General features: G+C 46.1%; 2 protein-coding genes across 2 annotated transcripts in view; both read left to right on the top strand.

Moving 5' to 3' along the window:
- Positions 1-49,913, top strand: part of LOC132574366 (cytochrome P450 2C3-like) — a 54,999-nt gene extending 5,086 nt beyond the window's left edge. Inside the window, exons 2-9 of the mRNA XM_060242729.1 lie at positions 4,892-5,054; positions 24,160-24,309; positions 36,254-36,414; positions 39,396-39,572; positions 43,826-43,967; positions 47,631-47,818; positions 49,437-49,578; positions 49,729-49,913. Of these exons, the coding sequence (XP_060098712.1) occupies positions 4,892-5,054; positions 24,160-24,309; positions 36,254-36,414; positions 39,396-39,572; positions 43,826-43,967; positions 47,631-47,818; positions 49,437-49,578; positions 49,729-49,913 (1,308 nt within the window). The remainder of the gene's footprint in view (positions 1-4,891; positions 5,055-24,159; positions 24,310-36,253; positions 36,415-39,395; positions 39,573-43,825; positions 43,968-47,630; positions 47,819-49,436; positions 49,579-49,728) is intronic.
- A 31,545-nt stretch (positions 49,914-81,458) lies between these two features.
- On the top strand, positions 81,459-143,708 carry LOC132574365 (cytochrome P450 2J5-like). The gene is made up of 10 exons (XM_060242728.1): positions 81,459-81,681; positions 101,092-101,254; positions 106,887-107,036; positions 112,088-112,248; positions 115,599-115,775; positions 115,999-116,001; positions 135,521-135,662; positions 141,346-141,533; positions 143,233-143,374; positions 143,524-143,708. Exons 1-10 carry the CDS (start codon positions 81,514-81,516, stop codon positions 143,706-143,708), a joined length of 1,479 nt encoding a protein of 492 aa, XP_060098711.1. The 5' UTR covers positions 81,459-81,513.
- The last annotated feature ends 471 nt before the right edge of the window (positions 143,709-144,179 follow it).

Below are 144,179 nucleotides of genomic sequence, written 5' to 3'. Positions count from 1 at the left end.
TTATTACACCAATTTTTTTAGTTATTACAATTGCTGAAGCCAGACAATGTCACTTTACAAACCGTGTCTGGATAGCCAAGCTCCTTAATCTCCAGATCAATAGAACATGCTGCACATGAATGACAATTGGAATGTCCTCTGGGTTCAGATGCTTTACATGATACACAGCTGAAATCTGATCTCAGCATGTTCTGAGTTGACTTACACCACTGCTGTGATGCAACTCTACAGATGAACTCAGCAGAGATTTAAAGTTTAAATGCTTGCTGAGTTCAGTTGCAGAGTCACACAGTTGGCATGATGCGACTAAGCAACTGAATCTGTGCCTGAATAACAGCTGGATTTTATTGGCTTTTATTTGAGTGGAGCTATTTTGGTAGCCAAATATAGATCTTCAATCTGTATACTGCTGAATGAATACCTGAAAAATGCTGACAAGGCACACACCCCTACTATCAGGCAAGTTAGTCAATCTAACTACAAAGAAGAATTGTGCAGACTAAGGCTGTTTTTGTTGGTGCTGTCTGCTCTTTTTCTTGCTGTGGGGCAAAGAACCCAAATTCCCAGCAAGGTTAACATGAATGTTAGCAGCCTTGTTTCGGCTCTCAAGTATCCATAATTGGGACTCCCTGCCCGGATTCAAGAATGTGGTAACTGGCCAATCAAGAGAACATGTGTTCCATTCTGTAACTTGATGGGAGTGATGAAGCAGGAGTGGATGTCATCATCTTCTGGGGGTTCCATCAAGTTGAGCTCCCTGATTGAGTTTGAAAAACCACCTAAGAACATAAGAAAATAGGAGAAGCCATGATGGATAAGTCCAATGGCCCATCCTGTCCAACACTCTGTGTCAAACAGTAGCCAAAAAACTCAGGTGCCATCAGGAGGTCCATTAGTGGAGCCAGAACACTTGAAGCCCTCACACCGTTGCCCCTCCCAAGCGCCAAGAATACAGAGCATCACTTGACCCAGACAGAGGGTTCTAACAATATGCTGTACTAATAAACACTGATGGACCTTTGCTCCATATGTTTATCCAATCCACTCTTGAAGCTGACTATGCTTGTAGCTGCCACCACCTCCTGTGGCAATGAATTCCATGTGTTAATCACCCTTTGGGCGAAGAAGTACTTCCTTTTATCCATTCTAACCCGACTGCTCAGCAATTTCATTGAGTGCCCACAAGTTCTCGTATTGTGAGAAAGGAAGAAAAGTACTTCTTTCTCTACCTTCTGTATCCCATGCATAATATTGCAAATTTCTATCATGTCAGCCTTCAGTCAACGTTTCTCCAAGCTAAAGAGCCCCAAGTGCTTTAACCCTTTTTCGTTAGGAAACTGTTCCAACCGTATAATCATTCTAGTTGCTCTTTTCTGCACTTTTTTGCAGTGCTATATCTTTTTTGAGGTGTGGTGAACAGAATTGTACACAGTACTCCAAATGAGGCGCACCATCGATTTATACAGGGGCATTATGATACTGGCTGATTTGTTTTCAATTCCCTTCCTAATAATTCCCAGCATACTGTTGGCCTTTTTTATTGCAGTCGCACACTATCTTAACATGTTCAGTGAGTTATCTACCATGACCCAAGATCTCGCTCTTGGTCAGTCTCCGCCAGTTCTCATCCCATCAATTTGTATTTATAGTTAGGATTTTTGGACGCAAGGTTTATTACCTTGTATTTGGCCCCGTTGAACCTCATTTGCCATGTTTAAGCCCACTCACCCAGCCTCAACAGATCCCTTTGGAGTGCCTCACAATCTTCTCGGGTTCTCACCACCCTGAACAATTTAGTGTCACCCGCAAACTTAGCCATTTCACTGTTTATTCCCAACTCCAAATCATTAATGAACAAGTTAAAAAGCATCGGACCCAGTATAGAGCACCCCTCTGGCACCCCACTGCTTACCACCCTCCACTCCAAAAATTGCCCATTTATACTCACTCTCTGTTTTCTATTAATTACCCAGTTTTTGATCCACAAGAGGGGTTGTCCATTTACCCCATGACTCTTCAGCTTACTTAAGAGCCTTTGATTAGGAGCTTTATCAAAAGTTTTGTGAAAGTCAAGGTAAACATCTGTTGAGTCCCCTTTGTCCACATGTTTCTTCACCCCCTCAAAGAACTCTTAACAGGTTAATGAGACAAGATCGTCTCTTACAGAACCCATGCTCAGTCTTCCTCAACAATTTTTGTTCATAAATGTGCCTACTAATTCTCTCTGTAACTTTCTTGGTATTTTGGCCCCCGAACTGCATGTTTGACACCCGTGGCTTAAAGGAATCCTTCTTACCTTTTACAGTTTCCATTACTTCGTTTGTTAAGCATGCAGGTCTTTTTCCTATACCTATCTGTGCCTTTCCTGACTTGCAGTATATATTTTATCTGAACTTCTAGGATCGTAGTTTTAAATAACCTCCAAGCTTCCCCAAGGGTTTTACCTTTCCTTTCAGTTTCCTCCTCACATGCATCCTCATTTCAGAGAAGTTACCACTTTTAAAGTTAAAAGTGGTTGTGTTGATCTTTTTGGGCAACTCTCTATTTATACAAATGGTGAATACAACCCAAATGGGCAAAGACTATAATGGCCAAAGACTATAATTAAGCTTCTAATATATTAAAATTATAGTATAGTATAGTATAGTATAGTATAGTATAGTATAGTATAGTATAGTATAGTATAGTATAGTATAGTATAGTACAGTACAGTACAGTATAGTATAGTATATAATTATAATATAGTATAATTATAGTAGAAGTATAATTAACTTCTAATATATATTTCTTCAAATATATTAGAAGTAGGAAACCAGCCAGGGAGGCAGTGGGGCCCTTGGATGACCATGGGGTAAAAGGATTACTGAAGGAGGATAGGGAAACGGCTGAGAAGCTGAATGCATTTTTTGCCTCCACTGTGGAAGATGAGAACTTTTTGCCCGCCCCAAATCCACTAATTTTGGAAGGGGTGTTGAAAGACCTGAGTCAGATTGAGGTGACAAAAGAGGAGGTCCTACAACTGATAGACAAATTAAAAACTAATAAGTCACCGGGTCCGGATGGCATACATCCGAGAGTTCTGAAAGAACTCAAAGTTTGCGGATGACACTAAATTGTTCAGGGTGGTGAGAACCAAAGAGGATTGTGAGGAACTCCAAAGGGATCTTTTGAGGCTGGGTGAGTGGGCGTCAACGTGGCAGATGCGGTTCAATGTGGCCAAGTGCAAAGTAATGCACATTGGGGCCAAGAATCCCAGCTACAAATACAAGTTGATGGGGTGTGAACTGGCAGAGACTGACCAAGAGAGAGATTTTGGGGTCATGGTAGATAACTCACTGAAAATGTCAAGACAGTGTGCGTTTGCAATAAAAAAGGCCAACGTCATGCTTGGAATTATTAGGAAGGGAATTGAAAACAAATCAGCCAGTATCATAATGCCCCTGTATAAATCGATGGTGCAGTCTCATTTGGAGTACTGTGTGCAGTTCTGGTCGCCGCACCTCAAAAAGGATATTATAGCATTGGAGAAAGTCCAGAAAAGGGCAACTAGAATGATTAAAGGGCTGGAACACTTTCCCTATGAAGAAAGGTTGAAACGCTTGGGGCTCTTTAGCTTGGAGAAACATCGACTGCGGGGTGACATGATAGAGGTTTACAAGATAATGCATGGGATGGAAAAAGTAGAGAAAGAAGTACTTTTCTCCCTTTCTCACAATACAAGAACTCGTGGGCATTCGATGAAATTGCTGAGCAGACAGGTTAAAACGGATAAAAGGAAGTACTTCTTCACTCAAAGGGTGATTAACATGTGGTATTCACTGCCACAGGAGGTGGTGGTGACCACAAGAATAGCCACCTTCAAGAGGGTTTTAGATAAAAATATGGAGCAGAGGTCCATCAGTGGCTATTAGCCACAGTGTGTGTGTGTGTGTGTGTGTGTGTGTGTGTATGTATAATTTTTTTTGGCCACTGTGTGACACAGAGTGTTGGACTGGATGGGCCATTGGCCTGATCTAACATGGCTTCTCTTATGTTCTTATGTAAGCCATAGGCAAAAGGAAAGTTATGCTAACTTCGTGATTTGACCGGGCTGTGGCTCTGTCTATGTCCTGCTTCATCGAGTTGGACTGCTGCATAGTGAATGCTTAATCCTCTAGCTTGGATTGTTATATTCTATTCTATGTGCCATCTAATGAAGTATTAGATAGGTTAGCTTTTGTTGTTTTCTTTCTACCAGACTGCAGAGACTGTGTTGCCTAAAGTTACCTTTTTTTTTAAAGTAATGCATAAAACTGTTATACATTTTACAAACCTCTAGTTCCTTTTGTGCACATAATCTTGAGGATCCATGAGTCTGAGCATGGCTCACTTGCCGAAGAGGTAGTGACTCAAGGGAACCAAGGCTTGGGGTCTTGACATTTGTGCAGTTTTTTAAACTCAGTAATAGATTAATTGTTAAGGTGCTAGCTCAACAATGACCACTGTGGGTTAATGAGAGGCATGTGGGGAAAATAAGGAGGAAATGGCACTGCACTTGGGGGGGGGAGGGAATAAAAATCCATGCCTTCCCATGCTCAATAGAATCAAACCTACTCTGAGAATGAGCAAGGATCAAGCCAAAGTGGGTTTGAGAAGGTATGGAGACGAGCCAAGGAAAACAAAGAAGGTTGACAACTACATGACTATGTTGGGCAAAATCCCAAGCACTGCAGTTTGTTTGTGGGTGTGTGGGTGTGGTTTTTTTGGGGAAGAGGGGGAGGTGCAGTGTAAAAACTCCATGTGGAAGCAACCTAAGCCATGTAGGTCAGCCAAGGTGCAGAACACTGACTTCCATATGTTAAATCTGAAGAAGAAAAAATGCAACATTTATCTGTTTCTACCCAAACTGCAGTTAGCAAAGGAATATGGAGCCATTTACACGCTATCGGAAGGTACTATGCCTGCAATAGTAGTGTCTGGATATGAAGGTATAAAAGAAGCACTAATAAAGTATTCAAAAGAATTCTCTGGGAGACCCATCACCCCGTTCTTTAGAGCTGTGGCAGGAGAAAGGGGTAAGTTTCCATTAAAAAACTTTTCAATTTCATTCCAGAAAAATAATAAAGTAACATTAAAGAAGAGCTGGGGGTGGGGAGGCGGGGTTTAAGAAAAACAATAGAAGTTTCAGATAGTTGGAAGTTTCTCTATCCAGCAGCAGATAGTATCTCCTCACTCAGTATGTGGAAGGTACAGTTCTATTGCATTCCTCTGCATCAGTCTAGGTTTTTTGTTTTACCCCTGTGAGATCAGTCTGGAGGCCCCAGGACCAGTGTGTAGACAAATAGCCACATGAGGTGGGCAGGGGGCTCAAGTGAGGAGGGACAAGGAGCTAAAAGCCATCCTCCTTTCTATTCCACATGGAGGAGCCATTTTCAGACCAGTGGTCCATCCAGTCCAGCATCCTGTCTCACACAGCAGTCAGCCAGTTCCCCTGGAGGGCCAACAACAGGGCATAGAGCCTGAGGCCTTCCCCTGAGGCTGCCTCCTGGCTCTGGGATTCACAGGTTCAGTGCCTCTGAATGTGGAAGTTGGTCACCATGGAAAGTAGCCATTGATAGACCTGTCCTCCATGAATCTCTCTAAGCTCCTTTTAAAGCTCTTTATTTCTGTAGAGATCATTGCATCCTCTGGCAGTGAATTCCACATTTTATTCACTTACTGGGTAAATAAGTATTGCTTTTGTCCATCCTGAATCTACTGCCCATCAGCTTGATTACATGGTCTCAAGTTCTAGCATTTTTGGAGAGGAAGAAATTATTGTCAACTCTCTCCTCCCCATGCATAAGTTTATAAACCTCTATCATGTCCCACCCTCTTAGTCAACTCTTTTCTGAACCAAAAAATCCCAAACTCTTCAGCCTTTCTTCATAGGGAAGGTGCTCCAATTCCCAAATCATCTGGGTTGCCCTCTGTACTTTTTCCAGCTCTGCAATATCCTTTATGGGATACAGTGACCAGAACTGTATACAGTGTTCCAAATGAGGCCACACCATAGATCCATATAGGGACATTATAGTATCGTCCATTTCATTTTCAATCCCTTTCCTAACAATCCCTAACATAGCATTTGCCTTTTTCACTGGGTTGATGCTTTCATTGAACTATCTACTGTGACCCCAAGATCTTCTTCACTCTCAGTCTCAGCAAAATCAGACCTGATTTGCCTATTCCTGAAGTTGGGATTTTTTGGCCCAAGGTGCATCACCTTGCATTTACCAAGACTGAGCTTCATTTGCCACATTGTCACCCGCTCACCCTGGAGCTCTTCACAACCAGCTTCGGTTTTCACCATCCTGAATAATTCTGTGACATTTTGCCAACTTGGCCACTTCACTATTCACCTCTAGTTCCAGGTCACTTATGAACCCCCTTGCCCCTCCTTGCTCCAGCCTGTCGACCCTCACAGCTATTAAATACCGGAGCTAGAGCATCGTGAAGCTAGTCAATGGCTGCTAGCCGTGGTGACTGAAGGGAGCCAATATCTGCAAAGGCAGCAGCTTCTGAATCCCAGTGCCGGGAGAGAGCAGTGTTACCCAAAGGGCTGGTCTCCTGATATTTGGAGAAAATATTATGAACATATATATGAACATATGAAGCTGCCTTATACTGAATCAGACCTCCGGTCCATCAAAGTCAGTATTGTCTTCTCAGACTGGCAGCGGCTCTCCAGGGTCTCAAGCTGAGGATTTTCACACCTACTTGCCTGGACCCTTTTTGGAGATGCCAGGGATTGAACCTGGGACCTTCTGCTTCCCAAGCAGATGCTCTACCACTGAGCCACCGTCCCTCCCCTCTTAAACGAGACCTTAGGCCTAGCAAGGGCGGGCAACCGTGGGATCTTTCCACAAATTGTATACCAGGATTTTCCCCTAGAGAACTCTCAGAATGAAACAAACTGTTGCTTAAACAAGAAAGGTTGTTTTGTTGAAAGAAGAAATGCTACACTACCGATACAGAGAATAAGCACACATTAGAGACAAACATACAACTTACAGAAATGCCAAGGTGAGAGGGTGTGTAGTGGGGACTGGGGGTGGGGGGATCATAGCTGTCTGTACAAGAGAAGGTCAAGATTTCCAGCATCCTGGGTGTTGTGTCCTAGGTTCAAATGGAGAACTGTTACTTTTGGAGGGAACTGTTACTTTTGGAGGGAAGCTGAACAAGCCAAGCTTGTACTCCACACCAGGGTTCCAGAGAAGGCCTAAGCGTGCCCAATCAGGGGAAGGATTGAAACATAAGTAGCCAATCAACATCTAGGCTCATACTGTACCCTGATAGGCCCTTAGGCCTCTGTAAATAGCCAATCCATGTACATAGTTAAGGTCCAATCAGAAGGGGGCAAGAATTGTATAAAAGGAGCGGGAGGTCTGAATAGAGCTCAGTCTGTGTTGGTGTTCCTGAAGTAAAGCTTGCTGAAATCACTCTCCGACTCTGGTCTCTTACTGCGCCGACCCCAGTACTTTACACTGGGTATGCAGTTTGGATCTGGGAAAACACACATAGACTAAGCTCCGAGTGCTGCTTTTATAACTTTGGGGGAAGGTGTCCTGAGGCAGGGGTAGGAGTCAAAGGAGTTGCTGCATACGCGACCTAAGATGGATTGAGGACTGTTAGGTTCAGTTTATTGGTTTAGTTTTTCTGCATGACAATATGGGGAGAGGTTTCTGAGTTGCATGCAGCGACTGTAAGCGATCATCCTGTTGGCTGATCAATGCCAACTGCATTGTGGCAGCATATAGCAACAGCTCCAGAGGAGATTAAAACAGTGGTAACGTATGGGTCTCGAAAAAGATATTTGGAAACAGCTTGGAGAACTAGCCCGCTGTCAGACCGAAGGGAAATTTTTGCATCTGTATAGATGAAGAGAAACGTAAAGAGTTTTTTTTTTTTTTAAGGCAGGTTTTATTAAGCATTTCGTAAATCCATATACAATTAAACGTTCCATAGTTCCATAAGTATTGTGTTGTAATACATAAGGAAAAGAGAAAAGACAAAACCTGACCCCACCAAACACCATAACACCCCCCCTCCACCCCCCTCCACCAAGGAGCATCTAGGAAAATTCCTAAAGAAGTACTTTTTTCCTTAACTATCTAAATTATTTATCCATTGATATAACTTATTCCAAGTCTTTCTACATTCTTCCAGATTGCCTCCTCTTAATCTAACAGTGAGAGTATCCATCTCTGCAGCCTCTAGCAGTCTCTGTACAAATTCATTTCTGGTTGGCATTTGGGAGTTTTTCCAGTATTTAGCATAAAGGATTCTCGCAGTGGTAATTACATGTAACAGTAGTTTTTTGTCATATTTAGATAAATTTTCTTTACATACATTTAATAATACATTTCAGGGGTGTGACAAATGCTAATTTTTAATATTTCCTGAGTCCATATATTAACTAAAGCCCAATATTTTTTTTGCTATCTCACAATTCCACCAAATATGATAAAGAGATCCTTTCACCTTTTTACATTTCCAGCAAGCGTTAGAATAATTGGGATAGATCTTACTTAATCTTTCTGGTGTTAAATACCACCTATATATCATCTTATAGATGTTTTCTTTAAAGAGTGCAGATTTTGTTAGCTTTAAATTTTGACTCCAGATCTTCTCCCAGTATTCCATTTCAACGGTATACCCAAAGTCTCGCAGCCACTTGATCCAGCTTTCTTTGACCACTTCGCCCATTAATTTGATTTCTAATAGCCATTTGTATAGTTTAGAAATAAGCTTCTGTTTCCCCTCGATTATGTTGTCAAATTCATGATATGTTTTAATGAACCTATTTCTTTATCTCGCCAAAATTTCGATTTAATTTGGTTTTTCAGCCACCAGTCTAGTTTAACGTTCTCATCCAAAGTCAAATTACAGTCCGAATCTAATAGGTTTCTATAATTAAAACTGGCATCCCAGTCGTATAGGTTTGGGTGACAGGAGGCTTCCATTGGGGATAGCCAAAGAGGTGTTCTAGAATAAGTTGTACTTTTAAGCTCTATCCAGACTTTATATAGTGATTTCCTGATTTCGTGTCTATGAAATATATTATCTCTGGTGGGAGGGGAATACCACAGATAATGATGCCAGCCTCTGCTTAGTCCGGTACCTTCTAGTATTAATAATCTCTTGTTTTCCAATGAAAACCAATCTGCCATCCATACCAAGCAACAGGCCTTATAATATAGAATCCAGTCGGGCAAAGCGAATCCTCCCCTGGAAACGCTATCTTGCAATATTTTCAATTTTATTCTGGGCTTTTTGTTTTGCCATATGAAAGTGGTGATGAGCTTATTCAACTGGACAAAGAAAGATCGAGAAAGGATAATCGGTATTGTTTGGAACAAATATAGAACTTTAGGCAAGATATTCATTTTAATAGTGGCTATTCTCCCAATCAATGAAATCTGTAAATCTTTCCATTTACTTAGGTCTGTTCTGATTTCTGTAAGGATCTTATCGTAATTATCCCTTTGGAGAGTTTTTAAGTCATTGGAGAAGAGGACACCCAAATATTTGATTTTTTTCTCATAGTTAAATCCAGATTTCTTTTCCAATAATTCTATCTCTTCTTTAGTCATGTTCTGCGCCAAGAATTTCGTCTTCTGTAGATTGACCTTAAAGCCAGAAATTTTCCCATATTCTTCCAATACTTTCTTCAGATAGTCTATTGAGGTCACTGGGTCTTCAAGTGTAAGGAGTAGATCGTCTGCATATGCCCGAACCTTATATTTTTCTCCCTTGATGTTGGCCCCTTGTATTCCATCTTCCTCTCTTATTTTTGTTAATAATGATTCAAGAGTGAGGATGAATAGTAAGGGGGACAGTGGGCACCCCTGTCTGGTCCCCTGTACAATTTTAATCAAGTCTGAGAGATTTCCATTGATGTTGATCCTAGCACTTTGGTTGGAGTAGATAGCTCGGACTAATTTCGTAAAATTCGGGCCACATCCCATGGCCTGGACTGACTTTACAATGAAGTTCCAATTGACGTTATCAAACGCTTTTTCGGCGTCAAGCACAATTCCGGCGAACTGCTTCCCTGGGTGTAACCGGTAGTATTCTAGGATGTCTATAAGAAATCTTGTATTTTGCCGTATTGCTCTATCAGGGACAAACCCTGTTTGGTCTTCATTGATAACTGTATGGACAATCTTTTTCAGTCTATTAGACAAGATTGTTGCAAAGATCTTGTAGTCCGCATTCAGGAGCGAGATCGACCTATAATTACGTATGTCCATAGGGTCCAAATCTTTCTTGTGGATTAATGATATCAGAGCCTCACTCCATGAAGGGGGAAGATTGGCAGTTTTCTGGATCTCCTCTATCAAATACTTATAAGGGGCAAGTAAGTTTTCCTCGAAAGCCTTGAAGACTTCAATGGGCAAACCATCTGGTCCGGGAGCCTTATTGGGTTTCTGTTTTTCCAATGCCTCAGTTATCTCATGCATTGTGATGTTACTTTCCAGGTCTTTACGGTGATCTTCTGATATGCCCTTGGCCCCAAGCTTACTAATAAACTCTTCCTGGATTTGCAGTGTAATCTCTTGTCTTTTATAGAGATTCTGGTAAAACCTTGGTAAAAACCTCTGGTAAAAACACGAAGACCAGCGAGGCCAAGTCAGACACTGCAACGACCTCTCGGACCCTTCCCAATAGGCACAGGTGTAAAGCAAGGCTGCGTTCTCGCGCCAACTCTCTTTACGATCTTCTTTAGCGTGATGCTTCAAAGAGCCGCAGTAGATCTAGATGATGACGATGGTGTCTACATCCGCTATCGCACCGATGGCAGCCTGTTCAACCTGAGGCGACTAAAGGCCCACTCCAAGACAATGGAAAAATTCATCCGAGAGCTACTGTTTGCTGATAATGCTGCACTCGTCTCCCACTCGGTATCAGCTCTGCAGCATATGACGTCCTGCTTTGCAGAGGCTGCCAAGCTATTCGGCCGAGAAATTAGTCTGAAGAAGACAGAAGTTCTCCACCAGCCTGCACCCCAGGAAGATTATCACTCTCCCTGCATCACTGTGGGTGAATCAGTTCTGAAGACAGTCCAGCAGTTCAGCTACCTGGGGTGCATCATCTCCTCAGATGCTAAGATCGACAAGGAGATTGACAACAGGCTGGCAAAGGCAAACCGTGCATTTGGCCAACTGCACAAAAGAGTGTGGAGCAACAAGCATCTGAAAAAAGGCACAAAGATCAATGTTTACAAAGCGGTTGTGATGACAACCCTCATCTACAGCTCCGAATCTGTTGGAGAAAGAATCTATCTTAACCCAGCTTTGACAGCTCTGCAATGACAGCTGGTGATCTAGCTGGCAAGCTAGGTCACAGTGACCTTATCAGCAGGCTGGTTTGAGCCGGCTGAGGACAGGTGAAGGAACCTGCTGAGTCAGCATGACAATGCACTGCCAGGATTGGCTGACTGGACTATAAATGAACTGTGTATGCAATGCACAGGTCTCTTTCTGAGAATTGAATTGCTGGCGGAGCGTTTTGTTCCTGTGATAAATATATTGGACTGCACTAGAGAGCACGTATTGTATATAATGTAAATACACTACTTTGGCACTAGTTGCAGGTGTCTGGCTGATTTCTTTCCTGGAGCTCAGTGTCGGGCTCATCACACCGCTCACTCTGCTAGCATCCGCACCGACAGGGTTATGGGCCCAGCACGCTTCCGCTGCGCGGAGGAGCACCGTGAGAGTTGAGCTGACCGAGAGTTCGGAAGGAGCCGGAGGCGAGGAACGCCAGTTGAAGGACAAAAAAGCACCAGCTATCTCATTTTGAGAGCCAGAGGGAGGACGGCAGCCAGCTGTGTGGAGTAGTCGGCATCATGGTTCAGCAGCAGCTTGCAGTGGTCGTCGAGAAGCTTAACTCAGCCAACTACGCGGTGTGGAGCCTGAGAATGGAACACTACCTTAAGCGTGAGGGGCAATGACTGTTTGTAAGTAATCCCCCTGCCGTGTTATCTCCTGCCCAGACTGTGTTAGCCGATAAGGCGCTGGCAAACATCGTGCTAGCAGTAGGAGATGACCAACTAGTATATGTGCGTGGGAAGGACACTCCCAAGGCTGCCTGGGACGCGCTCAGTGGGGTTTATGTTAGTGCCACTGCTGGTTCCCTTATGGCCTTGACCAGGAAGATGTTCCGCACTGTAATGCCAGCTGGAGGATGTGTAAGGCAGAACATCAAGAAGCTAACGGACTGCTTCGTTGATCTTGAAGCCAGGGGCAAAACTGTAGCTCCTGACGACAGGGTTTATGTTTTGCTGTCGTCGTTGCCGCCTGAGTTCACTCCCCTGATAACATCCCTGGAGACGGTTGATGTGGCGACTCTGACAATGGAGTACGTGTGTGCCCACCTGCTTGACTTCCAAGAGAGGATTGCGGCAGTGAGCTGTCTGGGGGTGTCGACTGAGGAGCGTGGGGCTATCGGCTCGTCTGGGAAGGCGTCCAAAAGCGAGCCGGCTTCTGCTGCTGGCAGGCAACCAAAAGCTAAAGAGGAGCCGACTGCACTGGCTGTCCGACGTTGCTATGGTTGTGGATCGTCCCTGCACCTGCTACGCGTGTGCCCAGAGAAGGGGAAGCGGCGTGCGCAGAGACCAACTCTGAGCGCATGCACAGCCTTCCGGACTTCGCTGAGGGCTTCCAAGGCTTAGGAGACTTTTGCAAACTCAGGGGGCATGGTAGCGAGCATGCTCAGAGCCCGGCATTTTCCCTTGGAGAAAATGGCTGCTTTGGAGGGTGGACTCTATGGCAATGTATCCCACTGAGGTCTCTGACTTCTCCAGGTGCCATCCCCAAATTTTTAGGACTTTCTCAGCCTGGATCTCATAACCCTTCCTCCCATCACCCATTTGCGGCCGGGGGGACCTGGCAAACTTAGCCTTGCTGGGTCATCCCGGGGATCCATGTAGTGCAGCATACTGGTTCACACAGTGGCCAACCAGTTACCTTGGAGGGGGCCAAGCAAAGAAGACCCAGAGGTTAATGGTCCATCTGGTTAATGAAACACGAAATTCAGTTCAGGTGGCTTATTCCGCAAGGCCTTTTTTTTACATTTCAAGCCAAGAGATACAATATCACTACTGAGGAAAAGATGGAAGAATTTTGGGATGAGTTTCGGATTTTTCCATTTCAAGTCTGGCGACCCTGTTTTCTAGCTCAATCACACTGGCCTTATTTTCCCATGTGTCTGCAGAGGTAGTTTCTTCTTGATCTTGGAGCTCTCTGACTTTAACCGAGAGTTCATGCACTTGTTGGGTATTGACTAGTAACTGTTTCTGAAATTCTGTGACCTGATCGTTAGTTTTCTTAATTTCGCCTAACAGTTGTGTCTTAACTTCTTCCAACGCTTCCTGATTCTGCTTGAATCCAGCTATCATTATATTTTGAAGCTTTTCCATTGCATCCTGATTGCCTACAGGTGGACCGGGTTTGCCCCCTCCGGGGGGGTGGCTTGACCCAATTTTTTAATTTTAGTTTCCATTTCTAGTTTCTCCCTGCTTACTTGCTTTAGGATTAATTCCCTGATAGCTTAGTATCCACTATCAGCTTTTCTGATATCCTACTCAGGGGGGCAGACTTTAGACAGGGGCCCACAATACCCCCACGTTCTCTAATTTAATCTCCAGATTACTCTGTGTTTATATAAATTCTACACACCTGAGCTTATCCAAGGACTAAAGGCGGTTTACTGTTCCTCAAAATTCATTTTCAATCAAATTAAGTCAATATCAGTGATATCAATATCAATAATCAATAGTCAATAATCAGTAACTATTTCAAATCTGTTAATAACTCCAAGAATTAAACCGTCTCTCAATCACCCCTTATAATCAATCCCTTGTTCCCTTATTCAGTCAAGCAATGAATCAATAAATCAATTAAACAAATTAATTGGTTCAGTAAATCAAATTAATTAGTTCAGTAAATCAAATTAGTCCAGTTAGTCAGTTCATAATTCGTTAGTCATTCAATCAATCAGTCCTGGCAACATAATGAAATAACACGCAATAATATATGAGTTCCCTTTTTTTTTTTTTAGTTCCTTATGTGAACAGTTATTAAGTTATTAAGTCTGCTATATATGACTTAGTGTAGTTACCAATAGTTTGATTTTACAGTCCCTTTTCTTCTTTCTCCCTTGCCTTTTTTCTTCTTTCTTCAAATCTTCTGTTCTTCTAATCTTCTTAAGTCCTTCTGTTGTGAGGGTTGGGTCTTCTTAAGTCCTTCTGTTGATCAGTCCCAATATACCTTTCCATGTTATCTTTTACCACTCTTCAGGAAAGAAGCAGCCGCTGAGTACAGCTAAAAACTGCCTCTCCCCCCTTTACACCTTCTGAATACTCCAGCCACAGGATTTATAAATCCAACAAGCGCTCCTTTCACGCAAGCTCTCACCGGTCCTCTCAGCCACTTTCACAAACTTTAACAAACTTTCCACTGTCCGTTGTCTGCTATGCCCATCCAGGTTCCTTCTTACTCAGTTCACTTTCTCACGTCCGTCGCCATCTTAACTCTATGTAGATGCCAGGGGGGGGAGGATTCTTCTCTACCACTCAGGTTTACCGCTCCAGCTGTCCAGCTATCCTGCTTACAGTTTCCTATTGTGAAATTTCTAACAGGCTTAATAATATTGTAGCCTAAATTCTGGTCTGGAGCTTTTCTTGTTGTTCCCCCCCTCTCTTCTTTAAGCCGCTGCCAAGCCACACGGTTTTCACAGGAGATGGCAAGTCTGCAAACTTTCCCCCTGTCTTTCTCTTTCTCTTCTCACATGTCCTCACACGTCCTCACTGTCCTCCGCCTCCGCTTTTAACCCCCACTCTTATCTCGCTTGAACTTCTCTCCCAGAAGACTATAAAGAAAATAAAATAAAGGGAATCCAAACCTAAATTCTCCCCGTTCTTCTACTAAACAAACCCGGTCTCTCTGCCTCAGCCGCGCCGGCCGGCTGCCGCCCCCGCTGCTGCTGTTCGGCTCTCCAGCACCTGCGGCTGCGTCTCGCGGCTCGGTTTTTCGCCCACACTCACCGCTGCATTTGGGGGTTTGAGAGTTTAGAAGTCCAGTTCCACAAATGAGGCTTCTGCTTCTACTTCTCCGGTATCTGTATTCGTTGTATCCCAGGTAGGCAAAATAATAGGAGTCTGTTGTCCTGTCTGCTCCTTCCCGGCGGCCCAGTTATACGCACCAGCTTTGGAAGGCTCTTGTCAGAGGGTAAGGCTGAGCTCTCGGGGAAAGCCTCCACTTCCCCCAGATTCTCTGCCAGCCCCTCAGACTGAGAAGCGTCCCCAGACGCTTCTGTTAGGGGGTATACAGCGAAGTATCCCCCAGGGAGCCTGCCAAACCAGAGTGTTCATCAGAGCCCCGTGAACAGACTCTGCTTCACAGCGCCATCTTGCCTCCTCCGAGAAACGTAAAGAGTTGTTGTGACTTTATTTGTTAATAATCAATGACATTTTTGAGAATACATTTTATATCTCTGTTACCTCATTAATACACCCTTATTTTGTATATCTGGGATTTGGCAGTCATATTTCCATGGTGCTTTTGTTGTTTTAAGCAGCCCCGTGATGCAGAGTGGTAAAGCAGCAGTACTGCAGTACTGGGATCTGAACTCTCCACTCACGACCTGAGTTCGATTCCGGCGGAAGCTGAGTTCAGGTAACCGGCCCAAGGTTGACTCAGCCTTCCATCCTTCTGAGGTCGGTAAAATCATTACCCAGCTTGCTGGGGGGAAAGTGTAAAAAGACTGGGGAAGGCAATGGCAAACCACCCCATAAAAAGTCTGCCGTGAAAACATGAAAGCAATGTCACCCCAGAGTCGGAAACAACAGGGGACCTTTCCTTTCCTTTGTTGTTTTGCTTCTGGATTGCATTTGTAGCACAGTGTCCCTTTAATTGTATTCTCAGTCACAGTCTTTTTCCACAGTGTCAGGGCCTGTGCTTTTGGGCAGCCTCCAGCCTGTATCCCTTTCAGGATTTTATCACAGACAAAAGAGGTGCCCCTTAAGGGTACCCTGAGATGTTCTGAAGAAGAGAGTGCCTGTGTGCCAGACTTATTTAAACATAGGGGATATAGAAGTTGTCACAGCAGCAGGGGAGGGCCTCGGCCTCTGGGTCTTCTTTGCTTGGCCCCCTCCAAGGTAACTGGTTGGCCACTGTGTGAACCAGTATGCTGCACTACATGGATCCCCGGGATGACCCAGCAAGGCTAAGTTTGCCAGGTCCCCCCGGCCGCAAATGGGTGATGGGAGGAAGGGTTATGAGATCCAGGCTGAGAAAGTCCTAAAAATTTGGGGATGGCACCTGGAGAAGTCAGGGACCTCAGTGGGATACAATGCCATAGAGTCCACCCTCCAAAGCAGCCATTTTCTCCAAGGGAACAGATTGATATCTGGAGTCTGGAGTTGAACTATTTTTCTAAGGGATCCCCAGGTCCCTCCTGGAGGCTGGCATCCCTTCTTCTTATGTTCCTCTAGGTCGATCCTGAAACCCCAGAAGACAGATTTATAGGGTTCTAAAAGAGTTACATCTCTCACCCAGGCCCGACGCTAGGGTTTCCTGCGCCCCAGGCCGAAACCCACTCCTCCACCCCACCCACCCTAGGATATATTCATGCACACTTTGCACGTGTGCCCCGATGACATCACCAATGACGTCAGTGTCACACACACACACCCAAAATTTGCCTAGGTCTCCCGAGCCTCAGGAAGCCTTGGTGAAGTCCGGAAGGCAGCATGCGCGCTCAGAACTGGCTCTTTGAGTGCACGCTGCCATACCTCCTGACTTCAATGAGGTCTTCCAAGCCTCAGGAAGCCTCAGCAAAGTCCGGAAGACAGCGCATGTGCTCAGAGCCGGGCTCTGAGCATGCTCGCTACCATGCCCCCTGAGTTTGCAAAAGTCTCCTAAGCCTTGGAAGCCCTCAGCGAAGTCCGGAAGGCTGTGCATGCGCTCAGAGTCGGTCTCTGCGCACTTGCTGCCACACCCCACACCCCACTTAGCTAAAGTCTCCCGAGCCTCAGGAGTCCTTTTGAACTCAGGAAAGCAGCGCACATGCTCTGAGCCCGGCTCTGAGCGTGCTCACTACCACACACCCTGACTCTGGCAAGGTCTCCCAAGCCTCGGGAGGCCTCGGCAAAGTCCAGAAGGCAGTGTGTGTGCTCAGGGCTGGGCTCAGAGTACACTCGCTGCCATGCCCCCAACTTCACCGAGGTCTCCCGAGCCTTGGGAGCCCTCTCGAAGTCCAGAAGGCAGCACGCACTCTCTGAGCCGGGCTCGGAGCATGGTTGCTGCCATGCCCCCCAACTTAGCCGAGGTCTCCTGAGCCTCAGGAGGCCTCAGTGAAGTCCAGAAGGCAGTGGGCGTGGGAAAGGTGGCACCCTAGGTGGCTGTCTACTTGGCCTACTCCCATGCGCCAGCCCTCCTCTCAGCAGATCTTGGGCAGTACTTAGAACCAAGTCCAGGATTGCCTCTCCCCTGATAGGTTCTGTGACCATTTGTTCCATAGCACAGTCATAGCACAGTCCTGGCCCCACTGATGGACCTCTTGATGGCACCTGGGGTTTTTTGGCCACTGTGTGCCACAGAGTGTTCGACTAGATGGCCCATTGGCCAGATCCAACATGGCTTCTCTTATGTTCTTATGAGTTGCAGCAATGGATTGGACTGTCAGAAAATGGTGCGCCTTCTGGACAGGGATGGTATCGTTCTGCCCAATGAGCTTTTGAATTTGAATTTTAAAAATGAGACTTTAGATTTCTGTGATCCAAGGATAGTCCATGGGGAACTAGTGGGTTTTGAGAAGCACTCAAAGGACCAAAAGTTGCTGCAGGCCTGAAATAGCTGTTCTGTTAATGGAGGTGAAGCTGCTATTTACTGGGTCTGATCATTGATCTATCAAGCTCAGTAATGAATACTCTGACTGGCAGCAACTGTCCAGGATCTCAAGTAGTAGTCTTTCACATCCGTTAAGAGATCCCAGGGTTAGAAAGATGGTGTACAAAAGAGGATGGCAGAAGAAAATATGCCTCCAACCATATTTCGGCCACTGTCCTCTTCTGCAAATACTGCTTCCATCCCTGGCATCTTCAGATCAAATCATAGAATCTCTGAGTTGCAAGGAACCATACAGGCCATCTAGTCCTACCCCCTACTCAATAGATGATCACCCTAGGGTAGAGGTGTTGAGCTCATTTGTTACAAGGACTGGATCTGACATTTTTCATTTTCTTGGGCCATGCCATGAAGGCCATAAAGTATAACATGAGATACCAGAGATATAAACTGTATAAACCCAATTTCAGTTGTCGAATGGCAATAGCAGTCTTGATTGGATTAGGCGGGATATGCAGAGGGGTAGTAGGTGTAAAGATACTAGCATTGGTAATGAGAGGATTCAGTCCAGGAGGATGCAAAGAATAAATGGACATATAACATTCGAAATCACAACATTCAGTTGCTGACCTAAGAGTAGTAGTGCTCTTACAAAGGAATTTCAAAGGTAGATTAGAAAGAAAGACTGATTAATTGCATTTGATAATGAAGCTCAAGACAATGCATCCTCCAGGACTAAACTGAGAGCTAGTTTCCCTGTCTCATTACCAATGAGTTCTGTTATTATTTGGCATCTGAAATCACTCTCCAAGGAATAAGGACCAATCCAGATAGGAACAGAGAAATCCAATCTTCTTTAGAGACAACTTTTCAAACTAAGCCCACAAAAGGAGTACATTGTGCTTGTCAAAAGAATCCGTTTACGCTCCCACCCTCTCTCAGAAGAAGTCTGCTTGCATATAAAAGCTTATACCTGGAATACAACATTGTTTATCTTAAATCTGCCATGTGACTCCAACTAAGGTTTCTCTTTCTCTCTTCCTTCACTCAGTCTTCCTCCGCAAAAGAGGAGGAGCAACCCCAAGGAAGACGCAGAAGTCCTGCGTATGTCTGTGAGGGGAGGGGGGAGCTTGACTTCATATCTCTCCTGCATGAAACAGGAAGTAGCCATGGACCTCTGTGTATGTGTGTGTGTGTGAAGGGGGGGAGGAAAAGAGAGACAGAGGGGGGGAGAGAGAGAGAGAGAGAGAGAGGGAGGGAGGGAGGCAAGAGGCAAAAAACTGGAAACAAAAAGACACTAAGGAAGCTGGGGAAAATGTGAGTGATTGTGAGCTGCAACAACAGCCCTGGAAAGTAAGCAGGAGAAGGAAGTTGCTTGAGGGCCAGATTTGAGTCCTGTGCAGACTGGATTCATCCCACGGGCCACATGTTTTGCACCCCTGGTCTAGAGCATCCCTGACAAGTGTTTGTCCAGCCACTGCTTCAAGACTGCCAGTGAGGGGGAGCTCACCACCTCCCTGGATAGCTGATTCCACTCTTGTACAACTCTGACTGTAACAAAGTTTTTCCTTATATCCATCCATACCTTCCTGCCCTTAATTTAAACCCCATTATTGGGAGTCCTCTCCTGTGCTGCCAACAGGAACAGCTCCCTGCTTTCCTCTAAATGACAGCCCTACAAATACTTCAAAAGAACAATCATGTCCCTCCCGCCTCAACCTCTTCTCCAGACTGAACATTCCCAAGTCCCTCAGCCTTTCTTCATAGGGCTTCATCTCCAGGCCCCTGATCATCCTCCTCGCTCTCCTCTGTACCCACTCCATTCTGCCAACATCCTTCTTGAAGTGAGGCCTCCAGGACTGCACACAATATTCCAGGTGCAGCCTGACCAATACAGAGTACAGTGGAACTATGAAATCTTACCAGGGCTTTTTTGGAGCGGGAACAGCTGCCTTGGCATCAGAGTGTGTGGCCTAATATGCAAATAAGTTCCTGCTGGGCTTTTTCTACAAAAAAAGCCCTGTACAAAAACAATGTTAATGTCAGGGGTGTCGCCTAATATGCAAATGAGTTCCTGCTGGGTTTTTCTAAAAAAAAAAAGCTCTGCCTCTTATGATTTGGATGTTACACCAGGTGGTACGAGAATAAATGAAGGAGAGGCAAGAACAGTAGAGGTGTTATGAGAAAAGGGCACTGGATATGACAACAGAGAGTCATCTAGCTGGCTGTATGAGTCCAGTGTTTGTTTTCAGGATTTAACTTGACAGCATAGAGGAGTACACAATAAGAACATAAGAGAAGCCATGTTAGATCAGCCCAATGGCCCATCCAGTCCAACTCTCTGTATCACACAGTGGCCAAAAAAAATTATATATATATATATATATATATATATATATATATATATATATATATATATATATATATATATACACACACACACACACACACATACATATATACATATACATATATACACACACATATATACACACACACTGTGGCTAATAGCCACTGATGGACCCCTGCTCCATATTTTTATCTCAACCCCTCTTGAAGGTGGCTATGCTTGTGGCCGCCACCACCTCCTTTGGCAGTGAATTCCACATGTTTATCACCCTTTGGGTGAAGAAGTACTTCCTTTTATCCGTTTTAACCTGTCTGCTCAGCAATTTCATCGAATGCCCATGAGTTCTTGTATTGTGAGAAAGGGAGAAAAGGACTTCTTTCTCTACTTTCTCCATACCATGCATTATCTTGTAAACCTCTCTCATGTCACCCCGCAGTCGACATTTCTCCAAGCTAAAGAGTCCCAAGAGTTTCAACCTTTCTTCATAGGGAAATTGTTCCAGCCCTTTAATCATTCTAGTTGCCCTTTTCTGGACTTTCTCCAATGCTATAATATCCTTTTTGAGGTGCGGCGACCAGAACTGCACACAGTACTCCAAATGAGACTGCACCATCGATTTATACAGGGGCATTATGATACCGGCTGATTTGTTTTCAATTCCCTTCCTAATAATTCCCAGCATGGCATTGGCCTTTTTTATTGCAAACACACACTGTCTTGACATTTTCAGTGAGTTATCTACGACCCCAGGATCTTTCTCTTGGTCAGTCTCTGCCAGTTCACACCCCATCAACTTGTATTTGTAGCTCGGATTCTTGGCCCCAATGTGCATTACTTTGCACTTGGCCACATTGAACCGCATCTGCCACGTTGACGCCCACTCACCCAGCCTCAACAGATCCCTTTGGAGTTCCTCACAATCCTCTCTGGTTCTCACCACCCTGAACAATTTAGTGTCATCCGCAAACTTGGCCACTTCACTGCTCACTCCCAACTCTAAATCATTTATGAACAAGTTAAAGAGCATGGGACCCCGTACCAAGCCCTGCAGCACCTCACTCCTTACCGTCCTCCACTGCGAAGACTGCCCATTTATACTCACTCTCTGCTTCCTATTACTCAGCCAGTTTTTGATCCACAAGGGGACTTGTCCTTTTACTCCATGACTCTCAAGCTTTCTAAGGAGTCTTTGATGAGGAACTTTATCAAAAGCTTTCTGGAAGTCAAGGTAAACAACATCTATCGGGTCTCCTTTGTCTACGTTTGTTCATCCCCTCAAAGAAATGAAACAGGTTAGTGAGGCAAGATCTTCCCTTACAGAACCCATGCTGAGTCTTCCTTAATAACCCGTGTTCATCAATGTGCCTACTCATTCTGTCCTTGATAATGCTTTCTACAAACTTTCCCGGTATTGAAGTCAGACTGACTGGCCTGTAATTTCCCGGATCTCCTCTGGAACCCTTTCTAAAGATGGGGGTGACATTTTCTACCTTTCAGTCCTCAGGAACGGAGGCAGATTTCAATGAAAGATTACAGATTTTTGTTAGGAGATCCACAAGTTCAACTTTGAGTTCTTTCAGAACTCTCGGATGTATGCCATCCGGACCCGGTGACTTATTAGTTTTTAATTTGTCTATCAGTTGTAGGACTTCCTCTTTTGTCACCTCAATCTGACTCAGGTCTTTCAACACCCCTTCCAAAATTAGTGGTTCTGGGGCGGGCAAAAAGTTCTCATCTTCCACAGTGGAGGCAAAAAATGCATTCAGCTTCTCAGCCATTTCCTTATCCTCCTTCAGTAATCCTTTTACCCCATGGTCATCCAAGGGCCCCACTGCCTCCCTGGCTGGTTTCCTGCTTCTAATATATTTGAAGAAATTTTTATTATTGGTCTTTATATTTTTTTGCAATATGCTCCTCATAGTCCCTTTTTGCCTGCCTGATCACAGTCTTGCATTTGATTTGCCACAGCCTGTGTTCCCTTTTACTAATCTACTAGGACTGGTTTTCCACTGCTTAAAGGAGTCCTTCTTACCTTTTACAGCTTCCATTACTTTGTTTGTTAACCATGCAGGCCTTTTCTTATGCCTGTTTGTGCCCTTCCTAACTTGTGGTATGTATTTTATCTGAGCTTCTAGGATTATAGTTTTAAATAGTCTCCAAGCTTCCCCAAGGGTTTTGACCGTATTTACCTTTCCTTTCAGTTTCCTCCTCACATGCCTCCTCATCTCAGAGAATTTACCCCTTTTAAAGTTAAACGTGGTTGTGGCAGTCTTTTTGGGCAACTCCCTATTTATACAAACGGTGAAATCAATAACATTATGGTCACTGCTCCCAAGTGGCGCAATTACTTTTACATCTCTCACCAAGTCTTGGGCATTACTTAGGACCAAATCCAGGATCGCCCCACCCCTGGTAGGCTCTGAGACCATCTGCTCCATAGCACAGTCATTGAGAGCATCAAGAAACTCAATCTCTTTCTCTCGACCAGAACACATATTGACCCAATCAATCTGCGGGTAGTTAAAATCCCCTATTACAACACAGTTTTTATGTTTAGCCGCTATCTTTAAGCCTTCCATCATATTATCATCGTCGTCTCTCTTTTGATTTGGCGGGCGATAACAAACTCCCATAGTTAAATTTCTTTTTGGGCCATCTATTTCAACCCAAAGCATTTCTAGAAGGGAATCTAATTCTCTGACCTCAGTCTTACTGGACCGTATATCCTCTCTGACATACAGAGCCACCCCACCTCCAACCCTTCCCTCCCTATCCTTCCGATATAACTTATATCCAGGAATCACCGTGTCCCACTGAATCTCCTCATTCCACCAAGTTTCTGAAATTCCCACAATGTCTATGTTTTCTCCCAACACTAAATATTTCAATGCACCAATTTTACTTTGAACACTTCTAGCATTTGCATGCAAACATCTATAATTTCCCAGGCAAGCTAGGCCCGCCAACTTCCTCCTGCCACCTCGAGACTCTGGCAGACGGTCCATACTGTTTGTCACCATCACAGTGGACAACTCTGATCTGTTACCCGGTAGAAAAATAGCAGCCAACCCTTCATCTCTTTGAGACGAGTCCTTCCAAACCAGAGACATTTCATCTTCTGTCGGCTTTCCCCCAAGATTTAGTTTAAAAACTGCTCTGCCACCTTTTTGATTTTAAGCGCCAGCAGCCTGGTTCCATCCAGGGACAAGTGGAGACAGTCTCTTTTGTACAGCTCCCGCTTGTTCCAGAAAGCATCCCAGTGCCTAACAAACTTAAACCCTTCCTCCTTACACCATCGTCTCATCCACACATTGAGACTTCTAATTTGTGCCTGTCTCTCCTGCCCTGCACGTGGAACAGGTAGCACTTCTGAGAAGGCTACCTTGGAGGTCCTGGCCTTAAGTCTCCCGCCTAGCAGCCTAAATTTTTCCTCCAGGACCTCACGACTGCATTTCCCCACATCGTTGGGGCCAACATGCACCATGACCACAGGCTCCTCCCCAGCACTGTCTATCAGCCTATCTACTACACGCGTAATGTTCGCTACCTTCGCACCAGGCAGGCAAGTCACCATATGGTCAGTAAGCGGTTTCGCCACCCAGCTGTCTACTTGCCTAAGGATCGAAGGAGGGGAGGGACGGTGGCTCAGTGGTAGAGCATCTGCTTGGTAAGCAGAAGGTCTCAGGTTCAATCCCCGGCATCTCCAAAAAAGGGTCCAGGCAAAAAGGTGTGAAAAACCTCATCTTGAGGCCCTGGAGAGCCGCTGCCAGTCTGAGTAGACAATACTGACTTTGATGGACCAAGGGTCTGATTCAGTATAAGGCAGCTTCATATGTTCATGTGTTCATGAGAGTTCACGGTTTCTAGGCTGATGACTTAAATCATTGTTAACATGAATTTCTACAAGGTATAATGTCTCATTTTTGATGGCCTCAGGTCTCTCATCACCTAATGTTCACATATGGGAGCCGCAGAGGAAGTTTGGATTAGTTACATTGCGGAAGCTAGGGCTGGGACAGAAGGTTCTGCAGAGACAAATAGAAGATCTGGCCCTTCAACTTGCGGAGACTTTTGCACGTGAAAACGGTATGTTTTACTGGTACTGGGATAACATGTCCTGCTCTGCAGAAATCTTTTATGAATACTGTCTTCTGCTACATTTCTTCTTGGATGTGTAAACTAGTTTAGTGCTGCCTTTTCAAGGTGCTCCAAACTGTTTGAACATGAGAACATAAGAGAAGCCATGTTAGATCAGGTAATGGCCCATCCAGTCCTACACTCTATGCTACACAGTGGCCAAAACCCAGGATCCATCAGGAGGCCCACCAGCAGGGCCAGAACTCCAGTAGCCATCTTACTGTTGCCTGCCCCCCAACACAAGTTTTTAAAGTTAGTTTTTAAGGTATGTTAGGACAGTTTCTTTTTGCTGTGCTACGACCACTGTTCTGGAATTCTTCTTTAGATACCCTGAGTATTTAGTATGGCCTGACTCTCTCAAGCCACAAAACAGCTTGTCTATTTCTTACCATGTCTGACTCAGGAGATATCTTTGGGGGTGGAGCCTGGAGGCTTTTCCATTGCCTAAATAAATATACAGCAGTGCAGTTCCCCTGAATACAGACTTCATTTCCTCATCCTCTTTTTTGCCTACCCTGGCAGCTGCACTTCCACAAAATGAAAGTGAAATTTGTCATATCCCCGCAAGTTCTCTTGTCAGACTTTGGAAGCAATTTCAAGAATGGCTTTATTAAGGGACACACACACAAAGCAGCCAAAATAAACATAGTTTGCAAGCCCACACTTTTGTGAACTTACTGAGGCAAATGGTATAGATCGTTTTACTCACAGCAGTTGCTGAACATAACTATCTGCTGTATTTCAACAAGCTTCTTCAGTCTAACACAGGAATATGAAAGGAGAGCATCCTGGGGGATGGAGTTTTTCTCCATCTCATAATCTGGTTCTAGTTAAATCTGTACTATCCATTTTACTATACACACAACTTCTGAAATGAATGCAAAACAAGCTTGCTTCTTTTTGTTTCTCACATGCTTCACGCAGTCACCAAAAAGAGCCATCTGGATATGCCTGCTCACACCACCCATGCAGCTTTTGTCCTGCTGACATTTAAAGGCACACACACAGTTCAGAACACAAGCAGTTTGCAAGCTTCTTCTACACTTGCTGAGATTTTAAGGCACATGGTGACTGTTGGGGTAGGGCTTTCTCCCACTGGCCGGCTGGCTCACAGTGAGGAGAAGCCTGCAAAACTGGAGGATCCTAGAGGACTGGCAAGCTTCCTGCTTCTTCCATTGATTACTGTGGGTCAAAAGAACAAATCACAGTCTGTCAAGGTAACCCTGCTAGTACCATCCAAAACTAGGACTATGGGACAACAATATGGGACTTTTTAATAATGTAAGGAATCTAAATTGGATCATCCTTTATATGCAGCGTTAACATATAAATGGGAGTCTTGTTTCAAAGAAAGTAAGTCATTGTTCACCTGACCATAAGTGTTACATGAGTGCCCCAAAAGATGAATGATTCCTGCTAGGAAAATATCAGATTTTGACACTATTGGGAAATGGCTGTCCAAGATGTGACTGTGGAATTGTATCCTGGCAGCAGAACAAACCAAACAACCTATGTTCTTAACTAATTTCTGTATTGCAAGCATGAGAGGAGTGGATTCAAGGAAAGAATGGAAGTCCTATAAGCCAAGAGTGATTTGTAGTCAACTACATTCATCAGGAACCCTCAGGGAGAAACCTGAAATCAAAGAGATGCAATTTCTAGGGGCTGATTTTTATGTCATAAAGCATCACATGCTGCCTTTCTCCCCTGAAACAGTAACTTAAGACAGCTTACAAAAGCCACAGATACCAACAGGACATTAACATCAAAAGGAACATAATAATCAGCAATTAGCCCCTGTATCTACCACCAAGTCTTGTGCTTGTCAAAGGCATATGTGAAAAGTCTTACACTGCATGCAGAACTGGACAAAGAAAGGCCTTCTTCAAATCCCCCCACCACCACCAAATTGTCACAAAGCGCAGGAAGCCATTGTTATAAAAAAGCACATCTGGATGATGGTTGGAAAAATGGATCTAAATGAAAGCTTCAATAGGAGAAGAGGACCAGAGACATTGCACAAGGTCATATTGGTAAATGGGAGTTGTGGTCCCTCAAGTAATAATAATAAGTAGGTAGCTCGAAAGCTGAATAAGCCTTCTAAAGCCAATACCAACCTCTTAAATGAAGCTGCTTCATAATGGGAGCATTATGCTCCCACTTCTGGGTTTGCACCAATAAACAAGCAGTCATATTCTGTACCAAATGAAGCCTCCAGATAATTTTCAGGGCATTCCCCCTGCAATAACCCAGCCTTGAAGTCACAGAAGCATGGGTCAGTCAGTGTGGTCAGACTGATGGAATCCAGGAGGGGATCCAGACTTTGCACCAAGAGCAAGTGAACACACATATACCTTATCTATTGTGATCATTTCACAACGCTGTCAGATTCAGTAAAAACCCCTAAGCTCTTAACTATGGGTCAGTTTCAGGGCTACACGATCTCATGTGGACAAAGCAATCCCTTCCCTGACCTCCACATTTCCAACCAGTGCTATCTCCATCTTGCCTGGATTCAATTTTTGCCTGTTCTCCCACAGCCACTTGACCGTAGTATCCAGGCACTGCCCCAGCACAACCGATCACAGCTGCTGAACCTCTGAGCCATACCCCGAGCGGTCAAGGGAATTAGAACTGTAGGAACATAAGAACATAAGAGAAGCCATGTTGGATCAGGCCAACGGCCCATCAAGTCCAACACTCTGTGTCACACAGTGGCAAAAAATGTTATATACACACATACACTGTGGCTAATAGCCACTGATGGACCTGTGCTCCATATTTTTATCTAAACCCCTCTTGAAGGTGGCTATACTTGTGGCCGCCACCACCTCCTGTGGCAGTGAATTCCACATGTTAATCACCCTTTGGGTGAAGAAGTACTTCCTTTTATCCGTCTTAACCTGTCTGCTCAGCAATTTCATCGAATGCCCACGAGTTCTTGTATTGTGAGAAAGGGAGAAAAGGACTTCTTTCTCTACTTTCTCCATTCCATGCATTATCTTGTAAACCTCTATCATGTCACCCCGCAGTCGACGTTTCTCCAAGCTAAAGAGTCCTAAGCGATTCAACCTTTCTTCATAGGGAAAGTGCTCCAGCCCTTTAATCATTCTAGTTGCCCTTCTCTGCACCTTCTCTAAAGCTATAATATCCTTTTTGAGGTGCGGCGACCAGAACTGCACACAGTACTCCAAATGAGACCGCACCATCGATTTATACAGGGGCATTATGATACTGGCTGATTTGTTTTCAATTCCCTTCCTAATAATTCCCAGCATGGCATTGGCCTTTTTTATTGCAAACGCACACTGTCTTGACACTGTACTAGAGAAGCCACCAACATGGTAAGCAGACCCTCTGAGGCACCATTCCCTTCCCTGTGCACAGTCTCTCCATCTGTCTACACTGTAGAAGATGGGTCTTCCAAGGGACTTGCTGCTTTAAGACTTCTTAAAGCAAAGAGAGCCCTTGAAGCAATTTCTCCCTACAGAGGATCCCAAAGTGTAAAATTCTTTGGTGTGATCTGTAACTAGGGCTTTTTTTTAGTGAGAACGCACAGGAACGCAGTTCAGGCTGGCTTGATGGCCTAATATGCAGGTAAGCTCCTGTTGGGCTTTTTCTACAAAAAGTCCTCTGTGAAACAGTGGTGACATTAGGGTGTGGTCTAATATGCAAATGAGTTCTTGCTGTCTGGAACTAAGATGAACTGCATTCATTTATTTAATCATTTATACCTTGCTTTTGTCTCACATTGGGGACTAAAAGACAGCGTACAAAATACATAACTAAACTATAAAAATATACAAAGCCTCAACTGCCAAGAGGCCATAAGGACACTCTTCCAACCTCAGGTGGGATATAGTGATGTCCCAGGCTAATGCTCATTTGGATAACATTGATCCCTAGGGTTGTAGGCTGCAAGCCGCACAGGCTAAAAAACCAAGGGCCAAAAGGTATTTGTCTCTTGCCCTTTGGAGAAACTGAGGCTCACTTACAAAAACAAAATCTTCCTATTATTACAGTTACCTCAAAGCTCAGATCCCAGTAACAAAGTTGTGCAGGTACTTTCCTCACATTAATTTTAAGGGTAGGATCTACTGGCTGACCTCCTTTGGGAATTTTTTAAAAAATCTCATAATGTGCTGAATAGTCTATGAAATTGTAATGAATTCTCCAACTCAGTTTTTAATTAAATGTATCCCAAGGGGGGGGTGGAGCGTCGCGAGGTAATGGCAGACGCGAAATAAGCGAGGTCCATATACCTCCTTCCCCTTTCAACAAATTGAAAGACTCTACAAACTCCAATGACAACTAAATCAAAAGGGAAAACGGTGCGTCAAAGAAAGAAGCAAACTTTGGGGGAAAAAGTTGCGGTTTCCGACTACTTTCCGCCAGAAAACTCAAACAAGGTCAGTGGCCCAGACTTCTGCTCCCCGACCGCGTGCAAAATGGCGCTTAGCCCTGCTCCCGCTCCTTCTAATCAACCTATTTCCCCAGTGGCTCCCGTTTGTAAAGAAGATGGCCCAATTAGTCGTAGAGACCTAGATCTCCTACGACTTGACATCCATAAATACTTCAAAGACACTATAGCTGAGCATATCAGCCCTCTAAAAGCTCAGATGGAAGAACTAACTGAAGACCTGGCCACTACCGCCAAAATAGCAGAACAATCAGCGGAGCTGGGTTTGTCCATCAAAACGGAGCTTGTCAATATCAAGAGTAATGAAAACAAGCTTCAGGACAGAATATTAATCTTGGAGAATAAATGGAGAGCTTTGAACCTGAAGCTACGTGGGATTGATGAGGGGGCTGAAGAAAAAAGTGATCTGTTACTTCTCATAGCGGGCTGGCTGCAAGAAAAGCTCTCGTTCCAAGGAAATATGGCGAATAACATTGTAAGAGTGCAGAGGCTGGGATCTAGGAAATCGTTGCGAAGCAACTTTAATAGAGACATCCTGGTACAATGTTCAAATCCCAGAATCAAAGAAATGATCTTACAAAAGGCAAGACAGAGTGATGACTTAATGTACAATGGGAAAAAAGTGCTATTTCTTTTGGACTTATCTCCTGAAGCGCTGGAAAAAAGACGCAATCTGAGGATTATTACGCATAAACTACATATAAACAACTTAAGATTCCGGTGGAGTCCAACATCTGAGATTTTGCTCTATAAAAATGGCGTCCTACATAGAGCACACGATGCGCAGTCAGGGATCGAATTAATGGCCGCCTTATCGCTCACACTCACTCCGGAAGAGAAGGCAGACCTGTGGAAGCTGTTTCCGGCGCCGAGAGACCAGACGCCTGATACAGATGGAGATGCATGAATACTTCTTCTCTTAACTTTTTACTGTTTGATATCACCGTTCCTGGTTTGTGGATCCTTCAATGACTCCAACTGACGGGAGCTTGGTCGGGAGCACCTTCGCGTCTACAATTAGCCAGTACACCAACGCGCATGGGGATCGGAAGAGGCTTTGGCGACAGAGAGCCGACATCAGCTTTGACAGCAGCAAGGCTTCTTCCCCGTCCCTATTTTTCTCTCTCGTTATGTGAATACTCTAGCTGATTGGAGGCCGTGGCAACACCGCTCGCAACGCTTTCCATCAACCTTAGCCTGGAAACTTTATCATTCTCTCTCTTCCCCCCTCCCCCCCCCCCCGTATCCTGGCGGTCACTTGAGGATCCTACAACATTAATTGGGTATGGGACCTGGTGGGGCGGGGAACATCTCTGCCTGCTAATCGGATTTCAAAGTCAAAAGAGCCCCCATTCAAAATGCTGAGGAACTTGGAGTGCGGGAATGCGGCTGTTGAACCACTGAAAACTGTAAGAATCCTGGTTTCAAAACGGGGCTTCTTATGCCGAGACTTTTTTGTGCTTTAAAAAAAAAAAAAAGAGGGTTTGACTACAGGTGTTGTAATGAAGAGTGTGTGTTTTTAACTCTGTTGTCATCTGTGCAAGCGAGGTTCTTCCTCTGCCTTTCTTGATTTCAATTTTCACAATAATTCCTATACAGTCCCACCCAGGGAGAAGTTCAGAAACGGCATTTGCCAACCAGTAGTCTAGCTATAGGATCATAAAGCTTGTAGCTCTTTGAGGCTAAAGGGCAGGGCCAAAAGCAGAGACTCCACCTCTTCAGTTCCCAAATTGGGAAGGGGAGGCCATTTGATCTTGATGCCAGGAGGAAATCTACATCAGATTGGAGATTCCAGGCAGAACAGCGTGCTGCAAAGGGAGAGGGTGGGCTAACTACCAACTTGATCAATGTTCTGCCTATACAATAGTTAATCAACTTGTTACAAAAGATATTTGTGGGTGCATATGTGTGTGTATATATAGGTGCTTGCATGTATATATATATTTATAACTTCTTGAATGCCTAAATATATGTAAGTCTCCACTTGCTCCTCTTTTGGTTGCAATATCTCACATGTGGCGGGAGGATAAGTAGATACTACTTGTTGAGAATGTTCCACAGTTCTTTACGTTTAAAATAAATTTTTATTATTATTTTTTTAAAAGCACATCTTTGTGTTGCAAGACTTGCATACCAAAGCCCAGTTACAAGTTTAAGTTAGACTTCTTGTGGTTACAGGCTAGTTTTCATATAGAGTAAACTGTGCAGACACTGTATATTTATAACAAGTGTTGGAGCTTTAACTGATATTGTGGCCTTAAACTTCTAGCCTATACGGCTTTATTTAAAGGCTCCATGGACCTGAAGTAACCAATCACGGTTAAACAAGAGTTGGCTTAACAATGAATCTGTATTTGTGTATGTGATTTATATTTACTTATTAATGCCCTTGAAAGGCATCTATGCTACAAAAGTGTGAATACTGATGGATACCATTATTGTAGTTAATATCTGTTGGAGTTTGTTCATCAATACTTATAATGGGGAAGGAGGGGGAGTTAGGATCTTAATTATCTATTGGAGGTTATTTGCGCCCTCCTGGAAGGAGTGTGGAAGTTTCAAGATAGGGAAAATTAATAGTGTTTTCCCTGACCTCTTTGTCTAAAAGAAGTTTCGAAACGTTACCCGTATTAGGGTTTTTTTTGTTTCTTTTCTCTAAGTCAAACTAACCATAGTTTACCTTCCTACAAGGTAGTTAAGAAAGGTAAAGGTTGTTTTGTTTTTGTTTCGTGTTGTGTGTGTGTGTGTGTGTGTGCTTTTTTCTCTTTACAATCATTTCCCCTTTCCATTTGTGTCCCTCCTTTTTTTCCCCCTTCTTCTCTTGAGTGTTATTGCCGCAAGTCGCTCCGGGTCACCACAGTCAAATCTGCGATAGCTAGCACATCTTAACAAATTTTTCTATTTAATTTTTTACTTATTTATTTGTTAGCCTCACCATGTCTAGGGATATCAAAATTCTCACCTGGAACTGCAGAGGGTTTAAAAACCCTATTAAAAGAGCTCGCATTTCTAATCTTCTGGCCAAAGAACAACCTCAGATAGTCTGCCTCCAAGAAACCCATGCAAAAAAGCAAACCTCTTCCTTGTTGCGTTCCAGATGGTTTGACCAGATCTTCCAAGCTGCAGGCACTTCAAAAGCGAGGGGAGTAGCAATTCTAATTTCTAAATCTGTGTCTTTCAGTGTGCAAGATACGAAAGCTGATCCCAAAGGCAGATATGTATTTGTTAAAGGTATTCTAAATGGCAGACCAATAACAATTGCATCTATTTATTCACCAAACAGTGGCCAGTTGGAATTCCTGGAGGAAACCTTTTCTGATCTGATGGGATTCAGGCAGGGAGAGCTTATCATCGGAGGTGACCTTAATTACATTGTTGATTCAGCCCTGGATAAATCAGGTCGTTCAGGATCTCAGCATACTCCTCCCAAGAAGTCAGGTTTATATGATCTTTTACTTTCTTTTAACTTGATAGACATCTGGAGGACACTAAACCAAGGAGCAAGAGACTACACCTTTTTTTTCTCATATACACAATTCCTATTCTAGAATTGATTATATCTTAATATCCCCTAATCTTTTAAAATTTGTTGACAATGCAAACATAGGCTCTAGAACAATCTCTGACCATTCTTGGGTATCTGGGGTGTTGTCTTTTGTTGACCCTGATAATAAAGGCCCAACTTGGTCATTAAACAAACTCCTCTTGTCTAAGGAGAGCGTTTGTGAGAAAGTTAGAAAATCAATACAAGACTATTTTCTACACAATGGCAATTGTGGAGTGTTGCAACATCTGATATGGGACGCATTTAAAGCTGTCCTCAGAGGGAATTTAATTTCTATTGCAGCAGCATGCCATAAGAACAGAGGTAAAGCTATTTCAGAGCAACAACTTAAAATTGCTGAATTGGAAAAGAAACACATGAAATACGGGGGAAAGAAATACTTAAAAAAACTCTCACTTGAAAGAAACAAATTAGAACTACTGGAAACGTCAGACATACAAAAAAAATTGCTATATTTGAAGCAGAAGTTTGTTACCAAAACTTCAAAATCCCTCAGACTCTTGAGGTCTAGGTTGCATCAACAGAGGGAAACAACAATAATTCATTCTATACGTGCATCTACAGGAGAGGTTTACGTCACTCCTAAGGAAATCACTGGCGTGTTTCAGGAATACTATTCTACTCTCTACTCATCCACTGTTGATAGCGGCTTAGATTTTAAAACGTTCTTAAAAAATACTAATTTTGACAGAAAATTAACCAAAGAGGATGCTGACTTCATGGACAGACCGATTTCGGAATCTGAAATTATGGAGGCATTATCCTCTATAAAAAACAATAAGGCAACAGGGAAAGACGGATTCCCAGTGGAATTTTATAAAACGTTTAGTTCTGACGTTTTACAGTCTTTCCTAAAAACTTGCAATCTTGCTATGAAAACTGGTGTACTTCCAGATTCGTGGAAGGATTCCAAGATGATTGTGATACACAAAGAAGGCAAGGATAAGCAAAACCCCAAATCCTACAGACCGATTTCAATTCTGAATCATGATTTCAAAAATTTTTCAACTATATTGGCTCGCAGACTAAATAAAATTATCTGTTCTTATGTGCATTCTGACCAAGCAGGATTCATTCCAGGACGCTCCATTTCAGACAATATTAGGAGAACCCTCAATCTAATACATTTTGGCAAGATGTCTAAAATACCTTCTCTAATTCTTTCTCTGGACGCAGAAAAAGCGTTCGATATGTTAGAAATTAGTTATTTAAAGGCTGTTTTAAATTACATGGGATATGGCCTAAATTTTCTAAATTCCATTTCGGCTATCTACAAAAACCCTAAAGCACAACTAACTATTAACAATCACAGATCGGACGAAATTCATTTATCAAGAGGCACACAACAAGGATGTCCGCTTTCTCCAATTTTGTTTGCCATCTCGTTGGAACCTCTGGCCCACTCAATACGGTCGGATCCTGATATTGAAGGTATTATGGTGAGAGGTATCTCCCACAAAATCAGCCTTTTTGCGGACGACACTGTTTTTTATTTGAGCAACCCTTTACATTCGTTAACCAAATTAATGCAAACTTTAACATCATTTAAGGAGTTCTCAGGCTTTACCATCAACTTGTCTAAATCGGAGATTTTCCCAATTCACCTACCTCCAGATGTCTACCAATGTTTAGAATCTTCTTTTCCCTTTAAATGGGTGACCAAATCATGGCGACATCTGGGCATTTACATACCTTTGGACCAATCTAAACTATTCGAAGCAAATTATAAACAACTTTTTACAACCACCAAAACCAATCTGAATAAATGGACTAAGCTCCAGCTTAATTTGGTAGAGAAAATTGACTTATTAAAATCTTTTGTTCTACCTAAGTTTCTTTTCTTATTCCAAAATCTTCCTATTCCTATAAAAAGCAACGATATGAAACCTTGGCAAAAATGTTTCTCCCTTTTTATATGGAATAATAAGAAAACAAGGATATCATATCAGGTCCTGTCTAAACCTACGACTAAGGGTGGTTTGGCTGCACAAATCTTGAACAGTTATTACGTGGCAGCCCAGCTTCGTAATGTTTTACTTTATGCCAGAAAAAAGTACCAGCTGCCATGGATTTAAATCGAATCTGCAAGTGTGCACCCTGTACGTCTTAATGAATTCCTTTGGAATACTAGAGCTGAACGAAGTAAAATAGTGTTAAACAACCCTTTTCTGAGATGTACCTTGGAGATTTGGGATAAATTTAGAAATCTCACAGTCCAGCCCTCCACTTCAGTAATGGCCTTTTTGGGTCAACCTTGGTTTCCTCCAGGAATGTCTAAGGGGGGATTTGAAATCTGGCGACAACACAACATCCTTAGAATTTCAGATGTCAGCTCCAAAGGCCATCTGCTTACACAGGAAAAATTGGAATCCAAATATAGGCTCAAAATTCCCTGGTATGAGTATCATCAACTTTATGACGTGCTAAATAAAGTTGTTCCTGTTATGATACCCGAAAGCCAGTTAAATGTTTTTGAAAAACTAATTATTAAAGAAAACACAATAATGAGAGGTGTGATTTCAAAACTATACCATTTATTGAACCAAAAAAATTGGGCGTCGGCTTCAGCACAACAAAACGCTTGGACCAAAGACTGCTCTATTAATCTATCAGAAGACCAATGGTCCACGATCTGGATGTCTTCAATCTGCAAATCCCGTTGCACAAACTTTAAACTGCAACAATTCAAATTAACTTCAAGGTGGTATTTGACTCCTCTTTCCCTCAGCCATGCAAGTAAAAGCTATAATCCTCTTTGTTGGAAAGGTTGTGGGGAAGTTGGATCATTTCTCCACTGCTGGTGGTCCTGCCAGAAAGTTCAAGTTTTTTGGAATACCTTGATTAGCAAAATTGAGATCGTTGTTAATGAAACCATTCCTCGGACTCCGGAATCCATTTTGCTTAACTACTGGCCATCTAATAAATACTCCAAGCAAAAAAAGGAACTTATTTCCCTTCTGATATTGGCAGGCAAAATCTTGCTCGCAAAGTCTTGGAAAGTGGCAAAGGTCCCTTCAATTACTCGGTGGTTTCAAAAGGTATGGGAAATGATTATACAGGACAAAATAGCCTCTCAACTTACACTTAGTGATAACCCTAAGGCTGGAGTTTTTTTTGTTGAAAAATGGTTTAAATTTTTTGAACATGTGAATGCTAATCCGTCAAAAAAGAACAAAATGCCAACGAAATACCTAAATTTTGTTTTGTATTGAGGTACATTTGCCATCACTAATGATCATTCTAAGAATTTTGGCTGTGGTGCTTGGGGTAGCTGAAGTTAATACAATTAACCTTCCCCCCCCCCCTTTGTGCTTGTGTGTGTGGATGGATGAGTGTGTTCTGGATTACTGTTTTTTTGATGTTCAAAATATTGTAATATTGTATTTCTTATATGGAAACTTTTTCTTGTTAATAAAAATAAAAAACTTTGAGTTTAAAAAAAAATGTATCTCATATTTCACAGATACCTTTACAAAAACCACTACCTTTTCCCTCTGAGTAATTAATGGTAACTTCTTCCTCTTACAGAAAGCATCAAAATTAGCCTACATCTGTCTCACCAAAGGGGGGGGGGGTGGAATCAAAAGAGATAATCTCATATTCAGCTGTTTCCTGTCTTAACAAATTTCATTCCCTATATTAACATATAATTCACTGCCACAGGAGGTGGTGGCGGCCACGTATAGCCACCTTCAAGAGGGGTTTAGATAAAAATATGGAGCACAGGTCCATCAGTGGCTATTAGCCACAGTGTATGTGTGTATATAAAATTTTTTGCCACTGTGTGACACAGAGTGTTGGACTTGATGGGCCGTTGGCTGATCCAACATGGCTTCTCTTATGTTCTTATGTTCTTAACAAGAGAATTAAAACAATTGTCAATGTTTTGCATATCTCTTGGTTTTCAGGGCAGCCTTTTGACCCTTCAGCACACTTCTTTTCTTCAATCGCCAATGTGATCAGTGCTCTGGTTTTTGGACATCAGTTTTCTCCTGATGATGAAGAATTTCTCAAGCTGATGTATGCCCTGGATTATAGTGTACATTTTGGAGGTACCTTCTTTCATCTTGTGAGTAGTCTTTTGCTTTGCAATTGTCTTGGGGAGAGATTAGGGCATCTCACTGCATGGATGGTAAACTAATGCTGGGAGAACGGTATTATACATGAACCAGCCTTTTGTTCAATCAGGCCGTTGGTCTCTCCAAGTCAGTACTGTTTACTCTGACTGGCATCAGCTCTCCAGGGTCACAGGCGGAGAGGTCTTTCTTACTTGCTTTTCTTTTCAGAACTCCTTTGAGCAGATGATCTTGAGCAATGACTAAAAGAATCATACAGTATTTACTGAAGAGAAACATGCTAGACAGAGATTTGGTGACCAGTTTGGTGTTCCTGTCACCGTCTAGCAACTGACAGGGAATATTACCTTCTGGTGTGAGATAGCAGAGGTCTTTCCTTCATATCACCTACTACTTGACAAGAGCAGAAGGAACTGTTGGTTCATAAACACTTGAGCAGGGTGATCATTCCACTCGGTTTCCAGCGTGTTCTTTTTTTCCCTACAACCCCGCTCCAAGGTGCACTTCAGAGCCCGCATAGAACTGGGCCAGGAGCGCTTGTGCGCTTGTCTGCCCCTGTGCATACACAGTGGGAATTTGGGAAAAAAACACCAAACCCAGACACAGGGCCATGGTTGCAGCAGATGAGTGATGTGCATGACCAACCACGGGCCCATGCGGCTTTGATGCTGGCTTAGAGGCTGCCAAGTGATCGACACAAAGCAGTGCAAAAAGGCGAGATCCTGCCATGACAACCTGCCCATCTGATCGCACCCAGTCTGTCCTTAAGAGATGCTGCAGTAAATGCTTGGGGAAATATTGGTCAAATCTGAGGGAGCAAGTTGCAATACCGAACCTAGCAAACAAAGGCAAGAATATTTGTGATCAAATCACTAAAGTGCAATGAAGAACTTTCATTCAAAATATCAAAAGTCTAATATAAACCTATATAGATTGCATGCATACACTATACCAAAGGTTCACAGCCTTTTTTGAGTATAAGGAATCTTTTACAACATAACACACGGACACACACACTCTCCCAATGTGATAGTAGTTGTACATAACCAATGATCAAAAGTTCAAAATGACAATGCTTAGAACACGTGTGAATTCCTGACCCCTTGCAATAACTGCATCCCCCTCCTGGATCCTCAGTCTTGTGAAGCTGGATAGCTTCGCTCTTCTCTGCTGGCTGTGCAGGGATTGGGTTCTTGCCACTTTTGACCTCTGGATGGCTGAACTGTGCAGGATTCTTGAGCCTCTTCAGTGGATAGATGGCTGGCTGGCTGGCTGGCTGGCTGGCTGGATGGATGGATGGATGGATGGATGGATGGATGGATGGATGGTCTGTCTTATGGTATTTTTCCTCTCTAGATCAGGGGTGTTGAACTCATTTGTTATGAGGGTCAGATATGACATAAATGAGACTTTGTTGGGCAGGGCCATGTCGGGTTGGGTCGAGCAATGTCGAGCTGGGTCATGTGTGTACCTAATTAAAATTAGGTAGCAGAGATTTAAACTTTATAAGGACACAGACGAGCTCAAGGATTTTTTAAAAAAAACTTAAAACATTACCACTTTTTGGTTTTAAAGGTACTTTCTTTGTATCTCTTCCATGGGATCCAGGGGACTGGACAAAGGAAACTCTGGCTCTTTCCTTCCTTCCCTAGGGAACCAGGAGGGGGAGGAGCCTCAGCCAATAGAAGGAAGAAAGGCTTGGCTCAGTACCACTGCTGTGCAATTGAGCAAGCCTTGCAAAGCAAGCTATTATGCAAAGGAAGCAAGATACAGGGAGAAGGAAGCAGTTGACAGCCAGTTGCTAGGGGGTCTGACAGGAGCCCTCCGGGGCCTGAAATGGCCCCCGGACTGCATATCTGACACCCCTGATCTAGACAATTGCAGTGACTTCAGTGGCCAGATTTTGGGCCACAGTCTCCATCAAAATTCCCAAGCCTAAGGATACAGGGGGTCTCACAATTGAGTGGGGGAATGACTCACTCTGCTATCCTGTGCCAATGGCAGTTGTCCTACATTGGATTAAGTTGATTGTTGGCATGGTCCAGTGCTTTCTCATGTTTCCATGGACTTGGTGACAAAACTGCATACTGGCAAACCTCAGAGCTGGAAGCAAGAACCCTGTGGTTTCACATTCTGGTGCAGAATAATTTACTTAAATCACCCTTCCTAATAGCCAGGCTCAGGGCAGTTAACAACAAAATTATAATTTACAAACAAATAAAACTAGAATAAATAACAAATAAACAACTTGAGAGAGGATTTTTGCCCCCAGAACAATCTTCAACAAGGTGAGTGAAGGAAAGAGAGCACTGCAAAAAGTAGGAAGCTGAGGGGAAGGCTGCCCTACAAGCACTGCAAAGTTTCCAAATATCACCTCACTCTCCACAGAAGGCAGGAAAGGAACTGCCAATGGCAGAGGAGAGCGCCTCCCACCAGTGCTCAAAGGAAGCTGTGATTTGTCCCTGCCTCCTGTTTTGATGTGAGAAATCACCCATCAGTCAAGGATACCTTCTTCCTCCAACTGAGAACTAAGCAATGCAGTCCTGCTAATTAGCTACTAAAACCAACGACTTCCTCTAGCTGTGTTTTGGAAACTGAGAACTATCAAAGATTTAGGATACCATTCACTCGTCTCCTCCCTGTCATCCAGATCTTGACCCAGGGACAGTCCTTCATTCACTAAGAATTACTGTGCTTCCTCTCAAGATCCTGACACTGAAGGGCAGGGCTTTTTTTTTTTGAGCAGGAACACACACGAAAGCAAATTCCAGCTGGTTTGCAATTAGGAGGTGTGGCCTAATATGCAAGTGAGTTCCTGCTGGGTTTTCCTACAAAAACAATGATTATGTCAGGGGGTGTGGCTTAATATGCAAATGAGTTCCTGCAGGGCTTTGTTAACCAAAAAAAGCCCAGCTGAAGGGGTTGCTCAGCCTGTTGACTAAAGTGCAGAATTTACTCCCCCCACCCCCTACAGCTCTATGAAGCGGCCCCATGGCTCATGAAACATATCAAATGGCCATACAAGGAGTTCTTTGACGCAAGAGATCTCCTGGCTTCACGAGCAAGGAAAGAGATAGAAATGCATAAGACGAAACTTGCAGGGAATGATCCACGGGATTTCATCGACTACTATCTACTGCGGATAGAGGAAGTAAGTATCCACTTTCTGAACTCAGCACCTCTGAACCATTGTTATATCCCCTCTTATATAAGAAGTTTATTTATGATTGAACTCATTTACAAGGTAATTAAAATCATTAAAATAACATAAAGTACAGGTGGGACATAAGCATTTGTGCATAATAGTAACCGGTTGATCTAAACAAACGAATATGCTATACAAATACAATTTCCTGTGAAGAATTGTCCTGTAGCAAGTAAAGTGTTGTGATTTGAATAATTCTTGCCAGTGTTCATAACCTACAGATGAATAAGGCATACAGCTTGGCACCGTCCCAAGCCTAAAACAAGAAAAAAATAAACAAATAAAGAGGAGGAGAACAATCAAGAAGATCAGAAGAAGGTTGATGAGCGGTGTGACAACCTCCATTGCATTGCTCTGGAAATCTGATACCGTTCCATCAATATCTCTCTGGTTTGAAAAAGTATGGGATCAGCTCATTATGAAAAAGATCACGGGTTGACGCTATCAGAAATATATCCCAGAACTACTTCTTTTACTGAAAAATGGTTTCCATTTTTAGAATACACTACAACCAATGGCATCTTACCAATCTCCATGACTTACCGACAACTCAATTCTGTACTCATCAACTTTCTTCTGACCTTCTTGATTTTTCTCCTCTTTTCCTCAGAAGTGATAAGAACATAAGAGAAGCCATGTTAGATCAGGCCAATGGCCCATCCAGTCCAACACTCTGTGTCACACAGTGGCAAAAAAATTTTTATATATACACACACATTGTGGCTAATAGCCACTGATGGACCTCTGCTCCATATTTTTATCTAAACCCCTCTTGAAGCTGGCTATGCTTGTAGCCGCCACCACCTCCTGTGGCAGTGAATTCCACATGTTAATCACCTTTTGGGTGAAGAAGTACTTCCTTTTATCCGTTTTAACCAGTCTGCTCAGCAATTTCATCGAATGCCCACGAGTTCTTGTATTGTGAGAAAGGGAGAAAAGTACTTCTTTCTCTACTTTCTCCATCGCATGCATTATCTTGTAAACCTCTATCATGTCACCCCGCAGTCGACGTTTCTCCAAGCTAAAGAGTCCCAAGCGTTTCAACCTTTCTTCATAGGGAAAGTGTTCCAGCCCTTTAATCATTCAAGTTGCCCTTTTCTGGACTTTCTCCAATGCTATAATATCCTTTTTGAGGTGCGGCGACCAGAATTGCACACAGTACTCCAAATGAGACCGCACCATCAATTTATACAGGGGCATTATGATACTGGCTGATTTGTTTTCAATTCCCTTCCTAATAATTCCCAGCATGGCATTGGCCTTTTTTATTGCAAATGCACACTGTCTTGACATTTTCAGTGAGTTATCTACCATGACCCCAAGATCTCTTTCTTGGTCAGTCTCTGCCAGTTCACACCCCATCAACTTGTATTTGTAGCTGGGATTCTTGGCCCCAATGTGCATTACTTTGCACTTGGCCACATTGAACCGCATCTGCCACGTTGACGCCCACTCATCCAGCCTCAACAGATCCCTTTGGAGTTCCTCACAATCCTCTCTGGTTCTCACCACCCTGAACAATTTAGTGTCATCCGCAAACTTGGCCACTTCACTGCTCACTCCCAACTCTAAATCATTTATGAACACGTTAAAGAGCATGGGACCCAGTACCGAGCCCTGCGGCACCCCACTGCTTTGATGAGGAACTTTATCAATCTCTGATTTCTATCTAGCTCTTGAGGTGTCTCAAGCAGTTCCCTTTCACCACAGACCAGGAATCCCTTCCTCCCTCCAGAGATAACTCTCCCTGTTTAACTGGGCAGGGATTCTTCATATTTCCCTAGAAAATACAGCTCCTTTCCTTTGGCCTGAATGGCAATCTTGTCTCACTACCCAACAACCTGGCCAAATCGCATTCCCAGTTCTTGTGTCTGTGTAAAACTGCTTTCAGCATAAGCTGAGACTAAGTTCTCAGAGCCACTTTGGTGTAGTGGTTATGTGAGCGGACTCTCATCTGGGAGAAGAAGACTGCAGATTTATACCCTGCCCTTCTCTCAGAATCAGAGAGCGGTTTACAATCTCCTATATCTTCTTTCCCCACAACAGACACCCTGTGAAGTGGGTGGGGCTGATAGAGCTCTCCCAGAAGCTGCCCTTTCAAGGACAACTCCTACGAGAGCTATGGCTGACCCAAGGCCATTCCAGAAGCTGCAAGTGCAGGAGTGGGGAATTAAACCTGGTTCTCCCAGATAAGAGTCCACTCACTTAACCACTACACTAAACTGGGTTTGCTTTGAACCTGGTTTGACACTTCTTTGTTGAACCTGCTTGTGTGAATAAAAGGATAAAGTCAAAGGGACGATACAATCCAGGCCAGAGGACCATGGAATGGGTACTAATATCACGTTTCCTAACTTGTAATCACACAGGCATTACAATTTTCCTGCTTATGCTGTCCATTAACTACTACTTATTCCTGGGTTCTATACCCACAGTGACAAATGCCGATCAGAGCCAACTCATCCCATGCAGGAGCACAGGCAATACCCTTAAAAGCAGTTTGATTTTCCCTGATGCCACTGAACCACTGTGTCACACTGTTAATTAGACCAGTTAATTTGTTATAAGGACTGAATATCCAGAACATGGAACATGTGCAATTATGCTAAACTAAACCACAGGAAGAAGGGACACTGGAACTTATGTAGTTCTCCACACTGTACAACATGTGACACTGCAGACACAACTCCCTTCTTTCACACCCCATAGCGGAACATTTAGAACTTTTGATACCCTCAGGTTCCATACTTCCAATCAAAATGTGAATTCAGAATTCCACCCCACTAATATACATGAATTCAAATCATCCCCTTTGCCATCCCTGAACATTTCTGACTTTGGCTACAACCACAGTGATACTGTACTTAACAGGAATTCATAAGAAATATTTTAAAATCACACATAATTGCTAAGGCCACATAATCTAATTCTCTTTTCAAAATAGAACACAATAGATCTCTGTTGTTGTTATTTATTAAATGTAATTAATCACGTATCCCAGCTTACACCAGACTCTGGGCGATCGAAAACATAAATAGTTGTACAATAAAACACAGCATAATAGAATAAAACAAAGTTAGAATTATGAAACTCAGAGGGCTCCCTGCTATAGGTTTTTTTGCCCCATCCCTATCCCAGATTACCAGAGCATCCTGCCAGAGGGGAAAGGAGGCTTACAAAGATTTTTTTAAGGGGGGTGGGATGGAAAGGAGATGCCAGCTAGGTAATAAATAGGGTTGCCAATCCCCAGGTGGGGGCAGGGGATCCCCCGGTTTTGAGGCCCTCCCCCCGCTTCAGGGTTGTCAGAAAGCGGGGGGAGGGGAGGGAAATGTCTGCTGGGAACTCTGTTATTCCCTAGGGAGATTTATTCCCATAGAAAATCATGGAGAATTGATCTGCGGGTATCTGGGGCTCTGGGGGGGGGGCTGTTTTTTGGGGTAGAGGCATCAAATTTTCAGTATAGAATCTAGTGCCTCTCCCCAAGATACCCCACCAAGTTTCAAAAGGATTGGACTGGGGGGTCCAATTCTATGAGCCCCAAAAGAAGGTGCCCCTATCCTTCATGATTTCCTATGGAAGGAAGGAATTGAAAAGGTGTGCAGACCCTTTAAATGTGATGGCCAGAACTCTCTTTGGAGTTCAATTATGCTTGTCACGGCCTTGATCTTGGCTCCACCCCTGTCTCCTGGCTTCACCCCCAAAGTCCCCAGATATTTCTTGAATTGGACTTGGCAACCCTAGTAATAAACCATTACTCAGCTAAAAAACCTGGCAGAACGTCTCTGCCTTTCAGGCCCTGCAGAACTGCAAAAGATCTCACAGGGCCCTGATGTCATCTGGCACAGTGTTCCACACGTTCAGGGCCAGGACCAAGAAGGCCCTGGCCCTGATTCTAAGACTACCAGACCACCCTGGGGCCAGGGATCCCTAGAATGTTGTTAACAGTGGAGTTCCTCTTTCCTCTTGGACCTTTTAACTGCCCCAGTAGGCTGAACTGGTCTGAAGCTTCTCTGTACTTTTTACACATCCGTATATCCATGAATGGAAAAACAGTCAAAAGCTCTTTCATTATTCATTTATTATTTATTTATCTGATTTATATTCAGATTGTAGAGTCCATCCTATTATATCCTTGTCCACTCTTTCTAGAAACAATTTGTAGACGTCATTGTAATTTCATTTCCTGTTGCCCATAACAGAGCAAGAATGACCCCACTTCAACATTTGACGACGACACCTTAATTCATTATATTGGCAATTTCATCTTTGGTGGGACAGAAACAGTCATTGCCACTCTGCAATGGGCACTGCTTCTCATGGTGCATCTTCCAGATATCCAGGGTGAGTAAGAACTGTGTACTATAGATGAGCGCCACTCTATTCTCGGCAGTTTGTTGAAGAGTTCGTAATTTGGGGCTGATTAATATATCAACACAAGGTGGGAGTCTGTGAAGAACTGGTAGAAGGATAAATAATTGGGAATTTTCTCTGTATAGAAATAGATTTCTCCCCACTCCAGGTTTCTAGAATGTCTTAATGGATTGAAGTATATTGAAACAGAAGTCACCATCCACTACATATAGGTAGAGGGCGTTGCCGAGAAGGGCTAATTGAGTCAAGATCCATAACTAACTGAGTCATAAATAACAGCTGTATCTGAAGAAGTGAGCAGTGACTCTAGAAAGCTCATCCTCTACTTCAAATTTTGTTAGTCTTTAAGGTGCTCTTGGACTCTTACACCTTTCTGCTGATGCGTAGTCAGGGTCTGCATCTGGGAAGAGAACCATGATCTGTTGAACAGACTGATTTCACACTGCCTGCTCACTCCCCCCATTTTTACTGACTCTCAACTGCTCTCAGAATTCTGTGCCTCTTGCAGTAGGAGGCTGTGGCATCATCAGCCCATTCTTTAAGGAAAAGATTATTTTCTTTTGGGTTTATTTACAAAGGCATTTTGGAAGATCTTCTAAGTACACAGAAACCTAAACCTTGTGTGCTGGCAATAGGGTTTTTGGGTCTGTAATGTACTGAGTGACGAGACATGTTGAAGGCAACATGCTTTATTAGCGAGTACATTCCAAAGCAAGGCCACGCGGGCCGGGTCCCGATTATATACATACCCCGGAACAACCCTCCGTCTGGCCAGGTCCAATCCTGGCCAGTTAAACTTCCCGCCACAGATCTTGATTGGTGGAGCGTATTTGTGGAGCTACATCCGGGGACCAGTGGACTTCCACTGGTCACCTCCGTAGCGTCCGCTGTGTTGTAATTTCGGGACTGAAATGCAAGACACAACACTCCTCCCCCCCTAGTTCAAGACACAAAGTCTTTCAAGTAGGTTGGCGCCCTGCTTTCCCGGGTCAACCTCCTTGGGGTTATTTGGGGAGTTGGAGCAGCCGCTGTGGCTGGTGGGGCAGCTGGTGCCAGCCGGAAAAGGGCTGCCCGTCACCTATTGCTGTTCCAGAATCTCCTCTCTGGGGGGGGGGGGGGTGCTCCCTCTGCTGTGGTGCTCTTCAGCCCGCATAGTAGGTGCAGCCGGCATAAGCTGGGCAGCTTCCCGGGGTGCTGCTGTTAGTACTCCCCTGCTTCCCTGATAGCTGTCTGTTCTTCCTGCAATGTGCGATGGCGCAGCTGGTCAATATGACTCCTTAGGATCTGGCCCCCCTCCAACGAGACCTCGTAGGAGTGGGACCCGGTGACCCACAGCACCCGGGCGGCTAACCACTCCGGCCCGCTTGCAAAGTTCTTTGCGTATACCGGATCCCCTGGAAAGAATTCCCTAGTGGCTTCCCTGGTTTCGGGGGAACTGCGGAGGTCCGAAGCCTGGTCAGGATGCAACCTTTCTAGCCTCGTGATCAACTTCCTCCCCATTAGTAACTCGGCAGGGCTTAACCCGGTGACGGGGTTGGGGGTGATTATGTTATCAAATAGGAAGGCTGCCAGGCAGTGATCCCAATCTCCCTGTACAATGCAACCCAGGGCCTCTTTAGTGCTGTGCACCATGCGCTCTGCTTGGCCATTGGTGGCTGGATGGAAAAAGGCGGACCGAATGTGCTGGACGAGGTACCGATTCCAGAACTCCTGGAATTCCTGGGAGGTGAAAGCTGTCCCATTGTCCGTGAAGAGGGTCTCAGGAATCCCATGAGTGCAAAAGACCCTTCGCAAGGCTCTGACCGCCGCCGCGGTGGAGGTTGAAGCTACGGGAATCACTTCCAACCACTTGGTGTATGCATCAACTAAGATAAAGAATATTTGGCCCTGGTATGGCCCCGCAAAGTCTAGGTGTAACCGGGACCACGGCCTCCTGTTGGACTCCCAGCGGTGGACAGGGGCACTGGGCGGATCAGGTCGGGACTCTTGGCAGGGTTGACACCTTCGAACCCACCCTTCTATCTCCTCGTCCATCCCTCTTATAAATATAAAGCTTTTGCAGATGATATAGTGTTCATACTGGAGAATCCGATTCAAGTGTCACCATTGTTGCTAGCTAAGATAAAAGAGTACAGAGAATTAGCAGGATTATATATAAACAAGGAGAAATCGAAATTCTTATGTAAAAACATGCAACTAAATAAAATAAAAGAACTACAAAAGGTGACGGTTGTGAAGTCACAACCAAAGTTAAGTACCTTGGAATAGAGATAACAATGAAGAACATTGATCTATTTAAAAACAATTATGAAAAACTGTGGTGTAAGATGGACAAAGATTTGATGAAATGGAAGCTTAACTTGTCCTTACTGGGCAGGATAGCTGCAATTAAAATGAATATTTTGCCAAGGATAATGTATTTGTTTCAAACCATCCCGATTGTAAAAGATGCAAAACAATTTAACAAATGGCAAAGGAAAATTTCTGATTTTATTTGGGCCGGAAAGAAACCAAGGATAAAGATGAAGATTTTAACGGATGCCAAAGAGAGAGGAGGTTTTCAACTTCCTGATCTAAGATTGTATCATGATGCAGTTTGTTTGACATGGATAAAAGATTGGATAATGCTGTTAGACAAAAAAACCTTTATGGCTAGAAGCTCACGGAAATAAATTCGGCTGCCACGCGTACATGTACTATGGGAAGAATAAAATGGGTGATTAACATGTGGAATTCACTGCCATAGGTGGTGGCAGCTACATGTATAGACAGCTTCAAGAGGGGGACTGGATCAACATATGGAGCAGAGGTCCATCAGTGGCTATTAGCCACAGCATATTGATAGAACTCTGGGGCAGTGATGCTTTCTATTCTTGGTGCTTGGGAGGCAACAGTGGGAGGGCTTCTAGTGTCCTGGCCCCACTGGTGGACCTCCTGATGGCCCCTATGGGGGTTTTTGCCACAGTGTGACACAGAGTATTGGACTGGATGGGCCATTGGCCTGATCCAACATGGCTTCTCTTATGTTCTCTTAAGTTGTCATAGTGGGCGATCTCCAACCATTACCTGGGGACTGGCAAACCTAATATCAGTCCTTTTCCTTGAGGCCACTTAGTACAATCCTTTAACACCCAACTGAGGAAATCAAGTGTACCACTGAGTGTTTGTGCCCACAGTTCTTGTAAGTACAGCTCTTTCACAATATATACCTTGTGTTTATGCCCTTTATAACATTTAGTTCCTCGTGGTGTATTCAGTGATATTCTGCTTGGCAGGCCTTACTGGATTAAAGGTTAAAATCCACTATGTTGGACAATGCACTGGATTTTAAAAAATGCAGAATCAGGAATTAACAAGAAGTGAGTCATTAAAATGGACAAGGGAGGGACCAATCAGCTCTGCTATGAGTTTAGGAAACATCAGTTCCTTTATCTCTAAATTCTTTTCTTCCTTCTGGCATGGAGAAAATTTCTCTTCCTTAAGGGGTCAGGATCTTCTATCTATTACTACCACTCAGTGTGTATTTTTTAATGTGGCCACAGACTAATTTCAAATGGAATAAATATCTCTTAATGATTGCTCAACTTCCCACAGACAAATAAGAAATGTTACGTTTTCCAACATTTTCTTCAGAGAAAGTCCAGAAGGAGATGGAAGATGCTTTTGGTTTCTCACAATCAATTAGCTATGAAGATCGGAAGAAAGTGCCTTATACCTTAGCAGTGATTCAAGAGATCCAGCGTTTCAAATGTGTCATATTAGCTTTGACACCAAGACAATGTGTGGAGGATGTGACCATTCTTGGTTTTCCCATTCCAAAGGTATACCTTTGTTATAGTTGCGGTCCTGTATTACAAAAACAATCATTATCCAAGGGGCATTTTAAGAAATGTATCCACCTTGGAACTCACAGTGAGGAATTCCAAGAATACCACAGAAACCAATAAAATACAGGAGTCCAATGGTGCCTCTTCCCCTGCCACCCCATCTCTTATTGATACAGCTTTAAAGTCTTCTATAAGAGGCAGATATCCCATGTGGAAAGCTTTTAGGGAAGCAGTTGATCTCAATTCTTGAGTAAAGATACAACAGCTAAAAAAGCTTCCCACTGAGTTTCCACCAACAGTCTCTGGGTAGGTTAGTACCAGAAGAACATCACAGGGTTGCCAACCTCCAGGTGCGACCTGGAGGTTTCACAGGATTAGAACTTTTTTCCAGACTACAGAGATCAATTCCTCTGGAGAAAATGGCTGCTTTAGAGGGTACAATCTATGGTATCATACCTGTGGCAATCCTCCTCCCCGGTCTCTTATTTGGTTTGTGGTCAAAAGCAAAACGATATTACAATAATCCAATGTGGAAAGAGAAAAGCACAATAAGTTATAGTCCCAAAATTTCAATAGTCTCACAATAGTATCACAATTTCTAATGTCCAACTTGACGTGCACTCCTGAAGTGGAGTGGACTCATGCAGAGTATTGAAAATCCATAAGAAATAGGATGCCTTCTCTGGATGAGAAGTGCCGCATTTCGAGTAGCTCTTTTTCAAGCCCAATAGGCTAATAATGGGACCTGATCTCAGCAATACGTTCATGTAGGTAACAATTCATTTAGTCATGGTGGATCATGATCCATCATGACTGAATGAATTGGTTCCTACAACAGCATTTATTAAGTTGGCTGATATGTGAGGCTACCCACTCTGGGTGGAAGACACCTGCAGATTTTTGAGGTGGAGCTTGGTGAGTTTTGAAACAAAGCCAGGTGTAATATCTTTTCAGTCTGTTGTGGTCAAGAACAATGTATTGCCAAAGAAATCTCCCAGGATTGCATAAAATAAGATTGCTCCAGTTTCACCTTCATCCCCATGTGAAGGATACAGAATCTCCTTTTGATTTTTCAAACTGTAAAGGCTTTTTGAAGGTGTTTTGATGGTTTCAAAGGCATAGCTTCAGACTTCATTCAGGAAATACTTCTTTACACAGCAAGTGATTAAGTGAAATGCCAGTGGATGTAATGATGGTCATAAGCACAGATGGCATTAAAATTGGGTTAGACAGATTAATAGGGAAAACATTCATCAAGGGCCATTAGCCATAGTGAGTAAAAGGAACCTCCATAAACAGAGGTAGTGAATCTCTGAATTTCAATGCCAGGAGGCAACATGCCCTCTTTGCCCTCCAGGGCAACTAGCTGGCACTGTGTGAAACAAGATCATACGTGAAACAGGAAACACAGCTGAACACTATGTGAAACAGATGGACCTCTGGCTTAATACAGTAGGGCTCTTATGTACATTTGGTACATTTTTGAAGAAGCAAGTTCAGAGTTCCAAGAGGATCCTTGGAACTCCAAGAGGACCAGCCCTGAGACAGTGAGGGATGAAAACATTAGGTGCTGGTGTGGATGCACTCTAACTCAACTGATTTTTCCTTGCAGGGTGCCCTCATTATTCCAGATGTACACTCAGTTATTTATGATTCCAAGATATGGGAGACCCCTCATAAGTTCAACCCCAAACATTTTTTAGACAAAGATGGAAAATTTGTGAATAGAGAAGAACTTCTGATCTTTGGTGCAGGTAAATGCAAAAGTCCAAGCTATGGATCTGGGCTGTCTTCAAGGAGACTCAATTCCTTGCTCACAATAACTGCTGAATTAAGTGGACGAATACTGGAGAATATGTAGAGCTGTTACTCACTTGCTGGCTTTGTTATATTTGCTTTCACAGGAGCCCGTGATTGTATGGGGAAAAATTTGGCAAAGATGGAGCTCTTCTACTTTTTCACCACCCTGCTGAAAGCATTCACCTTCAAGCTGCCAGAAGGAGTGACAGAAGTCAACTTAGAGCCTGTCAGTGGTGTGGTATTCTATCCACAACATTATAAGATCTGTGCTCTTCCCAGGGTTTACTGAATCAGGGACCTTAAACATTAATGCAGCTTATTGCTTCATATCCATTTCTTCATCGTTAATTTTATATTTCATCTAATATTCTGCTCTGATTATTCAGTTCACTGTTCCAGAGTTTCTGTGTCTCATCAATGCTGATCTGAGCATCACAGTATATGTCATTCTTCTCACATTCTCATGTGCTCCTCACATATTCCTCACAGCCATAGAGCAGCTTCAGGGATACTCGAGACCTCAAATGAGCTCCAAATGGCACCACATGGAGAAGGATAGGGTTGCCAGCTCTGGGCTGGGAAATACTTGGAGACTTTGGGGACAGGGCCTGAGGAAGGCAGGGTTTCAGGAGGGCAGGGACTTCAGTCAGGTATAACACCATAGAGTCCACCTTCCAAGGCAGTAATTTTCTCCAGGGGGACAGATCTTTATCACTTGGAGATGAGTTGTACTCATGGGAGATCTCCAGCCACCATCTGGAGGTTGGCAACCATAGGGAGGAAGGAGTCCTGCCTCTACCTGAGCAGTCTTTTCGTGAGACCGCCTCTACCTGAGCAGTCTTTTTCACCAATTTTGTCACTTCACATGGAGTTATCTGTGCACATGGAGCAGCAAAAATGGTGGAATAACTCCTCCCCCAGCACAGTTTTCTCATGAGAAAATTGGTCAGGGGGCAGCAGGAGCCCCTTCTCCCCCAGTCCTGTTCTGACCCTGTTTGGCCTCTATGATGGCTCCGTCCATTTCCCTCCCTCAGAGGCAAGATTTTCCATCCGATTTTCCTAATCTATACTGCCTGAGCCACCCTAGTAATATGTTTTTTTTATTTGCTGATGAGCTCTGGCGGTCCCGCCCTGTGATATTTTGGCTGCTGGCTGAGCCCAGGAACCTGAGGGAAGAACTGTGAGCCCCCTTTCACTTAAACAAACATCCCTTAAGGTATTTTGACATTTCAAACTAACACAATATTTCATTTAACACAGAAGGCAAAGGTCAGGTGAAATCAGGGGTCAAACATTTCAGAGGTACGGTAACCCAATATAGATAACTCTGAGGTAAAATCACTACATGTACAGACTTTAATTCTTATATTTCAGTCTAATGAGAGCTTAAGTTATCTAGTTACCGTATTTTTCAAACCATAAGACGCACTTTCCCCCCCCCAAAAAAAAGTGGGGGGGAAGTGTCTGCGTCTTATGGTCTGAAAGTACGTACCTTCAGGGGGGGATCTGCTGCCTCTTCCTCCGATCCGGCGCTTCCCCCGTGCCTGCCTGCCTGCCTCCATCTTCTTCAGGCAAGCGCTGGGATCGCTCCACGTGGCCCCAGTGCTTCGCAAGCGCCGGCTGCGGAGGGGGCAGCATGCTTCCTCCTTGCCTGTGTGCCTGGCTTCAGCTGTGATGTTTAAAGCAAGCGCTGGGATCGGAGGGGGGAGGGAGCGATCCCAGCGTTTGCTTTAAACATCACAGCTGAAGGCAGGCACACAGGCAAGGAGAAAGCACGCTGCCCTCTCCACAGCAGGCGCTCGCAAAGCGCTGCGTTTGTGGAGGGGGCGGGTGCTTCCTACTTGCCTGTGTGCCTGCCTTCAGCTGTGATGTTTAAAGCAAGCGCTGGGATCGGAGTGGGGAGGGAGCAACACCGGAACAGGGAACTCTTAACTCTTCAGAGCTAACTCCCTAATCTGACTGGGTAGGGAAATTCTTCTCCCACTAGAAGATTTATCTGCTTTCATTCTCCCAAATGGGAGTCTTTGCCTACTTCCCAAACTTCCTTGCCAGTCTCCCCCACTTCTCCTGTCTGTGTTAAACTTCTCTCAGTCAGGGCTAAATTCTGAAATTGTCAGTATTCTGCTTTTGTCGGCATCCAGTTCAGAAGCCTTTCTCTGCTCAACTGATGCTAACTAAGCAGATCTCTTGGAACAGCCTGCCACTCAAGGTTCTCTGGTTCTGTGAAGAATTAATCCTTTACGGTCTTTTATCTGTTTACACCGCACTTCTAAGTTTTTAAAAGAGTAGTACATCACAGCATCTCCAGTTTCTTTAAAAAGTTGTTGTGTGGCTGTGGGGAACACATGAAAATGTGAAAAAGTACTGGAGATTTTGGCTCTGATATCATAGTCAGAGAATGAATTCATACAGATTTTATACTGAATCAGTGACTATCACCTAAGAAACCCCATTTTTCCCCATCTGCAGTGAATGCACAAGCGCTCTGTATTGCACATGAATCTAGAAGTCAAAGGCAAAGGGAAGCCTGCTTGCTGAATAAACCCTTGGGAAACATTTACCTTCTCAGTTTGTGGCATATTGTTCAAAATGGTGAAGTGGAGGTCAAAAATAATCAATTTGTGCTGAAAAGGAAATTTTCCTGCTGAGAGGAATCAGTCATGGCGGGTTTTTTGGAAAATATTTCATACTTCCTGGGGAAGTAAACAGCATGGTTAACAAAACATGCAAATGACACCTGTGTAAAGGACTTATGAATGAAAATTAAAGGTGTTTCAAACGTGAGCATTAAATAGGGTTGCCAAGTCCAATTCAAGAAATATCTGGGGACTTTGGGGGTGGAGCCAGGAGACTTTGGGAGTGGGGCCAGGAGACATGGGGGTGGGGCCAGGAGCAAGGGTGTGACAAGCATAATTGAACTCCAAGGGAGTTCTGGCCATCACATTTAAAGAGACAGCACACCTTTTAAAAGGCCTTCCTTCCATAGAAAATAATGAAGGATAAGGGCACCTTCTTTTGGGGCTCATAGAATTGGACCCCCGAGTCCAAACTTTTTGAAACTTGGGAGGTATTTTGGGGAGAGGCACTAGATGCTATACTGAAAATTTGGCGCCTCTACCTCAAAAAACAGCCCCCCCAGAGCCCCCAATACCCGCAGATCAATTCCCCATCATTCCCTATGGGAATCGTTCCTGGAGGTGCATAATGGCTGTGGGGGTGGGGCTTCCCCCGCCGGCCAGCTGGCTGGGGGAGGGGGGAAGGCTGTAAAACCGGGGGATCCCCCGCTGGGACCTGGGGATTGGGAAGCCTAGCATTAAATCAACTGTGAGCCTTGCCAGTACTGATGTTCCAGGACTCCTCCATAAAGGAAAGTGGATGGTGGGCATTTGCACTGTGGAAAAGAATTGTAACCTGTAATGTAATAATAATAATAATAATAATAATAATAATAATAATAATAATAATAATAATAATAATAATAATAATAATAATAAGTTTTTATTTATACCCCGCCCTCCCCGCCAAGGCAGGTTCAGGGAGGCTAAGTGACGAGACGTGTTGAAGGCAACATGCTTTATTAGCGAGTACATCACAAGGCGCAGCAACGGGGGCCGAGTCCCAATTATATACATACCCCGGAACAACCCTCAGTCTGGCCAGGTCCAATCCTGGCCAGTTAAACTTCCCGCCACAGATCTTGATTGGCGGAGCGTATTTGCGGAGCTACATCCAGGGACCAGTGGACTTCCACTGGTCACCTCTGTAGCATCCACTGTGTTGTAATTTCGGGACTGAAATGCAAGACACAACTTAACCAATATGTTTTACATTCACACAACACACCTGACTGAAACAAGAGCTTATGTAAACCTCACACATGACTCATGAAAAGCTCATACCATGCCACAGATTGCGTTAGTCTTTAAGGTGCTACTGAACTCTTGCTCTTTTCTGCGACCGACATATGAAAACACACTTACGTGACTGTGAACTGAAGCAACAGGATTTAAAAGCTGTTGGTCAGAGTGGGCTTCCACAGTAAAAGGGAAAGGCTGCTTTTAGAATAAAGTCCACATGAAGCTTGTTGCTTTAGAAAAGAAAGAAATGGATGTTGTATACTGTGAAAGAAATCCACATTGTAAGACAAAAGCTAGACCAGGGCTTCCAGCTAGCTTTCCAAGTTGGGGATGGAGAGGGAGGCTGGGAACACCCCTTTAGGCGATCAGGGCCTAAATCATTAAGGAACAGGCATGACTGCTCTGAGTTGAAAAGAGGGTTTCCAGGTCCCCTCAGGGGGATGGGGAGATAGACTTGCCAGATCCAGGCTGGTAAACCCCTGGAGCAGGTTTGGCCAAACATGTGGCTCTTTCACACATATCATATGGCTCTTGAAGCTCTCACTGCACTGTCAGCTGGCTTGGAGAAGACATTCGTCTTTTTAAATCACTCCTCCAAGCCACGCCAGCCAGTTTGGCCATCCCTGTCCTGGAGATTTGGGGATGGGGCCTGGAGAAGACAAAGATCTCAGTGAGGTACAATGCTGCAGAATTCACCCTCTCGAGCATCCATTTTTCCACAGAACTGATTTTCGTAGTTTGGAAATGAGCTGTAATTCCAGAGGATCCCCAGGTCCCACCTGGAGGCTGGCATCCCTAGAACTTGGAATATACCTGGAGATTGGAGGGGAGGTGGAGGTTGGAGTGGGCAGGGTTTTGGAGTACTTCACCATGGTGCAATGCCATATAGCCTCCAAAAACAGCCATTTTCTCCAGGGGAATTGAGCTCTATAGTTGTAGACCTACCATATTTTTCGCACCACAAGACGCACTTTTTCCTCCCCAAAAAGTGGGGGGGGGGAAGTGTGTGCGTCTTATGGAGTGAAGGTACCATACATACCTTCCTCGGGGGGGGGGGGGTGATCCGCTGCCTCCGTCCCGGCGCTTCCCGCCCCTGCCTGCCTGGCTCCAGCTCTGGCGCTTACAGCAAGCGCCAGGATCACTCCCTCCGCCCTCCAATCCCAGCGCTTGCTTTAAGCATCAGCGCTGAAGCCAGGCAGGCAAGCAGGGAGAAAGCACGCCGCCCCCTCCACAGCCAGCGCTTGCAAAGCGCTGGGTTTGCGGAGGTGGCAGGTGCTTCCTCTGTCCCTGTCTGCGTGGTTTCTGTTGATAGCTTCTGCTGCTATCAGCTTCTGCTGATAGCAAGGGCTGGGTTCGGAGGCAGCCAAGCGCTGGGTTTGCGGAGTGGGGGGGCTTCCTCTGTGCCTGTCTGCCAGGCTTCAGCTGCTGCTTCTAGCAAGGGCTGGGATTGGAGGCAGGATTGAGAGGGGGAAGGTGCCCAGATCTGGGTGCACAGCTTCAAAAAATTTTTTCCTGTTTTCCTCCTCTAAAAACTAGATGCGTCTAATGGTCCGAAAAATGCGGTAATTAATGTCACATTTTCCTGCAACCGAAGTTTCATTATAGTAATTCACCAACAACAACAATCATTTGTTAGGTTTAAAAGCTCATAAGCAATACACCCATAGAATTTACGAGTTTAAAATTACAGTAAATGTAATGTATAGTAATGTAAATCAACATTTAATGACATGCTTGGATCTTTGTAGCTGGTTCATAAATCAAAAAGAAAAGCCCACCTCACTATAAAAGTCCACCGCAAAAAATGCATTATGAATATGAAGAGCATAATTCCACACAGGACTGTGAAAGGAAATTTCCACGGCCACTATCACGGCAGGGATCTATCATTTGCAAAGGAGAAGGGGAAATTGTGAGGCAGAAGACAGAAAGATGGATTCTGGGGACCTTGATTGGGAGGAAGGTGGCATTAAAATGTTTTAAATGAAATAAAATGAATAAAAAACAGAGAGAGCAAGGAAGCGAGCCAAAATCATGCACTTTCCCCGTTGGGTTTTTGCTTTTCCCTGAGAGTGACTGCAGAGATGTTCCAAAGAAGATCCTAATTTTCTACCGACTCATCACAAGCAAAGGGGTTCCTCTGTCTCCAGAGACACTGCAGTGAAATTCCCTCAGGTGTTCAGTGGATGGAGTGGGGGTAAGGAGAAGAAGCACCAACTGACATTTCAACTATCACCCAGTTTAAAAATTCCACCCTCTCAGCCCCTCCCACATACAAATTGGCCTACTGGCTTTTAAAACAGAGCCAGACCAGCATTAGATTCAAAACTTTTTTTTTCTTTTTCTTAAACCCAAATATGATCTGAACCATTAATGGCCATCTTTGTTGAACCCTGGAAGGATTGTCAACTCCTGCTTCAGAAATACCTGGAGATTTTGGGGGTAGAGCCTGGGGAGAGTGGCATTTGGAACAGGGTGTAATGCCACTGATTCCCCCCCCCCCAAAAAAAAAAAACATTTTCTCCAAGGGAACTAATCTCAGTCATCTGAAGAACAGTTGTCATTCAGGCAGAACTCCAGGCGCTATCTGGAGGTTGTGCAACCACAAAAAAGAATCACGGCACCAAGGTGAAATAGACAAATGCAAAAGCTACCGTGAAGTCCAGCCTCTGTCCAAAAATTGTATCTGGAGGTTGGCAGCCCTACTCACTGGGTACATCCATGAGGAATCCTTAACACATAAACCCTTGAAGGGATGAGATATTCTAGGCTTCCCAACTTCCAGGTGGAGCCTGGAGAATTCCTGCAATTACAACTGATTTACAGATGACAGAGATCAATGCCCTGGAGAAAATGGCCACTTTGGAGGATAGACTCCATGGCATTATGCCCTGATGAGTGCCCTGCCCTCCCTAAACCTCTTCTTCTCCAGGCTCCACACCCAAAACCTCCAGGAATTTCCCAACCCAGACCTGGCAATCTATTTTTTTTTGTGACCAAACTTTTTATTTTGCAATATATTGAGATAGATTCATCTCTACAAATTCAAATATATTTCTCCAATACATTACATATTTTCCTCCCCCCCCCCCCACTCTTATTCATGACCTCCGCCGGTACTTAAAACAAATTAAAAGCATATTAAAGGTAAATTCACACTTGTAAAATCTTTAAAAAGAAAAAAAATTATCATTCACTAACCTATTCTCTAATAATCACTTAGCACTTATTAAACACAACGCTCATAGTTATTGATTCAGTTCCAGAGTTCCCCCTATCTTAGTCTTATCTTAACTCTCATATATATATATGTTTACCAAATAACCATGTTCTACTAATGCTTTTATCACAATATCACAATTCCTCTTTATCATAAAAGTTCAATTAATGTTATCAAACACTACTAAATATCTTTTCACCATTATAAAATTTTTATACAAAAAGTAATTTTTCAATAACCTTTTCTCTATAATTCGCTTGGTATTCATTATGCACAAAACTCATAGTTATAAAATCAACTCTGGAATTCCAGCTATCTTATTCTTATCTTAACTCATATATGTATAATTACCATGTAACTATATCTTACTAACTAGATAATCACAATTCCTCTTTATCATTTAAAGTTCAGTTAATGTTGTCATAAAAGACTAAATGACTCTTCACCCTCCATTATATTTCCACGTAACTTTGGAATTTACTCCAGTCTTCTTTAAACTTCTCCAAATTATGTAATTAGAGATTCTAGTAAGTTTGTCCATTTCACTCCAGTTAAGAACCTTTAAGGCCCAGTCCCATTTTTCAGGTATTCTATCTTGCTTCCACATTTGCGCATACAATGTTCTCGCAGCTGAAAGCAAATACCACAACAATGTTCTGTCTTGCTTCGGAAAGCTTTCCATTTGTAATCCCACCAGAAAGACATCTGGTAATCTCCTAATATTATAACCCAAGATTTTCGAGATCTCCTGTTGAATCATTATCCAAAATTGTTTCACAACATTCCTGGGTAGTTTACGCTTTCTGGCAAGCTCTGAATTGACTCTGTATGCATCATCGCATAAACACTCCATCTCCTCCGGATCTTCTTCCAAAAATTCAGCTGTAATTGTGACAATATGAGTCTTCACATCCTCTTGTTCATTCTCAGGCACTCCCCTTAGCCGAATCATATTCTCCATCAACTTACAGTCTTGTAGTATTGCTTTTTCTTGCATTTTCTTAATGGTGGCATCTTGATCTCTAATTTTCACTTCTGTGTCAACAGTCTTTTTAGCTATTGCTTGAGGCTCTTTCCTTAGGTCATCAATTTCCTTCTTAAATTCTTTCTTTACCTCTTCAGCACTGGAGTTTATTTCCTTAGTTAATTTCTTCTCACTTCCAGTTATTAAATCACTCATTGCCTTCAATATTCTTCCTTCCATAGCGTACAGTTGATCATAAACTTGTTTAGACATTTTACCCTCTCTCACTAAGGCAGCTCTTAACCTTGTAATTCTTGATTCCAACTTTTACTCAGACATTACTGATTGCCCATTACAAATAATGGGTTTTTAATTGGTATCTTCACTCCCCAATCTGATAGTTGCATTTAACAGAACAGAGCATGCCCTTTTCAACAAGCCTAAAAACGCCATCCTCAAAGCTTCCTAGCTCAAGATATTAATTTTTAAAGTTCCAAGCCTCTCTTTTAAAAAAGTTTTCCTTTTACCTTCTAGGGCTTATTTTCCAATTTCAAGCACATAGTCCATGTTATTTAGCCCTTAGGGGATTGTTTATATAAATTCTGAATCCTTTTATAGTCCACTTTCAAGTTATTTAGTGAAAATATTTTGGCCTTTCTGTAATTAGCCTCCAATGTTTCTCTATGGTTACTGACTCTTGCAAGTATCCGGATACTTGGATGCTCCTCTTCACTCCACACTTACTTCCTGACTCTCTAGCATTGAAGTCTCATAATGATTGCAGAAAACATCACTTCCTGTTTTGAGGAGAGAGACTGCAGCTTTGTTATGACAGGGGTTTTTTTCCGAAGCCACAGGAATTCATAACAGCAAGTATTTTTCTGCACTTTTCTGCTTTCTTTTGAGTCCAAAAAACCCACTTCTACCCCCTTCCACTTCTCCTTGATTTTCCACTTTGAAAAATAGTTCTGGGTCCCAGATCTTCCCTTTTAACAAGTTTAAATTGAACCCGGAGTAGCAGATAAGGATCGTTACCTTATTAACGACGTCTATTCTCTCATTATCCTGTCCACTTTATCTCAGATGTTGTTATAGTCCATAGGAAGTTGAAGCCTTAGTGAGTTTATGTCAATTTAATGACTCCAAGGATTCTTTGTAGGCGATAGAATGCAATTCTTCATCGGGGGAATCTTCAAAGCCGGAAAAAAAAACCCTCCTGGGATCTTTCGTCAGCCAAAGTGAATCCCCCTCGAAATAAACATGCATGCCGTAGACAATTTCCTTTACTGGAAAAAGTAGACAGTAGGCTTTATAAAGCCTTTTCTGTCCAAAAACAAAGATCCTGGTCTGCTCCACACAGGGAAACAGGTCAGCTCACCAAGTTTCAACCCCGGAAGTCCCTCCCAGACCTGGCAATCTAGAATCAGCAAGAAGGCCTGCTGAGATGAAGAATTCAGGGCATAGCAACAGACCTCTAGGTAGTGCCTAGATGTTGTTATAGTCCATAGGAAGTTGAAGCCTTAGTGAGTTTATGTCAATTTAATGACTCCAAGGATTCTTTGTAGGCGATAGAATGCAATTCTTCATCGGGGGAATCTTCAAAGCCGGAAAAAAAAACCCTCCTGGGATCTTTCGTCAGCCAAAGTGAATCCCCCTCGAAATAAACATGCATGCCGTAGACAATTTCCTTTACTGGAAAAAGTAGACAGTAGGCTTTATAAAGCCTTTTCTGTCCAAAAACAAAGATCCTGGTCTGCTCCACACAGGGAAACAGGTCAGCTCACCAAGTTTCAACCCCGGAAGTCCCTCCCAGACCTGGCAATCTAGAATCAGCAAGAAGGCCTGCTGAGATGAAGAATTCAGGGCATAGCAACAGACCTCTAGGTAGTGCCTGGAGATCTTCCACTATCACAACTGACCTCCAGGTATAGGAGAACAGTTCACCTGGGGAAAATGGCTGCTTTGAAGAGTGGACTATAGTCTATGGCAATATACCCAGCTGATTTTATGGTTAAAGTGGGCACAGCCAAGCCTGAGGTCTATAAGGATTCAGAGCAATATTTCCAGAACTGTCAAGAACTGCAGGCTCAGCCATCCCTGACAGGAGGCCACTTCAGGAGGAGAGAGAATGCCAAGACAAGTGCATTCAATAGGGCTGCCAGAATGCAGCCAGCAACCCCTAAGGGAAATTACACGGCTCAGCCTGGAGAACCTGCATTAAGCCAGCCACTTTTGCCATTTCCAGTTAAAACCAGAAGTAACACAAGGGACATTTTTGGGAAAACTCTATGGTTTTACCATAGAGCTTAATAGAGCATACCCAATGATGCTTTCGGTTTCAACTAGAAACAAGGGATTGCTGGCATCCCTGGCATTTGAAGAGGCACCACAGCACCAGAACCCCCTGGGGCCTGCAGCTGGATGAGGTGCAGCTTTTAGAAATGATCATCTTTGATGGCCAGAGAACTCCCAACCTATCACAAGAGCATGCCTTCCCTCAGTCCATCTTTCACCATCATGGAGCCCTTCCTCGAGGTGAGGCTCATGGAAAGAGTGAGGTCTGTGGAAAGAGGTCCACGGGAAAGGAGAGCGTGATGTGTGCCTGTGCAAAACACCAGCCAATGAAAAACAGGTACATCTCCTTCCCTTTGTGGTGTCAGTTTAATGCCCTTCTTGATGAATCTCTCCAGATTTCTGCCAAACACATTCTTTCCTGACCTTGACAGGTGAAGTCCATTGCATGCTAGTAAGTTATTGTCTAAAACCTAGATGGGTGTCCCAGAATCCAAATTACTCCTGCTGGCACTACCAACGCAGCCAGTGGTTCACCTCCACTATCATCTGCTCCCATTGTATTCCCCTTCCTTTGGCAGGAAGAACAGAACACCACCTATGCCCCCATTCTCTTCAGCTTCCTCATGAGAGTTTCATACTCAGCTGCAATGCTTTCAATGGTGTCGTTAGTTCCCACATGGGCCATCACGAATGTGTAGTGATCTGTTTGATGAGTTTCAGGATCCTGTCTGTAATATCAGGCCTGGAATTGATACCTTAGTTCTGAGGGATAAAAGAAGAAATATCATCCTTCTTTTAGTCTTCTTTTAATCAAAATATTCTCTTCTCTTCCAAAACATATAGACTGAGGAAGGAAAAAAGGAAGGAAGGTAGCTGATTGACTATTTGCACCCTAAAATATCCATACTCATAATTTCTTAGAATTTTAAAGTTATAAAGTATCTGAACTTAATATTTTGATAGATTGTATGATAATTAAGTATTTCTTATTAAAAGTATAGGTCATAAAATAAGTAAATGAGATATTAAATGAGATATAAGTAAATAAAATATTAAAAGATAGGAAACTAAAAAGAAAACACAGAATGACAAGTTGGAAGGAGGAAAAAAAGAAGCTTGAAGCAGAGGAGAATGAGACCTTTTCGACTTTATAGGAAACACCCAAGAGACTCTAGTGCTACAGTTGCAAACAATCACTTATCAGGATAAACAGTCTGAGGATCAAAATCAAGAACAAATTAAACAAGTTGGAGAAAACACTTATGATAAAATTTAAAAGGATATTTCAACTCTAAAATAGGAATTTGCAGTAGGGTTGTTATTCAGTCACATAGTCGAATTCGACTCTTTACGACCCCATGGACAAAGTCACGCCAGGCCCTCCTGTCTTCCACCATCCTCTGAAGTCTGCTCAAATTCGTGTTAGTTACATCAATAACACTGTCCAGCCATCTCATCTTTTGCTGTCCCCTTCTTCTTTTGCCTTCTGTCTTTCCTAGCATCAGGATCTTCTCCACTGAGTGCTCCCTTCTCATTTGGTGGCCAAAATATTTGAGTTTGGTAGGGTTTTAGTAGGGTTAGCAAAGACTTAAAAAAACCCAAAAAAATTCACAGGAGATTGATAAAATTAAAAGACCACTACAAAGATTGCATCAAGAAGCTTTAGACCAACTCTTGAAGTTAGCAAATCGAAGGATCAAAATCCCAGAGACCCAGCATAAAAGCCATAATCTTCAATTTAGGTTTATTACAGAAGATTTTGGTAAAACAAGCCTTCAAGAGGATCTTTGTACACTGCTACAAGACCATTTTAAAACTGAAGGAGACTTTCCAGATATTGATCAGATGAACTTGAGATCTCCAGCCAAGGATTTAAAAATCCCACGATCTATTGGTAAAATTTACACATAAGGAAACAAGATTTTTAATATTGAATAAAGAGAGAGAATCTCTGCTCAAAGTAAAGGGGGCAGAAGTACAGATTTTGCAAGACCTCACTTCAACATTATTGAGGAAGATATAAGGTTTTGACTTTTTAAGACAAATTCTTCAAAAGAAAGAAATAAAATATTGTTGGAGAATTCAGTTTGCTCTCGAAGTGTTATTACCAAACAGAAGAAGATGACTGAACAAGCTAAACAATTGTCTGAAGAATTATTAACTGAAAACATCCCTGAAGACCCACAAGACCCGGAAAAGCAAAAAGAGAAAAACAGTAAAGAAGCTCCAGATAGTGAAGAAGGAAAATTAGATCAGGCTGCACCATTCTAATAAAATGGCTAATGTGAATGTTATATCAATAAATATCAATGGTTGAAACTCCACTACAATATATGATTTAAATATTTAGATTGGTTTTGTACTAATATTTATAACTTATATTACAGTGTGGTTTCCTTAGTTTATTTATTTATCAGATTATTTATCAGTTTCTGCTCCTTTACCGTGGTCCCTGTTAGTGTCCCACTCTAGGGCATAGCAGTGTTGCAACAGTGTTTTGGTGGAATCCTAGAGCATCAAGCCACTATTATTCCCAAACTCACGTCACAGCGTTGCCGCAACTTCAGTGGACTTAGAAGGTCATAACTCTAAGATTGCACAGTGTCAAGGAAAGCGGGGAGAACAGAATGGAGAGCTTTCCTATCAAAAGAAATTGAAGAGCTGTGGAATTTTTGGGAGGACAGGTGAAATGGCAGGCTGAAGGACTGTGCAATGCTCTTTTGTACAGAGCACCTGTACTTTGTGGGGGGGGGGGGAGAGACAGCAGAGCTAGCAAGGCTAAATAGGCCACCTCTTGTATCCTTCTCTTTCTCTTCTTTGCTCCTGTCCCTTTGTTTACCTAGGCACTATTCTTTATGGCTTTGGTCCTTCATATCTGCAGGAATGCCTCTCTCCCTATGCTCCAGCATGACAGCACATCTCATCTCAGCAGGACCTTTGCCTCTCCTGCCATTTGGACAGCCAGGAAGTGCATGGGGAGCATCCAAGGAGCAGTAGACAGGCCCAGGGGTGGGCCTAGACTTCCCAAATCTGGAAGTTTTGGACCCCCGATTTGGAGCCTCCCCCCCGCTCACCCAAAATCCAGAAAGCGGGGGGGGGGGAAGGCAGCCCTTCCCACGCAGCCTAGATCCCAGCAGCTTCTCCGCTCCCCTTCCCACCGATCCCCGATGCTTCTCCTCCTCCCTTCCCTTCCCTTCTCACCTTGGATCGCAGCAGCTTCTCCTTGCCCCTCCCATCCCCACCCAGCTCCATCGCAGCAGCCGGAGCTGCCCCAAAGGACCATGTGCCTTTGCACCTCCGGAGGTGGTGAAAGGCTTCAACTTTCTGTGTCTGTGTTGCTATGAAGAAGCTGGCTGGTGAGTAGAGAGGCCAATCCCCTACATCAGATTTGCGACAAGGGTGTGTGTGTGTGTGGAGGAGAGGGAAACGTCTTCATTATTCCCTATGTGGAGATCATTTCTCATAGGGTATAATGGGGAATTGATCTGGAGGTTTTGGGGGCTCTGGGGGAGCTATTTTTTGAGGTAGAGGCACCAAATTTTCAGCATAGTATCTAGTGCCTCTCCCCAAAGTACCCTCCAAGTTTCAAAACGATTGGACCAGGGGGTCCAATTCTATGAACCCCAAAAGAAGGTGCCCCTATCCTTCATTATTTCCTAAGGAAGGAAGACATTTTAAAAAGTGTGCTGTCCCTTTAAATGTGATGGCCAGAACTCCCTTGGAGTTCAGTTATGCTTGTCACACGCTTGTTCCTGGCTCTGCCCCCAATGTCTCCTGGCTCCACCCCCAAAGTCCCCAGATATTTCTTGAATTGGACTTGGCAACCCTAGGTGGGCCGTGTGCCGTCTGCATGCTCCCGGGTGCTCCTTTTCCGGCCAGCTCACTTCCATGGTGGTTTGATGCCACCCTGAGCCGGCGGCTTGTAACCTGCCGAGTTTACTCTGTTCAGGAGCACATTGATAGAGATTTTTCTGTTTGAAATTCAATTTCTATATCTCAAACAATGGAACACTTGCGAGGCTTTTAATATGAAAGCAAAAATATATTTATTACTACAATATATTACTTTACTGTTTGCTGATGATGCTGCACTCGTCTCCCACTCAGTATCAGCTCTGCAGCATATGACGTCCTGCTTTGCAGAGGCTGCCAAGCTATTCGGCCTAGAAGTTAGTCTGAAGAAGACAGAAGTTCTCCACCAGCCTGCACCCCAGGAAGATTATCACCCTCCCTGCATCACTGTGGGTGAATCAGTTCTGAAGACAGTCCAGCAGTTCAGCTACCTGGGGTGCATCATCTCCTCAGATGCTAAGATCGACAAGGAGATTGACAACAGGCTGGCAAAGGCAAACCGTGCATTTGGCCGACTGCACAAAAGAGTGTGGAGCAACAAGCATCTGAAAAAAGGCACAAAGATCAATGTTTACAAAGCGGTTGTGATGACAACCCTCATCTATGGCTCCGAATCGTGGGTTTTATACCGTCGTCACCTGCGACTCCTCGAGCGCTTTCATCAGCGCTGCCTTCGCACCATCCTCAACATCCACTGGAGTGACTTTGTGACCAACACTGAAGTTCTCAAGCGGGCGGAGGTTACCAGCATCGAGGCACTGCTGTTGAAGACGCAGCTGCGCTGGGCAGGACATATTTCTAGGATGGAAAACCACCGCCTTCCCAAGATTGCCCTGTATGGCGAATTCTCCACCGGCCATCGAAATAGAGGGGCACCAAAGAAGAGGTACAAGGACTCCTTGAAGAAATCCCTTGGCACTTGTCGCATCAACCATCACCAGTGGTCTGACCTAGCCTCAGATCGCAAAGCATGGAGGCACACCATCCACCAGGCTGTCTCTTCTTTTGAGAACGCATGCATAGTTGGTCTTGAGGACAAAAGGAGATTGAGGAAGAATCGCACTGCTACAGCACCAACCCTAAATCAGACTTTTCCCTGCAGCCACTGTGGCCGGACCTGCCTGTCCCACATTGGTCTTGTCAGCCACCAGCGAGCCTGCAGCAGACGTGGACTATTGCACCCTTCTTAAATCTTCGTTCGCGAAGCCAAGCCGAGAGAGATATTACTTTACTTTATTACTACAAAGGAATGGGGAACCGGGAGAGAAAATAAACCACTAAGAAACTACATCTTGCAATAGAGAAAACATGGCTAAGAGTGGGGAGACTGAGAGGAGACTTCCCTTTCTTCTTGACCTTTTGCTGACTAACTGGCCAAACAAACAAGCAAGCTTCCCCCCTCCCTTATCTCTTGATTGGCAGGGAGCCAGGCTGTAGGTCATGTAGACAACAGAGAATTAGGTACAGTATTAGCCCTATAATGACTGGAACTTTAGAACATTGCAAAGGACATGAAGAACAGATACATAATTCCAACACACATGACTGAATTGGCTTGAAAGGGCGCCCTCTTTTCCTTTTCATGGTAAAGTGAGAGAAGCCTGTAGATTAATTTCAGAGAAGGGAAAAAAATCCTTCTCAAACAAACAAGCAGCAACAGCTTTGCCTGGGCAAGGGGGGGAACCTCCCAGCCTCTCATATATTTATTTATTATTATTTTCTTTAATTTATATCTTGTCTTGCACGTGGAGCAGGCTCTGGGCAGCTTACAGGTCACATAATCATGCTAGAGACAGAAATAAAGGTTTAAAATTCAACCCATTAAGATTTAAAATACATACTTAAAACCAGAATAGAGTTGCCACAATAATGATAGAGAAGAATATCATATTGATGAACAAAGCTTGATTTTGGAGAATGGTAACGGAAGATTCTTTTCACTTACCATGAAGTCTTCCTTCTCCGTGGTCCCGGAGTGGTCCAGTCCTCACTCTTGGGGATCATAGCTCCTCCTTCTCGACAGCAGGGCTTAACAAACTTGACCCGGAGGGGAGGTGCTTGATCCTCAGAAACTCAGATCATCTGCCAGCTACCACACCTCCCTAAGTATAACTCCAACATAAATAGGAGAAAGGAAATTTCCAGGGAACAAACACAACCCTCTCCTACACATATCCTGAGCCCCTGTCTAAAGGACTCTATGGCAGAAAAAACCCAAACCTAACAGTGTACTACACCGGATTCAGTTACGACTTCCAACCCCGAGGTCCCAGGTCAAAGCTGAAACCCGTTAGACACAACTGGGTGGGTAGGACTGGACCATTCCGGGACCACAGAGAAGGAAGACTTCACGGTAAGTGAAAAGAATCTTCCGTTCTCCAGTGGTCCCAGGAGTGGGCCAGTCCTCACTCTTGGGACGTAAAAAAGCCGTGTCCCAGGGCGGGCCTCTCAGCTTTGCCCAGAGACCACGTGTTGGAGGACTTTCCTTCCAAATGCAGCCTCAGCCGAGGCCACCTTATCAATCCTGTAGTGCCTAGTGAAGGAGTGAACCGACTTCCAAGTAGCCGCCTTACACACCACCTCCAGGGATGGAAAAGCCCTATAGGCCGCTGAAGTAGCAGCCCCTCTAAGTGAATGAGCCGTCACCCCTACCGGGGGCTCCAGTCCTGTTGCCTTATAGGCCTCACTAATGCACCCCCTGATCCACCTGCTAATGGTGGAGGCCGATACCTTGTGCCCAGTGTCTGCAGCCCTGAAAGAAACAAACAAGGAATCAGACCGGCGAAAGTCCTTGGTTCTGTCCAGATAGAAGCTAAGGGCTCTACGAACATCCAGACAGTGCCATGCCTTCTCCTTCTCATGAACTGGATTAGGGCAGAAAGAGGGAAGCACAATGTCCTCTGCCCTATGGAAACGGGAATTCACCTTTGGCACAAAGGCCGGATCAGTGCGGAGCACAACTTTATCCTGGTGGAATACACACAAATCCTTATGTATGGACAGAGCCTGAAGCTCTAACACTCTACGCGCCGAAGTGATACCCACTAAGAATACCACCTTAAAGGTGAGCAACTTCAGGCTGCATGATGCATTAGGCTCAAAGGGCTTGCCACAGAGCGCCTTCAACACCGTGTTCAAATTCCACGATGGAAATCTATGTACCTGCGGTGGATTAATCAAAGCCACCCCCTTCAGAAACCTCCGGATGTGTGTATGTGTTGAAATAGCATTGCCCTTCTTAGATCCCCTCACTGCTGCTATGGCCGCCACCTGTCTGCGTAGTGTACTGGTACTAAGGCCTTTCTCTAGTCCCTCCTGTAGGAAAGACAACACCACAGAGACCGAGGCCTGTAGAGGATCTTCCCCTTTAACCACACACCAGGCATGAAAAATCTGCCAAGTGACATTATAGCTTCTGTTAGTTGAAGCCTTTCTAGAGGACAACATGGTGTCTATTACTGGAGTGGAATAACCTAGCCTAACTAACTGCTGCCGCTCAATCTCCAAACAGTGAGCTGAAACATTTCTGGACGCGGATGCTGCAGGCAGCCCTGAGAAAGTAGATTCCACCTCGTAGGAATCTGCCATGGCTCTACTATTGACAGTCTTTGCAGTTCCGGGAACCAGGCTCTCCGAGGCCAAAAGGGGGCCACCACAATCACCTCCGCTTTCTGTTCCTGGACCCTCTGCAAAAACCTTTGGAGGACTTGGAACGGAGGAAAGGCATACAATAGAGTCTTCGGCCAGTCTGAATTTAGAGCGTCGATAGCAACTGCTCCTCTGCTTCTTGTCCTTGAGAAATACTGTGGCACCTGATGATTGTCGTCCGACGCAAACAGGTCTACATTCGGTGTCCCGAATCTTTGACAAATCTTGCGAAATGTCTCGTGATGAAGTGACCATTCCGACTGGTTCAGCGCCTGTCGGCTCAGCCAATCTGCCACCACATTGTCTTTTCCTGCCACGTGTGTGGCTTTGATGGACAGAAGATGACCTTCTGCCCACCTGAAAAGGGCCTCCGCTTCGTCTTGTAGCTTTCTGTGCCTGGTGCCGCCTTGGCGATTTACATAGGCTTTTGCCGTCATATTGTCTGTTTGTATCAGGACGTGAGTCCCGACCACCCATTGTCTCATGTGAAGCATGGCCAGACGTATGGCTCTCAACTCCAGAAGGTTTATGCTTTCCCTGGCTTCCTGGTCGCTCCACTGACCCTGCGCTACTGCTCCTGACATGTGGGCTCCCCAACCAAAAGACTGGCGTCTGTGGTCACCACCACTCTCTTGGGTTCCCTCATCTCCTGCCCCAAGGAAAAAAGGCCGGGAGCCTGCCACCACTCGAGGGCTCTCAATAGGTCGGCTGGCAGTGTCAGAGAGATCAGGCTTCTGGCACCTATTTGCTTCTGAAAAGATAAAAGAAATTTCTGAAGTGGCCTCGTGTGAAAACGTGCCCACTGAACTATGTCCTGGCACGAGACCAGAATTCCCAGTAATTTTGCCAGTAGCATCAGTTTGACTCGCTTCCTTTGCTTGACTTCTGCCATCAGCTGTAAAATCTTTGTCTGTCTCTCAGGAGTCAGAAAGACCTTGTCCTTGTTGGAATCGATCTGAACACCTAGGTGCGTCAGAGACTGGGAAGGAAGCAAGAAACTCTTCTGAATGTTTATGACGAACCCATGCGCCCTGAGCAGCCTCATGGTCAGGTCGAGGTGTTTCTTCGTCTGCTCCGCTGACGGGGCCTTGACCAGAATGTCGTCCAGATAAGGAAAAATCAACACCCCCTGTAACCTGAGGGCTGCCACCAGAGTGACCAGAACTTTTGTGAACACCCTGGGAGACGACTTGAGCCCAAAAGGCAAGGCTCTGTATTGGAAATGGGGCCCGTCGTAAGAGAAACGAAGAAACTTCCGATGACCCCTGGCGATTGGGATATGAAGATAGGCTTCCGACAGATCTATGGAGGCCATGAAGTCCCCCCGCTGGATGGCAAGAAGTATGGACCTCAGTGTCTCCATCCGGAACTTTTTTGTGATAACCGACCTGTTCACCCACTTCAGATCCAGTATCGCCCGAACATCCCCATTCTTTTTGGGTACCACGAAAAAGACTGAGTATGTGCCTTGAAATTTCTCTGACGGAGGTACCGGTTCGATGGCTTCTATCGAAACTAGATGGTCGATGGCTAGCAGTAGTGTTCGATGCTTCTCAGGAGACTGTGATCTTTGTACTTCCAAAAAACGGTGTCGGGGGAGGGAGTAAAACTCCAAAGAGTAGCCGTTGGTCACTGTGTCCAACACCCATCTGTCTGAAACTGTTTGATGCCACACATGGGAGAATCTCTGAAGTCGTCCCCCTATCTGACTTGTGTCCGTGGACTTGTCCCAGTCACGCTGAGGTGGGCTTCTTTTGGCCTTTAGCGGGCTGATTCTGTTTCCCCGTGAAGGAAGGTCTACCATCTCTAGGCTTCGACTGCCACTTTGTACTGTATGGCTTGAAGGATGCTTGCCTGGACTCTCTCCTATTGCCACGAAAGGACTGAAACCTTTGTCTCGTCCTGTTATCTCGTCGTTTGGATGGCAGAACTTTTTTCTTATTTCTTTCCTCAATAAGGTATCTATCCAAACCTTCTCCAAAGAGTGAGGACCCTTTAAACGGAACTGCAGCAACCTTAGCTCTAGCCGAAGGATCCGCATCCCAATTTCGTAGCCAGGTATTTCTTCTGGCCATAACGCTACAGGCCATAGCTCTAGCTGACAGCTGAACCGCTTACAGAGTAGAGTCTGATGCAAAAGCCGTGGCTAATGTTATCTTTTTAAGAGAGTCCTTGACGTCCTTAGGCAGGTCATCCCTCTTAGCCAGGTCAGATAGCCAAATATATGAAGCTCTACAGAAGAGAGACGTGGTGGCTGACACCTTCAAGGAGCTGGCCGAGGCTTCAAAATCCCTCCGCAGAGCCTGCTCAATGCGTTTATCCGTAGGGTCCCTTGGCATTCCATCTGCATCCATCGGGAGTATGGAATTAGAAGCCAAACTATTGACCGGGTCATCCACCACCGGTAACTTCAGCCTCTTAGCCGCCTCTGGGATGAATGAAAAGAACTTGGAAAAATTAGAAGAAACTGTTTTCGGCTTGGCCGGGTGCTCCCACTCTGACCTGATAATAGAAAAGAAACCTGACGGCAATGGCACCTGTAGGGGTTTGGCCCCTGATTTTGGAATGATGTCTTCCATACCCAAAGGAAACTCTGTATCCTCCTCATCTTTGCATTTGGGGGTGTACTGAATCTGCAGCGTTCTAATCACCTTTGGGAGTAAGCGTGTATACACGTCCGCAGGAAAAAGTTTGGAATGAGTAGAGGCTACCCCCTCCTCTTCCTCAGAGAGTTCCCCAGTATCTGGAGATGAAGAGGCATCCGATAAGTCAGAATCCTCTTCCTCTTGATCAGAGGGACAGGAGCGTAAGTCTGTCCTGCTGCGCTTAAGAGGTCTAGGGGAAAAAACTTTCCTCTTCCTTATCAGCCTCTAAGTGTTTAGTCTTGGATGTTCTTTTGAGTGGGGGGGTTGGAGTAGCCACAGAGGCTGCCTGGACCTCCTTTCTAACCAGTTCTTGTATCCAGGATAGAAGATTTGACTTTGCCTCATCTGCAGAAATATCATCATGATGAACTTCTGCCCTTTCTTCCTGTGCTGGTGAATCAGCCAGCTCCAAATCACAAGTGCCCTCCTCCATTACAGCTCCCTTGGGGAATCTGGTGGAAGCGGCCATCTTAGAATGTATGGCCCTGCAATAACAAAAGAAGGCACAACCAAAATGGCTTCCATTCCCGCCAAAATCAGCCCCTCCATACACTCCTTTCCCCCACCAGCTCAACACTGAGATCCTCTCAACAAAAAACCAAACATTCCCTTGTTTTGTTTCCTTCCCCTTTTCCCAATGGCCAAATAGATACCCAGACCTCTCTATACCAGAGAGGCTAAGGGATAGGGAATGAATGGGAGGGGGGAAGGGGGGGGAAGCGCTGAAAACCAAAACTGGCTGCCAGTAGCTCCCAACATAAAACTTTCCTCTTCTGGAGGCTTCCTGGGGATGGGATCATAAGGGCTAGGTCAACTGACCTCCTCTAATCCCCCACCACTCTGCAGAGCTTTCCCAATGCAAGCCTTACCGCTGCTGGGTTCCAAACGCTTCTGCCTCCGTCGTTCCAGGAGGGCTGCGTGTTAACACGAGTCCTCTCCCAGCTGCTCGCTCCCTCTCTCCTCCTCTCCCTTAATTCCTTTGTCCCCAAGGCCCCTGGGTTTGCCAGAGTGCCTTTGCAGGGCGACTGGGAGAAGGAACGATCAACAGCCTTCGGCACGTCCACCAGGCTGGAAAGAGCAAAGGGAGGGCTTCGCGCGCGCGTGCCTCACTCCGAGGCTCCTCTGGCGCCGTTGGAAAAAACGCGGGAGGAAAAGATCCTCCCAGAACGGCCACAAGAGGGAGCTCTTGCCTTCCCTTCTGCCGTCCAGGAAATTTTCAATAGGTATGTTCCTCTTCTTCTTTCTTCTTTATTTCTTTCTATAATTTACCGGGCCAGGAGCCACAAAGGGGCTCTATAGCACGTCCTGCTTCGATGGCAGGGCTAAAGAAACTGAGTTTCTGAGGAACAAGCACCTCCCCTCCGGCTCAAGTTTGTTAAGCCCTGCTGTCGAGAAGGAGGAGCTATGATCCCCAAGAGTGAGGACTGGCCCACTCCTGGGACCACTGGAGAACCACTATTAACTTAAACCAGTTTCAGGAGCTGGCTTTGAATTTCTATTTGCCATTTCCCTTTCGGTAGAGTGAATATATTTCAGTCCTATATAGGGTTGCCAGGTACAACTCAAGAAATATCTGAGAACTTTGGGGGTGGAGCCAGGAGCAAGGTTGTGACAAGCACCATTGAACTCCAAAGGGAGTTCTGCCCATCATGTTTAGTGGGACCACGCACCTTTTAAATGCCTTCCTTCCATTCAGAAAATCTGGAGAATAGGGGCACCTTCTTTGGAGGCTCACAGAAATGGAACCCCTGGTCCAATTTTTTTTTTAAACTTGGGGGGGTGGGCTGAGGTGATGCTATGCTTAAAATTTGGTGCCTGTACCTCAAAAAAACAGCCCCCCAGGTACCCACAGATTGATTCTCCATTATACCCTATGGGAACCAATCTCCATAGGTTATAATGGAGTGCCCAGCAGACATTCCCCCCCCACCCTTTTCTAATAATCCTGAAGCAGAGGACGGGCCTCCAAACTGGGGGATCCCCTGCCCCCAACTGGGGATTGGCTACCCTAGTCCTATGCTCCATCACTCACTGGGGTGGATTCGCTCTCTATTACATTTTTCTAGCTTGCTTTGCAACTAATGCAGTTGTGTGGGTGTTAAAATACAGCTCCAGTTTTCCTGTGTAATTGTACTGACATTCTGAGGAAGAATCAAAATGAGAAAACTACCTAGGATACTCCTCATAGAGACAGCCTACGGTCTTCCCGCAATTTGATGACAGCAAGATTTGCATCTGCCTTAGAGGTTTTCCACCACATACATAATAGGCTATATTTAGTGGAGTTGTTAGCTGTTATTATAAGCTGCTTCCCTGGGGACTTTCATACTTCTCCACATGGTGTTTGTATTATGTATTGATTGTGATTTGGATCTATCTTTACATCTAACTAGTACATCTAACTTCCTTTCCTTTACATCTAACTAGTACATCTAACTTCCTTTCACCCATTCATTAATTTTAAATTGTCTGATGTATCTACTTTTACATTAATTATTTTTGGGCTTTTCCAAATCAAGAGTTTTGTAAACCATTATGCTCAATATCACCCTTCTTCCATAAGCTTTAATAGCCTCTCAAATTGTAAGTTTTGTCATTTTGCTGATACAGTTGGTTTTTAAAAACCATTTTAATTCTTCCTTTATTATACCTTTTACATCTGGATTTAGGAACACGTTGTTATCCAGTATAAAAGAGCTAGAGTCCAGGAACACTTTAAAGACTAATAAAATTTGTGCAAGGGTATGAGCTTTCATGAGTCACTTCTTCGGATTCTGTTGTTATCCAGTCCTCAGTTGAAGCCAACTTGCCTGTCAGCCTTCATAGACAGACATGGGTAATTGAACCAATTTGGCAGGAACATACCCACTCAACCCGGGATCAGGCAATCAGGAACAAGGGATGGCTCCAACCAGTTTTTCACTCAGTCTCAGGGGCGTAGCTAGGGCTTTGGGGGCCTGGGGCCCAAGATTTATGTGGGCCCCCCTATGTGTGTGCACGCCGCCAGAAACAGGATATGATGTCACTTCCGGTGATGTCACTTCCGCAAGATGGCCACCACTTGCGAGGGAGCCCTGCTGGAAACAGGAAGTGATGTAACTTCCCCAAAATGGCCACCACTTGTGGGGGGGGAAACAGGAAGTGGTGTCACTTTGGGGGCGGCACCCCCCCCCCAAGATGGCACTCCTCCAAGCTAAGCCAGCCAGCGGCTTGGAGAATACATTTAAGGTTAAAGTTGCTTTCTGTCCACCTCTCCTCCCCCACCTATCTATTTGCCTGACTGCCTGCCTTCCTCTTGTGGCTCTCAAACATCTGATGTTTATTCTGTGTGGCTCTTGCATTAAGTGAGTCTGGCCACCCCTGGTATAAAGGAATGAATAAATAAAAATTGCTGGGGAAAGCTGCATACGTGAACACCATTTCTGGAGTCACTCCATGCAGAAAGTGCTTCTGTGAAGTGGCATGAGACGTTCCTTAAGAGTCCCATGTGAGAGTCATGCAGAAATGTATATTTCAAAAACGATTCTTCGGGATGCGGCTCCCTTTACCTCTCTTGGAACAGAACCAGGCAAGATTTGTAGGGGATGTGTGTGGGGAGGGGGCAACAGCAGCTTGCCCTTTGCCATTTATTGTTAAAACAGGGGCTAGCCAGATTCACGGAGAGCAGCTCCTATAAGCTGTGACGACTAAATGGAACCTCCACATTCCAGGGCAGCATACCTCTGAATCACAGTTGCAGAGAACGCAACCAAAGGGGTGGGATTCTGGCTTCCTTGGCTGACGAGGTGCAAGATGAGGCGACCCTTGGATCCAATCATGAGAAGGGGGGCTTCATTGTCATGGCCCCTTCCTTACACAACCAGTGAAACGCTGATTGCCAGTTTTTCTCCAGGCCAGTTCGGCCAGGGATCCTGGAGGGTGGTGTTGTTTTTTGTCTTGGCATCTTTTTGCAATGGAGCAGAGGTTACTGAGGGTGCGGGGGGGGGGAGGTAGTTGCGAATTTCCTGCATTGTGCAGGGGGTTGGACTAGATGACCCTGGAGGTCCCTTCCAACTCTATGATCCTAGGATCCAGCAGGCCGCCTCTGAGGCACTGAAAAAGGTCCTTGCTCAATATCTGACAGCTGAAAGCCCCCGCCCCCCCCCGGGAAAAAAAGACATGAACAAATGAACACATGAAGCTGCCTTATACTGAATCAGACCCCACCCCCCCTTGGTCCATCAAAGTCAGTATTGTCTTCTCAGACTGGCAGCGGCTCTCCAGGGTCTCCAGCTGAGGTTTTTCACACCTATTTTCCTGGACCCTTTTTTAGAGATGCCAGGGATTGAACCTGGGACCTTCTGCTTCCCAAGCAGATGCTCTGCCACTGAGCCACCGTCCCTCCCCAGGCTCGTTTAAAGGCATGCTACCATAATGAAGGACACTAGCCCTCTTGCTTTTCCCCGCAGGGCTGCTCTTAACAACTGCGGGGCAGGCAGATGTTCTACAGGAGCAGTTTCCCCTAGTGGTGGTGGAAAACTCGCCCTGCTGAGTTTCTGCCTGTCCTGCAAAGTGGGAAGGCTCTGACCAGGCTGCAGTAGGCACGTGGGGGGGGGGAGGAAGAAAAGGCCTAAGATCTTGCAAAAAAAAAAAATTAGATTTTAAATACTTGCCTGGATTCCCAAAAGCTGCACGCGCCGAAAAGTCCCTAGAAAGAAAGAGGACTCCTCCCCCTCCACCCCCCTGACTTAAATGCTTCGGGCCTCGAGCCCGGGAATGGAACGCTCGGCGGCGCCCGCGCGCGTCGCAGCCAATCAGAGCGCTCCGAGGGTTCTACCTTCGTCCAATCGGGAGAATCGGATGCGGGCCGCCCTCTCCCTGCCTCCCTCCTGATTGGCTGGCGCCTGGCGGCATCCGTTGTAGCAGGGGTGGGTCGCGTGCAGGGGCGTAGCTAGGGCTTTGGGGGCCCCCCAGACCTGGGGGGCCCCCCAGACCTGGGGCGACCCGCCTCCCACGCCCCCCCCTCCCTACGCCACTGCTCAGTCTCACCCAATTCCCATCCAACCCAAACAACATTTGTACACAGAGGTACCATGATCTACCTTTTTCAGTGATCAGAGGCCACCCCTCCATTTTTCAATAGCAGAAAAAACTGCTTGGATCCAGGCCTTGAATTCGGCAGTAGCTACAGAAGCGCAACTCCTGAACCCTTCTGGTGACCCCCCCCCCTCCACCCTACCTAACTTGTCCATTGAATAGTAGGTACAGTTGCATAACAATCCCTGGATTAGGAGAGCAGCCAGCCAGCCAGCCAGCCACCAAGCAGCCCTCATTAACCCCTGGAGAAGGCCATGCCATCCTTTCTCAACTTATGTGATTTTGGGCGGCACGTGGCTTGCTGGCCTTCTCTGTCTGGGGGGGGGGCAACCAAGGAGAGCCCCAGGTGAGCAAGGTCTACTTGGCAGGATGGATCTGAAGGGCTGTCATCAATAAGCTGTAGAGTCTTGTGAGCAAAAATTCTACTTTGTGAGCTACTGGCATTAAAGTTGTAAGCTACTGCATAGATTAGCTTGCTCTGAGGCATTTTTCCTGAGCTAAGACAAAAAATTGTGAGCTAGAGGCTAAAAAAGATGAGCTAGCTCACACTAACTCAGCTTAGAGGGAACACTGGCTGTCACTTAGAGGAAGGCAAGAAGATGTTCCTGTTGGCAGCAGAGAAGAAGACAACAAGAAGAAGACATTGGATTTATATTCCGCCCTCCACTCAAGAGTCTCAGAGCGGCTGACAATCTCCTTTATCTTCCTCCCCCACAACAGACACCCTGTGAGGTGGGTGGGGCTGAGAGGACTCTCACAGAAGCTGCCCTTTCAAGGACAACCTCTGCCAGAGCTATGGCTGACCCAAGGCCATGCTAGCAGGTACAAGTGGAGGAGTGGGGAATCAAACCCGGTTCTCCCAGATAAGAGACCGCACACTTCACCACTACACCAAACTGGCTCTCCAGATTCTCCAAAAGAAAACGGCTTGCCAGATTTTCAAACTGTAGGTTGGGTTGACCACTCTTGTGACTGTGGAAGGCTTTACCGTTCCATATAAAATTATTGGTGAGGAAGAAATCCCAGCCCTCGAAAAAGATCTTACTTCTCGGGCAAACGATTCTCGGGCAAGGGACCTCAGGAGAACGAGACTTCAGCATTTCTCTAAGAGTCTTTATTGTCTTCCGGAATCTTTTGTCTTGTTAAACGACTTTCTGAACATTCTGTTTGAAGGACTTTTGTTTATACAGTGGAGTTATGCAATGAGATGTGGACTGAGAAATTTACTAATACTTTACTACTGTTGGAAACATATGATCTGATTACTTTGTATTGTTGGAGATATATGTGGAGATGTATGAATAGAACATTTCAAATAGTTTTGTATTAATTTGCACATAAGATATGAACCCTACTAGTGAAAAAAGATTTAATTGCATGCGGAGTGATTTTTCCTGTGTTCTGTATAGCTGAGGAGAGGACTCGCAATAATGGACTTAAATTAAGAGTGGGATATTAATTTACTGGATATTAGGGGTGATAACAGACAGGCAGTTTGGGGCAGTTGGGAGGCGCTCTGAAGTGGGCCGGCTCAAAAAGAGCCATCCCGAAGCCTTCATAAGCTCCCCAGCAAAGCACCTGCATCCCGTCTGCCAGGTGGCTGAGTGCCTCCAAACGTGGAGATGCCTCAGAAGCCAGACTATTCTTCCCCCGCCCCTCCCCATTGTATCAAGTGCTTATGTATTCAAGCGCTCTGGCTTATTTCTTCACACACACAAAGGTGGAAGCGGCTTAGGGCAGCTTGGCACTGTCACACAGTCAAGTTGCTTTACATCCACCCTGCCACTTCCAGACGGCAAGGAGGCAACTGGTGGTTGGCCAAAGATTTGCTACCACTTTAAAAGTAATAGCTTTTTGAGCTGCTCTGCAGAGCCTGGGGGACAGGGTGGGTACGGGATGGAAATGGGTGGCAGATGTTGCTGTCTGGAGGGATTTTTGGGGTCAATTCAGCGTCGTCTCTGTGTCGGCCCAGAGTGCTGGTCTGTAATCACCCTAGGAAAAACCATTTTAACAGTAAGAGTTGTTTCTAATTTTTCAATTTCTGCACTACTTGTTTCTGCACCTTCACTGAGGCTCCCTAGATGGCTTACGCAAGGCCCCATAAAAAGCATGCGTCAGTTTAAAATGATTAAAACAATACATTGCAACGACACAGATATAGTAAATTACAGGAAAACAATATGATCACCAAGGTGTCAATCCAGTCTTTCATAATAAAAGGCTTCTGTCAGAAGGCAGCCATTATGTACTGTTCACTCAAGCCCTTCAGGGCTCCTGAGGTTAAACCAGCACCTTGTATTGAGCATGGAAGTAAACCAGGGTTTGTGTGTTCATAGCAGAGGGTTGCAATCAGGGCTCCATGCTGCTCTATTTCTAAACTTCAGATCAATCTCCAAGGACAGCCAAGGTGGAACACATTGCAACAGTCTGATTTGGATATTACCAAGGCAAAATTACCTATGGGTGGTTGAGTTTTTTGCAAGAGATGTGGGGCTTTTATTGAGCAGGAACGCACAGAAATGCAGTTCTGGCTGGCTAGGTGTCAGGCTAGGGGTCAGGTGGTGCGGCCTAATATACACATGAATTCTCTCCTCTGCACGCCCTACAACTTGCGATTTGAACCCATGCCCCTCCTGGCTAATTAAATCCTGCCTGAGGGAGCTTGAATGTCCTTTACGGGACATCATAAATAGATCCCTCTCGGAGGGGCGCTTTCCATCATCTCTAAAAGAGGCTTTGGTCCGTCCCCTCTTGAAAAAAAGTACAGCGGATCCGGCCGAATTGGCAAACTACCGGCCGGTCTCTAATTTACCGTTTTTAGGTAAAATTATAGAGAGGGCAGTGGCGTCACAGTTGCAGAGCTTTCTGGATGACGCTTCCATCCTAGACCCTTGCCAGTCCGGCTTTCGCCCGGGTTACGGGACAGAGACAGTACTGGTCGCCCTGGTAGATGATCTCCAACGGCACCTGGATCGGGGCGGTGTGGCGGTGCTGATGTTGTTGGACCTGTCGGCTGCGTTCGACACGGTTGACCATCGGCTACTGACCCGCCGCCTCGCCGATGTAGGGGTGAGGGGGTCTGCCTTACAATGGCTTGCCTCCTTCCTCGAGGATCGGGGACAAAGGGTGGCAATTGGGGGTGAGCTGTCCCAGAGGCGCACACTGGATTGTGGAGTGCCTCAGGGGGCAGTTCTCTCACCAATGCTATTTAATATCTATATGCGCCCCCTTGCCCAGATTGCCAGGAGACATGGACTTGGGTGCCATCAATATGCAGATGACACCCAACTCTATCTGCTAATGGACGGCCGGCCTGACTGCGTCCCAGAGAATTTAGACCGGGCCCTGCAGGATTTGGCAACCTGGTTGAGGAAGAGCGGGCTGAAACTGAATCCAGCGAAGACAGAAGTCCTTTGTCTGGGTCGGGGCGCTCGGGGAGGGGAAATACCTCTCCCAGTCTTCGATGGGGCGCCGTTGAAAGCGGCGCACCGGGTTAAGAGCCTGGGAGTTTTACTGGAGCCTGCATTATCAATGGAGGCCCAGATTGCAGCCACTGCCAAGTCAGCCTTTTTCCATCTAAGGCGGGCAAAGCAGTTGGCTCCCTTCCTAGAGCGCCAAGATCTGGCAATGGTGCTTCATGCAACGGTCACCTCGAGACTGGATTACTGTAATGCCCTCTACATGGGGCTGCCTCTGTACCGAACCCGGAAGCTGCAGCTGGTGCAGAACGCAGCGGCTAGACTGTTGCTGGGACTCCCTAAATGGGAGCACATACAGCCTGGGCTGCGCGAACTGCACTGGCTGCCAGTTACATACCGGGTTCGTTACAAAGTGCTGGTCATTACCTTTAAAGCCCTATATGGTCGAGGACCTGTCTACCTTAGGGATCGTCTCTCCTCATATGAACCCCAGAGAGCACTGAGGTCAGCCGGGAAAAACCTGCTGACTATCCCCGGACCGAGAGAGGTGAAGCTGCAAAGCACCCGTAACCGGGCCTTCTCCTCTATAGCCCCGAGCCTATGGAACCAACTTCCAGAGGAAATGCGGGCCCTGCGGGACCTAGAACAGTTCCGCAGGGCCTGCAAGACCTTCCTCTTCAGACTGGCTTTCCCTGATGAAAATGGAAATTGCGAAGGAAACCGCCATCAGAAAAAGTAAACATAGCACTAGCACTTTTAAAAATTAATTTAATTTAATTTTAAAACTTAACCAGATTTTAATTAAATGCTTATAATGTTTAATGTAATTTTATCCATTTGTATAATTCAACCCTGAACCATGTTGTTAGCCGCCCTGAGCCTGCTCCGGCGGGGAGGGCGGGATACAAATAAAATTTGTTGTTGTTTTTGTTGCTGAGCTTTTTCTACAAAAAAGCCCCACAGAGATGTATCAGTTGGCAAACCAGCCTAAACTGCTAAAAGGCATACTTGGAAAAGTCTACCAGCTGCCTTTCTATGGACAGCAAAGGATTCTGAAGCACCCACAAACTACATACATGATTCTTTAGGAGCAATGTGACCTCATCCAGACACTTGATAAGAAGTGCCACGCAATCCAGAACAGGCTGAACATCTATTTCCATATCAGCCTGTTTTCAATCCACAGAACTTCCATCTCTCTTCCATCTCTTTAACCACTATATGCGCCCCTTTGCCCAGCTGGCATGGAGTTTTGGGCTTGGATGTCTCAAGCACGCTGATGATACCTAGCTGTATCTGTTACTGGATGGTGATTGGGACTCCAAAATCTGGCCGTGGGCTTGCAGGCCGTGGCGGGGTAGTTAAAAAAGTGCAGGCTGAGATCGAACAAAGATGGAGGTTCTGTGGCCTAAAATTTGCATTAGAAAATACTACCAAAGTCGGTCTCTCCCTTAGATCTTCCAACAAAGTAATCAAGGCAGTTTTTATATTACTTCAGTATTACCGACAGGCACTAATTACATTAATAATGAGACATGCTGATATAAGGGAGACCAGATTGAAGGCCACCCGAGACCAGGCCTTCTCTTTTGCTGCTCCACTGCTGTGGAATCAACTCCCGGAGGAGGTGCGGGCCCTACGATGCTTAGATCAATTTCGTAGGGCCTGTAAGACCCACCTCTTCAAAGTAGCCTTCAACCAATGACAAACCGGGAAGTGCCATTGAAAATGCTTTTAATTACTGAATTCTGCTGAAGACCTAACACTTAGTACCATGTTGATATTGCTATTGTTAATTTTAATAATTGTAAACTGTTTTAACTGTGATTTTATAAGTAAACTGATGTATAATGCATTTTATGTTATAAGCCGCCCTGAGCCTGCCCCGGCGGGGAGGGCGGGATAGAAATAAAAAGTTATTATTATTATATTATTATATTATAATGTGTGTCTGGAGGACCTTCGCTGTCCACTCCGGGGCTCAGGCAGTCCACGCTAGCCTATCTTAAGGACTATGTCTGCTAGGCTTGCGAACTTGGGGGGGGGGGGAGGGATGTTATATATGTGATCAGAAATGTATCTAATATATGGCAGCTTCATGGGTTTATGGAAGCCTGAAAGACCTCATTGATCGCTTGTCAAGGGACTGCTCAGAAATCTCCTAAGAACATCTAGGACCTGCTTTCCAAGAAAGCCTAAAAACTGCATTAGAAAAAACTACCAAAGTCCGTCTCTCCCCTAGATCTTCCAACAAAGTAATCAAGGCAGTTTTTTATATTACTTCAGTATTACCTGTCAGTAGAGCATGTGCAGAGTGCAGGGAACAGCAAAAAGCCACCGTGGAAGTCACGAGTAAAATATGAGCCACACACCAACACCTTGTGTTAAATAGTGTATTGTACAACTATATACAAGGTATTTACAGAGGTGATGCAATAGAGCCAATATACAGCTCTGTCGGACAAAGTGCTTCGCCAGTCAATCGTTGCGGTAAGAGAGAGTCTTTGTCTGGCACTCTTCATCCTATATACATTGGTCAGCCAATCACATCAGTCCATGAAATATACTGACTCACAGCAGGTGCTTTCCAGGCACACTCCAGCTCTGACCTGCTTTCTGCCAAGGTTGCATCAGCCTGACCTGTCAAGAGCTGTCAGGTTAGATGATCTAGATCTAAACATGCTTTGCCCTATGGACTCTATACCAACATTACCGACTGGCATTCATTACATTCATAATAAGGCACGTTGACATAATGTGTGCCTGGAGGACCTATAGTATTTGTCTGTAATAAGTAGAGAGTATAAAAGGATGTCCAAAATAGAGAAACAGCAACACCTCTTGCGAAAAAAGTCAAAGAGCATTCAACTCACCAGAGTCCTTAGGAAGACACCAAGACCAAGAAGGAGAATTATGTGGATACGGGCAATACTGGGAGCTGTGCTGGTGTGTCTCCTGATTCTACACTTTCTGAAACGGCTCCAAACACAGAAGAATTACCCTCCTGGGCCTCCTCTATATATAACAGCTTTAAGGTTTATACAGGCCGGATTCAGAATTCAACCTGACACGTTCACCAAGGTACTCTTTTTTTAAATAGTTAATTGGCTGAAAAAAGATAATGAGCCAACAGAGCAATCGTTCTGGGGGCAAATGTTGCTTAGTAGAAAACAAACTATGATATTTTTAAAAGGAAAATGGAACTGTTAAGTTAAGGTATGTTGGAAGGAACCGGGGTATAATATAGTGGGTTCTATGCATGGCAGAGTCTCAGAGTAAGTGATTAGAAGCTCTTTAATAGGAGTGACATAGTATAAGGTCACATTACAAGACTGGCATTGGGGGCCCACGGCCCAAACTTATATACATCTCTGGGTTCCTGCGCAAGCACATTATTGGGTCATTCAAACTGGTGGGGGCTTGTGATTGGTCGTGGGCTGTAGGGATTTGAATCCTGCAGCCCTTTGTTCCCAAGTCCCCAAGCTCAGTCCGTATGGCTCCAATGAGCCAGGCGGAAACATCCAAAGTCTTCCCTTCAGTCCACATACATAACACGGGATATGCTAGAATCATCAGTATGTGATGGAAATGGCAGGGAAAGATTTTATGGGACCAAAACAGCTCCTTAGCAATGCTTGACAGAACAGGAAATGACAGAGCAATGTAAGTTCAAACCATGCACAGATTTATACTAGAGAACTATAATAATCACACAGGGTGATTAAGGGGTTATTTATTAGTTATTTTGAGATCTCATGTGTGCCACATCCTAATAAAGGACTCGCACCAACCAGGATTTGGGGTCGCAGAAACTTTATAGAACAAATAAAAAATAAAATTAGGGTGCAGTGGCACTAGGGTGGCCATAATAGCTGCAGGCCAGCCAGGGACACCTTGAGGGGGGAAGGAATGTGTGTGCACGCACGGAGCGCGTGTGCCGCCGGAAACAGGAAGTGATGTCACTTCCGGTGTCGTCATGCCACCGGAAACAGGAAGTGACATCACTTCCTGTGACATCATTTCTCCCGCGCCACCTGCTGGAAGCAGGAAGTGACATCACTTCCTGTGACATCATTTCCCCCAAATGACATCATAGGAATTATGGGCAGTGTTTGCCTGCAGTGCAATTTTGTTCTCAAATCCTGTATTTACTTCATCAGTATATGGGATAAGGCACTTTCTCAACTGTGCTGCATAATGCAGCCTATTTATTTTGTCCTGTTTGCTCTGTTGGCTCTATCTGCGCCACCTTCATCACTTTCGGGGTGTGGATCCCCCAGTGGGGTGGGCTCCCGACTCCCTCCGCCGGCTGTTTCTGATAGCCCTGCGCCCCCTCTTTCATTTGATATGTGTCCCATGCGGGTGCCACCCTCCCGCCGGGAGAAGCCGCAAAATGAGCCCCCTTGAGGCTTATGGCGGCAGGGCTCGGGGAAGCGAGCTAGACTGCTGTTCCTTTGAGGGGTTGTGGCACCTAAGATCTATGAAGCTTTATCCAAGGTAAGAGCTTTCGTGTGCACAAATCCTTCTTTAGATAGAATGAAATGGAAGAAAACCATTAAACTTCTAGAAAGAGGCTGAACAGCAAATTAGCATATAACATAGAATCAGAGCTGGAAGGGGCCATACAGGCCATCTAGTCCAACCCCCTGCTCAAGGGAGGATCAGCCTAGAGCATCCCTGACCAGTGTTTGTCCAGTAAAGACTGCCAGTGAGGGGCAGCTCACTAGGGATGTGCAAAAAAAAAATTTTTGGATTTACTTGGATTCGGAAATACATGGGGCCAAAAACTTCGGAATACCGTGTATTTCCAAATACCAGTATTCGGAATAGCCGCATATATGGTAGATGTGCAGCTATTTCCAAATATACAGCCCCATTATACCCTATGGCCATTGAAATCAATGGTGAAATAGGGTATATTGGAAGCCATCTGGAGGGGAGGGGGTTTGAGGGAGAGCCCCCAAATTTGCAGGGGATCTGCAGGGGATGCTCCCCTACAAACCCCCTAAGTCCCAAAAAGATTGGGCCAGGGGGTCCCATTCCAGGGGCACCCAAAGAAGGTGCCCCTATCCCACCATTATACCCTATGGGCCATTGAAATCAATGGCAACGTAGGGCATAATTAGAGGCTACTGGGGGGCAGGGGGGTTGAGGGAGAGTGCCCAAAACTGCAGAGAGCTCGCAGGGGACTCTCCCCTATGAACCCCCAAGTCCCAAAAAGATTGGGCCAGGGGGTCCCTGACTTTGGGCTCCCCAAAAGGCCCATTGCCACCAATGCCGGGGAAAGCCCAATTAGCCACTTCCTCCAGTATAATTGCTGTGGGGAAAGTGGCTCTGGCCAGTGGGGGGTTTGAGGGAGAGGCCCCAAAACTGCAGGGCAGCTTCAGGGGACTCCTCTGCATGGAACCCCCCTGGCCCAAAAAGACTGCACCCATCTATGGGCACCCCAAAAGTAACACTGTTCCCAATGGTGAGAAAAAACCAATTAGAGCCACTTCCCCCACTGTAATTGTTGTGGGAAAAGTGGCTTTGGGGAACAGGGGGTTTTGAGGAGAGCCCCCCAAACTGCTGTGCAGCTTCAGGGTATTGTCCCACACAAAACCCACTGTCAAGCATGTTAGAGTTCCACTGGTAATTAATTGTTTTAGGGTCCTCCATAAAGCTGGCCTGTGAAGTATCATGGAGGACCAAAACCTATTAGCTCTGTTATTCTTTCCCCCCTCCCCCTTCCCTTGTGAAATAGAATAGAGAGAAACGAAACTAACTTGAGAAAGAGTAATCAGCACCTTCCCATACATTCCTGTACGGGAGTGTAGAACATCTGGGGAAAGCAAGCACGGAGTACTGATAATGCTGTGAGAATGCAGACATTTATGATAGTTTATGTGTTAGAGCGCATCCCTCGCCTCCACCCTTTGGAATCCTTTGAAGTATGCCTTAAAAGTATTGTATCAATGTATCTTTAGCATCACTCTCAAATCCTGGTCCAGGAGAAAGTATCGGTTTATCAATAAATGTAGTTTTGTATCAAACTTGACTCATCATTGAAACTGCATACTTGACACCCACAAGGCCAAAACAAAAATTGGACCAGGGGGTCCAATTCCTGGGGCACCCAAAGCCAAACATAACTTCACACCAGAGAATCTCTATAGGACCGAAATGTACTACATCCATCTATCTACTCTATGAACCCTGCTGGCCTGGAACCAATATAAACCCAGTTGCCAATGTCACTGCCACACAAAACGCAATCTGCAGCAAACCCAGATGCCAGCTCTCCAGCCCTGCCCCAAACAACGCGGGGAGAGCTGGCCAAGCACAACAAGCATGTTGGTTCTGGGTCTCTCACCCAGATGCCAGCTTCCCTGCCACAGAATGTGCAATCTACAGATTCCAGCTCTCCAGCCCTGCCCCAAACAATGCGAGGAGAGCTGGCCAAGCACAACAAGCATGCTGGTTCTGGGTCTCTCACCCAGATGGCAGCTTCCCTGCCACAGAACACACAATCTACAGATGCAAGCTCTCCAGCCCTGCCCCAAGCAACACGACTCTCAAACAAGAGAAGCAGTGGACCACACCTAGCTCCACATCATTCTGTATCTGACACAAAGCAAAAAGCATTTAAACTTACCTTGAGTGATGGATGGTTGGCTGGTCCAGGCTCTTGCATTACCAGGGTGCACCACGAGGAGGCGAGCCAGAGTTGCACCCCAAATGAGGAAGATCACTGGGAGGGCCTCAGATTGTGTGAGAGGAAGGCAACCATTCCTTCTCTCTCAGCTCAGCAGCAACACACCAGCTATCACTGTCCCATTAGAGGGACCTCAGCATTGGTATGGCTGCTGGCTGCCTGTCATCATCACTGGCACCTCCCTCTTCATTCCTCCTGCCCCTGAAAAAAAAACAAAACTGGGTTATCCTGGCTGGGCCTGAGGGTGCTGTCGGTTACAGTTGGGGGCTGCAATGACCCTTTCAGTATTATTAGGCATGTGTGGATGGGGACTGGGGAAATTTAGATTGTTTTGCAGATTTTAAACCAGCATTCACTTTTGATTTGGGGATGGATGGGGGGGGGTGCACTGCCAATCAATTTGTGAGCGAGTTTTTGGGCTGTCTTTGGACTCTAGTGTATGTTTAGTGGGAGAGCGTTTTACAACCATCTTCCAAGAGCGGGCCAAGAGAGGATGCAGGCACAAGTAGGTGCTCACTTCATTCATTCTCAAACTCTACTACCGTTTTCGCACACAGCTTACCTCGCAGTCACAATCCTGTTCCCTTCGCAGCGTCTGTCGGATTTCCCACCATCTGCGCTGGAGTTACAGGAAGTGCCGCGGCTTTTGCATAGCAAACGTAAACTGGGGTTTAGTGGTTTACGTTTGCTATGCAAAAGCTGCGGCACTTCCTGTAACTTCGGCGCAGATGGTGGGAAATCCAACCAGACGCTGCGGAGGGAACAGGATTGTGGCTGCAAGGTAAGCTGTGTGCGAAAACGGTCTACGTTCGGGGAGCCGAACAGAGGCAAGTTGACCTTCAGGAAGACCAACTGCTCAACTGCCAGGGTTGCAGGCGATTGCGATATGGGCAGACAATGTTTCCCATATGCGAAAAGAGGCGCTCGCTCTGCACGCTCGTCGGTGGGCATGAGAGGAACGCCTTGGCCACGGAGGAGAGGGCCAGCCAGACCCCCTCCTTCATGACCCAGTAGTCCAAAGGAGATGTTCCTGTGATTCATTGGGCTCCAAAAGATAGTCCCTCACTATCGCAGCACCCGTCTCTGCTCTCAGGGGCCTACCGCTCCCAGGGGGGCCAACAAGCTGCCCGATGAGTGTCATCTCAGGACACTTCGTGGCGTGAGTCTGGCAGGAAACAATGCCTAGCCAGGGAGGTTGGGGATGAACAGCAGTGGAAGTGGCGGATGAAATGCTTCCACCCCCTTCCTCCTCAGTTATTGGCACTGCCCCCCCCCCGACTCTGCAACACTCGACTTTCTGGGAGAGCTCCTTTCACCAGCGATCGAGCTCATTGGCCCACTCAGCCACTGTGCCCTTAAGGCATGGGTCTAACATGGTCGCCATCATGTAGACCTTATCTTGGGTGAAAGTCTGAAAGCGAGCCTCAAGCCCATCCTGCAGCCTAACAACCAGGGGGCGCACCACTGGAAAAACTTCTGCACGGCCTTGAGCTGGCACTAGAAAGGAGGTCAGGTCCTCACGGGCTATGTGGACCATAGGGACGACCAGTGCGATGCTCACCATGTCAGACGAGAGCATTTCTGTGTGGGTCCTGAAGGGCCCAAGAGCCTCCACAGTCTGAGAAATGACCATCCAATCCTCTTGGGTGAGACGGTTCTCATCCTGAAAGACCCTCATCTCACAGACAAAGGCATCCAGGGCTGCTCTCTGCTCCACCATGCACTCCATCATGGCACAGGTGGAGTTCCAGCGTGTGCTGACGACACCGATCAGGCGGTGCCCTGGCACGCCTGTCAGTGTCTGTTTCTCACGCAGCAGATACGAGTCTGTATTGCTGCGTGAGAAGTGACCTTTGATGTGCCGACACTTCTGGAGCAGAAGTCGGTACTCATGGGTCGTGGCTAGATACCGACGATCCTGGCTTTTCATCTGGCCCAATGCGTCCTTAACCAAGAAGTGGAGAAGGTGGGCCACGCAAGGAAGGCGTTGTAGGCCCTGATGCTGGACAGCCGCCTTGATGTTGGAGCCACCATCAGTCACCATGAAGCCCATGGCGATGTCCCCGCTGCCTACACAACCCTCTAACTGCTGTGAGAGGATGGCTCTGAGAGTGTCCACAGTGTGCATTGCATTGACTGGTTCGGCATGCAGCAAGGCCCAGCGATAGCCGGCCTGGTGGCCCTGACCCTGCCTGCTGCTATTGCCAGTGCCATCCCCACCCTGCACTGCCTGCAGCTCTCTGGGTTGCCACCAATGCACAGTCAGGGAGAGATACCCCTCGAACACATGTTGGGAGCTCCAGATATCTGAGATGAAATGCACAGTCCCCCCAGCAGCATGGGACAAATGCGCCTTCACCCCAGATCTGGTTGCCCTGGAAACAGCTGGCACAATGGTCCTGCTAATGGTGGTTCTAGAAGGAACTTTGTACCAGGGCGCCAGGTACTCGAGCAACCCTAGCACCCCAGGATTCTTGACCACTGAAAATGGAAGCCCATGGGCAATCAACCTGGCAAGGTTCCAGGCGATCACCCTCCTGCCATACCTGATTTCCCCTCTTAGCACACGGGTGCCACCCCCACCAAACATCTCAGACAGAGATGGCTGCCGTTCCTGCACTGCCATGGAACGCTCCTGGAGAGCTCTGGAGGTAGTCATGATGGGAAAGATCTCCTGGCTGGGTGGTGTTGGTTGCTTGGGCACCCCAGCACCAGCCTGCTTCTACCCCTTAAGAAGCACCGCTGGGTGGTGCTTCCACAGGTAGTTCTGCATCCCCCCCAGAGTCAGGTGGGTCTGATCCAGGCCCTGCACAGCTGGCACTGCACATAGCGTTGCTCCTCCATAAGTCGGAAATGCTTCCAGACTTCAGAGGTGTATAGATGCCCAAGCTGACTGGCAGCTTGGGTGTCCAGAGCCACCTCCTGTGAGGGGCTCAGGGCAGACACATCATGTCTCAGGGTGGCAGGAGGGGCTGGCCGTTGGGAGGAAGTGGGCGGAGATGGAGGCACCTCGTGTGTCTCCATCTCTTCCCCCTCCACCCCATGCAGCCTCCCCTCCTGGCCATACCCTGAAGGACTGCTGGTGCCCGAAGGAACCGAAGAAGGGGGCTGGTCCTCCTCAACCAGCTTCTCCTCCAGCTCCTGCATGACACTCTGCACCCTCCTTGGGATGATCATTTTGGACAGAAACTGTCCCCAAAGCTCATCTCCAAGAAAGGCTGCTGTTGCTGCCCCTCCTCCGGCTGCTGAAGCCGAGTGACATCAGCTGGAGGAGAGACTTCCCAAGCAGCAGACCCCTGCTCAGTGCCAGCACCTATTGGCACCTCTGCTGGGGACACCCCAGCAGCAGCCTCGATGAAGGGACCAAGGCAGGCCTTCTTCTTCATCACACTCTGGCCAGAGGTCAGAGTGCTGGAAGGCAGCTGTGGAGTGGCACTACGTACGGGATGGGGGGGGGAACGTGGGTCCTCCCCCTCCCCTCCCCTCCTCTAGTATTCTCCTTGGCATTGCCCCCAGGGCCCCTCTTCTGCTGCCTGTCACTCATAACACCCTTGGCCAGCCTCACACAACCTCAACTGAGAGTGGGGTTTTTTACAAACCTAACTCACTACACTGTACCCAGAACCAACAGGTGCCCTGACCTCTTTTTAAAAGCCCTCCCACCAAAACTTGTTTGTTTGTTTTTTTGGTCCTAACCTGTCCTTCTTTGGGTTGGGGTAGTAGTAGTCTGGTAAAGTTTAGGAGACTAGGTGAACCTGCCTCTACCTGGCTACAGTTTTTAAAAGGCTACCTTGAGATGAAGACAATCTTTTTTATATCCTCCTAGTTAAATTTCTCCTAACTAGATCCTGGGACAAACCAAATTTCCTTCAAACTAGAAATCAGGTGTCCCCTATAACTTGAGAGAAGCTGTGGTTTACCCTATGGAAATCTAAGGACGCACCAGCTTTCAGTGGCTGAAAGCAAGATGTACTGCAACCCTAGTCTCTTTAAAAGGGAGCCTGATGTGGCCTAGTAGTCACGCTGCCTTTTATGAGAAACCTAAAATCTTTTTTAAATCGCCCCTATCTGGCCTAGTTGAATTTTGAAAGAAAATAAAGCCCTAAACTGGATTAATTTTTTTTTAAAATTTCAAAAACACAATCCCTAAAAACACCCTTATTAGTGGGTCAGCCTATTTAGTGGCCCTAGCCAAACCAAAAGCAGCCTCAGACTCCAAAAACAACTCTATAAAAACCCCACCCCACACAGCTCACACACCAACTCCCTCACACCAACCAGAGGTAATTTAAAAAAACCAAAACGTGACAGAAAGAAACTTAACTTTTAACCCGCCCCCCCCAAAAAAAAAACAGAACCAGAAAAAGGGACAACATAGATCCCAATAGATCCCAATAGATCACTAAAAAAAGGCCAACAAACTAAACTGTTAAAAAAGTGACCTTTTCAACAATAAAAAACCTCAGGCCAAAGCAGTCAACAACTCCCCCCCCCCCCAACCAGAACCAGGAAAAGGAACAACAGGACAGGAGGATGCAAAACCAGAAACAGGGAATAGATCCAAACAGATCACTGACAGAAGGCCAACAAACTCAACTGTTAAAAAAGTGACCTTTTCAACAATAAAAAACCTCAGGCCAAATCAGTCAACAACACCCCCCCCCCCCCCAAAAAAAAACAAGAACCAGGAAAAGGGACAACAAGACAGGAGGATGCAAAACCAGCAGCAACAGAGAATAGATCCCAACAGATCACTGAAAAAAGGCCAACAAACTCAACTGTTAAAAAAGTGACCTTTTCAACAATAAAAAACCTCAGGCCAAAGCAGTCAACAACTCCCCCCCCCCAACCAGAACCAAGAAAAGGAACAACAGGACAGGAGGATGCAAAACCAGCAACAGGGAATAGATCCAAACAGATCACTGACAGAAGGCCAACAAACTCAACTGTTAAAAAAGTGACCTTTTCAACAATAAAAAACCTCAGGCCAAATCAGTCAACAACACCCCCCCCCAAAAAAAAAAAACAAGAACCAGGAAAAGGGACAACAAGACAGGAGGATGCAAAACCAGCAGCAACAGAGAATAGATCCCAACAGATCACTGAAAAAAGGCCAACAAACTCAACTGTTAAAAAAGTGACCTTTTTAACAATGATAATTAGGCCAAACAGCCCCCCCCCAAAGAACCAGAACCAGAAGTGAAAAGGAACAACAGCAGCACAACACAGCAGCAACAAATCAAACACAGACAGAATCCTTTTAAAACAGTAAAAAACTTGACTTTTAACAATACAGGAACTTTACCAACCCCTCCCCCCCCCAAAAAAAAACCCCCTTCACCCTAACCCCAAGAAATCCAAGCCACCCAAATCAGGAAAAGTAAAAGGACACTGCACTTTTAAAAGTCCTCTCACTAAAGAAAGATACGGGCAAATTGGCAAACCCCACCCCCACCCCAGGCCCCCACCCCCAGAAGAACCCCCTAACCCCAAATAATCTACCCAGTGCTCACCCACCCAAATCTGGATAAGTAAAGGGACTCCGAGTCTTAAAAAGTCCTTTTACTAACTAAAATAAAAACAAGAACCCCAAGACTGTCTTACCTTAGACGTCTTCTCTTCTCCAGCCAAGTCAGGCAAGGCTGAGACAGAGCAACAGCTGAGGCCAAGGGCCCAGCACAGCACAATCTCTCTCTCACACACCAACACAGCAGCAATGGAATGGAGTCCAGCCAGGCAGACTCCTTAAAAAGGTTCTCTGGCCCTACACAGAGCAGTTTCAAAAAATAGCACTGCTCTGTGATTGGCCAGAGAACACTGTTTACTTGGATACCCAAGTAAACAAAAGAACAACAATGTTGCTGATGGCTGGCAGATTAGCCCAGCCATCAGCTACACAACAGACCTGCAAAGCATGCATTTGCAATGCATTATGCAAATGCATGCTTTGGATTGGCTTCTGGGGCGCCACTCCCCCTCCCTCCCTGATCCCAGGGAGGCTATTGGAGAGGTGGGAAAAGGCTTCCAAAGGCGGGAAAGGAGGCAAGCAGCTCACCTGAGGCTGCAGAAGCTCCTTTCCCGCCTTTTCCATTGACTTCTGAATACTTCCGAATATATATTTGGAAGTATATATATTCGGAAGTATACGGGGAGACGTATATGGCTCCCATATAATGGGCTGAAAATGTATTCGGAAGTATATGGCACCATATACTTCTGAATCAGGGGTGATTCCAAACCAAATGCACACCCCTAGAGCTCACCACCTTCCTAGGTAGCTGATTTCACTCTGGGAAAACTTTCACTATAAAAAAGTTTTTTCCTAATATTCAGCCAGTACGTTCCAACACTTAATTTAAACCAATTATTGCAAGTCCTTTTGTCTGCTGCAACAGGAACAGCTCCCTGTCCTCCTCTAAGTGACAGTCCTTCAAAGACTTAAAGAAAGCAATCATGTCCCCCTCAACCTCCTCTTCCCCATACTGAACCTTCCCTAGTCCCTCAGGTTAGCAAAATGGTCTCTCTCCATCCTCACTGCTCTCCTCTACACCCTTTCATTTCATTCACATCCTTTTTAAAGTGAGGTCTCCAGAACTGCACACAATACTCAAGGCGTGGCCTGTTGATACACCCTATAATATAGTGGGTTCAATGCATGGAAGAGGCGAGGTGGTAGTGATCATCAGCTCTTTATTAGTACAGAATAAGGTAGCCTGCACTTCAAGACTGCTGAATTGGGTCAACAGGGCCAACTATATACAACTCAGGGTTCCAGCGCAAGCACGCTATTGGATCATTCAAACCAGCAGGGGGCCTGTGATTGGTACAGGGCAGCAGGTATTTGGATCCTGCTGCCCATTGTTCCAAAGTCCCCAAACTCCATTCATATGGCTCCAATGAGCGAGGCAGGAACAATCAATTCAGTTCTCACTTGAATCCACACACACAACATCCCTCCTCCACCCCAAGTTCACAAGCCTTAACACACATAGTCCTTCAAGTAAGCAGGCTTGCGGTGCTCCCATGTCGACCCCCTGTGTGCAGGAGTGGGTGGCGGCGCAGCCACAGTTCTGGGCATAGTGAGTGGGGAGGGGGGCAGAGTTGCGGGAATTTCGGCCGGTGATTCAGAGTCCACAGAGGCTTCCGGCTCTGATGGAAGGCCGGGGGTCAGATCCTCTGCTGTTGCCGGTTCAGTGGCTGTAGGAGCCAAGGCAGCAGACGGGTCCTGCGGGCTGATGTTGCCCTCGATCTCATCCCCAGGTGCCTCACATGACCGCAACTGGATGATGTTCCGCTGCATTGAACCCGCCCTCAGTGGTAACCTCATACTCGGGCTGGAATCTATGCTGGCCCACCCCAAAGTTCTTTGCATTCACCAAGTTCCCCATATCAGCCCCCCTGAGTGCTCAGACCATATCAAGCACCTCTTGCAGATCTGGGGCTTGATCTGGGTGCATGTGGTCTAGGAGCATCAACAATCGCTGGCCTATGAGGAGTTAAGCCGGACTACAGCTAGTGGCTGTGCTGGGGATAGTATGCTGGGCTAGTAGGTACTCTGCGAGGTGGGCCTCCCAGTCCTCTTGGATGATGTGGCAGAGTGACTCTTTGGTGGACGCATCATTCTTTCTGCTTGGCCGTTTGTGGCCGCATGGAAGGGGGCTGACCTGATGTGCTGGATCAAGTTCTGGGCACAGAAGTCCTGGAACTCCCCTGATGTGAAGACTGTCCCTTTGTCTGAGACTAGGGTGTCCGGCAACCTGTGGGTTGCAAAAACGTTGTGCAGGGCAGCAATGGGGGCCTGGGATGAGGTGGATGCCACCGGGACTACCTCGAGCCACTTAGAGTGGGAGTCCACTATGAGGGAAAGTATCTGTCCCTGGAAGGGCCCTGCAAAGTCCAGGTGAAGGTGGGACCACGGGTTGTGTGTGGACTCCCACTGCTGTGCCAGTGCTCGGGGCAGCTGGGTCTCAGCATGATTGGCACCTCGCAACCCAAGACTCAATGGCATCGTCGATCTTGGGCCACTAAACATAGCTGTGGTCTAGGGCCTTCATCCACACAATCCCCGGGTGGCTATCATGCAGTGTGGTGAGGACTCTCTGTTGCAGGGCCAGGGGCACCACCACCCTACTCCTCTACAACAAGCAGCCCTTATGCACCGACAATTCATCCCGGTGAGACATGAATGCTGCAAACTCCGTGGGCTGTCCCCTCCACACCCAGTTCAAAACTCTGGAAAAGATTTTGTTCCTGGCTGAACTGCGACCGATGTCCTTCGTATCCACTGGGTGGTTCGGAAGGGATTCTAGCAGCATAATCTGGTATGCTGGGGCCGGATCCGGGACCCCGGATGGCAGCGGTATCCAGCTCAAGGAGTCTGTGTGGCCCATCGCTTTCCCTGGGTAGTACTGGAGGTCATACTGGCACCCCACGAGGAAACTGGAACATCTTAAAACCCTGTTAGACAGCATCTGGGACGTTTGGTGGTTGGGGGCGAACAGGCCTAAGAGGGGCTTGTGGTCTGTTAGTATAGGGAAGGGCTGGCTGTACAGATAATCATGAAAATTCTTTACCCCTGCTACAATGGCCAAACCCTCCTTGTCTATTTGGATAGTTGCGCTCTGGTTTTCATAGAGTCATCGAATAGTAGGCCACCAGGACTTTGTGGCCATCTGGCAGCATGTGGGCTAGGACCGCCTCACACCATACAGAGATGCTTCGCATGCCAAGACAACAGGCAGCCACTCGTCAAAATGTGACAGCAAACTGTTGGACATGAGGAGGTCCTTCACCACTTGGAAAGCGGCGGCCTGCCAGCAGCCCCAAACCCAAAGGGCCTCTTGTCCAGTAATTTTTTTATTTATTTATTTTTTATTTGAGATTTATATCCCGCCCTTCCCACCAGGTGGCTCAGTGGAGGGGCTCCACTACCGCTGCCTTTTAGGGTAGGAAGGCATGGTAGAAGTTGAGGAGGCCTAAGAAAGCCTATAACTCCACCTTATTAGTTAGCATAAGGCCTCAGCCTTTTCCCTCGAGCGATGGATACCGTTCACGTCCACCAAGTACCCCAGGAAGTCTATCTTTGGGAACCCCAGGAGGCATTTCTCCTTTTTCATTTTCAGCCCCGCAGAGTCAATATGCTGGAGCATTGCATGGAGGTGGGAGGCGAACTCATAAGTGGCTGTGATGATCAGGACATTGTTAAAAACGGCTGGACCCCAGGGATAACTTTCAAAAGAAAATCCATAAAGTTCTGGAAAATCCCCGGAGCTACGCTGACCCCAAACTGGTGGCACTTAACCTTAAAAGCGACCCTATGTTTGCGCCTCAGCTGTGGCGGCATCCACCGGGAATTGTTGATATGCCTGGACAGGAACACCCAATTCAGTTCTCACTTGAGTCAACATACACAACACACCCAAACCTGCAATAACCTTTTTTGTTGCTGCATCACAGTGGCTGCTCATGTTCAACTTACAGTCCACTCATATGCCAAGATCTTGTTCACACATGCTGCTACCCAAAAGGATATCCCCATCCAGTATGTGTATTCCTCATTTTTGTTACTCAGAGGTAGAACTTGGCATTTATCCTTGTTACATTTCATCTTGTTCACATATGCCCACATGATGAAGATATTTTAAGATATGCAGAGACAAAACAGGAATGACAAGTTAAATGTATAGGGTCAACAGCTGTATGGATTTAATTAAAGGAGAGCAACAAGTAGAAGCAATAAATATGTCAAAATAAATAATAGAATCATAGAGTTGGAAGGGACCTCCAGGGTCATCTAGTCCAACCCCCTGCACAATGCAGAAAACTCACAAAAACCTCCCCCAAAATTCACAGGATCTTCATTGCTTTCAGATGGCCATCTAGCCACTGTTTGAAAACATCCAAGGAAGGAGAGCCAACCACCTCCTAAGGAAGCCTGTTCCACTGAGGAACCGCTCTAACGGTCAAAAAGTTCTTCTTAATGTTGAGCTGGAAATTCTTTTGATTTCATTTCAACCCATTGGTTCTGGTCCTACCTTCCGGGGCCACAGAAAACAATTCCACACCATCCTCTAGATGACACCCCTTTAAGTACTTGAAGATGGTGATCATATCATCTCCTCTCCAGGCTAAACATCCGCAGCTCCTTCAACCTTTCCTCATAGGACTTGGTCTCCAGACCTCTCACCATCTTCATCGCCCTCTTCTGGACCCATTCCAGCTTGTCTATATCCTTCTTAAAATGTGGTGCCCAAAACTGGACACAATACTCCAGGTGAGGTCTTACCAGAGCAAAGTAAAGCGATAAAATCACATCACGTGATCTGGACACTGTACTTCTGTTGATACAGCCCAAAACTGCATTTGCAATTTTAGCCACAGCACCACACTGTTGACTCATGTTCAGGGTATGATCCACTAAGACCCCCAGATCCTTTTCGCACATAGTACTGCTAAGACAAGTCTCCCCCATCCTATAACCATGCATTGGATTTTTCCTACCTAAATGCAGAAATTTACATTTATTGGTTTTAGCCCAGTTTTCCAGCCGGTATCCTGTTTTTGTCTTCTTCTGTGTTTGCAACCCCTCCCAATTTAGTATCATCGGCAAATTTAATAAGCATTCCCTCTATTCCTTCATCCAAATCATTGATAAAGATGTTGAACAAAAGAGGGCCCAGGACAGATCCTTGAGGCACTCCACTTGTCACTCCTCTCCAAGAGGATGAGGAACCATTCACAGGCACTCTTTGAGTGCGACCTGTCAACTAGTTACAGATCCACCTAACAGTAACAGGATCCAAACCACATTTTGTGAACAAGGATAGTATGTGGAACCTTATCAAAAGCCTTACTGAAATTAAGATAAATGATGTCTACAGCATTCCCCCGATCCAGCAAGGTAGTCACTTTCTCAAAAAAAGAAATCAGGTTAGTCTGACATAATTTGTTCTTGAGAAACCCATGCTGGCTCTTAGTAATCACATCCATTCTTTCTAAATGTTCCAGGACCAACTGTTTGATGATTTGTTCTAAAACTTTTCCAGGTATAGACGTCAAGGTGATGCGTCGGTAGTTATCCGGATCCTCTTTTTTCCCCTTCTTGAAGATGGGGACAACATTTGCCTGCATCCAATCCTCCGGCACCTCTCCTGTTCTCCAAGAATTCTCAAAATTAATAGCCAGAGGCTCAGAAATTACATCCTCAAGCTCTTTTAGAACCCTTGGATGCAATTCATCTGGCCCTGAGGACTTACTTTCATTTAAAGAAACTAGGTGTTTATGTACTACCCCCTATGCTGATCCTAGGTTGGAACTTCATACCCTCCTTATATGTTCTGTTTTTGCCATGTTGAGCACCATTTCCCTCAGAAGAGAAGACTGAGGAAAAGTAGGAATTGAGCAGTTCCGCCCTCTCTTCATTACCTGTTACAGTTTCACTTTCTTGCCCTCGCAGTGCGCCTACCATGTCCTTGCTCATTTTCTTACTCTGAACATAAGAAAAGAACACTTTTTTGTTGTTTTTAGCATCTTTGGCCAGCCTAAGCTCATACGGAACTTTAGCTTTCCTAACTTTTTCTCTACAACCACTGGTGATTTGTTTATATTCATCCTTGGTTATAAGACCCTCCTTCCAATTCCTAAAGGAGTCTTTTTTATTTCTCAACTCTTTAGAGAGCTGTTTGTGGAGCCACTTCAGCTTCTTTAGGCTTTTTCCATTTTTTGTTCTCATAGGAATCATCTGTGATTGAGCTTTCAGTATTTCACTTTTAAGAAACTCTCACCCCTCCTGAACCCGCTTCCTCCTAAGTATTTCTGACCATAGGATTTTACCCAGCATAGTTCTAACTTTATCAAAGTTTGCCTTTCTGATGTTCAACCTATATGTCTGACTACGTATAGCTTTCCCCTTCCCTAAGACTGTAAATTCCAAAATCATATGGTCACTATTGCCCAGGGTGCCCGCTATTTCCACTTCTTCCATCAATTCTTCCTTGTTGGTGAGAATCAAATCCAAGATAACAGATCCCCTTGTTTCCTTCTTCACTTTCTGGAAAAAGAAGTTGTCAGCAAGACAAGTCAGGAATCTATTTGACTTCATTTTTAGCAGAGTTGGACTTCCAACAGATGTCCGGGTAATTGAAATCTCCCATGATCACTGTATTCCTTCTCTTGGAGAACTTTGCAATCTGCTGTAGAAGTATCTCATCCAAGTCCTCTGCCTGACTTGGTGGTCTATAGCAGACCCCCACAATAATATCACTGTTATTTCTTACTCCTTTTATTTCTACCCAGAGACTGTCAACTGAGCTGCCATGCTCAGATTCACATATTTCCTCACAAGTATATACCTCCTTCACATATAATGCATACTATTGTAAACTTCTATCATGTCAGCCCTCAGTCAACGTTTCTCCAAGCTAACGAGCCACAAGTGCTTTAACCCTTTTTCATTGGGAAAGTGTTCCAACCCTATAATCATTCTAGTTGCTCTTTTCTGCACTTTTTTTGCAGTGCTATAATATCTTTTTTGAGGTGTGGTGAACAGAATTGTACACAGTACTCCAAATGAGGCCACACTATTGATTTATACAGGGGCATTATGATACTGGCTGATTTGTTTTCAATTCCCTTCCTAATAATTCCCAGCATAGTGTTGGCCTTTTTTATTGCAGTTGCACACTATCTTAACATGTTCAGTGAGTTATCTACCATGACCCAAGATCTTTCTCTTGGTCAGTCTCCGCCAGTTCTCATCCCATCAATTTGTATTTATAGTTAGGATTTTTGGACCCAAGGTTTATTACCTTGTACTTGGCCCCGTTGAACCTCATTTGCCATGTTTACGCCCACTCACCCAGCCTCAACAGATCCCTTTGGAGTGCCTCACAATCTTCTCGGGTTCTCACCACCCTGAACAATTTAGTGCCATCTGCAAACTTAGCCATTTCACTGTTTACTCCCAACTCCAAATCATTAATGAACAAGTTAAAAAGCATCGGACCCAGTATAGAGCACCCCTGTGGCACCCCACTATTTACCACCCTCCACTCCGAAAATTGCCCATTTATACTCACTCTCTGTTTTCTATTAATTACCCAGTTTTTGATCCACAAGAGGAGTTGTCCATTAACCCCATGACTCTTCAGCTTACTTAAGAGCCTTTGATTAGGAGCTTTATCAAAAGTTTTGTGGAAGTCAAGGTAAACAACATTTTTATTCATTTATTTATTTATTTATTTATTCGGGATTTATATCCCGCCCTTCCCACGAATGGCTCAGGGCGACTCAACATCTGTTGAGTCCTCTTTGTCCACATGCTTCTTCACCCCCTCAAAGAACTCTAACAGGTTAATGAGACAAGATCGTCTCTTACAGAACCCATGCTGAGTCTTCCTCAACAATTTTTGTTCATAAATGTGCCTACTAATTCTCTCTGTAACTTTCTTGGTATTTCGGCCCCCGAACCGCATGTTTGACACCCGTGGCTTAAAGGAATCCTTCTTACCTTTTACAGTTTCCATTACTTTGTTTGTTAACCATGCAGGCCTTTTTTCTATACCTATCTGTGCCTTTCCTGACTTGCGGTATATATTTTATCCGAGCCTCTAGGATCGTAATTTTAAATAGCCTCCAAGCTTCCCCAAGGGTTTTACCTTTCCTTTCAGTTGCCTCCTCACTCAGAGAAGTTACCCCTTTTAAAGTTAAAAGTGGTTGTGTTGGTCTTTTTGGGGAACTCTCTATTTATACAAATGGTGAACGCAACCCAAATGCCCAAAGACTATAATTAAGCCATAGGCAAAAGGAAAGTTATGCTAACTTCATGATTTGACCGGGCTGTGGCTCTGTCTAACTCCTGAACAGACTGGTGCCCACCATTGCAGAAGAACTCCTCCCAGAGAGCCAGTGTGGCTTCAGAGCTAACAGGAGCACCACCGACATGGTATTAGTTCTCAGGCAGCTCCAAGAGAAATGCAGGGAACAGAACAAGGGTCTATATGTGACTTTTGTCGACCTTACCAAAGCTTTTGATACCGTTAGCAGGAAAGGCCTGTGGCAAATCTTGGAACGTTTAGGATGTCCCCCAAGGTTCCTCAGCATGATCATCCAGCTACATGAAGACCAGCGAGGCCAAGTCAGACATTGCAACGACCTCTCGGAGTGCTTCCCAATAGGCACAGGTGTAAAGCAAGGCTGCGTTCTCGCGCCAACTCTCTTTACGATTTTCTTTAGCATGATGCTTCAAAGAGCCGCAGTAGATCTAGATGATGACGATGGTGTCTACATCCGCTATCGCACCGATGGCAGCCTGTTCAACCTGAGGCGACTAAAGGCTCACACCAAGACAATGGAAAAACAAAGCGGTTGTGATGACAACCCTAATCTACGGCTCCGAATCGTGGGTTTTATACCGTCATCACCTGCGACTCCTTGAGCGCTTTCATCAGCGCTGCCTTCGCACCATCCTCAACATCCACTGGAGTGACTTTGTGACCAACACTGAAGTCCTCAAAAGGGCGGAGGTTACAAGCATCGAGGCACTGCTGTTGAAGACGCAGCTGCGCTGGGCAGGACATATTTCTAGGATGGAAAACCACCGCCTTCCCAAGATTGCTCTGTATGGCGAACTTTCCGGCCATCGAAATAGAGGGGCACCAAAGAAGAGGTACAAGGACTCCTTGAAGAAATCCCTTGGCACCTGTCACATCAACCATCACCAGTGGTCTGACCTAGCCTCAGATCGCAAAGCATGGAGGCACACCATCCACCAGGCTGTCTCTTCCTTTGAGAATGGACGCATAGCTGGTCTTGAGGACAAAAGGAGATTGAGGAAAAATTGCACTGCTACAGCACCAACCCCAAATCAGACTTTTCCCTGCAGCCACTGTGGCCGGATCTGCCTGTCCCACATTGGTCTTGTCAGCCACCAGCGAGCCTACAGCAGACGTGGACTACTGCACCCTTCTTAAATCTTCGTTCGCGAAGTCAAGCCGAGAGAGGGCTCTGCCTATTTCCTGCTTCACCGAGTTGGACTGCTGCATAGTGAATGCTTAATCCTCTAGCTTGGACTGTTATATTCTATTCTATGTGCCATCTAATGAAGTATTAGATAGAAGGTTAGCTGTTGTTGTTTTCTTTCTACCAGACTGCAGAGACTGTGTTGCCTAAAGTTATCTTGTTTTTTTAAAGTAATGCATAAAACTGTTATACATTTTACAAACCTCTAGTTCCTTTTGTGCACATAATCTTGAGCATCCATGAGTCTGAGCATGGCTCACTTGTCGAAGAGGTAGTGACTCAAGGGAACCAAGGCTTGGGGTCTTGACATTTGTGCATTTTTTAAAACTCAGTAGTAGATTAATTGCTACGGTGCTAGCTCAACAGTGACCACTGTGGGTTAATGAGAGGCATGTGGGGAAAATAGGGAGGAAATGGCACTGCACTTTGGGGGGGAATAAAAATCCATGCCTTCCCAGGCTCAATAGAATGAAACCTACTCTGAGAATGAGCAAGGATCAAGCCAAAGTGGGTTTGAGAAGGTATGGAGACGAGCCAAGGAAAACACAGAAGGTTGACAACTATATGACTATGTTGGGCAAAATCCCAAGCACTGCAGTTTGTTTGTGTGGGTGTGGGTGTGGTTTTTTTTGGGGGGGGGGGAGGGAGAGGTGCAGTGTAAAAACTCCATGTGGAAACAACCTAAGCAATGTAGGTCAGCCGAGGTGCAGAACACTGACTTCCATATGTTAAATCTGAAAAAAAAATGCAACATTTATCTGTTTCTACCCAAACTGCAGTTAGCAAAGGAATATGGAACCATTTACTCGGTATGGGAAGATAGTGTGCCTGTAATAGTAGTGTCTGGATATGAAAGTATAAAAGAAGTACTAATAAAGCATTCAGAAGAATTCTCTGGGAGATCGATCACCCCATTCTATAGAGATGTGGTAGGAGACAAGGGTAAGTTCCAATTTAAAAACTTTTCAATTTCATTCCAGAGAAATAATAAAGTAATATTAAAGAAGAGCTGGGTGGGGCGGGGTTTAAGAAAAACAATAGAAGTTTCAGATAGTTGGAAGTTTCTCTATCCAGCAGCAGATAGTATCTCCTCACTCAGTATGTGGAAGGTACAGTTCTATTGCATTCCTCTGCATCAGTCTAGGTTTTTTGTTTTACCCCTGTGAGATCAGTCTGGAGGTCCCAGGACCGGTGTGTAGACAAATAGCTACATGAGGTAGGGAGGGGGCTCAAGTGAGGAGGGACAAGGAGCTAAAAGCCATCCTCCTTTCTATTCCACATGGAGGAGCCATTTTCAGACCAGTGGTCCATCCAGTCCAGCATCCTGTCTCACACAGCAGTCAGCCAGTTCCCCCTGGAGGGCCAACAACAGGGCATAGAGCCTGAGGCCTTCCCCTGAGGCTGCCTCCTGGCTCTGGGATTCACAGGTTCAGTGCCTCTGAATGTGGAAGTTAGTCACCATGGAAAGCAGCCATTGATAGACCTGTCCTCCATGAATCTCTCTAAGCTCCTTTTAAAGCTCTTTATTTCTGTAGAGATCATTGCATCCTCTGGCAGTGAATTCCACATTTTATTCACTTACTGGCAAATAAATATTTCCTTTTGTCCATCCTGAATCTACTGCCCATTGGCTTGATTGCATTGTCTCAAGTTCTAGTATTTGGGGGGAGGAATAAATTATTCTGTCAACTGTCTCCACCCCATGCATAAGTTTATAAACCTCTATCATGTCCCACCCTCTTAGTCAACTCTTTTCTGAACCAAAAAATCCCAAACTCTTCAGCCTTTCTTCATAGGGAAAGTGCTCCAATTCCCAAATCATCTTGGTTGCCCTCTGTACTTTTTCCAGCTCTGCAATATCCTTTATGGGATACAGTGACCAGAACTGTATACAGTGTTCCAAATAAGGCCACACCATAGATCCATATAGGGACATTATAGTATTGGCCATTTCATTTTCAATCCCTTTCCTAACAATCCCTAACATAGCATTTGCCTTTTTCACTGGGTTGATGCTTTCATTGAACTATCTACTATGACCCCAAGATCTTCTTCACTCTCAGTCTCAGCAAAATCAGACCTGATTTGCCTATTCCTGAAGCTGGGATTTTTTGGCCCAAGGTGCATCACCTTGCATTTACCAAGACTGAGCTTCATTCGCCACATTGTCACCCGCTCACCCTGGAGCTCTTCACAATCAGCCTCGGTTTTCACCATCCTGAATAATTCTGTGACATCTTGCCAACTTGGCCACTTCACTATTCTCCCCTAGTTCCAGGTCACTTATGAACCCCCTTGCCCCTCCTTGCTCCAGCCTGTTGACCCTCACAGCTATTAAATACCGGAGCTAGAGCATCGTGAAGTTAGTCAATGGCTACTAGCCGTGGTGACTGAAGGGAGTCAATATCTACAAAGGCAGCCTTGGGAAGCCTCAGTAAAGTCCAGAAGACAGCGCATGTGCTCAGAGCTACCATGCCCCCTGACTTTGACAAAGTCTCCTGAGCCTTGGAAGCCCTCGGTGATGTCCAGAAGGCAGTGCATGCTCTCAGAGCCGGTCTCTGCATGCTAGCTGCTACACACCTCCCCCCCCCCCCCACTTAGCTAAGGTCTCCCAAGCCTCCGGAGTCCTTTTGAACTCCGGAAAGCAGCGCACTTCCTCTGAGCCCGGCTCTGAGCATGCTCACTACCACACACCCCGACTCTGGCAAGGTCTCCCAAGCCTTGGGAGGTCTCGCTGAAGTCTGGAAGGCAGTGTGTATGCTCAGGGCTGGGCTCAGAGTGCACTCACTGCCACACCCCCAACTTTGACGAGGTCTCCGGAGCCTTCTTGAAGTCCAGAAGGCAGCACGCACTCTCTGAGCCGGGCTTGGAGCATGATTGCTGCCATGCCCCCTAACTTTGCTGAGGTCTCTTGAGCCTCAGGAGGCCTCAGCAAAGTCCAGAAGACAACGGGCGTGGGAAAGGTGGCACCCTAGGTGGCTGCCTACTTGGCCTACTCCCGTGCGCCAGCCCTCCTCTCACCAGATCTTGGGCAGTACTTAGAAACAAGTCCAGGATTGCCTCTCCCCTGGTCGGTTCCGTGAACATTTGTTCCATAGCACAGTCATAGCACAGTCCTGGCCCCACTGATGGACCTCTTGATGGCACCTGGGGTTTTGGCCACTGTGTGCCACAGAGTGTTGGACTGGATGGGCCATTGGCCTGAGCCAACATGGCTTCTCTTATGTTCTTATGAGTTGCAGCAATGGATTGGACTGTCAGAAAATGGTGTGCCTTCTGGACAGGGATGGTATCATTCTGCCCAATGAGCTTTTGAATATGAATTTTAAAAATGAGACTTTAGATTTCTGTGATCCAAGGATGGTCCATGGGAAACTAGTGGGTTTTGAGAAGCACTCAAAAGACCAAAAGTTGCTACAGGCCTTAAATAGCTGTTCTGTTAATGGAGGTGAAGCTACTACTTACTGGGTCTGATCATTGATCTATCAAACTCAATATTGTATACTCTGACTGGCGTTGCCTTGCCTTGTGATGTACTCACTAATAAAGCATGTTGCCTTCAACACGTCTCGTCACTCAGTACATTACACATTGGTAATGAGACAGGAAAACTAGGTCTCCGTTCTATCCAGGAGGATTCCGTTCAGGAGGATGCAAAGAATAAATGGACATAATATGACATTAGAAATCACAACATTCAGTTGCTGACCTAAGAGTAGTAGTGCTCTTACAAAGGAATTTCAAAGGTAGATTAGAAAGAAAGACTGATTAATTGCATTTGATAATGAAGCTCAAGACAATGCCTCCTCCAGGATAGCCTTCCCAACCCTCCCGCTCTGGCGGGAGTCCCCTGGGTTTGCAGCCTCATCTCCCGGTCTTCAAGAAGTGAGAAGCGGGGGGTGGGGGGTGGAAGGGGGGGAGAACATACCTGTAGGCTTCATTATAGAGCTCCTGAGCCGTTTGTAAAATGTCTGCCGCTTTAAGGCTGGGCAGGGAGCAGGAAAGGCTTGGGAGAACAGCCCCGCCCTTTCTTTTGCTTTCACTTTCACAGCAAGAGTTCTCCGGAAGAAGATCTGGTAAGTGTGTGTGTGTGTGTGTGTGTGAGGGAGGGGGCAGGGGATTCCCTGGTTTGGAGGCCCTCCCCCCTTTTAGAAAGCGTGGGGGGGGGGAGGGAAATGTCTACTGGGCATTCTATTATTCCCTATGGAGAACGATTCCCATAGGGAATAATAGGGAATTCATCCGTTGGTATTGGGGGCTCTGGGGGGGCTATTTTTTGAGGTAGAGGCACCAAATTTTTAGTATAACATCTAGTGCCTCTCCCCAAAATACCCCCCAAGTTTCAAAACGATTGGACCAGAGGGTCCAATTCTATGAGCCCCAAAAGATGGTGCCCCTATACTTCATTATTTCCTATGGAAGAAAGGAATTTTAAAAGGTGTGCTGTCCCTTTAAATGTGATGGCCAGAACTCCCTTGGAGTTCAATTATGCTTGTCACATCCTTGTTCTTGGCTCCACCCCCAATGTCTCCTGGCTCCACCCCCAAAGTCTCCTGGCTCCACCCCCAAAGTCCCCAGATTTTTCTTTAATTGGACTTGGCAACCCTACTCCAGGACTAAACTGAGAGCTAGTTTCCCTGTCTCATTACCAATGAGTTCTGTTATTATTTGGCATTTGAAATCACTCTCCAAGGAATAAGGACCAATCCAGATAGGAACAGAGAAATCCAATCTTCTTTAAAGACAACTTTTCAAAATAAGCCCACAAAAAGAGTACATTGTGCTTGTTAGAAGAATCCATTCACCCTCCCACCCTCTTTCAGAAGACGTCTACTTGCACATAAAAGCTTCTACCTGGAATACAACATTGTTTATCTTAAACCTGCCATGTGACTCCAACTAAGGTTGCTCTTTCTCTCTTCCTTCACTCAGTCTTCCTTCCCAAAACAGGAGCAGCCCCAAGGAAGAAGCAGAAGTTCTGTGTATGTCTATGAGGGGAGGGGGGAGCTTGTCTTCATATCTCTCCTGCATGAAACAGGAAGCAGCCGTGGACCTCTGTGTATGTGTGTGTGAAGGGGGGAAGGGAAAGAGAGGCAGAGGGGGGGAGAGAGGGAGGGAGGCAAGAGGCAGGAAACTGAAAACAAAAAGACACTGAGGAAGCTGGGAAATATGCAAGTGATGGTGGAGCTGCAGCAACAGCCCTGAAAAGTAAGCAGAAGGAAGATGCTTGAGGGCCAGATTTGAGTCCTGTGCAGACTGGATTCATCCCACGGGCCACATGTTTTGCACCCCTGCTCTAGAGCATCCCTGACAAGTGTTTGTCCAGCCACTGCTTCAAGACTGCCAGTGAGGGGGAGCTCACCACCTCCCTGGATAGCTGATTCCACTCTTGTACAACTCTGACTGTAACAAAGTTTTTCCTTATATCCATCCAGTACCTTCCTGCCCTTAATTTAAACCCCATTATTGGGAGTCCTCTCCTGTGCTGCCAACAGGAACAGCTCCCTGCTTTCCTCTAAATGACAGCCCTACAAATACTTCAAAAGAACAATCATATCCCTCCCGCCTCAACCTCTTCTCCAGACTGAACATTCCCAACTCCCTCAGCCTTTCTTCATAGGGCTTCATCTCCAGGCCCCTGATCATCCTCCTCGCTCTCCTCTGTACCCACTCCATTCTGCCAACATCCTTCTTGAAGTGAGGCCTCCAGAACTGCACACAATATTCCAGGTGCAGCCTGACCAATACAGAGTACAGTGGAACTATGACATCTTACCAGGGCTTTTTTTTTGAGTGGGAACAGCTGCCTTGGCATCAGAGTGTGTGGCCTAATATGCAAATAAGTTCCTGCTGGGCTTTTTCTACAAAAAAAAAGCCCTGTGCAAAAACAATGTTAATGTCAGGGGGTGTCTCCTAATATGCAGATGAGTTCCTGCTGGGTTTTTTATACAAAAAAAGCTCTGCCTCTTATGATTTGGATGTTACACCAGGTGGTACGAGAATAAATGAAGGAGAGGCAAGAACAGTAGAGGTGTAATGACAAAAGGGCACTGGATATGACAATAGAGAGTCATCTAGCTGGCTGTATGAGTCCAGTGTTTGTTTTCAGGATTTAAGTAGGTGAGTACACACTGAACACATAAGTGATGTTGTATGGCTTTCAGTTGAAAGTTAGCATTCTGCCCCCTCCCCTGCAACTTCTTGCTGTACCCCAGGGATGAAGTGACAAGTTTCCCACTCCGTTGGGAGGAAGGGTCATGAGAGTTGTCCTGACCCCTCTCCAAGGGATTTCCAAAGCTGGAAGTTCACACTGCCATCTCCCAGCTGTCTCTTTAGATGACAAACAGCATCCTGAGATTTCCCACCATACATTCCTCACAATGTCATACTCTGAATTCTGAAACACGTGCCACAGCCCAGCATTATCAGAATCTTCATTCTTACACAGAAGGTAGCGCTTGAATGCTTAGATATGAATAACATGAGAGTTCACGGTTCCTAGGCTGACGACTTAAATGATTGTTAACATGAATTTCTACAAGGTATAGTGTCTCATTGCTTTTTACGGCCTCAGGTATCGTAGCATCTAATGGTCACATCTGGGAGCAGCATAGGAAGTTTGGATTAGTTACGTTGCGGAAGCTAGGGTTGGGAAAGAAGGTTCTGCAGAGACAAATAGAAGATCTGGCCCTTCAACTTGCGGAGACTTTTGCACGTGAAAACGGTATGTTGTACTGGTACTGGGATAACATGTCCTGCTCTGCAGAAATCTTTTATGAATACTGTCTTCTGCTACATTTCTTCTTGGATATGTAAACTAGTTTAGTGCTGCCTTTTCAAGGTGTTCCAAACTGTTTGAACATGAGAACATAAGAGAAGCCATGTTAGATCAGGTAATGGCCCATCCAGTCCTACACTCTATGTTACACAGTGGCCAAAACCCAGGATCCATCAGGAGGCCCGCCAACAGGGCCAGAACTCCAGTAGCCATCTTACTGTTGCCTGCCCCCCAACACCAGTTTTTAAAGTTAGTTTTTAAAGTATGTTAGGACAGTTTCTTTTTGCTGTGCTACGACTACTGTTCCGGAATTCTTCTTTAGACACCCTGAGTATTTAGTATGGCCTGACTCTCTCAAGCCACAAAACAGCTTGTCTGGTTCTTACCATGTCTGACTCTGGAGATACCTTTGGGGGTGGAGCCTGGAGGCTTTTCCATTGCCTAAATAAATATACAGCAGTGCAGTTCCCCTTGTCAGGCTTTGGAAGCAATTTCAAGAATGGCTTTATTAAGGGACACACACACAAAGCAGCCAAAATAAACATAGTTTGCAAGCCCACACTTTTGTGAACTTACTGAGGCAAATGGTATAGATCGCTTTACTCACAGCAGTTGCTGAATGTAACTATCTGTTGTATTTCAACAAGCTTCTTCAGTCTAACACAGGAATATGAAAGGAGAGCAGCCTGGGGGGTGGAGTTTTTCTCCATCTCATAATCTGGTTCTAGTTAAATCTGTACTATCCATTTTACTATACACACAACTTCTGAAATGAATGCAAAACAATCAGAGGAACTGTGCTTGCTTCTTTTCGTTTCTCACATGCTTCACGCAGTCACCAAAAAGAGCCATCTGGATATGCCTGCTAACACCACCCATGCAGCTTTTGTCCTGCTGAGATTTTAAGGCACACACACAGTTCAGAACACAAGCAGTTTGCAAGCTTCTTCTACACTTGCTGAGATTTTAAGGCACATGGTGACTGTTGGGGTAGGGCTTTCTCCCACTGGCCGACTGGCTCACAGTGAGGAGAAGCCCGCAAAACTGGAGGATCCTAGAGGACTGGCAAGCTTCCTGCTTCTTCCATTGATTACTGTGGGTCAAAAGAACAAATCACAGTCTGTCAAGGTAACCCTGCTAGTACCATCCAAAACTAGGACTATGGGACAGCAATATGGGACTTTTTAATACTGTAAGGAATCTAAATTGGATCATCCTTTATATGCAGCGTTAAAATTTAAAAGAGAGTCTTGTTTCAAAGAAAGTAAGTCATTGTTCACCTGACCATAAGTGTTAGATGAGAGCCCCAAAAGATGAATGATTCCTGCTAGGAAAATATCAGATTTTGACACTATTGGGAAATGGCTGTCCAAGATGTGACTAATGTGGAATTGTATCCTGGCAGCAGAACAAACCAAACAACCTATGTTCTTAACTAATTTCTGTATTGCAAGCATGAGAGGAGTGGATTCAAGGAAAGAATGGAAGTCCTATAAGCCAAGAGTGATTTGTAGTCAACTACATTCATCAGGAACCCTCAGGGAGAAACCTGAAATCAAAGAGATGCAATTTCTAGGGGCTGATTTTTATGTCATAAAGCATCACATGCTGCCTTTCTCCCCTGAAACAGTAACTTAAGACAGCTTACAAAAGCCACAGATACCAACAAGACATTAACATCAAAAGGATCATAATAATCAGCAATTAGCCCCTGTATCTACCACCAAGTCTTGTGCTTGTCAAAGGAAAATGTTAAAAGTCTTACACTGCATGCAGAACTGGACAAAGAAAGGCCTTCCTCAAATCCCCCCACCACCACCAAATTGTCACAAAGCGCAGGAAGCCATTGTTATAAAAAAGCACATCTGGATGATGGTTGGAAAAATGGATCTAATTGAAAGCTTCAATAGGAGAAGAGGACCAGAGACATTGCACAAGGTCCCTCAAGTAGGCAGCTCGAAAGCCGAATAAGCCTTCTAAAGCCAATACCAACCTCTTAAATGAAGCTGCTTCATAATGGGAGCATTATGCTCCCACTTCTGGGTTTGCACCAATAAACAAGCAGTCATATTCTGTACCAAATGAAGCCTCCAGATAATTTTCAGGGCATCCCCACTGCAATAACCCAGCCTTGAAGTCACAGAAGCATGGGTCAGTCAGTGTGGTCAGACTGATGGAATCCAGGAGGGGATCCAGACTTTGCACCAAGAGCAAGTGAACACACATATACCTTATCTATTGTGATCATTTCACAACGCTGTCAGATTCAGTAAAAACCCCTAAGCTCTTAACTATGGGTCAGTTTCAGGGCTACACGATCTCATGTGGACAAAGCAATCCCTTCCCTGACCTCCACATTTCCAACCAGTGCTATCTCCATCTTGCCTGGATTCAGTTTCTGCCTGTTCTCCCACAGCCACTTGACCGTAGTATCCAGGCAATGCCCCAGCACAACCGATCACAGCTGCTGAACCTCTGAGCCATACCCCGAGGGGTCAAGGGAATTAGAACTGTAGGAACCGTACTAGAGAAGCCACCAACATGGTAAGCAGACCCTCTGAGGCACCATTCCATTCCCTGTGCACAGTCTCTCCATTTGTCTACACTGTAGAAGATGGGTCTTCCAAGGGACTTGCTGCTTTAAGACTTCTTAAAGCAAAGAGAGCCCTTGAAGCAATTTCTCCCTACAGAGGATCCCAAAGTGTAAAATTCTTCAGTGTGGTCTGTAACTAGGGCTTTTTTTTTTAGCATGAACACACAGGAGCGCAGTTCAGGCTGGCTAGATGGCAGGTGGTGTGGCCTAATATGCCAATGAGTTCCTCTCTCATTTGGAATACTGTGTGCATTTCTGGTCACCGCACCTCAAAAAGGATATTATAGCATTGGAAAAAGTGCAGAAAAGGGCAACTAGAATGATTAAAGATTTGGAACACTTTCCCTATGAAAAAAGGTTTAAATGCTTGGGGCTCTTTAGCTTGGAGAAATGTCGACTGCAGGATGACATGATAGAGGTTTACAAGATTATGCATGGGATGGAAAAGGTAGAGAAAGAAGTAATTTTCTCCCTTTCTCACAATACAAGATAGGGTGGCCAGACCGTCCCAGTCACCCGGGAAAGTCCCGGTTCTGGCCCCCAATTCCCGCCTTCCGGGCTGGCTATACCGGGACCATTAGAAGTCCCGGTTTAGCCGGCGGGGAGCCGGTGGGCCGCGCGCGCGGGCGGGGAAGGTCACTTCCGGGTTCCTGTCCTGCATCTCGACCTGTGTTATTAGTGACAGGCTGCTTCGGCGGGCTGCTGCGCCAGCCCCCTGGGTCCCACAACGATGGGACCAATGCCACAGGGACGGGCTCGAAACACTCTATAACCCCTCAAAAGAACAGCAGTCTAGCTCGCTTCCCCCGAGCCCTGCCGCCATAAGCCTCAAGGGGGCTCATTTTGCGGCATCTCCCGGCGGGAGGGTGGCACCCGTACGGGAGATGCCGCAAATGAAAGAGGGGGCACGGGGCTATCGGAAACAGCTGGCGGAGGGAGTCGGGAGACCACCCCACTGGGGGATCCACACCCCGAAAGTGATGAAGGTGGCGCAGATAGAGCCAACAGAGCAAACAGGACAAAATAAATAGGCTGCATTATGCAGCACAGTCTCGCTGGAATCTCACTGGAATCTGACTGGCTTCTCAGCGTGGAACCCGTTCTCTCTAGTCTTCTCACTTTGAAAAAAGTAAAAAAAGAGTTTTATTTAACTTTATTTCCCCCTTTCCCTCTCTATAAATAATCTTGGTGTTTCCGGCGGTGATATTTGGGGGATTTTTGGGGACGTCACAGGAAGTGCTGTGAAGTCACTTCCTGTTTCCAGCAGTGGCATTTGGGGGAAATGATGTCATTTGGGGGAAATGATGTCACAGGAAGTGACATCACTTCCTGTTTCCGGCAGGTGGCACGTGGGGGAATGATGTCACAGGAAGTGATGTCACTTCCTGTTTCCGGCAGGTGGCGGGGGAAATGATGTCACAGGAAGTGATGTCACTTCCTGTTTCCGGCGGTGGCATGACATCACCGGAATTGACGTCACCAGAAGTGACGTCACTTCCTGTTTCCGGCGGCACACGCGCTCCGCGCGCGCACACACACATTCCTTCCCTCCTCAAGGTGTCCCTGGCTGGCCTGCAGATATTATGGCCACCCTAATACAAGAACTCGTGGACATTCAATGAAATTGCTGAGCAGTCGGGTTAGAACGGATAAAAGGAGGTACTTCTTCACCCAAAGGGTGATTAACATGTGGAATTCATTCAGGAGGTGGTGGCAGCTACAGGCATAACCAGCTTCAAGAGGGGGTTAGATAAAAATATGGAGCAGAGGTCCATCAGTGGCTATTAGCCACAGTGTGTATATATATATGTTTGTGTGTGTGTGTGTGTATATATATTAAAAAAAAAAAATGGCCACTGTGTGATACAGAGTGTTGGACTGGATGGCCATTGGCCTGATCCAACATGGCTTCTCTTATGTTATGTTCTTAAAAAAATAATCTTCCTATTATTACAGTTACCTCAAAGCTCAGATCCCAGTAACAAAGTTGTGCAGGTACTTTCCTCACATAAATTTTAAGGGTAGGATCTACTGGCTGACCTCCTTTGGGAATTTTTAAAAAATCTCATAATGTGCTGAATAGTCTATGAAATTGTAATGAATTCTCCAACTCAGTTTTTAATTAAATGTATCCCAAGATATTTAGAAGATTTACACTGTTCAGTGAGATCTCATATTTCTCAGATAGCTTTACAAAAACCACTACCTTTTCCCTCTGAGTAATTAATGGTAACTTACAGAAAGCATCAAAATTAGCCTACATCTGTCTCACCAAAGGGGGGGGGGTGGAATCAAAAGAGATAATCTCATATTCAGCTGTTTCTTGTCTTAACAAATTTCATTCTCTATATTAACAAGAGAATTAAAACAATTGTCAATGTTTTGCATATCTCTTGGTTTTCAGGGCAGCCTTTTGAGCCTTCAGTACACTTCTTTTCTTCAGTCTCCAATGTGATCTGTGCTCTGGTTTTTGGACATCAGTATTCTCTTGATGATGAAGAATTTGTCAAGCTGATGCATGCCCTGAATTATGGTGTACATTTTGGAGGTACCTTCTTTCATCTTGTGAGTAGTCTTTTGCTTTGCGGTTGTATTGGGGAGAGATTAGGGCATCTCACTGCATGGATGGTAAACTAATGCTGGGAGAACGGTATTATACATGAAACAGCCTTTTGTTCAATCAGGCCGTTGGTCTCTCCAAGTCAGTACTGTTTACTCTGACAGGCATCAGCTCTCCAGGGTCACAGGCGGAGAGGTCTTTCTTACTTGCTTTCCTTTTCAGAACTCCTTTGAGCAGATGATCTTGAGCAATGACTAAAAGAATCATACAGTATTTACTGAAGAGAAACATGCTAGGCAGAGATTTGGCGACCAGTTTGGTGTTCCTGTCACTGTCTAGCAACTGACAGGGAATACTACCTTCTGGTGTGAGATAGCAGAGGTCTTTCCTTCATATCACCTACTACTTGACAAGAGCAGAAGGAACTGTTGGTTCATAAACACTTGAGCAGGGTGATCATTCCACTCGGTTTCCAGCGTGTTCTTTTTTTTCCTACAACCCCGTGCACTTCAGAGCCCCCATAGAACTGGGCCAGGAGCGCTTGTCTGCCCCTGTGCATACACAGTGGGAATTTGGGGGAAAAACACCAAACCCAGACCCAGGGCCATGGTTGCAGCAGATGAGTGATGTGCATGACCAACCACGGGCCCATGCGGCTTTGATGCCGGCTTAGAGGCTGCCAAGTGATCGACACAAAGCAGTGCAAAATGAAACAGATTTTTAAAAAGGCGAGATCCTGCCATGACAACCTGCCCATCTGATCGCACCCAGTCTGTCCTTAAGAGATGCTGCAGTAAATGCTTGGGGAAATATTGGTCAAATCTGAGGGAGCAAGTTGCAATTCCAAACCTAGCAAACAAAGGCAAGAACATTTGTGATCAAATCACTAAAGTGCAATGAAGAACTTTCATTCAAAATATCAAAAGTCTAATATAAACCGATATAGATTGCATGCATACACTATACCAAAGGTTCACAGCCTTTTTTGAGTATAAGGAATCTTTTACAACATAACACACAGACACACACTCTCTCCCAATGTGATAGTAGTTGTACATAACCATTGATCAAAAGTTCAAAATGACAGTGCTTAGAACACGTGTGAATTCCTGACCCCTTGCAATAACTGCATTCCCCTCCTGGATCCTCAGTCTGGTGAAGCTGGATAGCTTCGCTCTTCTCAGCTGGCTGTGCAGGGATTGGGTTGTTGCCACTTATGACCTCTAGATGGCTGAATTGTGCAGGATTCTTGAGCCTCTTCAACAGATGGCTGGCTGGCTGGCTGGCTGGCTGGCTGGCTGGCTGGCTGGATGGATGGATGGATGGATGGATGGATGGATGGCCTGTCTTAAGGTGTTTTTCCTCTCTAGATCAGGGGTGTCGAACTCATTTGTTATGAGGGCCAGATATGACATAAATGAGATCTTGTTGGGCAGGGCCATGTTGGGTTGGGTCGAGCAATGTCGAGCTGGGTCATGTGTGTACCTATTTAAAATTTGGAAGCAGAGATTGAAACTTTAAAAGAACACAGAGGAGCTGCGCCCGGAACACCTCTGCTGCTGTTAAACTATAGAATAGATATATTATAGATTATAGATGCTGGACTAGTGTTGTTTTAAAAAAATTTTATGCTGTTTTATAATTTTAATGTGTCTATATGTTTAATGCACTTAATGTATTTTAATTACTGTATTTATAACATGTTTTATTGAATGTTTGTTAGCCGCCCTGAGCCTGCCTAGGCGGGGAGGGCGGGATATAAATAAAAATTAATAATAATAATAATAATAATAATAATAATAATAATAATAATAATAATAATAAAAGATTTAAAAAAAAAACTTAAAACATGCTTAAAACATTAGCACTTGTTGGTCTTAAAGGTGTTTTCTTTGTATCTCTTCCATGGGATCCAGGGGACCGGACAAAGGAAACTCTGGCTCTTTCCTTCCTTCCCTAGGGAACCAGGAGGGGGAGGAGCCTCAGCCAATAGAAGGAAGAAAGGCTTGGCTCAATACCACTGCTGTGCAATTGAGCAAGCCTTGCAAAGCAAGCTATTATGCAAAGGAAGCAAGATATAGGGAGAAGGGAGCAGTTGACAGCCAGTTGCTTGGGGGTTTGACAGGAGCCCTCTGGGGGCCTGAAACGGCCCCCAGACTGCATGTTTGACACCCCTGCTCTAGAATATTGCAGTGACTCCAGTGGCCAGATCTTGGGCCACAGTCTCCATCAAAATTCCCAAGCCTAAGGATACGGGGGGTCTCACAATTGAGTGGGGGGATGACTCACTCTGCTATCCTGTGCCAATGGCAGTTGTCCTACATTGGATTAAGTTGATTGTTGGTATGGTCCAGTGCTTTCTCATGTTTCCATGGACTTGGTGACAAAACTGTATAATGGCAAACCTCAGAGCTGGAAGCAAGTACCCTGTGGTTTCACATTCTGGTGTAGATTAATTAATTTATTTAAATCACCCTTCCTAATAGCCAGGCTCAGGGGAGTTAACAACAAAATTATAATTTACAAACAACTAAAATTAGAATAAATAACAAATAAAACATTACAGTTCTCAAAGAAAGATGATCTTCTCTCGGCCATTGTCTCAGTTGACAGCACAACTTGAGAGAGGATTTTTACCCCCAGAACAATCTTCAACAAGGTGAGTGAAGGAAAGAGAGCACTGCAAAAAGTAGGAAGCTGAGGGGAAAGCTGCCCTACAAGCACTGCAAAGTTTCCAAATATCACCTCACTCCCCACAGAAGGCAGGAAAGGAACTGCCAATGGCAGAGGAGAGCGCCTCCCACCAGTGCTCAAAGAAAGCTGTGATTTGTCCCTGCCTCCTGTTTTGATGTGAGAAATCACCCATCAGTCAAGGATACCTTCTTCCTCCAACTGAGAACTAAGCAATGCAGTCCTGCTAATTAGCTACTAAAACCAACGACTTCCTCTAGCTGTGTTTTGGAAACTGAGAACTATCAAAAATTTAGGATACCATTCACTCGTCTCCTCCCTGTCATCCAAATCTTGACCCAGGAACAGTCCTTCATTCACTAAGAATTACTGTGCTTCCTGTCAAGAACCTGACGCTGAAGGGCAGGGCTTTTTTTTCAGCAGGAACGCACAGGAATGCAGTTCCAACTGGTTTGCAATCAGGGGGTGTGGCCTAATATGTAAGTGAGTTCCTGCTGGGCTTTTTCTACAAAAAAGCCTTGTGTGAAACAATGATAATGTCAGGGGTGAGACTTAATATGCAAATGAGTTCCTGCTGGGCTTTGTTAACAAAAAAAAAGCCCTGCTGAAGGGGCTGCTCAGCCTGTTGACTGAAGTGCAGAATTTACGTTTTTTCCCCCTGCAGCTCTATGAAGCGGCCCCATGGCTCATGAAACATATCAAAGGGCCATACAAGGGGGTGTATGCCGCAGCAGATGTTATCTTTGCACAAGCAAGGAAAGAGATAGAAATGCATAAGACGAAACTTGCAGGGAATGATCCACGGGATTTCATCGACTACTATCTACTGCAGATAGAGGAAGTAAGTATCCACTTTCTGAACTCAGCACCTCTGAACCATTGTTATATCCCCTCTTATATAAGAAGTTTATTTATGATTGAACTCATTTACAAGGTAATTAAAATCATTAAAATAACATAAACTACAGGTGGGACATAAGCATTTGTGCATAATAGTAACCAGTTGATCTAAACAAACGAATATGCTATACAAATACAATTTCCTGTGAAGAATTGTCCTGTAGCAAGTAAAGTGTTGTGATTTTAATAATTCTTGCCAATGTTCATAACCTACAGATGAATAAGGCATAAAACTTGGCACCATCCAAAGCCTAAAACAAGAAAAAAATAAACAAATAAAGAGGAGGAGAAAAATCAAGAAGATCAGAAGAAAGTTGATGAGCGGTGTGACAACCTCCACTGCATTAGCTGGAGTTGGCCCATCAGAGAGCTTGGAGTAGCCTATCACTCAAAGCTCTCCATTCTTGAGGCAATTTAAACTCTTCCCCTCCTGATACTCTGATAGTACAGCATTTTGAAGCCTGTTTTAAGGGCTGTCCATCATAGGGGGCATTCAGAATATACAAAGATGAACTAATGGGAGTTCCCAGCTGTTAATTCTAAACATAAAGATTTTTAAAGCTTTAAAATATATAATCAAGACCTAAAACATATGGTGAGTTCATTTAATGGGGCATTCACCATTAATGCATTTTACATCTAGATTTTTGCTATTCTTACACAGTAAAAATCCGGATGTAAAATGCATTATTTAAGAAGACGATGATATTGGATTTATATCCCCCCTTATACTCTGAATCTCAGAGTCACAGAGTAGTCAGTCTCCTTTACCTCCCCACCACCACCACAACAGACACCCTGTGAGGTAGGTGGGGCTGAGAGAGCTCTCACAGAAGCTACGCTTTTGAGGACAACTCCTACGAGAGCTGTAGCTGACCCAAGGCCATTCCAGTAGCTGGAAGTGGAGGACTGGGGAATCAAACCTGCTTCTCCCGGATAAGAGTCCATGCACTTTACCACTACACCAAAGCGGCTCTCATTTACTGTATTGTGAATGCACTATAAGACTGTTCAGTTGCACTTAATGTGTGATAATATAATGTACTAGGTTCAGAGCATGAGGATGCTCAGGAGATAGTGAATTCAGCTCTTTATTCAATGATTCAGCATAGCAAAGTAGAACTGGACTGGCTTGCAGGGTCAAAGGCCCTGCTTATATGCATGCAAATAACCCCACCCAAAAACCCATCACACACAACCATAGGTTCACGGCTGGCCTAACGACCCCTGCTGGCCTCCCTCCAGAATACAGATGGTTATTGTTATAGAGCCTCAAGCTCAGCCACGTCCCTGCTTGACCCTAAGGCCAAATTCCAGTCTCAATACATAACACTCCTCCCCCCCTTCCCCAAAAAGTTCCCCAGCACCAAACAAACATAGCCTTTAAGATGTGCTGGTTTCCGTCACTCCTGGTTAGAACGATGAAGCACACCTGGCGCAACCGAGGAGTCAGGTTCCCTTGTCACGGTTGCTGGCGCTGTACTAGTGGAAGGCTGTCGCTGCGGAGTGGTCAAGAGTCAGGGATGGTGGAAGCACCCTGCAGGGTTTCTCCAGCTCCTGGCAGTCTGACTGGCTGCTAACTCCCTCTGGCTCCTGCAGCAGTGCTGACTGGGGTTGCTTCGAGGTGTCTGGTATAAAGTCTGGTTCAGCAGGAAGCATGCAGCGGCAGAATTGATCCACATGTCTGTACAGGACTTGGCCCCCATCGGTAGATACCTCGTATGAAACAGGGCCTGTGACTCGGATGACTCAGGCAGGGATCCAGGTGGGGCCACTGCTGAAGTTCCAGGCGTATACGGGGTCTCTCGGGAAAAACCCTTGTGGCGCATCCTGGCACTCTGGTGACAGCTGCAGTTCGGGGGCTCTATCCAGGTCCAGTCAGGTATTGAGGCAGTGACCCATGAGGAGCTCTGCTGGGCTGTGACCCGTTGTTGTGCTTGGAGTTACCTGGTGGCCAAAAAGGAATGCAACTAGGCGGTGGTCCCAGTCCCCGTGAAATCAGTCCCTGGAGATACTCCTAAGTGGTGTGCACCATCTGTTCCACTTGTCCATTGATGGCTGGGTGGAACGCGGCAGAGCGGATGTGCCTGATGAGGTAACGACCCAGAAACTCTTGGAACTCTTCCGATGTGAAGGCTGTTCTGTTGACAGTGGCTACCGTGTCTGGGATGCCGTGGGTGCAGAAAATCTTTTGGAGTGCTTGGATTGCCACTCGGGAGGAGGTGGAAGTGACCAGGACTACCTCCAACCACTTGGTGTATGAGTCCACCAAAATGAAGAATATTTGCCCCTGGAATGGGCCCGCAAAGTACAAGTGTAGCCGGCACCAGGAGTTGTGGGTGGACTCCCAATGTTGCGCGGGGGCGCAGGGTGGTTCTGATCGGGTTTCCTGGCAGGCCTGGCATCGCTTGACCCAGGCCTCAATTTCACTGTCCATTCCTGGTCACCACACATAGCTGCGGGTGAGCACTTTCATTCTCATGATGCCTGAGTGTGCCTCATGCAGGGCTTCCAAAACTTGATGGTGCAAACGTTTGGGAACAACCACCCAGCTTCCCTAGAGTAGGCATCCCTTGTGGGAAGAGAATTCCTCCTGGCACGAGGAAAAAGCTGTAAATTCTGGGTCCACCCAGCTGGTGGGCCACCCCCTCCTCACCCAGCCAACGAAGCGGGAGAGGATGTGGTCCTTACCCGAGTAGCAGGTGATGACTGCGGGTTACAAAGGTTGGTCAGGGAGATCCTTGATGAGTAGGATGGGGTGGGCTGGCACTGGATCTAGGTCTTGGTCTTGCCACGGCTGGTGACTGAGGGCATCGGTGTGCCCCATCGCCTTTCCCAGCCTGTGCTTATGTGCTGTATTGGTAGCCCATGAGAAAAATGGACCCGCGCAGGACCTGGGGAGGTAGCATCTGGGATGTCTGCCGGACATAATCAAGTAGGCCAAGCAGGGGCTTGTGGTCCATGGCAATGGTGAATAGCCACCCACAGAGGCAGTTATGGAACTTTTTTACTCCCACAACAATGCCCAGCGCTTCTTTATCAATTTCTGCATAGTTGCACTCGGCCGAGGTCAGGGGGTGGAAGTAATAACCCACTGGCACCTCCCTGCCATCCAGACGGCGATGGCCGAGGACAGTGCCAACGCCATATGGAGATGCATTGCAGGAGAGGACAACCAGCAGTGATTCATCAAAGTGCGCCAGGACCTTGTTGGAGATCAGGAGGTCTTTGATGACCCACAATAAGGAGGCTTGCTTCTGACCCCAGACCCACAGGAGCTTTCTTGTCGAGGAGACAGTGAAGTGGTTCCCCGAATGAAGCTTTAATGGGCAGGAAGGAATGATAAAAGTTCAGAAACCCCAAGAATGCCTGTAGCTCCGGTTTAGATTTGAGTTACGGAGCATCTATGGCACTGATTTTGCTGGAAGCCAGACGGATGCCCTCTGTCACGGCTGGGGCCGGGTCAGGCAAAGTCCAGAGGCAGTCCGAGGTCTGTAGCCAGTAAGCAGGAGGGTCCGAGGCGCCAAATCCGAATCACTGTAGAAGTATCGCAGGTCTGAGGTCCAGAAGCCGAGGTCAGGGAGTCCAGAAGTCCAAAGCCAAAGTCAGGGAGTCAGGAACCAAAGTCAAGCCGGAGTGGATGCTAGAATGTCAGGGAGATGACTAGTTGCTTCCACAAAGCTTCCTCCCAAAGCCCACAGCTATATAGCCCTCTGCTGGCTGTTGCCCGTTTGGGCTAATTGCTGGCTCAGGGAGGCAGCCAGGATCCTGTTACCACTCAAGCATCCTTGCTCTTAGAAGGGCCAGAATCCTCTCAGAACTCAGGGCTCAGGGAGCGTCTTGCTTGTGAGCGTGCCGCCCTCCTCCGATCCCTGAGGTCCTGCCGGAGGCGGTCACGCACACGAGCCACCCGAGAGGGCGAGGCAGGGGGGCTGGGATCTTCTCCAGCAGGAGGCAGGGGCACTGGTGCAGGTGGCAGGGGCACAGTTTCCTCATCAGACTCAACTTCCTCTGAAGGGTCCCCAGCACCCATGACACTATCCCCCCCCCCAGGGCCCCCCGCCGTCGAGGGACCTGGAAGGTCGGGGTGGTCGTTGTGGAACTGGTGCACCAAGTCCGGGGCATGAAGATTGTCCTCGGGCTCCCAAGACCGGTCTTCTGGGCCGTATCCCTCCCAGTCCACCAGGTACTGGAGGCCTCCACGATGGTACCGGGAGTCCAGGATCTGGCGCACCTCATATTCTTCCTCGTCATCCACCAACACTGGTGGTGGCGGCGGTGGGGAAGGAGTCCGAGCTGGGTCAGGGGGTGCAGCCGGAACAAGGAGGGAGCGATGAAACACGGGGTGAATGCGGAGGTGGGGTGGCAACTGGAGCCTGAAGGCGACGGGGTTTATTTGTTCAATGACGGGGTAGGGTCCAATGAACCGTGCATCCAGCTTGTGAGACCGACCAGGCCGGCGCAGGTAGCGAGTTGAGAGCCACACCTGATCCCCCGGCTGCACTGGAGGGCCTTCTTGCCTCTTTCGGTCCGCAGCCCGTTTATACGCCTCCTTGGCTTGCTGTAGCTGCTCTCGGAGCAAGTCTTGGCTGGCACGGAGTTCTTGCAGGTAGGCATCGATGGCGGGGACATTCGTGGGTGGGAGGATCGCTGGGAAGAACCGAGGGTGGTACCCGTAGGTTGCAGCAAACGGGGTCATTTGGGTGGATGAATGGACCGCGTTGTTGTATGCAAACTCCGCTAGGGGCAATAGAGTGGTCCAGTCATCCTGCTGGTAACAGGTGTAACAGCGGAGATATTGCTCTAGCGTGGCATTGGTGCGCTCTGTCTGGCCATCTGTCTGTGGGTGGTAGGCCGAGGACAGGTGCACTCGAGTACCCAGGCTGGAATGGAGGGCTTGCCAGAACCGAGAGGAGAACTGAGGGCCCCGATCGGAGATCAGATGGGCTGGGAGTCCATGCAGACGAAAGATGTGTTGCAGGTAAAGCTGGGCCGTCTCCTGAGCTGTGGGGAGTTTCGGGCACGGAGCAAAGTGGGCCATCTTGGTAAATAGGTCGACGACCACCCAGATACAAGTCTGACCCTTGGAGCGTGGAAGTTCCGTGATGAAGTCCATCGAGATGGTATCCCAGGGTCCTGCAGATGTGGGCAAGGGCTGCAGCAACCCTGAGGGTTTGGCTGGGATGTCTTTGGCCCGTCGGCAGACGTCACAGGAGCTGACATAGCGGGCAACATCAGCGCGAACTCGTGGCCACCAGAATTCCCTTGTCAGCAAGTGGGTGGTCTTATGCTGTCCAAAGTGCCCGGCGGGTAACGAGTCGTGGGTCAGGCGTAGCACTTCTGCCCGCAAGGGCCCGGGCGGCACATAGAGGCGTTCGCGGTGTAGCAAGAGGCCGCCTCGAGTCGTGAACTCCCCTGTTGGGTCATCTTGGAGAGCCTGGAGGTGTTGCTGGACCCAGGGATCATTGGCCTGGCTAGCCCGAATGTCCTCCACGAGTGCTGGTGAAGTGGAGGTGGCTGCAAATACTGAGGGCGGCAGGATTGGAGCAGCGGGCGCAGTCTCAGTTGAGGCAGGGGCGTATTCCGGTTTCCGGGAGAGCGCGTCTGCTTTCCGGTTCTGGGTATGGGGGATGTAGGAGATCCGGAAGTCGAAGCGAGAGAAGAATAGGGACCACCGGATCTGGCGCTGGTTGAGACGGCGGGTGGTCTGGAGGTGTTCCAAGTTCCGGTGATCGGTGAGCACTTGAACAGGGTGGCGAGCCCCTTCGAGGTAATGTCGCCAAACCTCAAACGCCGCCTTGATCGCGAGCAACTCCCTCTCCCAGATGGTATAGTTCCTCTCTGCAGCAGTGAGCTGCCGCGAGTAATAGGCGCAGGGCTGTAGTGGCTGGGACGGCTCCTCGCGCTGGGACAGCACTGCTCCCAGGGCCACGTTGGAGGCATCAGCTTCCACCGTAAAGGGAAGCTGGGGGTCGGGGTATCTCAGGAGTGGCCCGGTGGCAAAGCGAGTCTTCAGGGTGGAGAAGGCGTTATCGGCCTCTGGGGACCAGTGGAAGGGTTCTTTGGGGCGGAGTAGTTGAGTCAGGGGTGTGGTCAGGGATGCGTAGGCCGGGATGAATTGCCGATAGCAGTTGGCAAAACCGAGGAACCGCTGCAGGTCTTTGCGATTCTGAGGAGCCTGCCAGGTCAGGACCGCTTCTACTTTTTTCGGGTCCATGAGGATCCCCTGCGGTGACACGATGTGCCCAAGGAACTCGACGGAGCGCAGGTCGAAGTCGCACTTCTCCAGCTTGGCGTAGAGACCATGGGCTCGTAGGCGCTGCAGGACCTGGCGGACGTGCTCGGCGTGCTGGGCAGGATTGCGGGAGTAAATTAGGATGTCATCCAGGTATATGATCGCGAAGCGGTCGAGCAGGTCCCGGAATATGTCATTCATGAACCTCTGGAAGACAGCGGGGGCATTGGTCAGTCCGAAGGGCATTACCAGGTGCTCGTACTGCCCGTATCGGGTCCCAAACGCGGTCTTCCATTCGTCTCCGGGCCGTATGCGCACCAAATTGTACGCTCCACGGAGGTCCAGCTTGGTGTAGATTTGGGCCCCCTTTAGGCGATCCAAGAGTTCAGGGATCAGTGGTAGAGGGTACCGGTCGCGGATGGTGATCTTGTTCAGGGCCCGGTAGTCATTGCACAGCCGGAGCTCCCCACTTTTCTTCTTCACGAAGAGCACTGGAGCAGATAGGGGAGAGGTTGAGGGTCGGATGAATCCACGTTTCAGGTTCTTGTCCAGGAAGTCTCGCAGAGCTGCCAACTCCGGCTCCGACATTGGGTACAGACGCCCCACCGGGAGTGGTGCCCCAGGTACCAAATCAATGGCACAGTCGTAGGGCCGGTGAGCGGGAAGCTGATCAGCTCCTGTCTCTTCAAAGACATCAGCAAAGTCCACATACTTCTGAGGGAGCTGAGGACCACCACTCGGGATGCCAGCTGCTAGAGTGGTGGGAGGAGTCAGATGGGGGCATGGGTCTCGGAAGCGTAGTTCCTGCTGGGCCCAGTCCACGATGGGGTTGTGCAGCTTCAGCCAGGAAAGGCCTAGAATCAGCGGGAAGCGAGGCATGCGGGCGACATCAAACCGCAGCTGTTCTTGGTGCTGCTGGACGTGGAAGGTGATGGGACAGGTCTCCTGGGTGACGGGGCCAGAACGGAGGAGGCGCCCGTCAATAGCCTCCACCAGCGACGGAATCCCTTTTGTCTGCACAGGGATCTGGTGCTGCTTCACAAAGGCGGCATCTATAAAACAGTGGGCCGCTCCCGAGTCCAGCATGGCATACACGAACAGCCAGCGTTCGTCAGGCAGACGGAGTTTGACTGGTAGCAGGAATGGCCCTGGGGTATCAGCCCGCTGTTCGGAGGACCCAGCTAGTCGCCCCAGGCTGGGGGGTCCACTTATGCCTGGGGCTGCCCTTTTGGCGGCGGTGGCAGCGAAGGTCCAGGTATCCGATGCTTAGCAGGGCAGCCAGAGGCATAGTGGCCTGCCGTGCCGCAGTAGAGGCACAGATTCTGCGTGCGGCGTCTGGTCTTTTCCTCTGGGGTCAGGCGGGGTCGAGCAGCTCCAAGCTGCATAGGCTCGTCCTTAGTGCTGGTACTAGCTGGGGACGGGCGAGGAGCCAGGTAGCACGGCGCAGGGAGCTGGCGCCCTCTGGTCTTGGCTTGGCGGCGACTTTCCAGGCGGCCATCGATGCGGAGGCAGAGGGTGATAAGTTCTTGGAGCGTGGGTGGCTGCTCCACCCTGGCCAGTTCATCCAGGACCTCCTCTGCCAACCCCTCAGTAAACTGGTCCATCTGGGCAGCCTCATTCCACGCCAAGTCCTGGGTCAGGAGCTTGAATTCAGTGGCATATTGAGCCACCGAGGAGTTGCCTTGTTTCAGTGCCCTGATCTTCCGGTTAGCTGTGGCTGCTTGGACTGGGTTTGAGAAAGCAGCAGACAGGTGGGCCTCAAACCCCTGGTAATCAGTCAGTAGGGGAGAGGACGCGACCAGTAAGGGTGTGGCCCATTTGGCCGCCTGCCCCTTTAACAGACTGATGACGAAACACACCTTGGTTTTGTCATTGAGGAAGTCCCGTGCTCTCAGTTCAAAGTACAGCTGACACTGTGCTAGGAAGGCAGGAAATTCTTCCACGGCACCCCCAAATCTGTCAGGTGGGGGAACTGGGCACTTGGCTGGAGCACTGGCCGCAGGTTGTTGCTGCAAGTGCACTACTGCCTGTGTTAGCTGCTGTACCTGGGCTTGGAGCGCAGCCAGTAGTTCTGTGGTTTCACTTGCTTCAGCATCCATCCTGTGGAGTGGGTGTTTGTCGGTGGAAGCAATCTGTCACGGCTGGGGCCGGGTCAGGCAAAGTCCAGAGGCAGTCCGAGGTCTGTAGCCAGTAAGCAGGAGGGTCCGAGGCGCCAAATCCGAATCACTGTAGAAGTATCGCAGGTCTGAGGTCCAGAAGCCGAGGTCAGGGAGTCCAGAAGTCCAAAGCCAAAGTCAGGGAGTCAGGAACCAAAGTCAAGCCGGAGTGGATGCTAGAATGTCAGGGAGATGACTAGTTGCTTCCACAAAGCTTCCTCCCAAAGCCCACAGCTATATAGCCCTCTGCTGGCTGTTGCCCGTTTGGGCTAATTGCTGGCTCAGGGAGGCAGCCAGGATCCTGTTACCACTCAAGCATCCTTGCTCTTAGAAGGGCCAGAATCCTCTCAGAACTCAGGGCTCAGGGAGCGTCTTGCTTGTGAGCGTGCCGCCCTCCTCCGATCCCTGAGGTCCTGCCGGAGGCGGTCACGCACACGAGCCACCCGAGAGGGCGAGGCAGGGGGGCTGGGATCTTCTCCAGCAGGAGGCAGGGGCACTGGTGCAGGTGGCAGGGGCACAGTTTCCTCATCAGACTCAACTTCCTCTGAAGGGTCCCCAGCACCCATGACACCCTCTGTGTTGACCAAGAATTCCAGAAACTCGACCTGCAGAACTCCCAGGATGCACTTTTCCCACTTCACCTTTAGCCCCGCCGAGTCGAAATGCTGTAGGACAGCACGGAGATGAATAAAGTCCTTTTCCATCAGAGCAGCGATCAGAACATCATCAAAGAAGGGCTGGACCCTAGGGATACCTTTTAAAAGACAGTCCATTAAGTTCTGGAAGATCCCTGGGGCCACCAGACCCCAAACTACAGTCTCTTAACCCTGAATGCTCCCCTGTTGGTTACAATAGTTTGTGCCTATGGACAGATCTCTGAAGAAGTCCTCGGGTTCTCCACAAGGAAGAACAAGGACTGGTTTGATGAGAACAATCAAGAGATCCAAGAATTACTGGCAAAAAAGAGATCTGCCTGTCAAGCACATCTTGCTCAGCCCTCCTGTCCTGGGAAAAAAGCAACCTTTCGCGCTGCATGTAGCAACCTCCAGCGCAAGCTTCGAGACATTCAGAACGAGTGGTGGACCAAGCTTGCAGAGAGAACCCAGCTGTGTGCAGACACTGGTGATTTAAGAGGGTTCTACGAAGCCCTGAAGGCAGTATATGGTCCATCATATCAGGCTCAGAGTCCATTGCATAGTGCAGATGGCCAAGTGCTCCTCACAGACAAGGCATCCATACTGAACCGGTGGTCGGAGTATTTTCAGGTTCTCTTCAGTGCCAACCGCGTAGTTCAAGATTCAGCAATCCACCTCACCCCACTTCAACCGGTGAAAAAAGAGTTGGATGAGATCCCCACCCTAGAAGAGACTGTTAAAGCCATCAAGCAACTGAAAAGTGGCAAGGCAGCGGGAGTTGATGGAATTCCACCAGAGATCTGGAAGCATGGGGGCACAGTACTACATAGCTCACTTCACAAAGTACTTGTCACCTGCTGGGAACAAGGCAAACTACCACAGGACTTTCGCGATGCAATCATCATCACCCTATACAAGAACAAAGGGGAAAAGTCAGACTGCTCCAACTACCGGGGGATAACCCTGCTCTCCATCGCAGGCAAAATCCTTGTCAGAATACTCCTGAACAGACTGGTGCCCGCCATTGCAGAAGAACTCCTCCCAGAGAGCCAGTGCGGCTTCAGAGCTAACAGGAGCACCACCGACATGGTATTTGTTCTCAGGCAGCTCCAAGAGAAATGCAGGGAACAGAACAAGGCTCTGTATGTGACTTTTGTCGACCTTACCAAAGCTTTCGATACCGTTAGCAGGAAAGGCCTGTGGCAAATCTTGGAACGTTTAGGATGTCCCCCAAGGTTCCTCAGCATGATCATCCAGCTACACGAAGACCAGCGAGGCCAAGTCAGTCACTGCAACGACCTCTCGGAGCCCTTCCCAATAGGCACAGGTGTAAAGCAAGGCTGCGTTCTCGCGCCAACTCTCTTTACGATCTTCTTTAGCATGATGCTTCAAAGAGCCGCAGTAGATCTTGATGATGACGATGGTGTATACATCCGCTATCGCACCGATGGCAGCCTGTTCAACCTGAGGCAACTAAAGGCACACTCCAAGACAATGGAAAAACTCATCCGAGAGCTACTGTTTGCTGATGATGCTGCACTCGTCTCCCACTCGGTATCAGCTCTGCAGCATATGATGTCCTGCTTTGCAGAGGCTGCCAAGCTATTCGGCCTAGAAGTTAGTCTGAAGAAGACAGAAGTTCTCCACCAGCCTGCACCCCAGGAAGATTATCACCCCCCCTGCATCACTGTGGGTGAATCAGTTCTGAAGACAGTCCAGCAGTTCAGCTACCTGGGGTGCATCATCTCCTCAGATGCCAAGATCGACAAGGAGATTGACAAAGGCAAACCGTGCATTTGGCCGACTGCACAAAAGAGTGTGGAGCAACAAGCATCTGAAAAAAGGCACAAAGATCAATGTTTACAAAGCGGTTGTGATGACAACCCTCATCTACGGCTCCGAATCGTGGGTTTTATACCGTCATCACCTGCGACTCCTCGAGCGCTTTCATCAGCGCTGCCTTCGCACCATCCTCAACATCCACTGGAGTGACTTTGTGACCAACACTGAAGTCCTCAAGCGGGCAGAGGTTACCAGCATTGAGGCACTGCTGTTGAAGACGCAGCTGCGCTGGGCAGGGCATATTTCTAGGATGGAAAACCACCGCCTTCCCAAGATTGCCCTGTATGGCGAACTCTCCACCAGTCATCGAAATAGAGGGGCACCAAAGAAGAGGTACAAGGACTCCTTGAAGAAATCCCTTAGCACCTGTCACATCAACCATCACCAGTGGTCTGACCTAGCCTCAGATCGCAAAGCATGGAGGCACACCATCCACCAGGCTGTCTCTTCTTTTGAGAACGCACACATAGCTGGTCTTGAGGACAAAAGGAGATTGAGGAAGAATCGCACTGCTACAGGACCAACCCTAAATCAGACTTTTCCCTGCAGCCGCTGTTGCCGGACCTGCCTGTCCCATATTGGTCTTGTCAGCCACCAGCGAGCCTGCAGCAAACGTGGACTATTGCACCCTTCTTAAATCTTCGTTCGCGAAGCCAAGCCGAGCGAGCCTATGGACAGGAATTCATTGCAAACCCTCCCCAAGTCTTTAGGGGTTAAGCTATCTATATACTCCAGTGACGGCAAACCCCAAGGGTGCGAACCACAATAGAACCAGCAAACTTGTGTGTTGCCCTCCCACCACTAGCAAGTCCAAAAGTCCATCAAAGTGTCTATACTGCACCTGGAACTTTCCACACCCCTTTATCTCCACATCGTTCTGTGAAGAGTCTCTGAGAATGAACCCCTCAGAGGGCTGGAGGTGAGGCCCTCCGTTGGGACAGAGTCCCCTGAGGGTCTCCTCAGAAATAACTGAAATGGAGGAACCTGTGTCCAATTCCATCAGGCAAGGGGCTGCTTCTATCTTTATAATCACCTAAATTTTATCTGGGGTGTCCTGGAGCAGATGCAGTAAGTGTAGTGCTTGGAGTGAAGTGGTTTGGAGCTCCATCTCATGCATTGACTCTTGGTGGTTTGGCATCTCCGAGTCCCCTTGGAGTGGCAGACTCTGGTGATATGGCCGATCTTTCCACAGATCCGGCATGGGGCATCTCGGAACTGGCAGGACCTCTGCTCATGAAGCTCTCCACAACTGGCACAGAGACTTGAGAAGGCAGCGTGAGGTGGCGTGGTGGTCGGGCATGAGGTGTGGTGAGTAGGTCAGGGCAGCTGCAGAACCTCTGATTCCACGTGGTGGGCCACAGTGGAGGGCCTCTGGGAAACCAGTGAGCTTGGTGCCTGGCAGACCTCAGTGGTGAACTGGTCTGCTGTCTTGGTGGCAAGGGCCTCTTCCACCACAACTTGGAACGTGGGGTCTATAACAGCGCCCACCTCACGGCCTCACTGGATCTCTATATTTTCGTCTCTTGGGGGTATTTTTACTTGTTCTGTTGATGGGACCCCAGCAGCTTTGTTTATTCTTCCCACAAAATATATAGGCTCACGAGAACTTTAACTTAAACCACAGATTTATTGTAACAAAAAGTCTTAACTGGGGATATGGGAGATATTTACACAGGCTTATTCTTTGTTCAGTTGTTTCAAGCTTACAGTCACTTTTACTTTCTTGGATCTCTCACAGTTACACAGTTCACCGTTCCCTTTAACTCACTCTCCACCTCTAGCCAAGGTCTGGCCTCTTGGGATTGATGTGTCTAGTCTCACCCCTCGACTGGAGTCTCTCCTCTCAGCCCTTCTTGGTGTCTCAGACCCACATCCACTCCCTCAGCCTCCTCACTAGATCTTTAGAGTAGTTTCCCGGTGTCTGTGACCATTCTGGTCTTAACTGACTCACACACACACAGCCCTCTTGGCTGGTTTTGTCCAGCTGGCAGTCTCTGGAAGACTTCCCCGTCTCCGTCTCCAGCTTCTTCACAGGATCAGCTGCCCCCTTAGCCCTTCTGGCTGGCACTAACTGACCCTCTCAGTCTCTGTCAGGTCCCCACTGACAGACTTCTCTGACAGGCCTCCACTCTGTCAGACTCCAACTGACTGAACTCCTGCCTCAGCAGTTTCCCTCACTAAACTAACTCTTTTTTCCCTCCCTGAGAGCTCAGAGCACTTTGCCCCCACCCTCAGGTCACCTGACACAGCCCTGTGCGTCTTCAGCTTATGCTTAACCCATTGCTTTCCGTCACATGTCCCTCCCCCTTTTGAGACATTGTGCAAGGCGAAAGGTCTCAGCCTTTTGCTGAGCAATGGGACATGGGCACACTTGCTTGGGTTACACTACGTTATAACACTTTTGTCATAACACCAACTTCAAAATTATATACATTCTTCCTCCGTTATACAGACTAATTTTCTTTAACATTACTATACAAACAGACTTTTAAAATTTTACATTCTTCTTGATAGTGCATCTGCTATCACATTTTGCTTCCCAGGGATATGCTGAATGTCAAAGTTGTAATCTTGGAGCTGTAAACTCCACCTTATGAGTTTGCTGTTCGTATCTTTAACCTGGTTCAACCATTTCAGGGGAGAATGATCTGTACATAATGTAAACTTCCTTCCCCATAGGTATGGTTTCAGTTTACCTATTGCCCACACAATCGCTAAACACTCTTTTTCAATTACTGAGAGGTGTTGCTCTCGGTCCAATAACTTTCTACTCAAATACAGAACTGGATGATACAGTCCTTCCTCTCCTTGCTGACTTAGTGTTGCTCCTACCCCAACATTAGATGCATCAGTAAAGAGGGTAAACTCCTTTGAAAACTCTGGAGTTTTCAACACTGGCTCAGTGGTCAGAACCACTTTCAGATGTTCATACGCTTTTTGACACTCTGCATTCCAGATTACTGGATCAGGGTTCTTCTTCTTGGTGCACTCACATAGCGGTGCTGCTATCGTGCTAAACTCAGGCATAAACCTCCTGTAGTATCCTACTACGCCCAAAAACGCTCGAATTTGTTTCTTGGTTTGGGGTCTAGGCCACTCATGTATGGCTTGCACCTTTCCCCAATCTGCTTTGATCTTACCTCCTCCTAGCACATGCCCTAAATACTTAACCTCGGCCATGGCTAGTTGACACTTAGATGCTTTGATGGTGAGACCCGCATCTTTCACTCGCTGTAACACAATGGCCACATGCTGCAAATGTTCCTTCCATGTAGCACTGAAAATAGCAATATCGTCAATATATGCAAGCGCAAATTCTTTCAGTCCTACTAGCATCTTATCAATTACTCTCTGGAATGTGGAGGGAGCATTCCTTAACCCAAATGGTAATACAGTAAACTCAAAGAGTCCCTCTTTGGTTACAAAAGCTGTTTTCTGCTGATCCTTAGGATCCATAGCTACCTGCCAATAACCTTTTGTCAAATCTAAGGTGGTAATAAAATTGGCAGCTCCAATTGTCTCGACCAACCCATCTAAGCGAGGCATTGGATACACATCCGGTACTGTGATTTTATTCAACCTCCTGTAGTCCACACAAAACCTCATAGTTTTGTCCGGTTTGGGTACTAGGACTACAGGTGAGGCCCATGGACTTTCTGATGGTACAATCAAACCCAATTTCAACATTTCTTCTACCTCCTGCTGTACATACTTGGCATTCGGGCCGGTCACTCTATATGGTTGGAGTGCTACAGGCCTCGAATCCCCTGTGTCAATCTTGTGACACGCTAGGTTTGTCTTACCTGGTACATCTGAAAAAATTGTTTTGTACCCTCCCAATATTGTTTGTAACTGGCCTCTTTGTTCTCCATTAAGAGAAGGGGCGAACTGAACCTCCTTAAGGGTCTCTTCCTGGGATATTTTCCCCCAACCCGACAATTCAGTTCCCGCACACTCTCCCTTCTTTGCAATTAAAACCAAATTACCCCTGTCAAAATAAGGTTTTAACATATTTACATGGAACACTTTACATTGTTCACCATCTTCACTTAAATTCACTACATAGTTCACGTTGGAGACCTTATGGGCAATGGTATAAGGTCCCTCCCAGGCCACATCTAACTTGTTCTTCTTCCTGGGCTTCAACACCAGTACTCTGTCTCCTGGCTTGAACTCTCTGTCTCTGGACTTGGAGTCGTACCACTGCTTCTGCCGTCGTTGCGATCTTCTCATGTTGTCTGCAGTCTCCGTCATCTGCTTGGCAATTCTTCCGGCAGTGCATTGTTCTTGCTTCTGCTGAATGAGCCGCTGCAATTCTGTTTCATCAGTTGTGATGCATAGCTGGTCTGTGGATGGAGAAGCCATACTGCTCAAAACTTGTACAGTTGGTTTCCTAGCTTGGACAACAGTTCCATTAGTTGTCTTGGGAGAGGATGACAAAGGAGCACACATACCAACTGACGACTCTGATCGAAGAGGCTTGCTGGACTGGACGATTTCTTGCTCTGTTGCTTGGCTGTGTCCTCTGCTCACTGGTTGGGCCACCTCAGAGGGTTCCAAAGAGCCAAACATGCTCTCCCACTCTTCTTCTGTCATCTCCCCAGTTCTCTGCCATAGTTCCTTCAGGCTGTCATCTTGTTGCTGCTCTCTGAGGAATTCTGAGGGATGGTCTGCAACATTGTTTCCTCTTCTGCTGCTGGTTGCTGTACACACACCTCAGGAGCTGCTTCTGGCCTGCTTCTGGTAACAATGTTGACAGGATTAGCCTGCCGTCTCTTTAACTCAGAAGCCAAATCATTGCCCAATAAAAGCGATGTTCCTATGTCACTCAGGACTCCCACAATCCAATCACCTTGGAACTCTCTATACTTGATAGGAACTTCTGCCAGGGCCACTTCAAATGTAGGTCCTTTAATGCCTTTTATGGTGTAAGTTTTCCCAGGCAAATACTGATGACTTTTTACTAATTCTGGCTGTATTAGGGTAACACGCGCCCCTGTGTCCCTATAAGCCTTGACTTCCTTGTCATTTACTGTCACAGTCTCAGTATATTCCTAATCCAAGCTTTTTTCCCTCCCTGAGAGCTCAGAGCACTTTGCCCCCACCCTCAGGTCACCTGACGCAGCCCTGAGCGTCTTCAGCTTATGCTTAACCCATTGCTTTCCGTCACAGGGTCCTTCTTAGCAAGGAGCCTCCATTGGATTCTTTCATCCCTGAAACCGCACACTAGTCAGTCCCGGAGGACTTCCTCCAAGTTGCTGAAATTGCAGTGGTGAGCCGCCCTTCAGAGAGCTGTAACAAAAGCAGTAATCGACTCACTGACTGCCTGGTTCCTTCCGTAGAATGCATGGCAGGCCACTGTGATGGAGGGTTTGGGAGCGAAGTGCTCTTGATGCCGGTTCATGATGTTCCAGTATGGCGTGTCTTTGAGGTCGCCGGAGCCAGCAAGGAATGGGCAATTTCGAACATCGAGTGACTGCAGATGCAGAAGAAGGTGGCTCGCTTCTTTGCATCCTCCATGATGTCGGAGGATTCCAAGAGGAAAGCGAAGTGAGAGGCGTAGGACTCCAAGTCCTCAGTGGTGACATTGAACTCATAGAAATGTCCTGGAGCAGCAGCCATGTCATCCGGTAGTGGCGATGCGATGTGCGGGGCTGGATGCAGAGTGCAGCGATGTGCGGTGCAGTGCCGACTGCCAGGGCATCTCACTCACCAGGATCCCACTCTCGTCACCAGTATAATGTACTGGGTTCGGAGCATGAGGACACTCAGGAGATAGTGAATTCAGCTCTTTATTCAGTGATTCAGCATAGCAAGGTAAAACTGGACTGGCTTGCAGGGTCAAAAGCCCTGCTTATATTCATGCAAATAACCCCACCCAAAAACCCATCACACACAACTATAAGTTCACAGCTGGCCTAACGACCTCTAATTGGCCTCCTTCCAGAATCCAGGTGGCTATTGTTATGGAGCCTCAAGCTCAGCCACGTCCCTGCTTGACCCTAAGGCCAAATTCCAGTCTCAATACATAAGAGGTAATGATCTTGCATGCAGAGTTGTGTGCCTGTAATTACTCAGGATTAGTTTCCTTGTGCAAAAGTGACGAAGATGGCTTACAGGACCATCCTAAACAGTTGCACCCTTTTGAGACCATTGAAATCTATAAGCCTAACAGGTGGTGTTATTCTGCTTCGGATGACACTCTTTGTTGTCTCTTAGCACTCTTTGTTGAAACTGCCTGTCTGAATAATAGGATAAAGTCAGAGGGAGGATACAGTACAGGCCAGAGGACCATGGAATGGGTACTAATATCATAAGAACATAAGAGAAGCCATGTTGGATCAGGCCAGTGGCTCATCTACTCCAACACTCTGTGTCACACAGTGGCCAAAAAACCCACGTGCCATCAAGAAGTCCACCAGTGTTCCACTGTGCTTCCCCCCCCCCCCCCACAAACACAAGACTACAGAGCATCACTGCCCCAGACAGAAAGTTCCAACAATAAGCTGTGGCTAATACCACTGATGGACCTCTGCTCCATATGCTTATCCATTCCTCTCTTGAAACTGTCTATACTTGTAGCCGCCACCACCACTTGTGGCAGTGGATTCCACATATCACATTTCCTAATTTGTAATCCCACAGGCATTACAATTTACCTGCTTATGCTGTCCGTTAACTACTACTTATTCCTGGGTTCTATACCCACAGTGACAAATGCAGATCAGAGCCAACTCATCCCATGCAGGAGCACAGGCAATACCTTTAAAAACAGATTAATTTTCCCTGATGCCACTGAACCACTGTTAATCTGACCTGATAATTCATGATAGACACTTTCAATATCCAGAACACGGAACATGTGCAATTATGCTAGACTAAACCACAGGAAGAAGGGACACTGGAATTTGTGTAGTTCTTCATACTGTACAACATGTAACACTGCAGACACAACTCCCTTCTTTCACACCCCATAGTGGAACATTTAGAACTTTTGATACTCTCAGGTTCTGTACTCCCAATCAAAATGTGAATTCAGAACTCTATCCCACTAATATACATGAATTCAAACGACAGAAACAAACATCCCCTTTGCCATCCCTGAACATTTCTGACTATGGCCACAAACCACAGTGATACTGTACTTAACAGGAATTCATAACGAATATTTTTAAATCACACATAATTGCTAAAGCCACACAATCTAATTCTCTTTTCAAAATAGAACACAAAAGATCTCTGTTGTTGTTGTTTATTAAATGTAATTAATCACGTATCCCAGCTTATACCAGACTTTGGGCGATCTACAACATGAATAGTTGTACAATAAAACACAGCATAACAGAATAAAACAGCTAGAATTATGAAACTCACAGGACTCCCTCCCATAGGTTTTTTTGCCCCATCTCTATCCCAGATTACCAGAGCATCCTGTAAGAGGGGGAGCGAGGCTTACAAAGATTTTTTTTAAGGGGTGTGTGTGTGGAAAGGAGATGCCAGCTAGATAATAAACCATTACTCAACTAAAAAGCCGGCAGAACGTCTCTGCCTTCCAGGCCCTGCAGAATCGTAAAAGATCTCACAGAGCCCTGATGTCATCTGGCACAGTGTTCCATAGGGTTGCCAAGTCCAATTCAAGAAATATCTGGGGACTTTAGGGGTGGAGCCAGGAGCAAGGGTGTGACAACCATAATTGAACTTCAAGGGAGTGCTGGCCATCACATTTAAAGGGACCATACATCTTTTAAATCCCTTCCCTCCATAGGAAATAATGAAGGATAGGGGCACCTTCTTTTGGGGCTCATAGTATTGGACCCCCTGGTCCAATCTTTTTGAAACTTGGGGGGTATTTTGGGGAGAGGTACTGGATGCTATGCTGCAGATCTGGTGCCTCAGCCTCAAAACACACACACACACACACCGAGCCCCAGATACCCGTGGATCAATTCTCCATTATTTCCTATGAGAATAAGTCTCCATAGGGAATCATAGAGTTCCCTCCCCCCCCACCATTTTCTCTCTCTCACTCACACACACGCTTAACTGTCTCTGGTGCAAGTGGGCAGCCGTGTTGGTCTGAAGCAGTAGAACAAAGCAGGAGTCTCTGGTGCCTCCACAACGAGGTCTGCAAAGTACAAGGGCTATGCTGCTCTTTTACACACACACTCACTTGTCCGAAAGGAAAGCAAAACAAACAGAGGGGCGGCACTCTCACAAGGTCTGCTGTTGGTAACCCTTCCCCATGAAGTACTTCCTGCTCCAATTTAAAGGCACACACACATTTTAAAACTGGACCTGTTTGCAGGTCCTGCCCAAGATCTAGAGATACAGGGTGGCTGTGGGGGAGGAGCTTCCCCCATCGGCCAGCTGGCTGGGGGCGGGGGGAAGCCTGTAAAGCCGGGGAATCCCCCGCTGGGACCTGGGGATTGGGAAGCCTAGTGTTCCACCAGTTCAGGGCCAGGACCGAGAAGGCCCTGGCCCTAATTCTAAGACTACCGGACCACTCTGGGGCCAGGGATCCCCAGAATGTTGTTACCAGTGGAGTTCCTCTTTCCTCTTGGACCTTTCCTCTTGGACCTTTTAACTGCCCCAGTAGCCTGTACTGGTCTGAAACTTCTCTGTACTTTTTACACATCCATATATCTATGAATGAAAAAACAGTCAAAAGCTCTTTCATTATTCATTTACTATTTATTTATTTGATTTATATTCAGATTATATTCAGATTGTAGAGTCCATCCTATTATATCCTTGTCCTCTCTTTCTAGAAACAATTTGTGGACATCATTGATATTTCATTTCCTGTTGTCCATAACAGAGCAAGAATGACCCCGCTTCAACATATGACACCGAAACCCTAGTCCATTGTATTAGTGAATTCCTTTTTGCTGGGACAGAAACAGTCAATGCCACTCTGCAATGGGGACTGCTTCTCATGGTGCATCATCCAGATATCCAGGGTGAGTAAGAACTGTGTACTGTAGATGAGCGCCACTCTATCCTCGGCAGTTTGTTGAAGAGTTCGTAATTTGGGGCTGATTAATATATCAACACAAGGTGGGAGTCTGTGAAGAACTGGTAGAAGGATAAATAATCGAAAATGTTCTCTGTATAGAAATAGATTTCTCCCCACTCCAGGTTTCTAGAATGTCTTAATGGATTGAAGTATATTGAAACAAAAGTCACCATCCATTACATATAGGTAGAGGGCGTTGCCGAGAAGGGCTAATTGAGTCAAGATCCATAACTAACTGAGTAATAAATAATAGCTGTATTTAAAGAAGTGAGCAGTGACTCTAGAAAACTCATCCCCTACCTCCAATTTTGTTAGTCTTTATATATATTTAGTCTAATATATATATTTAGACATACTGTGGCTAATACCCACTGATGGACCTGTGCTCCATATTTTTATCTAAACCCCTCTTGAAGGTGGCTATGCTTGTGGCCGCCACCACCTCCAGTGGCATTGAATTCCACATGTTAATCACCCTTTGGGTGAAGAAGTCCTTCCTTTTATCCGTTTTAACCTGTCTGCTCAGCAATTTCATCGAATGCCCACGAGTTCTTGTATTGTGAGAAAGGGAGAAAAGTACCTCTTTCTCTACTTTCTCCATCACATGCATTATCTTGTAAACCTCTATCATGTCACTCTGCAGTCGACGTTTCTCCAGGCTAAAGAGCCCCAAGCGTTTCAACCTTTCTTCATAGGAAAAGTGTTCCAGCCCTTTAATCATTCTAGTTGCCCTTTTCTGGACTTTCTCCAATGCTATAATATCCTTTTGGGGGTGTGGCGACCAGAACTGCACACAGTATTCCAAATGAGACCGCACCATCGATTTATACAGGGGCAGTATGATACTGGCGGATTTGTTTTCAATTCCCTTACTAATAATTCCCAGCATGGCGTTGGCCTTTTTTATTGCAAACGCACACTGTCTTGACATTTTCAGTGAGTTATCTACCATGACCCCAAGATCCCTCTCTTGGTCAGTCTCTGCCAGTTCACACCCCATCAACTTGTATTTGTAGCTGGGATTCTTGGCCCCAATGTGCATTACTTTGCACTTGGCCACATTGAACCGCATCTGCCACGTTGACGCCCACTCACCCAGCCTCAACAGATCCCTTTGGAGTTCCTCACAATCCTCTCTGGTTCTCACCACCCTGAACAATTTAGTGTCATCTGCAAACTTGGCCACTTCATTGCTCACTCCCAACTCTAAATCATTTATGAACAAGTTATAGAGCATGGGACCCAGTACCGAGCCCTGTGGCACCCCACTGCTTACCGTCCTCCACTGCGAAGACTGCCCATTTATACTCACTCTCTGCTTCCTATTACTCAGCCAATTTTTGATCCACAAGAGGACCTGTCCTTTTACTCCATGACTCTCAAGCTTTCTAAGGAGCCTTTGATGAGGAAGTTTATCAAAAGCTTTCTGGAAGTCAAGGTAAACAACATCTATCGGGTCTCCTTTGTCCACATGTTTGTTCACCCCCTCAAAGAAATGTAACAGGTTAGTGAGGCAAGATCTTCCCTTACAGAACCCATGCTGAGTCTTCCTCAATAACCCGTGTTCATCAATGTGCCTTTCTCCCTTTCTCACAATACAAGAACTCGTGGGCATTCGATGACATTGCTGAGCAGTAGGAGGGTGTGGCATCATCAGCCCATTCTTTAAGGAAAAGATTCTTTTCTTTTGGGTTTATTTACAAAGGCATTTTGGAAGATCTTCTAAGTACACAGAAACCTAAACCTTGTGTGCTGGCAATTGGTTTTTTGGATCCAAATCAGAAAATACCTGGGGATTTTGGGGTGGAGCTAGGAGACTTTCCCATTCCCTAAAATACATAAAAATACAACAGTGCTGTTCCCCTGAATACAGTCTTCATTTCCTTGCCCCCCAACAGCTAAACATACAATAAATGAAAGTGAACACACTCTCACAAAGCAGCCAAAATAAATGAGATAGCAAGAACACAGTTTTCTATTCTCTCCAGTGGAACTGATCTCTGTGGTCTGGAGATGAGTTGTAATTCCTAGAAATCCCCAAGTCCCACCTGGAGGCTAGCATCCCTAGCTGTGGAGTCTGTTTGTGAAGTATGATAGCCTGTGCCATGCATCAGACATCTCACCTGATGGGCAGCCCTTGACTGTGGGCACTATCCTGTGAATATAAGAACATAAGGAGAGCATGCTGGATCAGACCAGTGGATCCATCTAGTACAGCATACTGCCTCATACCACAGCCAACCGTTTGCACTGGAAGACCAAACAAACACGACATAGAGGAGGCCAATGGCCCACTTGCTGCTGCCTGTCAACACTCGTATTTAGAGATCAGGGCCGGCACCAGGATTCTTGGTGCCCTAGGCCCTACCTCTGCCCTGTAGATTTGGGAGTGGAACCTGAGAATGGCAGAGTTTGGGGAGGACAGGGACTTAAATGAGGTACGATGCCACAGAGTCCACCTTCCAAAGCAGCTATTTTCTCCAGGTGAACTGATTTAACTATCGCCTGGACATCAGGTGGCTGACCTGAAGAAGCAGACAGTCAGCCAGATGGAGAAGACTCTCAGGAACTTGCGAGATGTGTCCCACTCTGAAAATGGCAGTCCTGCTGCACAAGCACATTATTGGATCATTCAAACCAGCAGGGGGCCTGTGATTGGTGCAGGGCAGCAGGAATTTGGAACCTGCTGCCCATTGTTCCCAAGTCCCCAAGCTCTGTTCGTATGGCTCCAATGAGCCAGGCAGGAACACTTAATTCAGTGCTCACTTGAGTCCACATACGCAACAGCGATTGATTTGAGTTGTGCACTGAGATTGTGACAAACAGTATGGACTGCCTGGCAAGGTCTTGAAGGAGCAGGAGGAAGGTTGTGGGCCTAACGTGCCCAGGAAATTATAGATTTTATATACAAATCCTAGACATCTCTGAGATAAAATTGGGGGGTTGGAATGCTTAGTGTTGGGGGGAAATATAGACAAGGTGGGCATTTCAGAAACCTGGTGGGATGAAGAGAATCAGTGGTACATGGTGATTCCTGGATATAAATTATATCAGAAGCATAGGGAGGAAAGGGTTGGGGGTGGAGTGGCTCTGTATGTGAGAGAGGGTAAACAGTCTAATAAAATTGAGAAGGTAAGAGAATTACATTCGCTTCTGGAAATGCTTTTGGTTGAAATAGTGGGACCAAAAGGGAAGCTTAATTCTGGGAGTTTGTTAGGACCCACCAGACCTAAAGATAGATGATTATAAAATGATGAAAGAATTAAAGATAGCAGCTAGGTGTAAAACGTGTCATAATAGGTGATATTAACTACCCACACATTGATTGGGTCGAGGGCTTTCTTTGAAGCAGGAACTCCTTTGCATACTAGGCCACACCCATCTGAAATAGCCAATCCTCCAAGAGCTTACAGGGCTCTCCTTACAAAGGAAGCTCCAGGAGGATTGGCAACATCAGGGGTGTGTGGCCTAATATGCAAAGAAATTCCGGCTACAAATATGCGAAGAAATTCGGGCCCTGATTGGGTCAATATGTGTCCAAAATCAGAGAAAGAAATTGAGTTTCTAGACACTCTGAATGACTGTGGTATGGAATAGATGGTCACAGAACCTACCAACGGAGAAGCAATCTCCAACATGGTTCTAAGTAATGCCCAAGATCTGGTGAGAGATGTAAAAGTGATTGCACCGCTTGGAAACAGTGACTATAATGCTGCTGATTTCACCATTTGTATAAATAAGGATTTGCCCCAAAAGACCACTTTTAATTGTAAAAGGGGTAACTTCTCTGAGATGAGGAGGCATGTGAAGAGGAAACTGAAAGGAAAGGTAAAACCCTTGGGGAAACTTGGAGATTATTTAAAACTACCATCCTAGAAGGTCAGATACCTCTAGAAGGTCTGTGCCTCTTGCAGGACATAAGAAGAACATAAGAGAAGCCATGTTAGATCAGGCCAATGGCCCATCCAGTCCAACACTCTGTGTCACACAGTGGCAAAAAAATTATATATATATATATATATATATATATATATATATATATATATATATATATATATATATATATATATATATATATATATATATATACACACACACACACACACACACACACACACACATATATATATATATATATACACATACATATACATATACATACACATACATATACACATACACACACTGTGGCTAATAGCCACTGTGGTTGCTATGGAAACTAAGTAAGAGAATGTTAACTGTAACAATAGTTGGAAGGAGAAAAGGGGAGGGGAAAGATTAGGAGTGTTATACTTTAAACTTGCGCGCGTTGGTGCTAGGCAGATTGTGAGGGAACCCACCAATTGGTGGGCTCCACGAGGGCTTGGCTTAGGTATATAAGATCTGTGCTGCGACACAGAGGGTGGAGTCGACGGGTGGAATCCTTCTATCCGGGCTCCCCGGGCTCTGCAAACCACGTTTTGATTAAACAATCCTTGTTGGACCCTCCCGTGTATGAGTCATTGTTTGATATGTAACATCTGGATAGGCTCTACACGTGACAACATGATACAGGTTTACAAGATTATGCATGGGATAGAAAAGGTAGAGAAAGAAGTACTTTTCTCCCTTTCGCACAATACAAGGACTCATGGACACTCAATGAATTTGCTGAGCAGTTGGGTTAGAATGGATAAAAGGAAGTACTTCTTCACCCAAAGGGTGATTAACACATGGAATTCACTGCCACAGGTGGTGGCAACTACATGTATAGACAGCTTCAAGAGGGGGACAGGATCAACATATGGAGCAGAGGTCCATCAGTGGCTATTAGCCACAGCATATTGATAGAACTCTCTGTCTGGGGCAGTGATGCTTTCTATTCTTGGTGCTTGGGGGGCAACGGTGGGAGGGCTTCTAGTGTCCTGGCCCCACTGGTGGACCTGCTGATGGAACTTGTGGGGATTTTTGCCACAGTGTGACACAGAGTATTGGACTGGATGGGCCATTGGCCTGATCCAACATGACTTGTCTTATGTTCTCTTAAGTTGTCATAGTGGATGATCTCCAACCATTACCTGGAGACTGGCAAACCTAATATCAGTCCTTTTCTTTGAGGCCACTTAGTACAATCTCTTTAATAGCCAACTGAGGAAATCAGGTGTACCACTGAGTGCTTGTGCCCACAGTTCTTGTAAGTACAGCTCTTTCACAATATATACTTTGTGTTTATGTCCTTTTTTAACATTTAGTTCCTCATGGGGTATTCAGTGATATACTGCTTGGTAGGCCTTCCTGGTTTAAAGGTTAAGATCCACTATGTTGGATAATGCACTGGATTTTAGGAAATGCAGAATCGGGAATTAACAAGAAGTGAATCATTAAAATGGACAAGGGAGGGACCAATCAGCTCTTCTATGAGTTTAGGCAACGCCAGCTTCTTTATCTCTAGATTCTTTTCTTCCTTCTGGCATGGAGAAAATGTCCCTTCCTTATGGGGTCAGGATCTTCTGTCTTTTGCTACCACACAGTGTGTATTTTTTAATGTGGCCACATAGACTAATTTCAAATGGAATAAATATCTCTTAATGATTGCTCAACTTCCACAGACAAATAAGAAATCTTATGTTTTCCAACATTTTTTTCAGAGAAAGTCCAGAAGGAGATGGAAGATGCTTTTGGTTCCTCACGATCAATTAACTATGAAGATCGGAAGAAACTGCCTTATACATTAGCTGTGATTAATGAAATCCAGCGTTTCAAATATATCTTAGTAGCTTCGACACCAAGAGAATGTATAAAGGATGTGACTGTTCTTGGTTTTTCCGTTCCAAAGGTATAAAAGATTGTTATAGTTGCGGTCCTGTATTACAAGAACAATCATTATCCAAGAGGCATTTTAAGAAATGTATCCACCTTGGAACTCACAGTGAGGAACTCCAAGAATACCACAGAAACCAATAAAATACAGTAGTCCAATTGTGCCTCTTCCCCTGCCACCCCATTTCTTATTGAAACATCTTAAAAGTTTTCTATAAGAGGCAGATATCCCATCTGAAAGGCTTTTTTAGGGAAGCAGTTGATCTCAATTCTTGAGTAAAGATACAACAGCTAAAAAAGATTCTCACTGAGTTTCCACCAACAGTCTGTGTCTAGGTTGGTACCAGAGGAACATCACTGGGTTGCCAACCTCCAGGTGCAACCTGGAGGTTTCACAGGACTAGAACTTTTTTCCAGACTACAGAGATCAGTTCCTCTGGAGAAAATGGCTGCTTTAGAGGGTACAATCTATGGCATCATACCTGTGGCAATCCTCCTCCCCAGTCTCTATCTTATTTTGTTTGTGGTCAGAAGCAAAACGATATTACAATAATCCAATGTGGAAAGAGAAAAGCACAATAAGATATAGTCCCAAAATATCAATAGTCTCACTCCAGTTGTATCACAATTTCTAATGTCCAACTTGATGTGCACTCATGAAGTGGAGTGGACTCATGCAGAGTCTTGAAAATCTGTAAGAAAAAGGATGCCTTCTCCAGATGAGAAGTGCCCCGTTTTGAGTAGCTTTTTATTAAACCCAATAGGCTAATAATGGGACCTTATCTCAGCAGTACGTTCATGTAGGAAACAATTCATTTAGTCATGGTGGATCATGATCCATCATGACTGAATGAATTGGTTCCTACGAAAATTGGTTCCAACAACCTCATTTATTAAGTTGGCTGATATGTGAGGCTACCCACTCTGGGTGGAAAACACCTGCAGATTTTGGGGGTGAAGCCTGGTGAGTTTTGAAACAAAGCCAGTTGTAATATCTTTTCAGTCTGTTGTGGTCAAGAACAATGTATTGCCAAAGATATCTCCCAGGATTGCATAAAATAAGATTGTTCCAGTTTCACCTTCATCCCCATGCGAAGGATACACAATCTCCTTTTCATTTTTCAAACTGTAAAGGCTTTTTGAAGGTGTTTTGATGGTTTCAAAGGCATAGCTTCAGACTTCATTTAGGAAATATTTCTTTACACAGCAAGTGATCAAATGGAATCACAGCAAGTGATTAAGTGGAATCACAGCAAGTGATTAAAAGGTGGAATTCACTGCCAGTGGATGTAATGATGGTCATAAGCACAGATGGCATTAAAATTGGGTTAGACAGATTAATAGGGAAAACATCCATCAAGGGCCATTAGCCATAGTGAGTAAAAGGAACCTCCATAAACAGAGGTAGTGAATCTCTGAATTTCAATGCCAGGAGGCAACATGCCCTCTTTGCCCTCCAGGGCAACTAACTGGCACTATGTGAAACAAGATCATGTGTGAAACAGGAAACACAGCTGAACACTATGTGAAACAGATGGACCTCTGGCGTAATACAGTAGGGCTCTTATGTACATTTGGTACATTTTTGGAGAAGCAAGTTTAGAGTTCCAAGAGGATCTTTGGAACTCCAAGAGGACCAGCCCTGAGACAGTGAGGGATGAAAGCATTAGGTGCTGGTGTGGATGCACTCTAACTCAACTGATTTTTCCTTGCAGGGTGCCCTCATTATTCCAAATATACACTCAATTCTTTATGATTCCAAGGTATGGGAGACCCCTGAAAAGTTCAACCCAAATCATTTTTTAGACAAAGATGGAAAATTTGTGGCTAGAGAAGAACTTCTGATCTTTGGTGCAGGTAAATGCAAAAGTCCAAGCTATGATCTGGGCTGTCTTCAAGGCGACTCAATTCCTTGCTCACAATAGCTGCTGAATTAAGTGGACAAATACTGGAGAATATGTAGAGCTGTTACTCACTTGCTGGCTTTGTTTTATTTGCTTTCACAGGATCCCGTGAGTGTCTGGCGAAAAATTTGGCACAGATGGAGCTCTTCTACTTTTTCACAATCCTGCTGAAAGCATTCACCTTCAAGCTGCCAGAAGGAGTGACAGAAGTCAACTTAGAGCCTGTCGGGGGTGTGATATTCTGTCCACAACATTATAAGATCTGTGCTCTTCCCAGGGTTCACTGAATCAGGGACCTTAACAAACATTAATGCAGCTTATTGCTTCATATCCATTTCGCCATCATTAATTTTAAATTTCATCTAATATTCTGCTCTGATTATTCAGTTCACTGTTCCAGAGTTTCTGTGTCTCATTAATGCTGATCTGAGCATCGCAGTATATGTCACTCTTCTCACATTCTCATGTGCTCCTCACATATTCCTCGCAGCCATAGAGCAGCTTCAGGGATTCTCGAGGCCTCAAATGAGCTCCAAATGGCACCACATGGAGAAGGATAGGGTTGCCAGCTCTGGGCTGGGAAATACTTGGAGACTTTGGGGACAGGGCCTGAGGAAGGCAGGGTTTCAGGAGGGCAGGGACTTCAGTCAGGTATAACGCCATAGAGTCCACCTTCCAAGGCAGTAAATTCCCCAAGGGGGGGGGGCAGACCTTTATCACCTGAAGATCAGTTGTACTCACAGGAGATCTCCAGCCAC

The sequence above is a fragment of the Heteronotia binoei genome, chromosome 6 (genome assembly GCF_032191835.1).
Source record: "Heteronotia binoei isolate CCM8104 ecotype False Entrance Well chromosome 6, APGP_CSIRO_Hbin_v1, whole genome shotgun sequence".
Taxonomy (NCBI): Eukaryota; Metazoa; Chordata; class Lepidosauria; order Squamata; family Gekkonidae; genus Heteronotia; species Heteronotia binoei.
The sequence above is the reverse complement of the archived record's forward strand: the minus strand, read 5'-3'. Positions and strand labels throughout refer to the sequence as shown.

Excerpts from the sequence above, each read along its gene's own strand:
- LOC132574365 (XM_060242728.1), top strand. The coding sequence starts at position 81,514 with ATGTGGATACGGGCAATACTGGGAGCTGTGCTGGTGTGTCTCCTGATT. Across the intron at positions 81,682-101,091 it reads AACCTGACACGTTCACCAAG|TTAGCAAAGGAATATGGAAC; the intron begins GTACTCTTTTTT and ends CCCAAACTGCAG. Across the intron at positions 141,534-143,232 it reads TTGGTTTTTCCGTTCCAAAG|GGTGCCCTCATTATTCCAAA; the intron begins GTATAAAAGATT and ends TTTTCCTTGCAG.